This window comes from Schistocerca cancellata, chromosome 6 (assembly GCF_023864275.1).
Source record: "Schistocerca cancellata isolate TAMUIC-IGC-003103 chromosome 6, iqSchCanc2.1, whole genome shotgun sequence".
Lineage (NCBI taxonomy): Eukaryota > Metazoa > Arthropoda > Insecta > Orthoptera > Acrididae > Schistocerca > Schistocerca cancellata.
In genome coordinates this window covers 28,043,960-28,188,138 of record NC_064631.1, presented here as the reverse complement: position 1 = coordinate 28,188,138, position 144,179 = coordinate 28,043,960, and positions in this window count along the sequence as shown.

Sequence of the window (144,179 nt, the reverse complement as noted above, 5' to 3'; positions counted from 1 at the left end):
ACAATGAGTATCTTTATGATCCTAGCGAACATGCCACCAATGTCTCACCAATGTGTTATAGCTATGAAATCATCTTTGAATAAATGGGAAATGTTTATAACTTGTTATCAAGGTATATATGAAAATCATTGTTGCACGGCTAAATTTTGATGGTCAATTGAGACATTTGCCAACTACTAATTTATCCAAGTGTCTGCTTTTCTCGTTGCCTGCATTTGAATATTTTTTCACCATGAATTTTATGAAATTGTGTGTGTACTTTCTGAGGAACAAAACTTTCAATGTGCCATAACTTTATTGTGCAGTAACTGTAATTATCCCTTTAAAGGAATATTAGTAGCAGTGTCATCATCAGAGCTGGAATGTATTCAATGATCGGTTGCCTCAAGGTACTGTTTTTGCCCAAGTGTCACTGAAGCTCCACGCAGCAGACCTGCCGAAACTGACCTGCCGGAAATTCCAATACGCAGATAGCCTTGCAACTCCACGTCAGGGGAAGACCTTTCTGAATGCGAAGTATACCTAACAAATAGCATTGCTCAGCACTGAATATTTTCAGCCATGGCGACTTATCCTTCTGTTCTAGAATCATCAAGTCTGCTGATGCTAGACGATTAGAGAGATGGAAAAGGCAAGGATCAGCTTCTGGTTTGGTTCTTTTAGGATGTCAGATTCAACTGGAAAAGTGAGCATGTCATATTGATATTTGTAAGTTACTGATGTGCATGTCAGAGAGAACAAGTTATGTTACTGTTAAACTTTGGCCTTATCTTAGCACACTTTTTGCCTCTGTGCAGTGTGATACATTCTCAATTAAAGTGTGCTAAGTGATGGAAGTATTCAGCAGTGCTGTGTTGACTTGTCAGTGCATCTGGTAGATGATGAAAAGCTTGTTGTAAAGGGCAGCAGGAATTGGCTCCGAGCACTATGGGACTTAACTTCTGAGGTCATAAGTCCCCTAGAACTTAGAACTACTTAAACCTAAGGACATCACACACATCCATGCACGAGGCAGGATTCGAACCTGCGACCGTAGCGGTCGCGCGGATCCAGACTGTAGCGCCTAGAGCCGCTCGGCTACCCCGGCCGGCAGCAAGAATTAATATGATGTGTATATTGGAAGACGAGAAGAATATAAATTTTGAACAATATTTCGGAAGGGGAATTTGAAGCGAGACTGCAACACTGTGCAGCTAGTTTGTCGGAATGATTGTCAGCTAGTTAACTTGCTCAGAGCTGAAAAAAAAAAAAAAAACTACACCACCACGCATTATAATATCAACTGATCAATATCTTTGGTTTTTATAGAAATTCTGTGTTAATGTTATACCTTTTTTAAATCAATGTTCATTTTGGTAAGCACAATATTGATCAGGCCAAGGTTATGTGTGAAGATCACAAAGTTTTACTCTGTGTTTTTGAACACACACTTTATTCTAAAATCATTGTCTTGGAATGTCATTTCGTAGGAATAGTTGCTACTCCTAATCCCACTGTTTGAAGGAGGGGTATCATTGCCACATGTCACCATATGGTATGCAGCAGTTTGCATATTGTTTGGAAATTTTATTTAAAAATAGAAATCTGGCTTAGCCGCTGCCTGCTTGCTGTCGTGTTTTCGAGGAAACTGCAACAACGCTGTCAAGACGCGAGGTAAATGAAAATTTTGATTAGAGCCAGATAATTGTTTTACTATACTTCAGTGCCGCATTTAATATAGAGACAAATTGTTTTCGGACCAGTTACAGTTCAAATTAGGTTCTGTGTAGTAAAGGTAACATACGAGTTTAAGTTGGATGACAGTTTGTGTGTACGTAGATTTGGCAATGTGTAGACTTTTTATAGATTGGGAATTAAATTTGGGATGAATTTCGTACAGAAACACGTCTATGCAACCATAAGCCCTTTGCGTCACATTAGACAGAACGCTGACATATCAAACAGCTCAGCCTGAGGTGGCACATGGGTAGCAGTTCTCTGTGAAGTTCTCTGTGAAGTTCTACTAGCACAGGTATATTTCCTAGCAGAATACTGCGAGCCAATTTCGACTCGGCAGCGCTCACGCGAAGAAAGTTGAAGTTAATTTCAGCGGACCTACGAGAACCGTTAGTGGCACAGTCTGCTCTACACCTACTTGCTGGCTGCCAGTATTACCGAAAATCTATCCGGCTGATATTCGTCGAACGGCGACACACTACAACCTCTGCCAACAGATTTCTATGAGAGTTGATTTCTATGAGAGTTAATTCCTCCCGCTACCTAGTAAACGGTTCACACCCAGAACACCAGCATCTGAAGAAGTCTAAATGCTGTCGACTGGGTTCAAAAGCGACGCAGAATGGAAACTTGACTGACAAGCCACGAAAACCCGGAACCACGAATTTATTGACTACCCGACTGCTGAATTTCCGGTCTTTCATTAGTCGAGGGAGGTGTGGATGAAACTTTACAAGTACCGTACTGTAGAAAATATGCGCAAGTACAACATGCGTAAGGGTGGTTTTGCATTGACACTATGACGACATTCAGGCACATTGCTGTTAGGGTCCTAACAGACGTTTTCCTGCTGGCAGTAAGAGGCGCTGCACTGGACCTAGTTTTTCGACGTTCGTTTCTAGTCTGAGCTGTTTGACATTTATATAGTGTAAATCAGTGGTCGTTAACCTGCAAGCGGACAGAATCAGGTATTCGTACGGCTCGCTGTTTTCAAATGTATTTTACAGTAGTATGGATCTAGCAACTACCAGCCGAGCCCCAAAACGTCGGCCAATGGTAAGGTCTTTCTGGAGTGTAGTTTTCCTGCTCAGCAACAAAAATACTCTTACAGAAAATAATTTTAAAATCTGATAAATTCGTCTATAAGTTAAGTAAAGCTGGCCACTGAACTCACGGGCGGAGGTTTAAGTAGCGCGGCCCCTACAAGGTTACAGAATGTGTGACGAGGAATCTCGTATTGTTTCTCTTCCTGCAACGACAATTCACTGGCAGGTGGCACTAGTACCGACCAGCCGCTACCTTTTCTGCCTGGTGCCGTCCTTTGCAACCCCAGAATCTCTCATGCCCATCTATGTCCATTCATTTTATAAATTAATTTATTTGGTTGGTTGGTCCGGAAAAAAATTGACAGTTACCTGCAATCCAGACTTGAGTAAGAAAGGGTTATCAAATGTAGATTAATACAAAGCTGAAGTGTCTCGAAGGACTTACTAGAATGTTTCTGCTTTATTCCGAATTGTCTTCGCGCCCCCTAGTTTGCAAACCACTTGTGCAAATTTTGACCGAAATTAACGTAGATTTCTGAATACGCATTATGGAGACGGTCATCTTCAAATGCGGTCCTTGTTTGTAGCAAGGAACACTGAATAAAGCCTGTTATAACACAACGAAGTGAGTAGAAGGAAAATGACATTCAAAACATTTGGTAAACACTTGTGATAGTGTCAGTGTATAATGCATTTAAATGTAAGTACAATTAAGGGCATTAATCAATCATCTGCTAACACAGACAACACATCAGCACTTCATCATCAGGCAACTATAGTGCGACAACTTTGGGATCGCTGAGGGCGGCAGCATCGTGGAACAGGGACCAGTCGACACGAAGCGTTCCGAGTGGTGCCGACTTTTAACGACCAGTGCCTGAGCGGCGGGACAAATTTATTGCGCACTCAATGTAACTCGTCTATCGGGGCTCACAACGTACTTACCTATGTTGTTGTTGTTGTTGTGGCCTTTAGTCCTGAGACTGGTTTGATGCAGCTCTCCATGCTACTCTATCCTGTGCAAGCTTCTTCATCTCCCAGTACCTACTGCAACCTACATCCTTCTGAATCTGCTTAGTGTATTCATCTCTTGGTCTCCCCCTACGATTTTTACCCTCCACGCTGCCCTCCAATACTAAATTTGTGATCCCTTGATGCCTCAGAACATGTCCTACCAACCGATCCCTTCTTCTGGTCAAGTTGTGTCACAAACTTCTCTTCTCCCCAATCCTATTCAATACTTCCTCATTAGTTACGTGATCTATCCATCTATTCTTCAGCATTCTTCTGTAGCACCACATTTCGAAAGCTTCTATTCTCTTCTTGTCCAAACTATTTACCGTCCATGTTTCACTTCCATACATGGCTACACTCCATACAAATACTTTCAGAAATGACTTCCTGACACTTGAATCTATACTCCATGTTAACAAATTTCTCTTCTGCAGATACGCTTACGTTGCCATTGCCAGTCTACGTTTAATATCCTCTCTACTTCGACCATCATCAGTTATTTTGCTCCCCAAATAGCAAAACTCCTTTACTACTTTAAGTGTCTCATTTCCTAATCTAATACCCTCAACATCACCCGACTTAATTCGACTACATTCCATTATCCTCGTTTTGCTTTTGTTGATGTTCATCTTATATCCTTTCAAGACACTGTCCATTCCGTTCAACTGCTCTTCCAAGTCCTTTGCTGTCTCTGGCAGAATTACAATGTCATCGGCGAACCTCAAAGTTTTTATTTCTTCTCCATGGATTTTAATACCTACTCCGAATTTTTCTTTTGTTTGCTTTACTGCTTGCTCAATATACAGATTCAATAACATCGGGGAGAGGCTACAGCCCTGTCTTACTCCCTTCCCAACCACTGCTTCCCTTTCATGTCAGTCAACTCTTATAACTGCCATCTGGTTTCTGTACAAATTGTAAATAGCCTTTCGCTCCCTGTATTTTACCCCTGCCACCTTTAGATTTGAAATAGGGTATTCCAGTCAACATTGTCAAAAGCTTTCTCTAAGTCTACAAATGCTAGAAACGTAGGTTTGCCTTTCCTTAATCTTTCTTCTAAGATAAGTCGTAGGGTCAGTATTGCCTCACGTGTTCCAGTATTTCTACGGAATCCAAACTGATCTTCCCCGAGGTCGGCTTCTACTAGTTTTTCCATTCGTCTGTAAAGAACTGGTGTTAGTACTTTGCAGCTGTGGCTTATTAAGCTGATTGTTCGGGAATTTTCACATCTGTCAACACCTGCTTTCTTCTTACCAATGTAGGTTACCAATTAGTAATTGGACTGGTGCCCGAGGTGCTAACCTACAATTTCACTACCGACTCCTTAACAAAAAGAATTTACGACCACTAGCGTAAATAGTTGCGTTCGCGGTGTGTGTGTGTGTGTGTGTGTGTGTGTGTGTGTGTGTGTGTGTGTGTGTGTGTGTGTAATTTATATTGGACTTGTTTTAATTGATAAATACGTCGTCGCCGCCGCCAAGCCTGGCACCTGTGGCGGCTGCTCGGCGCTTCCGCCGCCGCGGCGATACGCAGGTAGTTGGGATTCCGGATGCGAGCGGGCGAGGCGCCCAGCAGTGCCACAAGGACGTGCAGGCAGGACCAGCAGACGCACCAGACCCATTCCCATTCCTATGCGGCCCACGGGGCCGGCGATGGGTTCCTCCCACACTAGACTCTGCGGCACGGCCGCCGCATCCCCAAGTTACCGGCCGGTGGCGCATCCACATTCGCAGTATGTAGAGAAACCTGTCTCCAGCTTGTGGGAACATGACGAAAATTAAACTCCACTGACGAAAATTAAACTCCACTGACGAAAATTAAACTCCACTGATACACGTGCTGCGAGACATGACAGTTGAAAAGTAATGACGTGAGCACGGAGTATCTGCATCTAAGGTGGTTATCTCCAATCACTTTTTAGGTTTGAGAACAACAACATTAACTTGTTCCACGGGAGTAACAGTACGCAGTCAACACAGGAAAAAGAACCGTTCGGTTTTAAGTGAGGACACTAGTAAATATTATTCAAAAAGTGTGTCATACTTCCCAACATACGACCTGTGAGTAGTTCCCTTCGGCAGCTATACAGTGGCTGAATCGTCGTTCCCAGTCTTGGTAGCAGCCCTGGAAAGGCTGCAACTGGTAGGGCCTTTAGCATGTCTGTCACATTACCTTTAATGTTCTCTGAAGTCCTAAAGTAAAATCCCTTTAAGGCCTTTTTCACTTTCGGGAGAAGAAAAAGGTCAAGGACTCAGATCAGGGATAAGTAGCGCGGCCATTGCGAGGTTACAGAATGTGACAGCGGGAATGTCTCATTGTTTGTCTTCCTGCAACGACAATTCACTGGCATGTGGCAATAATGCCGATCAGCCGCTACCTTTGCTACCTGGTGCCGTCCTTTGCAACCCCAGAATCTCTCATGCCTGTGGAACAACATGAATGCCTACTAAGGTCAAAAATTTCGAGATGGAAGCGGCCGTGTGGTACGGGACATTCTCATGATGCAGCATCCACCTGTCTGCAGTGTACAGTCTCATCCGATACATCCTTTTCATGAGCCTTTCAGAAACATATTCGTGAAACACTTGGTTGACGGTTTTCCCTGGAGGAACAAATTCCTTATGCACTACATCCCTAATGTCAAAGAAGCAAATTAGAATTTTTTTGTCTTTAATTTGCTCAGTCGAGATGTTTTCGATCGAGATGTCATCTCAGTGTCTCTCACCTCACTTTGTCACTTTGTCTCAGGATCGTACTCAAAAATCCGTGTTGGTTGCCTGTGACCACACGACTGAGTGGTCATTGGCAGTCCCCTCAAGAAGATAAACTCTCAGGTTTTTCGGCACTATCTTGGCACAAACCTTTCGCACGTGCATAAATTCAGTCGAAATTTGATGTGCGGTGAAACTTAAACAGGTTACCCATACACCTTATTGTTAAACGTCTGTCTGATCTCACAACGGCACGCACACGATTTCGTCTGCTTTTTAAGCTGAAGATCTCCCTGAGCAAACTGCATCTTCAACTTGTTAGTGGCCTTCCAAAAATGATTTGTGCCAGCCATAAACTTGTGCTCTTGATAAGAAATGATCCCGCTCAGACCTATTACAACTTTCCGAAGGTCACACTGATAGATTTCCAAAGTTTAATACAAAACTTGTCGGCATTACTTTGCCCTAAATTCCGCCGATCCATTTTTCGTAACACACAACAAAAGCAGAACTTCACTGATGGCGCCTTCAAAATCACGTGATGGTTCCATGCAGCTGAAACGCCGAGCATCTGGAAGGGATGAACAGCCCGGTCTACAAAACTAGAACAACACATCGTTGCTAGATGGGTCGCAGTGTTCTCATCTCACCACCTCACACTCTTCGTATAGCTCCAGCATGCCTCCACACCATTTTAGATTTTTTGCGTAACAACCTCTGCCTCTGCACAATAATATATGACACTCGCGTATTTGTGTTACATTAATCTTAACCCGCTAAAGGATTCTGAAAAATTACAAAAAGAGAGAACTGTGTGAAGAAGATTCTGGTTTGTTAACTTCATTCAATCATCTTAAGTCTTCTCATATAACTTCATTTCGGGAGAATGTTGCGCTGGTTCATACTGGCAGGCCAACATCTACATCTCACATTTTACTTGTATGCCAGAACAACGTCGGATATGGAGATGTATATCTTGACCTTAAAGTAGAAATATATCTGGAGTGAGCACTGCGTTCTGCGCATGTTAAAAATAATCTGGAATTGTCACATGATTTCGGGACGACTTTCTCTGCTTAGGGCAAATTTACATGGCCGTCAACGGACCATCACGTCACACCGCGGCACATCTCATCTCAGTACATCGAGGTTTCTCGGGAAGAAAATTTTGATGGTTTCGTCGTCTGCGAACAACTTAAGTTAAGTAATTGTCGCCGCGCTGACGCATTTTTTTTTTTTTTTTTGTGGTTTTAGGGCGCACAACTTCAATGGTCATTAGCGCCCTGGCGCTGACGCATGTTACAGTAGTGTATCGTGCTTTTATCTCTTCTCAATATTGATACTTTTTTATTGTGGCACATTACAAATGTTCGATGACGACTTTGATACTTTTGCCATTCGGTGTTCTTACAGAAGCGGGGTCAGATATTTGAAAGCGAAAAATTATTTTGGTTTTACAACAGAACAGAGCTGTGACACGGTTAGCTTTAATGAAGCAGAAAAAAACATTTTTTACCGTGTTAGTTACGTAAGACTAAAACAATGGATACGGTGAGCAGGCGCAATTTATTCCTTTATAGCTTTTGTTTGATGTATTTGTATTATATAGTTTCCCTAGAAAATGAAGTTTTGCGATGTTGTTTCGCTTCTCAGCATTTGAACAAACAAACTGATCAACAACAAACGTTATGAGTTTGCTTAGGTCATTAATAAACGTTGTTAGTTCCTCGGTTCAGAGTCTGTACAACGATTTTTTATCACTAGCGCACTGACGTAAAGTGACGGACAATGTAAATGCACGCTGACGTGACGGTTCCGTTACACGACGCCATTTTGCTCTTCATAGCTAAGAGCCCACTTTATTCCTGGTACCAAGTAAAGACTGTTATGGTGTCTACAAAAAGCCTATGCCAAATCAATAGCACCTACGATGCGGCTCTGTATTAGCGATATAAGGACATTCAATATTTACAGGACACATTACGGACAAACCAAAGCCGTTCCGAGATAATATGACCACGGTGGCAATGAATTATGACAGCAAAAAATCAATTCTACCAATATGAATGTTCATTGTATGATCCTCAACTAACTTTTGTTTACCAAGGAACTTATGTAAACTCTCTGCCTTAAAGTCTTTGGCGAAAACTTACTTCCTTGCTGCACAACCGTAACAATCGTACGGCTCTTTTACAGTGAGAAGCATACGCGATCTTTTCCTTCAGAATTCAGCTCACGGTGGAGTTCTTGCACTGTAAGTACTACCTTTTATATATTTGAACAGGTGGAACTTACGGACACGCTCGAAATAGATTAGAAGGCATGTATTGACAGACATACTGAAACGAAGAATGTCTGCTACTACAGATTGTAAAAGATGCCGTATTTGTAAACTGAAATAACATTTCCCGAAGAATATGCGGAATGCGGAATACGGAGTAGTAGTTGGCAATGACAGATTGACTGATAGCCTAACAAGGCGGAATCAGTAACAGATTTACGTTCGGCAAACGTCTGGACGTTACTTGCAGGAAGATACATAGCGATGCAATGAAATGAAATTTAAACATTTAAAGATATAATATATGGTGTAATGTTCAAATAAATAAAAATGCTGCGATGTAGTCCCAATCAAGCCACTATCTTGTAATCGCTAGATGTTCCGAAAACGATCTTATTCCATACACCACGTAATAACTCTCACTGCAGATCAAAGTTATTTAATGTTGTTATACACATCTCATTCGGTTCATATGTTTTCCGAGACAGACGCTACATCTGCGACAGTTCGGTGTAAGTTCTAAATAATACGTAGGAAGCTTATGTTTATTGTTTGTCACGTTTACTTCCGCCCGGACAAATATTGAAGTTTGACCTTTATGCTATTGCTAAGTTGCGTCTATAGCTGCAGTTGCTAATTCAATTAATTAGTAACAATCAGTGGCGGATTAAGACTTTTGTGATGTGTTGGGGAGTTGCCTGGAAGGGAAAAGAAATTTAGGTGTCCTTCCCTTGAAATTTAATGGCACAACCTTCAAAAACTGTATCAAAGTGCTAACGTGTGCTTTAGTTAAAGTTTAGAATTTCTTCAAATGTGTAGTATATACAGCTTTTTCAGAGTAGCTTCATTTATACAATAATTAACATTAACGCCATAAGCCATCATGCCTTCCGTGAAGACAATTGCTTAGCAAAATGAAAGCTAATAAAATTAGAATGTAAATACTCGTAATTTTTTAATGCACTGAGTGGTATAGTAGACTTTTTTTATAAAAAGACTATCGTTTTTATTCTTTACGTATTAGTTACCTAAACATACAGCTTATGTTTGTCATGTTTCATGCCTATTACCAGCTGATTTGCACATTTTTTCAGTTTCTATATGACGTTGTAAAAATTAAACTAAGGGTGAGCAAATTACTCGATGCTTTTACATCACAGAAGAGCAACTGGCTTTGTATTATAGACACTTAAGGAAACTTATCTTTTCTATTATATTCCCCTTCTCTATATATCTATAATTTTTTCTTTGTTGCATGACGATAGACATAATTATCAACGAAGTCCAGTTTCTAAGTTTTATCACAACGGTCTCTCAACCAAGTTAAATGAGTTTCAGTCGAGAAGAATCTTTCTGCTGTTGTACTTTATATTGGAAGAGAAAAAAGGTTCAGCATTAAATATCAAATTGAAGCTAAAGTTTCTGCAGTGCAAAGCTTCAAACGCTTTATTGTATAGCCTGGTAGAAGTGTTTTGTTTACATCTTCCATTTCCAATTTTGCCATCAAACAGGTTGATTTCTCACTTACAGCCTCCTCAATTACTTTGTGGCCAGGGTTTGTGCGTGCCTGCTCGAGTTCATGGACCTTGCAGTTGAGCTGACTTTTGGTAGACGTGTGTTGATATGGTAGAGGCTGCGAATGTCTTAATATTTCTGGGTCAGTTGCTTTACTTATTAGGCTCACAGTATTTTGATGGCCACCTATCATCTACAGGCGGAATCTGTTTTCTAGATTAGTGTTTACTGTGTCAGGAATATGGGTAAGTATGTTCACCCTAACACAACTTTCCGTCGTTGACGGAGTAGCATTCGGACTGTAACTTGTCGAGATGTCATTTTTGGTGTTTGAATGGTGCTTCCTGCAATATCTGCCAACTTTTAGGATGATCGTACAGCTGCCTGAATTCCGCAAACACATTTTGTCGTCGTCAGCACTAGATCCTCTTAGAGGACGTTCTGCTTCTTGAAAAATGGTTCAAATGGGCTCCGAGCACTATGGGACTTAACATCTCAGGTCATCAGTCCCCTAGAACTTAGAACTACTTAAACCTAACTAACCTAAGGACATCACACACATCCATGCCCGAGGCAGGATTCGGGCCTGCGACCGTAGCGGTCGAGCGGTTCCAGACTGAAGCGCCTAGAACCGCTAGGCCACCAGCGACTGGCTCTTGAAAAATATTATGTTTTACAAAGAAAATGTTTTTGCTATTTTAATTTTGTGTGGGTCCACTTTCAATGTTTTTCTTGTTAAGAAAACCGGAAGATCATTAACACACTGTAAACCTTCGTGATGATACAGCGTTTTACCGCGGCATTCCCAAGACACCATGTTTTCCTAGCAACTTAGAGGATGATGTTGAAGGTTCGATTACTAACGTTCTTTCTACCATGTAACAATCCTAAGAGCAGGTGCGAAAAAGTGCTCTTTTTCAAAAACCTATTACAAATTTTTCTCCCTTTCTGTGATCAAAATGTGGAAATGTGTGTTCAGCAGGAGGTCCATAGTGACTTTGAAGTAACGTGGGAAGTAAAGTGTCTGAAGGCTTGGTCCCAATATGTACACCAATGTAATTTTCATAATTAATGCTTGAAGCTGAAAGCTAACGAAGCTGAAAGCTAACGAAGCTGAAAGCTAACGAAGCTGAAAGCTAACGAAGCTGAAAGCTAACGAAGCTGAAAGCTAACGAAGCTGAAAGCTAACGAAGCTGAAAGCTAACGAAGCTGAAAGCTAACGAAGCTGAAAGCTAACGAAGCTGAAAGCTAACGAAGCTGAAAGCTAACGAAGCTGAAAGCTAACGAAGCTGAAAGCTAACGAAGCTGAAAGCTAACGAAGCTGAAGAGCAACTCTTCTGATCATGTTGCACCTGCGATGTGTCGCTCATTGCAGGCTATGAACTCAACATTTTCGTCTGGCCTGTGACCTGAATGCATACGTAACGCTAAAATCAAACGCTACGTGTTGAAAACACTGATCATACAGACATACGGGCTATCTACAAATCGCGATGAGCACGCCCAAGCACCTACTGGCATAAATTAACGCTTATATAGGCCACCTTGCGCCTTTTGTGATTAATGTGTTTCCTGCTAAAAAGTAAGTAACTGCTTAAGCTTTTTTTCAGGGTGAAAAGTGCGGCAGGGTTGAAGTTTATTTTGAATTTTGAATTCTAATTAATGTTGTGGCTAATCTGGTTACTCAAAGCCAGCTGTAGTAATGTTAGTTATGTATATGCAATGAAACAACAAAATCGATCAAAGATATAATAGTAATTTGAATGTGAAGAAGGGGACTTTTTCTGTTATGCAATGAGACTGGAGGTAACACGTCAGATGTAAATATACCGATAACCATACCCAAGTGTGTCAGAAAATTTCCACACAAATATGGAAGAAAATGGTAAACCTTTCAAGGAAGGTACCTTAGTTTTACATAATTAGTCCAGCTGTATTTATGACGGTTAAGCAAACAAGATTACATACACACGTCACACTAGACGACGCACGGCCATACAAGTGTTCGAAAAAAAATGCAGTTAAAGCTGCATTAATTGGCTGAAGACGACTCTTAGCATCCGCCTGTAGATGATAGGTGGCCATCAAAATACTGCGAGCCTAATAAGTAAAGCAACTGACCCGGAAATATTTTCGACTTCAAGTTTTCAGCCGCAGCGTCAAGAAGAGTATTTAATGCAGGAGCAAAAAACGCTGGCAAACATAATAGGTAAGGAACAATAGTCTTACGCAGTAATAAACTTACATGTCTTCTGTTTCTCATAGAAGATCGTAATTTTGTAAACTCGTTCCATGAGGCACGAAACTGAGAAACTCGACAGAAGACCAACTGTTGAGATACGTTACTGAATTCTAGGCGAACTGTGTAACAATAGTAGCCATGACAACAATGGAGGGAAACCAGTGTCGGACGGAAGACGCGAAGCGCGCCCTGGTATCTAAGATCGGCAAACCCTGCTGGTATTTAGCGTGCACGGTCTGCCTGGGAGACTGTGCTATCCATGTTGGGCTCTCAGAGTAGGTATGGTGGCTTGAAGAATACGGAAGTAAATGACAATCTACTGACTGAGTTTACGTGCTTAACCATTTCATTTTAATTTAGTCCGCCTCTCGGGGGAGGGGGAGGAGGAGGAGGAGGAGGAGGAGGAGGAGGAGGAAGAGATGAGAGGAAGGGGGGGGGGGGCGCAGCGATCGCCACTTCCCCTCCTCTGCCCTTCCGCCCTTTGTTCCTACCTTGCTAACAGTGCTAGTCGCTATGCACCCTTTCGGCCACTTTACATTCCATTACAAGAAATCTCTGATGCTTGTCATTAAAAACAGCTATATAAAACAAGCCGACGGTATGAAGATATCCGTCACGATTGTGTAACTATCTGACCTTTTAGTGGTTGAAATAAAAACTGAGTCTTCGTATTTCAACACTGTGGTTAAGTATGATCTTTTTCGTTGCTATGGCGTGCCATTACGATGTGGGATGCATCATGTTGAAAGACGTGACACGATCATGCGAAATGCATTGCGCACCTACTGCGAAGGCTGAGAGGGGAGCGAGCAGCAAGTGAAACGACGTAAACTAATGTGTGATTTCGCATGTTGTAGACTGACACCGAATCTGGATGGTTTTTGTCGTTACTGTGTTGTCAGCTGTGTGCCGTTTGCGTATGGTGCTCCGATGTTAGCACCTGCGATGTTCATGCCATTTATTTAAACAGTACTTTGTGACTTCGCGCAGACAGCAAACGATGAGATTTGTTTTGCAAACGCTGTAGTCGAAATGCAGTTGCAAATCGTTAAGAATACCAACGGACATTTTCCGAAGTGCTGTGTACCTCATTCAGGAGTACGCTAATGTTGTCGGCTGTCTTTGTGAATCGCTTACTGCACCCAGTGTGAACATTTATTCAACACAAAACCCAAGATTATGTGGACTGAATTTCGGCGAACAGCACGTCAATGTCATTTGCATCCTTCTCATCAGAGGCGTGTTAAATCCCTGAACTCTAGCAATACCAAAGCAATTTCCAAAACGTATACTATCGGTGCGGCGGATACTTTATGTCCGGCACAAACAATTTTAAAAAATCGGTAACTTTTAGTAACATAATTTTTACACTGGTACTGATGTGTGTGGTCCAGAGCCTGACTACTGAAAGATATACAGAGGGTCCTGAACCTGAAAATATAAATATGAGATTTGTTGTAGGAAGTCACTTTCACTACGAAGACGAACTTTTGGGTTACGTTGTATTGAAAAATTTGAAACAATTACGGAATCTAGCATAAGATATTAGAAACAAATACTTTTTTTAATTTTAAAACAAAGCACTCTAATATTTTAGAATGTTTTCAGCAAGTGGGCTTGAAGTACCTCTCCTTCGCCTCCAGCCATGGTGTTGCTAGGGTATAAGCAAGCGATATATCTCGATCGCTATAGTCTTATTGTTGGATAATTGCTAACGATCGCTTAATTCCCTTGCTACTGATTGCTAAAGAAGCTGCGCTCCGAAGTGGCCACGTCAACATAATCCGTAAATCGCCTCGGTGGTACGACGAGAAAGTATGTTGAAAATATCCAGTTTTTGCGACTACTGAAAACGAGTCGTCATTTTAGCACACCGCGAGCAAAGACGGATGTCAAGTAACTTCAATAGCTGTAAAGCAACTACGGACACTGGTCACGCAGTAAAGTATATAAATATCAATGTAGACAGTAAGGCACTTTCAACTCAGTGCGCCAACGATTGGTTGCCTGAAATGAAAAATTAAACTAAATCCATCCATTATTGAGCTGACAGTGCTAGCTTGTACTTCTGAGAGATTTTCCAGGTGGAGAATTGGGCCTGTTTTATACAGTAGTCTTTGGCGTCGTGCCTGGGGACGTAAGTTGATAGTGGTACACGAAGAACCCTCCGCCACGCACCATAAGATGGCTTGCGTAGTGTAGGTGTAAAAGAGGGAAACTATTGGTGGCAGGATTGATTTCACGGTACGAACACTACGACAATGATAACTGGAATCCTTTGCGTCTAATTACGGCTTTTCTTTATTCTAATCGTTATTTCCTAAATGGTCATTGCTTTGCTCGATCTGGACACGCTCTCCTGTAATGTTAGTAAGCTACGCAGATGTCTAACCGTTCCACTGGGATTACTGGAGCTTAGCGGCGCTTGCAACAAGACGAGACGTTCTGATACTACGTGTGCTATGCATCACCTGACTCTGGCCTCTGGAAAAAAAATTTATCAACGGTTTACTGCTTAGACTTTTGTGCAAGTGAATGAAGTTTTCCTGAACGAAATGGCCCTGTTCTAACTTTGCGGTACCGCCCGAGGAAAAGCAGGCATAGAAGAAAGTTTCGAGTGGAGAATGAAAAAGTGGTTTGAAAGAAGGGGGAGGAAAGTCCCGAATAATGAGTTAACACTATTAGTTACGCTAATTTCTGAGAAACCTTATTTCCGCCCAATAAACGACGTACAAAGGTATCATATTTCTTCAGTGGAGAAGCAGCCGGAATACAAGCTTCAGGTCTACCATGCTTCCAGGAACTGCCGAGAACAAATCACTGCAGCCGGTTTCTCTTGTCAGTGTCGGGTAAGCTACGTCTCCTGAAAAAAACGTGAACTATCACATCTGAAAATTATACAGAGGTCTTCAAGCGATGAGCGAGAAAGTAAAAGAATGCGGAACGTTCGTTTTCAAGGGTACTATGCCAGTTATGTATGGCTTCCACGTGTACAGCCCGCTAGACACGTCAGCCGTAATGAGGTTAATAAAAATACGTAATGCAAAATAATTTATGTTAAAAGTATTAAAGGTGGATCGAACGTGGCCAGTGGATGCTTTAATAGACCTCCTGCCTCACGGGCAGTAGTGAAGGAACATTGAGGGGGGAACTGAGAATATTACGCGTTAATTTCAAAAAATGGCTCTGAGCACTATGGGACTTAACATCTATGGTCATCAGTCCCCTAGAACTTAGAACAAGTTAAACCTAACTAACCTAAGGACAGCACACAACACCCAGCCATCTCGAGGCAGAGAAAATCCCTGACCCCGCCGGGAATCGAACCCGGGAACCCGGGCGTGGGAAGCGAGAACGCTACCGCACGACCACGGGATGCGGGCCGCGTTAATTTCCTGATCAGGTTGTTGTACCGGGGATTTCAAATTGCCAGCTGTAGACCATGTGACAAACGATTAAGCCACGTAGTAGGGACAGGAAATCTGAATTTTTTTTTTTTTTAAATGCCTTGTCTGAAAGTTACCGTGATCAGCGCTCGGGGACCACAGCACAGCTACGACACGTGACGATGGGCTTGTAACAGTCCGAAAGCGGTCGTGCGAAAATAAAGTAATTTACAAGTGAAGCGGTATATTTCAACCTCCGGATTAATGAGAAACCTTTCTTGGTAGGCGTGTGCTATTGTGCCATGTGGTTTACCACGGGCCCACAGGTGAGGATTTGCATTTTCAACATACCCGACCGTGTAAAGGTAGCCTCATCGGTAAATAAAAGATTTGCAAGGTAGGTTTCATTGGCTGCAGTCTACTGTAGGTACCAACGAACATAGTTGACACGTGGAAGATAATCGTGAGGTGTCATTGCCTACACTGTCTGTAAGTGATATGGATCCATTCCGTCTTCATGTAAAGTCCTCAAAAAAACTTCGATGGTTCACACCCAACCACGTCCTATAGCTCTCGAGCTTATCGAAGGATTAGCCTCTACTCTGTTTTGTGTTCTTTCTTCCACTGCAGGAGTTCTGAGATATCTCCTAGAGCCAGTTCCACGCTCAGAAGCCTAAAACGATCCGTACGTGCGTAATTCCCGATAAAGACGCTCGAACGTTCGGAGATCCGTCTGATTCCTATCCGGGGATCTCTCCCTGTACATCGTTTGAGCAGCTAATCCATTTCCTTGTGCAGCCCCGTACATGAAATGTACGTCGGCCAGCTCCGCATTGAACGATGTATGCTGCTCGAGAACCATGCGGGAAAAGATGAATCCACCTAGTGAAGAGCTTTCATACGCCGCGGTCATCAACGCTCTCTACCGGCTCAAAGCAACACGCACACATTCCTATGCATCTGCTTATTTCGGTTCCCCTCTACCTGCCGTTACATTTTTGACGTATAGTTAGGACCATTTTTTGTACATCTCGTTTAGCCAAGAGAAGCAACTCTTTATTTACATTCATTATAGAATAAAACAGTCTCCAACTTGTTTTTACGCCCATCTACAAGAGTCCTGTGGTGCAGGGAAATTAGCAGCATCAGACTTTCGTTTTTCTTGAACACACAACGTATAACTGTCAAATTCAAACCAAATATGATAATCTAACTTCTATGAACTCTGAAGGCATCATTTCTACTGGAATTTCCTTTTCGTTTTGTTACGCTGCTTCTTAATGGAGCAGGAGCAATTTTCATCGTACTGTGTACCGGTGTTCTGCTCATTGGTGGGAGCGAGTTATTCTAATGAGTTTTATCATGACAGGTAAGGAAATCACCAGCTACGAGTATGCCGCTTCTATGATCTAATTCTTCACTGCTTACTACACTTGTGACGCTAGACGACGCTATCTTCCTGATCAAAGAGTTTCGTCTTCAAGCTATCCAGTAGCAATTGATTAAAGTTTTCGATCATTTGTGCTGACTTCAGATGATGATCATTTGTGTCTTACAAGTATCTATCTGTCTTACAAGTATCTATCCCTGTTCCATGTAAAGAATGACAATTTGTTACGTAATTATTCTGTTTATGAAACTAAACTTATAATCATCTGAAAGTATTTTGGCAATGAGCAACGGACTTAACTTGAAATAACTATTGAGTTGCAACTTTAAAGTACTTCTGAACTTTCAAGAGAGTGTATAACTGTGCAGAACTGATAACGTACAGGTTAACTTGCTACTTGAACACGCCACTCAAATCAGTGACGAACTATTAGAAAGATGACTTGTTTGTGAAGGGGTCTGAACGACCTCTGTCATGCATTGCACGTGTAGAAATACAAAATTCGTAAAATAAAATGAGGAATGTCTTATGCTGCAGGGTCACATGTTGTACATCGATAGGTTAAGTATCTGGGAGTGTTCGTATAGTGCTATTTAAAGTGGAACCACCACATAAAACGAATCACAGGAAATGCAGATGGCAGACATTCATTGGAAACAGCCTCAGAAGTGTAGAAGCAGAACTGTAGTTCACCCATTAAAGGCGTAGCTTACAAAACCCTCGTTCGTCCAAAAATTTTGTTATTTCTCATCAGTTCGTGATCCGCACCAAAGAGAACTGATGGAGAAAATAGAGAAAGTCCAAAGAAAAGCAGCACGTTTGTTTGCAGGTTCATTTAATAAGCATGAAATCGTCACCAAGATGATCAGCCGAAACCTATAAAAATCGAAATGTTGTATTCGGGTTACTCTGTTCCACCACACCGAAAGTAATTACTATTCCAGTCAGCCCATATTTTAGATGGTTACGACCTAGTAGGTTTCTTGATGTTTGTACACGACACTTCGCAGCTTGTTATTTCTTATTGGTTTCTCAGTTCTCCCTCGGCGTTTCACTTAACGGCGTAAGTTATCAGAAAAGGGAACATACGCGTTCCTAGTACAACTGGGTTGTTATATATTACGAGATGCAGCAGCTGAAGTATGGTGACGCGCCTTTCATCGCAAGGCTAGCGGCCCTACGTTGGGAACGCTGATGTCATAGCGGTGACGTCACTATGTCCGCTTGACCGCCTATCTTCTTCTGGGACTGCCTCACCCGCCAAGTGTCGGCAGCCCGTCACATTCGGGCGACACTGCATTCCACTGAGATCAGGTTTTTCTAAATTGCCGAAGAATTCTGGCATAGTGTGGGACTTCGGTTTCGCAAACTGTCTCAGTCCTTGCAGCTATGTTTCAAAACCCGAGGACCATTTGGAAAGTAACGTTAAGCCCTTGTCAAGAACAAGTAAAATTTCAGCTGGATAAGAGAATCGACCTTCTTGAAGGAATTATCTAGGTATTTAGCAGCAACGAAGTTGGGGGAAAGTTGATTCGATGGGCACCATACCTGAAAGTCGCGAACCTTTAGTGATGCCTGGTTTAGGTATCTGAATTGTCACAAGAAAACCATTCGGTTTCTTCCTAATGCTCTAACCCTACTGGTCAGCATTTTCGGAACTTATTTTCTGTCTTTAGTAACTTGAACTGTCGGACGCTTAAAGGTAAGAAGAAAATTGAACTTAATGTGGCATATGGAGAGATACTTCTGCCACCTACGTATCGCTCACGTAGGTACCGTGAAGACCAAATTAGGCGTATTCCAGAACGTACGGAGGCATTCAAGCAATAGAATGCCAGGTAAGCGACAAGGTGTCTCTAGGCAACGGTTAGGCCGTTAAGTCTCGTTTCATTCTGATGCCATCTTCGAGTGGGCCAATTTATCTGCTGTTTCTGTAAATAAATTTCTCGCGGTAGCAGCGACTCTTATGTCTGTGCGCGCCTGCCAGTAAATTTTACTGTGGGATCGACATTTATCTGGGACGAGCTCGACCACGTCCAACGCTCCCTCCCCCGACCAGTAAGAAAAACCTTGAAGACGGAACAGTATCCGTTACAGTGACAGGGACGCACATTTTCTGGTCACATGTGTATACAATTGTCTAATGGACAAATTCTGAGAGAGGGAATAATAAAACTTTTCAAGTCAAACGTGAGAAGTTAAAATGGTGTTTTCGGATTTGAACTGCTACCCGAGTCTTTAACCCATCGCAACGTGTCCGCCTTTAACTGTGCTATCCGTGCACACCCCGTTTGGGTTTCTCTCCACACCTATCTAATCTCAGATACGATGGCGGCAACGTATGACATGTTGAAACTACGTAGGTCCGTGAACCAAACAGGGTAGCGTAATTGGCTGCAGGCTTCCTGCGCAAACCATGGGACCCCTATTTCAGTCTCGGTTCGGTGCACAGTTGTAAACTTCCACAATTGGTTTATACCATCCTCTTCTTGCCAACAGCAGGAGGTCCCGTAACAGCTATGAAAATTTTACTAAAAAAAAAAAGCGATCTAAGTTCATTACACTTTGAACGGTCGGCAAATCGCGTTGACGCAGTAAAAAGAAATATCTTACGAAAGTAACAAGTGGATTTATTTCTTCTCATACAGGCCTGTCAAAGCGTTAGGGTCAAATTTGTATGGATTTCGGAGGACACCGAGTTTATTCCTTTGAGATAAACTAACCGTCAGCAATAAATATTTAGTTCTTTTTTGTTGGCGAACGACTTACACCTTACTACAACAACGTATGTTCACTGTATTTGTGCAAAGCGATGACCGACGTTCTCAATAAATGCATTGTAAAAGCTCATAAAATTTTGACACGCTCAATTTACACTATTGCCCGTGGCACAATGAGAAGCAATTAGGGCACTACCAACGAGTGTGTCTTCAGTTCTGCAAGTCACCTATTGCGAACATTCTCTGTGCATTAGTTCAGATTTCCAGGGCACTACATTCTAACCACCCAACTTTAAATGGATGCCTGTCATTGTAACGGGTACTGTTCCGTCTTCGACAAGCAGTCGTGCACTGTAAACAGTGACAAAACTCCACCACCAACACGTCACAGACAAGCGAGTTTTTTCAATGTAGTGGCACGAACATCTATGAGGAAGGCAGTTGTTTGTTAAGAAACACAAAGAACTTGGAAACACGTGCCTCAGACGCATCGTCCATTACACACAACCTAAAATAATTTCCACTCACTGGTTCATTCCATCAAAATAGTTTGTAATCACTTATCGCGTATATATCACTATACTGCACGGTGTCGCCATTTGGCAATAAACCGTAGATTGACGTATGTAAAACTATGGTTAATGATAGCACTGATTTGGCGTGTCTGTAAGTGAGCGATTACCTATTGATATTTTCCGTTTGTTGGAGTATGGCAACCCTACCCTCGTATTTTCTCACTTAAACTGGTTTCCTTAAAAAGTCATGGAGTGGAGCAATCAATAACTTGGGTCCTACAGATTTGGAACACATTGTTAAAAAGGATGGATATACCAAATGTCGTGCATACTGCTTTAACTTTTACTGTAAGTAACATACCTCAAGCACAGGTACGTACGGGTTCGATTCATTAACAGGATGCTGAATGTTAGCGTTTCGAATCGTTCAGTCACCTTGATTTACGTTCCCAATGTGATCTACACATAAATGATGCCACAGCTGTTACCTCAGTAAATATTAATCAGTTGAAATAAATACTATGTAATAGAGTAACACCAAGTCTGTATCAGCCTCTCCTTTTCTAAACTCGTAATTACTTGTCAACGTGTAACATGCTGAGACACGCAGGATTGCGGATGAACGCAGAGCTCTTCGTTCCATTTGTAATATATGAGAGTAAAGAAAAAGGAGTTTAGGACAGATACTGTGTATCGAGACGAAAAACTTGTCTAGTGCATGTTTGGTTCCCCATATGGTATCTGTTCTGTTGTCTGAGGCGTTGTCACAAAGACATTGAGTCAGGCCGTCGGGGGAGGGGAGGGGAGGTCGGTTGCGTTACTGTTTACAATAAAATGACCCGCGTGCGCCAGAAAGGCCCGGAATGACCAGTGCTCGCTGTAAACAGACCAGAGTTATTTCGGGGCCGACTTCGGCGTCGCTCTCACGTCGCCTCCTGACAACGGAAATAACACGGGCCACGTTTACCGCGAGTTCCGAACTGGAATACGCTTCCAGTCTGAAAGTAGCTTCTGTGCCGAGTGTTCCGTGCTGCCGAAAGGCTTGTGTAGGAGAAATCATGGGTCCCGTTATCCTACTTCACGCGGACTTTTTTAGGATTTGCTACTTTTTACTGAACGGTACTGTCTTCTCCTGCGCCTTGCTGCTTGCCACAACTTTCTGCTCTACTATTTAAAGTTGAACGCTAGACCACCCCATGCTTCCCTGTTGAAACATACAACCAGTGCCTCATGTCATTGAATGAGCTTCGCAGGGGATGCTTCTCTTTGGTATTCTCTTCGAGTGCCCGTTGTACTGCTAAGTATTAACAAATGAAAATCGCATATATTCAACTTGGTTAAAACATGTTTCCTCCAGTCAACGCGACAATTTTGCAGCGTGTTTTGCCACCACCTCTTGTAAACAAAGAGTTTTCCTTAAGCTTGCTTTGGGAGTGGTGGTTTGTTGTAACATTCACTTTTGGGACGGGTTTTCATCGAACCCTCCACGATAGCCTCACCTGTACAAGCCTCTTCATCTTTGCGTAACTATTGGAAACTTCATCCGTTTGAACCTGTTTACTCTTTAACGTAAGCCCTGGTCTTTGTGTACAGTTTTGAGCCCCTTCACCACACTTGCCTGACGATTCGTTGATGCCTTCGTTTACTCAAGTTATGCTCGAAATTTATTTTATCGTGAAGCTTCAGTATCTCTTCATCAGTTACTCTTTTTACCTTTCTAATTAACAACATTCTTCGGTAGCAGCACACTACAAAAGCCCTAACGGTCTAACCTTTTCTTCTCAAATACTTTGAGTGCATGCTTCGCTTCCGTACAATGCGACAATCCATACAACCCGATGTGTAGTAGATGTTGACATATTCCTCTTTTCCAAACATGCTTACTTGATTTTGTATTTTATACCCTCTACGTCGACCATCTTCACTTATTTTGCACTCCAAATTGCAAAACTTAATATTTTAATAACTCATTTCCTAATATAATTCCCGCAGCTCCGTCTGATATAGACATTCCATTCCGTCGTTTTGTTGACGGTAATATTCTAACCTCTACTTAATACGTGTATTCCAATCAATTACTCTTGGAAGTCCTTTGCCGTCGGACAAATGCAATGCCATCGGAAAATTTCGAAAACCTCATTTACTTCTCCTGAATTTTAATTCCGTTACCCAATTGGTTTCTCTTACTGCTTACTCAGAGCACGAATTGCAAAATATTCGGGATATGCTACAAATCTCTGCACACCATTCTCAACCGCTGCTTCCCTTTCGTGTCATGAATCACACAATAACTGTAGTCTGGTTCGTGAATAAGTTGTAAATACCATTCACCGGAATTTTAAATAGGGCGAGACATCTTTGTAATTATAAACATATATTTTATTACGTTTCTGGGATACTGTCCGATTACAAAGCGTGTTTAACCGAGTCACCGCTTGCTAATTCCGATGAGTGTTCGCTTTTAGACGAATTAACTTAATCTAACTGCTCTGCATAGGTCAGTTTTATGACGAAACCAACCCCTATGAACATGCAAAGTAGTATTTATTTCTGTCTACAAGCAACTCGCCTAGTTGAAGTCCGTAAGTGGAAACTTCGGTGCACAGAGCAAAGAGAAATTCCTCTTAACAATTTCAGTATCAACACATCCAATTGTAGAATTAAACTCACCATAAAGTTCTCACATCCGGCAAAAGAAACCCGCATACGGGCCAAATTACTCCACAGTGTGTGTTGACTCAAAATTTCAGTTCGTTTCATAGAGTCGCATGGAGAAAAACTTCACGAAATGTTTACAGAGTTACTAAAGACACAGTTAATGCAAATTTTTCGTTCTCTAGGTAAAATGGTGGTTTCACAATCAGCCCATTTTTTTCTCTGTCACGACCTTCAGAATGATCGTTGCAAGCGACAATAAAAGAAAAATATAAATTCAAACTGTAAGAAAGGTGTCACATAATGAGATTTTCACTCTGCAGCAGAGTGTGCGCCGATATGAAACTTCCTGGCGGATTAAAACTGTGTGCCGGACCGACATTCGAACTCGGGACCTTGGCCTTTCGCAGGGAAGTGCTCTACCGCCTGAGATACTCAAGCACGACTCACAACGCCACCTCACAGCTTCAGTTCTGCCTGTACCTCTTCTCCTACCTTCCAAACCTCACAGAACCTCTCATTCTGGAAACATACCCCAGGCTGTGGCTAAGCCGTGTCTCAGCAATATCCTTCCTTTCAGGAGTGCTAGTTCTGCAAGGTTCGCAGGAGAGCTTCTGTAAAGTTGTCTGTGTTGGTTGTGACTTCAACCGTTTCACTACCACTGTAAGTAAATGGCCACTTTAACTACCAGCCTCAATTTCCGAATTACAATAACAGTATCGAAGCCTTTCCAGTAAGTAAGGCCAAGAGTTTAATCTTCTGTCAGCAGGGATTACAGCGAAACTGGATGTTAATGTGTCAAATGGAGGATTTTGAACGAGCTCGTAACGAACGCATATAATAATTCACAATCGGAAAGAAGTGAGCAAGCATTGGTGAAGTAGCAAATTGAAGAAATTGCAGAGGTGTAAAGATGGAAGAGACGATCAAAAAATTCCCGTTTGGGCGGTGCTTCAACGTAGCGGGACTCCGATGGGGTGTATGAGCTCCGACATGTAGTCAATCGATTAGTGGGGCAGTCTTGTCTGCCCTATGTGCGTGCGATGTATGTGGAAATAAACTGTGGCGACGTTATTACCAAATGCGTTCGTACAGGACCAACGTGGTGTTATTCTTTTCTTGGCTACCGAAGGACAAGTACCGGCAGACATGCACTGGATAATGAAGAATGTGTACGAGGCAGCAGGTCTATCGAAATATCTAAATCCAACTACGGCCAGGTGTGCTGCTGTGTCGTGGTTACTCGCGTCCCCATATCGCAACGCCGAAGGCCCGCCAACTCAAGTGGGAGAGACGCTAGCATTCACCCTGCAGCCCTGGTCTCTCCCCACGCGGTCACCATGACTCTTGTCCCTTAAAAAATATCTTGAATGGTCGACGAGTCTTGTCGGACGAGGATGTGCAGCAGGCGGTTACGGGCTAGTTCATGCAGCACGACACGGTGTTCCCCAAGCAGCTGTTTTCAACCTGGTGAGTCGGCAGTGTGATCGCCTCTCAGTGCTCAGGGCGATTTTGCCTGATCAGCATACCGATTCTGGACTTACGGCCCTTGAACGGAAAAACTTTGATCGCCCCTAATGGATAAGTTACACGACCTACACTTCGATAAGTAATTGGGAAAGTGGAAGAAGCCTTTCATGTGGCACATCGGATGGCCGAAGACTGATACCAAAGATACCGACGCTCTACAGTTACGTATGGGCCTGAGCCATTACCAGCAAGCTGTAAGTTACTGTTTGGAATTGCGTTCAACCATCTGTGTGTGTGTTGCCAATGGGATCATTCCGCAAATGAGGCCTCAGCTAATTCCTCTACGTATATTAATCCATTGGAACAAGTTCTCTACAAAGCAGTAACACCACGTGCATATCGAACGGTTGAAGAAGATAGTAAAGGATACAACTTCCAGTGGATGACACAGTGATTGTACACGGCACGAAGTCGATTTCAGAAAATCACAAGGAAAGGTTTAATCTGGATAGTGAGACCTGCGCTCCAACAACTGAACATCGTCGCTCGTTTTTATCTAAGCTACTGCATTGGAATGGAGGGAGGAATTTGCCATGTAGTTTTGGAGGAACCAAATTGGAATTTATGTAGGAACTGATTTTGGGGAAGGAATAAAAAAAAAAAAAAAAGAAAGCTGTACCGGGTCAAGCTTTGCTATGTGACAGTCTGCTTAAATGGAAAAGTAAGGAACTACACTTTCTAATATGTGTGGGAATTGGACATGCGTCCTCTAATCTCCTGCACTCCCGTATGTCTGTCCATTCCCCCCCCCCCCCCCCCCTCTCTCTCTCTCTCTCTCTCTCTCTCTCTCTCTCTCTCTCTCTCTCTCTCTCTCTCTCCCTCCCGCCGTCGTCGATCTCCTTCCCCCGTTTTCTGTGTCCATTTCCATTTGCGATGTATATAAAACTGTTCAAAGATGTCGCTAAACCCGCCCAAAGATGTAAACAACCATGCATGAGCAGCGCCTATTACACGGAGGTGGTCCGACAGCCGATCAGTTCCAGTCACTCCTCCGGGAAGGAGGTACACGGGATAGTTCAGCCACGCCTAGACGGTCAATACCGCGGTTCGATCGCGTCCGCATTGTTACTTTGTGCCAGGAAGGGCTCTCAACAAGGGAAGTGTCCAGGCGTCTCTGAGTGAGCCAAAGCGGTGTTGTTCGGACATGGAGGAGATACAGACAGACAGACAGGAAATGTCTACGACATGCCTCCCTTAGGCTACTTCTGCAGTGGATGACCGCTTCCTACGGATTATGGCTAGGAGAAACCCTGACAGCAAAGCTACCATGTTGAATAATGCTTTTCGTGCAGCCACAGGCCGACGTGTTACGACTCAAACTGTGTGCAATAGGCTGCGCATGATGCGCAACTTCAATCCCAGGTCCATTTTTGCAACCACGACACCATGCAGCGCGGTACAGATGGTCCCAATAAAATGCCGAATGGACCGCTCAGGATTGGCATCACGTTCTCTTCATCAATAAGTGTCGTATATGCGTTCAACCAGACAACCGTCGGAGACGTGTTTGGAGGCAACCCGGTCAGGCTGAACGCCTTAGGCACAATGTCCACGTAGTGCAGTAAGGAGGAAGTTCCCTGCTGTTTTGGGGTGCCATTATGTGGGGCCGACTTACGGCGCTGCTGGTGGTCATAGAAGGTTCCATAACGGCTGTACGATACGTGAATGCCATCCTGCGATCGCTAGTGCAACCATATCGGCAGCACATTGGCGAGGCATTCCTCTTCATGTACGACAGTTCGCGCCCCATCGTGCACATCTTGTGAATGACTTCGTTCAGGATAAGAACATCGCTCGAGTAGAGTGTCCAGCGTGTTCTGCAGACATGCACTCTGTGGAACATGCCTGGGCTAGATTGAAAAGTGCTGTTTATGGACGACGCGACCTATCAACCACTCTGAGGGATCTACGCCGAATCGCCGTTGAGGAGCCGGACAATCTGCACCAACAGTGCCTTGCTGAACTTGCGCACAGTATGCCACGATGAATACAGGCATACATCGATGCACGAGGACATGCTACTGGGTATTAAAGGTGCCGGTGTGTACAGCAATCCGGACCACCACCTCTCAAGGTCTCACTGCATGGTGGTACAACATGCAATGTGTGGTTTTCATGGTCAATAAAAAGGGCGGAAATGATTATGTTGATGCCTATTCCAGTTATCTCTACAGCTTCCGGGGCTGTCGTAACCGAGGTGATGCAAAACTTGTTGTGTGTATATATGATAGATTTTTTAAAGAATTGGGTACCTAAAAACACGCCCGTATTAGAATTCAACGTTGTGTCACAATTTTCAAAGTAGTCATTTAGGAACTTCCTGAGATACACGATTTTGTACAAACGAACTTTTTATTTATTTAGATGAAATTTGAGCCTTTAGAGTAGCATAGTTGGGCTTACAAGAGTTGCGCTTCGTTTGAGGGAAATGAACAGAGATATGGCTGGCCGCTGATTAAGCGGACGGGGCGGAAAAACCGACGTCGCAGGACGCGACGCTATTCGAGACGTCACAGCTGTAAACGTCCGGCCTGTTCGCGCCTCGTAGCACACGGACCACGTGCCGGTCTCATTTCTACCGAGGCACCTGACCACGCTTTGCCGTACCTGACGCCGTGTAAATGCTTCATTACGTCCAGCTGCTCCTTTTCTTACTTACAACCGCAGTACTGAAGCAAGTTGTGATTGCCTTTTATGACATATCGATTAAATTCTTTATGTTACAGGATGTAATAGAAATACGTTTATAAATTTCACAGGTTAATTTCACACCTAAAAAAACGAGAAAGTGCTTGTAAATATGTGATCGAGATGTCATTTTTTCAGATATTAATGTAACGTGTTTGAAGCTATCAAGCTCATTCAAATTCTTTAACAGCAATTCTCTAAAATTACCAAAAATTCACTTGCTTCTGTATACGGGTGCACTCGTGACATCAGCATCTGTCGTACGCTTTCCTATACCACCAGACAAATGCCGAGTAGGTTTCGCAGGCTGCCATGAGGTTTTGATGTATTAATGCCGCTTTAGGAGTTTGTGCTGCGTATCCCAGTTGTTTTATGTAACCCCGCAGCCCACAGAAGTATTACAAGTCGGGGGAACGTGCTAAACAGTCATCTTTTTAGACGACACCTGACTCTGCGCACAGTATCATGATGTAAGTATAGTACCCGCGAGGAAACTACCAGGAAAACTAACCTTGACAGATTGCATTCGATACTGTCATACAGGGCTGGTCAAAAACGTGGAAACACTACAAACAACACATTACTATGCGTAATACGGTTCAGGAAACCCGCTGGCATTCTAGGCAACTGCCAGCCGTCTCTGAATGGATAAATACAGATCCTGTATGCTTTTCAATGTAACCTTATACCATTCTTCCTGCAAAACAGTGGCAACTTCAGATAATTATGATGGAGGTGAATAATGATCACACACCATTCTCTCCAAAGTAGACCACAAAGGTTCAGTAATAGTGACAGCTGAAGACTGTGGTATCCAAGGGAGATGCGAAAACTACTCCCCATGCTCGCAAAAAACCTTCCTTGACGGTGCGAGCTGTGTGAAAAGGGACCCCTGTCGTATTGGAGTACTGCGCGCCATTTAGGAACAAACAGCGAGCCACGGGATGGACCTGATCGGCCAAAATTATCACATTATCTTGGCAGTAGTGCCACCGTGAAGAGTAACCGTAGAGCCCGGGGAATACCACGATACGGTTGTTCCAACCATCACCTAAAGCCGCCATGTTTCTCTCTTGAACGCGAACTCTGGCAGAAGTTTGGAACAGCGTGAAACAAGACTCATACGGCCACACGACAGCCTTCCATTGTTCCACAGTCAGGTTTTATGGCTTCGGCACCACTGTTTCCTGTTACGGGCATTCCCACGGCTGGTGAGTGGTTTTGGAATTACAGCTTACTTGCCGTGCGATTCATTGCTTGTGGAGTTCCTCTCGCGATGTTATCGTGCTGACAAACTTCGCGGCTGCCATATTCAGTTCTGCAGTAACTTTTGCAGCTGTCGTTATTTTCGTCATAATCGTCATTAATGACCGTCCTTCACGATCGGTCAACAAAGTTTCGTCCCCGTTGTGACTTACCGGACGATGTTTTTCCGCTTTTCCTGTATGCTGTGTAGATTATCGGTAACAGCCTCTTTAAACACCAGGCGCTTCTACCTTGGTTACGAAATCTTACAGCGTACGAGCGCCAACAGTTTACCCCGTTCAAATGAACTCAAGCTCAGACATAATGCACAACTACACCGAATGCTTTTCTAACCATGATTGATGCTTGCAACTTATTGACGACATTGCGCTTGTACCGTTTGTGGTCAAATACAACAACGCAACCTGCAAGCTTTACTACCTGCGTTTATGTTCAAAAATTCATTTCTCTCGTTTCTATATTGTTTCCAACCGCTGCACCTTGATACAACGGGTATTCGGCTCTCGTCCTAGTCAGCACGTTCTCCAGAGCTCACAGTAACTGCAAACATCTGGTCATGCATTGCGCAGAGATTTGTTTGTCGCAACTCGCCAGTCAGTAAACTGATTAAGTCTGGAAGACAGTTGTAGCAGCAGAGGAACGACCTACCAATGTCTATCAACCAATATCAGTTCGAACTCTACGCCTATCGGTGTACTAAATTCCTTACCCTGTACACCTCATACTAAACTGTATACTCACAGTAAACGAGGTTTCATTACTTGCCATCCACTTTAATGCGACACCCTTGTAGCATACACTCGTTCCAACGAGGGACAGTTAACTACCATGCTCAGAAGCTATATATCGTAAACCGTGAACACTTTGACCGATTTTCAGTTTCAAAAGTGATGATAACTTTGACTTCTGTGATATTTGTGGTAGTGAACACAGGTACTTGTATGAAAGGATTATATACCAATTAGTATATAAATCTTGTAATACTTAATGGAAAAAAAATTGTAGATGGTCAAAGTTATGATGGACTTAGGGATACACACATACCTACACTTCCACCACAGCTCTCAATCACCATTCCATTTGTGATCATCATCCCAAAACCACAATGAAATCTTGACCATCCAGGAATAAATACGGTGATCTAAAGTTCTCGTAAATGCTTCATTAAGCCTCATAAAAGAAAAAAAACTCAGTACGGTTCATTAGTTACAGTGTGATCCATCATCAAAATTATAAGTAAAATGACAGATACAAGGATGGATTGCCACACGTGTCCGTATTTGAGCATAGTATCCTTAATTTCAAGCCAAATGATTGTTTCACTACATCCAGTGCTGTTAGAACTAAGGCCACCTGTTCTTTATCGAGTCAATAACTGCTATGTATGGCCAGACAACCTTCACTCCTTCTTTCCAGATGTATTTGACATTGTGTGTCATACAAAAATAATTAGCTCGTAGTTTGAGCAATATGTGATTGGCATTGGTTTTTTATAGTTTTAAGAACATTGACTATTGCACATAAACGTTTGTCTGTATAGCGAAGGTTAATGTTTGTATTCTTTAGTCCCACGCTGTCATTGGCGTCAAAACTATTTAATAAAATGTGGTTCTGTGAAAGTTGAGCTGACACTGACCCGTGGCCAAAGTAACCCCGAAACAGAGGAATCAAGCGCATGCTCTTAGAAATCGTAATACAGTGGCACATTTCATAGATGTGAACAAAAATTTATTAGTAATCTGTTTTGAGAATTAATCGAGCAACGTACATGATATACTCGAAAACACCGAGGGCTTTCCGGGTAAATGATACGGGTGGATTTTGCACATCAATTTAACAACTTCTTCGTATACAATTAAGCCTTAACAGATTCGCCAACTGTATACGGCACCATCTAGCGTACACTGCTCGAACTTTGCCACCAAACAGTATATACTAAACATCCAGCAGAGAGCTATGAAACTTTTGGGGTAAGAGTGGTCAAAGTAACCACGACTGTCAAAGTATACCCGGGTTACGGTACAATCAAGAATGCCAATAAGGTAACTCAGTGACTTAATAGCCGACTATAATTTCGTAACAGATTAAATAAAAATACGTGTAACAACGTCGTACAAGATACCGCTGTTATGAACCACATTTATTTTGCTACTAATCGACACGGATTGTACTGCTTTACCTCATGACCTGTGATCCGTCACTGCCACATGGATGTGACATAATAGCTTACAGTTTTTTTATTGTTATAGTTTCGATGCAAATGATCGGAAATCAGGGCGCATTTCGATGTCGAGACAAAGAAGCATTTGATAGGCAAAGTGCGTCATTCTGTTCGTGCAGAAGGAGATCAGTCACGTTTTAGTGCAACCCCAACACTTTGAGTACACAAAAAGTGTGCCGCCACCACGTGCTCAACATGAGACTACTGTAGACTGTCTCAAAACATATTTCCCCCATTGAGATATCATCATCTAGAGAAGTCACTGAACTGGAACATTAGGAAAGGCATTTGGCAGGCATCTTTCTTCTGAACGGAAATAGACAACCTGCGATCGAATACCATTAGCTCTTTCCACCTCCTGCTACGGGGAATGTGGCTAACCACACTCGGAATGAGGTGTGCGTGTAAGATATTGTACAGCGAGCGACCTCATGGCGTTAAATAGAAGTGCTTGCGATGGTTGTGCTTTTATCGTTACATTGGTACAAAAAGGATCGTTTATGTAGCAGGGCTAAATTGTTAGTCACAGGGATGCTATTCACCAGTGTTCTTGCATCCCAATAAGGCAGGTATGAACGAAATAGAAAGATTAGAAACGCTTTCGTAGGAAATGACAATGTAAAATGCAGATATGCACGAACGAAACACATATGGCATTATTGCAAAATAATCGTCGAACTATATGTTTGTATGTAGGTAGGTAGGAATATTACAGCTATATAACACCGTTTACAACTTGAGAACACTATTTCCATCACGTTGCGTCACGTATTTGGTACGAAGTGAACCATTCATATTACTGTTGAGTACAATGAAACATGTTAAAACTTTTGTATTAAAGCTGTATCAGACAGCTTACACCTACTTTGATTGTAGTAGTAGACCATATGATGAACAATTGTTCCTTATTCGACAGCAGACTGAGGAAGACTGACTGAAGTTGCTGAAAGTGGCTACTGCTCATATTATTAACTAGCTTGACCGGATCTTGCAACACTATCTAGTATTTCTACTGTACGAACAAACTATGATACGCGTAGCTTCCGCGTATGAAAGTTACGTGAAGTTTCGATGATTCTCAACAAAATTTGGCATCTTCCTGATCCAGGTTCATTTCCACCTCCTGATTACTCTTGTCTTGAGAGACTGCGGAGTAAAGTTTAAATAGTCGAAGGCCACATATAGCCTTACGTACAGTCAGAACCATATGCTGCGAAGGACTAATATAAATACACGATGGAGCGTTTCTGAAGCGAACTGTAAGAACTACTGGGCAAAAAGTATGTGTGTTAATGTTTTGGTACTCTGATATTCCCGATTTGCTAGCAACTGCTTCGTGACGTTTCGTTAGATGGTGACTGGTATGTCTATGTAAGTTACACTAAGGAGATTCCTCACATGATACTGAAATGAATGGAGTTGAAAGTAGTGGTACAACATATTGAACACTTTGTAACTTCCTAATTACTGCCCAGTTCATGATATGCGGCATAGTCGACATCAAGTAAGAAAACCTAGGACTGACGATTAAGTATAATACATTTAAAGAAGTGGAACTATGGTGTGCACAAGAGCAAAGGAGACACACACTTTCGAGCAGAACCGTCACCCGAGAGCTAACTTTGTAACGATCCGTTACCTCGTCGCCTCTCTCCAGTAACGGAACCAGCGAAAATGTTCCCGAGGCTTGGCAGCTCCCCGCGCTGGAAATACCCACCCTTTTGTGCTGGGCTGCTTTTGTGAAATGGCAGCTTGCCGGAGAACACGGCGAGACTTAAGTGCCCACACACGGCTCACCGGCAGAAGGGGAACAAAAGATGAAAATTTGCACCCTTTTATCCGTTTCTGTCGATGTGTGTTATTTCATGGTTTTACTCAATCGTTTCCTGAAAGATTGTAACTATGATTAATAGCAAGCATCAGCTTACTGTTGATACATAGCCTCTCCAGGAATGAACTAGCGTTGGTTTTATATCGGAATAAAGTGAAGCTGATGAGGTTCGAGAGCAATTTTTATTATTTCGGGACCAGGTGGGATAAAACCGACGATGAAGCCCCAGATGAGAAACAAGTTCGCGCAGAGCAATGTCGTGATTCATTTGTTACTAGCTTTTACTTACCGGTACTTCTTTGTTGATAAGAAAATTTCCTTCTTACTGATTTCTCTTGGCCTCCTTTTATGTCAGTGGCTGTATATCTAGGGCCGGTAATTTCCTTCTTTCGTTACTCTGTATGTTCGATAATATCCGCGGCTCTCGACATATATTTTATAAGGACAAAGTGACGTAGTTACAAAACCTTTCGTCGTGTGAGAAAGCATTGCTCTTTTTCAATTGGTATAGGTATCTGTAAGGAGAAGCACTTCCACTTTTTATTAGGTCGAGGTTTATTATTCCAGACGCTCTGATCCTTTCATTTTCTTTTTGACGAAGTGCTAATGTAAATTACACAGTTGGAAGTACTGGAACCACACCCAAGTTGTTCTTAGAAACAATTTTATTGCAGCATTACTAGTTTCTGTCCTGAGCCTATCGTCGGACTGTAGAGTTGGCTTCTTGGCAAGTTTTATACTTGTGTCTTCATGAGAAACTCTCCTTTACATATGAGAGAGAGGTTTGATTTTCTTTTCCGATCCCTACTGAGTCTTGAGCTAAAGTAAGTACTGAGAAGTGTAAAATTTGCCAAGAAATCGACGCTGCCGCCTGACGATGGGCTCGCGCCTGAAACTAGCAACCGTACAATAAAACAGATTGTGGCTGGTTGCACTATTTCGTACAGTGTAATTCACGAAAACTGCGATTTTCTCAAACCAAATTGAATAAAATAAAGTGCTAATGCCTTGGAGCGTCATCTGTCAGATCGAAGTTCCATAGCGCACCAGAAAATTTCATATCAGTCCTGAGAATAAAATACTCTCGCGATCTGAATGACAGGCACACAGCAGGTCTAAGTGTTGTAAGGGTTCGAGGCCTCAATTAGTGGGAGCAGCAGCGTGCTTGCGGACCCCGCTGCAGCGCACCTTTTGAACAGCGCCGCCGTGCTCTGAAGTGTCGCGGCTGCGACACGGAGAACAATTACCAGTTCCTCTGCATTTCCCCAGGAGTGCTGGAGCTCTTTGTTGCGATATATTAGGGCCGTGCCGCTGGGCGCGCACCTGCTGCACCCTGCCGCCGAAGCACCACTTAGCGGGGTTTCCCGGAGGCAACGAAATGGGGTAGGGGGGGGGGGGGGGAAGAAGAGGGCGCCGTGAGGCTCTGGGGACATCGCCGGAGCTGTGTGTGTCGTCTGAACAGAGAAAGCCAGTGACAGCTCAACGTGAGGGTATTCGCGTCACATACTCAGGCTAATTGTGCTGCAATGCACATTAATGAGAAACCGCTGGACTCTTGCGAAACTTTCGCACTTTTACAGTTTTATATAATGGCAGCATGTAAGTGTGGTCATCGAGGTAAGGATAGTTGGGGGAATGAAGAGAAAACATCTTTAAAAATGAACCGAATGGCGTGAGATGATAATCATGAATTTATGAGGCGTCCTTGTATTTGTATTTCTATGCGTTACTGCTTGAAATTTTAACTTTCGACCCTAGCTGTTACTGAAGAGAAGTGTAATGGCAAATACGAATATAAAATACAAGTAAGTAAATAAATGCGAAACGTTAAGAACATACTGGTATATTACTAAGACCACTGTAACCTTTAAGTGTATATTGAAATTTTAATTGCACTTACTCCTTTATCTAAGAACGTTAGGCCGTACTAGCAACAAGTATATAACAATTTAAGGCGACAATGACAAATATATTTGGCGTTTCGGAAAGCACATTCGTTAACAAAAGTCAACTTTTCCGGTGTGCAGAGAGATCCGAGTACTGTATTGATCGCCGATCTCTATGATATTGCTGTATACAAGCTATCCAGTTAATAAACACTTCTAAACAAAATTATATGAAAAATGAATCTTATTCACAGACAAATTAGCTTCGCAAAACAGGTGTGAAGCTGAGCATCCATGATGCCTTTTTGGCCATGATAGTTAACAGTATTACGTTACAATTTTCCAAAAATATTAAGTTTTTTCGCAAAATCTGTATGCAGTATCAGAAGCCGGTTTAAAAAGCTTTCTAATGATACCTTATTTATCCCTGTACAGCTAGCATGTACTTCAGAAAAAGGTCTGTTGACTTGGGAAATAATATCTATGATTGAAACAGAAGCTACTGCTGCGTTGAATTGGGGGCGTCACTATCACTTCCAGTAGTCACGTGATGCATGTTACTGAAAGTCTTAATTTTGATTAAATCTTTGCGCTAGACACTCACCCCCCACCCACGCGCCACCTTGGTCCGAGTGAGACTGGTTTATAGTGGAGCTCTGGGTCTAGGTTACGCCAGAAGGTGGCAATTTGGTCGGCGACTTATCTTGTTAAGGGAGCCCCAGCATCCTGTAATGCAGTAAATATTCTTTTCGTCGTCGTCCACCTTCATTTTGACGATCGGTTGTCTGTAGCTATCCACGACTGCTTATCCTTTGCAAACCTCATGACTACTGAAACCTATCTCCATTTGAAACCGAGTGATGTATTCATTCCTGTCACTCTCTTCCTCCTCCTCTCTCCCCCCCCCCCACCTTAAAGCCTAAATATTGTCGATTCCTTGATGCCTCAGATTGTGTCCTATCAACCGACACCTTTTACTCAATTTGTACCATAGACTTGAGACACTGGAAACCATAAGCGCCCAAATAACAGAAACAAAGATTTGAAGAGAATACGTGTTCATGAAAGTCCGGTTTTATAGATAAATTACAGCTCTCATAGTTCGGAATTGCTTTTCAATCGAATCAGCATCCTACACTTCCTATAAAAAAAGTAATTTACGTACTATGTTATAAAATATTGATATGTTTATATTCATTTTTAATGTTAATACACAAAATTCTCATTCACCGTGGGTTGGTTAAAATTGTTTCTAGAAATATATGGAACACTACACAACTCGCATGAAAAAATGTTGCAATGAACTTGTTCGTCTCGAAGCCAATAACACGAAACTTCATCCCGCTGCTCCATTCCCAGGAGGTGGTAGAGGTGTCAACTTTCAGATCTTCAGTAGGAACCACAGATTTTTATTGCGGATTCAGAATCTCCGGAAAAATACGTAATTTTTGTATGGAACAATTTTATCGTTGCGTGATGGATGCCCGAGGGCGTATGTATCGCGAACGACGGACAAGGAAACGGCGGTGCGAAGCGCTCGCGTTTCACTTCAGTGCGAACGATCGAACCCGAAACCTCTCTTCCTACGCATGCAACGATGTTGAAGATTGCAGAGATGGTTGGTATGGTTTCGTACTTTGTGTGAAATAAGCATGTAGGATAAGCTCGTCGACGATATGCTCACCTGTTCCCTGAGAGGAATGTTCCTTCAGCAATGGCATTTCGCAGTACTACCCAACTACGTACTGCAACTAGAAGTGTTCAACCCACACGAAGAATCCGATCGCGGCCTGCGACGAACGAAAATGCCTCATTGTACGTTTTAGCTGTAACTGGTGCATATCCTCACATTTGTTTCCGGGAAACTGCAAAACATGCAGGAATTTCGCGACGAAATGTTCGAAGCATACTGTACGAACACACATACCACCCATATCATGTCTTTGCTTCAAGCCGTACATGGAGGCAACTTTCAAAGCCGCTTGAACTTTTACAATTGGATGCATCGAGGTCTAGCCAAGGAAGCTTTTCATTCACAGGTACTTTTCTCTGATTAAGCAATGTTTACGAATCGTGGCCAAGTGAATCGGCATAATAAGCGTTACTGGGCAGTGGACAATCCCCGCTGCTTAAGGTTCCCCCGGAGTGTCTATGTTTGGCGCGGTGTTTCAGGCAACCGGATAATTGGCCCATACTTCATAAACGGTGTAATGGATTGTAAATGGTGAAAACTTTAATCAGGTGCGGCGTATTATCTATGCCGAGAGTAGTATAAACTGCCTGCTAGATTTGGACGTTCCGTGCTACGAACGCATCTCTCTGGATTAAGTAACCAAAGAAGTATATTTGAGGACTACGTGAAGTGATTGCAAAGATAGAACGTGTTTTATGTTGGAGAGATTTTGCTATTATTGTGCGACGCTACCAAGCTCCATTGTGAATGTGTAGGTAGTCGATGGCACAAACAAATTCAAGAAAATAATGCGCAATCGTGGTATGTATTTAGCAATTTATAAAAGATCTGACAAACATTCTTCAGATACCACGTGACGTAGATCGATCGGAGGTGCAGTGTGGAATGATAGTGCGAGCATGCATCTCTTCATGGTCAGTATTCTTCGAGAGAAACTCTCAGAAGCAATAAACTTTTCGTTGATAAAGTTAGACCCATCAATCCATACGCATCATACAACATAGCACCTACTTGTGCCGAACGATCTTCGTAGCGAAATATACATTTTAGAGATTTCAAACATCTGCTGGAACGTACGATGTTTATGCAGGATGCGCTCCACCCCATATTGCTAGACGCGTGAAAGATTTCTTGCGCGCGTCGTTTGGTGGTGATCGTGTGCTCAGCCACCACTTTCGTCATGCTTGGCCTCCCAGGTCCCCAGACCTCAGTCCGTGTGATTATTGGCTTTGGGGTTACCTAAAGTCGCATGTGTATCGTGATCGACCGACATCTCCAGGGATGCTGAAAGACAACATCCGACGCCAATGCCTCACCATAACTCCGGACATGCTTTACAGTGCTGTTCACAACATTATTCCTCGACTACAGCTATTGTTGACTAATGATGGTGGACATATTGAGCATTTCCTGTAAAGAAAATCATCTTTGCCTTTGTCATCGATATGCTAATTATTGCTATTCTGATCAGATGAAGCGCTATCTGCCGGACATTTTTTGAACTTTTGTATTTTGTTGGTTCTAATGAACTCCCATGTCATTCCAAGCATGTGTGTCAATTTGTACCTCTATCTACATTATTCCGTGATTTGTTTTCAAATTTATACTGACTTTTTGATCACCCGGTATATCTAGCTCTCCTGTGGTATTTAAAACCAAAGACTTATATTCTTTAGTTTTTAAAAGACTGAAGCTAAAACCTAAATAAAACCACTGGAAATCTTAATTAAAAATACCAAAAATAGCTAAGAAGCAGAGAGTTTTCTTAAACTAAATTTCTTAAATAAATTAATAATACATAATTAAACGGTAATGTGAACGATCGACTATTTGCGACTTTATATATGATAAATTGCCAGTACTACTGGAAGATGTCCCACGTCAAAGAATGGGTACATGGTTTCAACACAATGGCTGTACAGCGCATTATCCATGGGTATCTCGTGAAGTTCTTAATTGACACTACCCTGGTCGGTGGAATGGACGAGAAGGTCATCAGGAGCGGGCCGCGCATTCGGCCGATTTGACGCCACCCAATTTTTTCTGTGGCGAACGCAAAAGAGAAATACTCTTACATGGAGGTAGAAACAACCCGTGCAAATGTGTGACAGCGAATTATTACTGAATGTGGAAACATAAGCGAAGTGAGACGTAGGACTGTCTTTCAGAAACAGGGTTGCAGCGTGTACGGCAGCAAACAGGCACATTTCAAACATTTACTTCAGTGAAACTTGGAGATTTGTGAGAAGCAATGGGATTCACGTAAAACAAACACCCTGACACCACGATATGTTAGGAGAATCACGTTGGTTTGCTATAAAATACCGGCGTCGCATTGCAGAATGTACTCTTAATAATACCGCCCTTATACCTGCTGACATCCTAATCTGATTTATAGTTTCCCGAGATAGTATCATGCTTCATCGGACTGTAACCCATTTTGATTTGTATTTATGACAGCGCCATTTCTCACGCAACGATAAAATTGTTCCATAAGCTGCGTATTTTTTCCCCAGAGAATCCGAATCAGCAATGAAAATAGGGGTTCCTATTGAGGATTTCAAATTTGACCCCCTCCCACCCCCTGTGGGTGAGACAGCGGTCAGGTGTAGTGTCCTACGGTTTCCCTTTCGAGACGGTCAAGCGTTATTACAACCCTTTTGAAATCCTGTGTGTAGTTTCGCATGTATTTCCCACAAAAGTTTTAACCGCCCCACTCTGTAGAGACTTGTAACAATTGTCTTGACCGTTGTTACGTTCGTAATTAATTAGGAACGAGAATCAGAATATAAGGAATACTAAATTTACCACATACAAATTAATGACGTATTTTAACACCTCATGGTCCTCATTATATTCGTTAAGTACATTCTGAGGTTTGAGGTTCGGATTAAACTGCAGATACGCTTCCGATTGTGAAGTATTTCTACCATCTACAAGATGTATGCACTAAACTATGTTGCGAACCCTAGATAAGTTCGACACCGCAGAGCCATAAAATTATGTTTTTTGTTGGTTTAGACCATTTGGAAATGAGTATCGATCGGTGGGACACCTCTTCGTGGATGTTCATATGTTTAGTGTGGGGTCACAGACAGAGATAAGGCTGTTTCACCATGAGATCGGCAGATGTGAAGAGTACACATACATGCTGCATGCAGTCTCTTGCCTTAGGCCCTTATTGTCCTCAGCACCTCATTTCTTGCTGCTTAATTCAGTTACCTATCATTGCACTGAATATTCGATCTCTGCATCTAAGCTTCGCAGTATTCTTCTGAAGTACTACATTTCAAAAGCTTCTAGTCTTGTCTGAATTGACTAACACTTAAGTTTCACTACCGTATAAAAATCTCCAGAATACATTTTCTAACAGTTAAATTTATATTAGATGTTATTGAACTACTATTCTTCAGAAATACTTCCTTGCTATTGTCAGTATGGACTATATATCTCCTGTGTTTCTGCCGTAATGAGTTCTTTTCAGTCTCAACAACAAAGCTCATCTATTTTTAGTGTGATTTTCTAATCTAAGTCCCTTGGCTTTGTTCGAGCCCCTTGACGTTTGATGTAACTACTCGTACAATGTTGTCAATAGACCTCTAAGTTTATGTTTCTTCTTAGTTTTCTTTACTGGTAGATGTTCGGACAAATTACCATTTGCGATAGGCTGTAACCCTCGCCGACTCTTCTCCACCACTGCCACCTGTTCGGTCGGCGTTTATTAGTTTCCTTATTATTCTATACGTAATTCAATGTCAGTGTTTTGCAACCATGACATTAAACTGATAGTTCGGCTCTATTCTCAGCTATCAGCGCCTGATTTCTTTGGAACAAACTGTTGCTTTCTTTTCTAAGCCTTGCGGTATTTCCCCCCTCTTACATATTTCACGTCAGGTGCACTAGTTTTGTCATGGCTGGCCCTCTTGAGGATGTCTGTACTTCTGCGTGAATGTCGTGTATTCCAAGGGCTCTCTTTCGACTTATGGCATTTCTGTGCTCCGTCAAACTCTTCGCGTAATATCGTATCTCCCACGTCAAGTTGTTTTACTCCGTGTTCTCTCTCTATACCACTGACTTAAGTTCATTTCCATGTAGAACCATATATTCCTTCCACCTTCTAGCTTTCCTTTCTTTGTTTGCTGCTGCTGCTATTCATACACCTGTTCAACTAACTTGCGGGAATGAAATCGAGTGTCGTCGACAACGGCCGACATTTCGACGGAGGCGTCCCAGTCATTTTCAAGGCGAAACTGCAGCAGGAAAGCGCTGTGCAAGGAAATCTAAAAAATTGCGTTTCCAGAGAAATTCCGGAAAGATGTGTCTTATTTATCCACACACGCGAAGTAAACACTAGTTCCAGGACACCAACCATATGACCCGACGCCTTATGTAAGCGATAGTGAAAATTCCTAAACAACGGGGGAGGTAGCGTTACCTCTATCACACTGTTTTTTTTTAATATTTTGAACAAGAAAGAGTAGAATTCCACACAGAATTTAAGCAAAAACCTATTTACAAGGATACTTGCTAATTTAAGGGGAGTTACAGCGGAACTGGCAGCTCCACACTACTCCGCACCAGGTTGAGGAAGTTGAAACAAAGTTTGAGAGAAACTTTCTGATGGTAAAACCATAAGAGGCAGGCTCACAGACAAAGTGATTGATGAACTACAGCAGTATCATGGAATGGGCATTAGAAATAATACGGAGGATTTGTTGAAAATGAAGCAGGCAGTATGGGCCACCTTCTTCCACAGACACTCAACTGATGAAAAACCGGTACACCACCTTTGCCCTCCTGGACCTGATTCATTGTGCAATTACCGCACTGCCCAGTACTTTAACAGTTCATACAGCCATGAACATTCATCGTAGCAGCAGCCATGAATATCATAAAACCTGTTTACAGGGACCTGGCAAATCCTGAATTACTGAAGAAGTTTCTGCATGGCAGACTCAAAATTCCAATGAGTCGTTCAGTAATTATCAGGACTCACGAAAAAACGTTTTTGTTGGAACCAAGACACTGAAGTGGTGGTGATGGGGGAGAGGGGTCCGTGATGCTGTAATTGCCTTTACTGATGGCAACACTGGTAGAGTGAAAGTGCTACCGCATATGGGAATTAATCCTGGAACAAACTCCATCAGAGAACTTTAACAGATGAACAAGGGTCGCATTGATAAAGCAGAATATGCGGCACAGTTGGCTACTAAGAAGTCCAGAAAGAAGAAAAGAAAAAAAAGTTGGAAAAAGATGAAGAGGAGATATAAAGTATGGTGCGCGGTGCTTCTGAGTGATTAAAAATAAAAATGAAGCATATATTAAGTGAATTACAATCTTTTGAAACTTTAGAAGCCATTCCTGAAAATTTAAATTATTTGCTGCATTTTTCCCTAAATCTCAGAAACCACTTCGAATACAGTATTCAAATTTTCAGAGAGTAATAACGTACATATCCTGAGTCTACTGAACTAAAAGAAGAACAATGTTATGTATAATTATTTAGGATTACGTACAAAAGTACGCAAAATTTAAGTTTTATTTCCGAAAGCAATAGCTGAAATGCAATTATTGTAGTTCAGTGTACTCAGAACTTTAATGTCCTGTAAAAGTTTCATGTCAATGGCTACAGTGGTTCCTGAAACACAGGGAAGCCAAGTCACTAAATTTAACATTGAGGGATAGGACGTTCCAGCTCCCGTTAATTTCAACTCCCTTCTCAACAACCAACACTATCCCAATTGCTGTTAGCACGAGGGTAATCCGAAAAGTAAGGTTATAAGAATTTTCTGACGTACAAAAAATGAATTTTAATAAAATTTACACGCAATGTAGCATAGATCTATTTTCCACATAATCACCATTTACCTCAATACATCGTGTCATCCATGGGATGAGATTTTTGATTCGTGTGTCAGACTTCTCCCGCTGCTTGTTCAGCCAATTGTTCACTTCGATTTTCAACTCGCCACCGTCGGAAGAGTGTTTTCCATGAAGGTGTCCTTCAATTTAGTGAACAGATGATAGTAACTAGGTGCGATATCGGGACTGTGAGAGGGGTGGCTTAAAACATCCCATCCAAACGAAAACAACTCTTGTGTTGCATGAGCAATGTGCGAAAACGCTCTTTCATGAAGGGGAGAGACCCGTTGTCTGCATCCCGCGACGTTTGTTTTGTATGGCTCTGCGAAGTTTCTTCACCGTCTGAATGTCTTGCAGCATTTACGGTTTCACTTCTTAAAAAAAACGCCAGAACCCTTTTCTGCCCCGTAACTCTGACACTATGATTTTCCTCGCTGTTTGCTGCAATTTGAATTTTTTGGCTGAAGGAGTATGGCGCTACTCCATTGATTGTCTTTTGCTCTCTGGCGTAAGGTGATAAGCCCAAGTTTCATTTCCTGTCACTATAGAGTCGAGGAAAACCTCACCTTCAGTCTCAAAATTGCCAAAAATTCGCGAGCGGCACTTACCGTTGATTTTGTTTGCTTCGGTAAGCATCTTTGGCACCCATCGCGCGCACAGCTGGCGGTAATTTAGTCGATCAGTTACGATTTCATTAACAGTAGTTCATGAAATGCTTGGACAAACTGCACACAGGTCGTCAATTGTGGAAGAGCGATCAGAGACGATATTTTCGCCAATTTTCTGCACCACATCGTCAGTCAGAACACACGGGCTTCCGCTTCTGTCTTCATCGTGAATTTCCGTCCTTCCAGAATTGAAATTCCGTACCCATTTCGTCCCATGCTGCCTTGACATTACATTCTCTCCATAAACAATTTCACGAAAAATCGCGGCGGCGCTAGCATTTAGGTATCTAATTACAGCGCGCACTTCGCACTTGGCGGGAGCCGGAATGAGGAAGCTCATTTCTAACAGCCACCACAGCACTAATCGACGAACTACTGATTGTTGGGATGCTCGTTCTTTCCGCTGGTTTTCCCGCTACACGGCACTGGTACCAACTTCTCCCACGGACATGCTAAAGCTACATGCCTTGTAACCTTAGTTTCCGGATAATCCTTGTCCATCGCACAATTTGTTACATTCCATTGTGTGAAAGGTGCCGAGACGAAGTTCTGCAACAGCCGATTTGCTCGGCTGTTGTAGGCGTGTGTGACGCTTACGCCATGTACACCCGTCCTCCACAGTGCTGATAGTCTGACCAATGCATGACATGCCACAACTGCAAGGAATACGAAAGACACCCGCCTTAGGCAAAGCAAGACTATTCTTAACGGAACCTGAAGGATACTAATGTTAGATGGAGGTCTGAAAACACATGCCACAACATTTCCGCAAAATATGACCGATCTTACTAGAAATGATCTCTGGGCAAGGCAGAAAGGCGGTAGAAATCACTCTGCTGTATTCCCGTAAGTTATCTGAACATTCCATACGCCGGGAGAAAGCCAAGCAGCTGCTTCTCTTTTCTAAAGGCCTCTTTCTTGAAGGCGGTATCCACGTTTCCCCTAATAAAATTTGCTTCTAAGTCCTTACATTTGTCCTCTAGCCATTCCTGCTTAGCCATTTTGTATATGCTCTCAATTTCGTTATTACGGAGTCTGTATTCCGTTTCCTCTGTCTTTTAAGACTTCCATACTTACTGCATTATAGGATGCTGCACTTCTTCACAAAGATATACTTGCCTGTATATGTCATTTCGATAACAGCTGCTAAGTGCTTCAAGACGAAACCATAAAAGCTTCGACGTCTACCGCAAGTAAATACAAAATGCAGCTGAGTGAAAAATTAGTATAAAAATAACCAATGTATTCCGAAACAAAATAATATCACGGAGTTCTGACTATTCGTGGGCATGGAGCTTTCTCACGTACTCGCTGCATTGTAGAAGCAAGCTTGCTGGCGCAGTGGCTTAGACAGTGAGTCGTATTCGATAGGGAAGTGGTTCAGATACATGTCCAATCAAACGGATTTATATATTCCGTTATGATCCTAAATCGAGCAAGGTGGATTGCCGCGGTTAGTATCTCGAACGGTCGTCTAACAGGCGTTCAAAACGAAAGGCTGATGTCTGACATCAGTCTGTTGAATTCTGTAGCAAGTGCTATGCTTGCGTATTATGACACTTCTCCAGACTGAAAATCATCTCTGTGGGAACCAACGTGAATTCCGCAAACAACGATCATGTGAAACTCACCTCGGTGTGTTAGTCTACTAGACAGCAGTAGATACAGGCGCCCAGGCAGATACCGTGTTTCTAGACTCCGGAAAAAGCATTCGATGCAGTTCCTCCTGACCGCCTAACGAATACACTAAGAGCGTATGGAATACGAGATTAACTGTGTGACTGAAGTTTCTAGCATGTAGAACGCAGAATGTCGTCCAGGACGGAGAGAGGTCTTCAGGTGTGGAAGTAACTTCCGGAGGGCCCCAGGGGAGTGTTTTAGGACCATTACTTTTCACAACGTATGAAAGTGGCGTAGTAGATAACGTCATAAGTTCCACGAAGCTTTTTTCGGATGATTACGTATACAGAAAAGTCGCAACACAAGAAAATTGCCGCTAAATTCAGGAAAATCTGCAGCGGATAGGCGCTTGGTGCAGGGAGTGGCAATTTACCATCAACAAAAACAAATGTAATATATTGCGTATACATAGACAGTAAGACCACCAATGTACGATTAGATCATTAGAAGCAGTTACTTTCATAAAATATCTGGAAGTATACATACGGAGCGGTTTAAAGTGGAACGATCATATAAAACTAATCGCAGGAAAGTTATTTCAGAAAGATTCAAAGAATTCTCAGGAAGTGTAGTCCACCAACAAAGAAAGTAACTTACAAAAAACTCTTTCGACCAATACTTTGGTATTGTTCATCTGTGTGGGATCCGTGCCAGATAGGATTGGTGAGAAAACACACAAACCTAGGAAGAGCAGCACGTTTCGTTACAGGTCCATTAAGTAAGTGTGAAAGCATCACGGAGATTATCAGGCAACTCCGACCCACATATCGCTTCCCCCTCCATGTATCTCGCGAAGATACCATGAAGATGAGAGCGATTCGAGCCTACACGGAGGCTTCCCAGTAATGGTTCTCCACGCGAACGATACACGACTGGAACAGGAAAATGGGGGAAGTGACAATGGTAGAAAGAAGTACCCTTTGCCGTTCACCGTAAGGTGGCTTACGGAGATGTAGCTGTAGGAGGAGTGTGGCCGATTACACTCCCAGGCAGAGCCTACGCTCTATTTTTAATTAAATCGTCGCTGACGGGTAATTAAATCCTAGCTTGCCTGCCTTTTGTTTTGTAGGGACATTCACAGTTACAGATGCGGACAGATATGAACGTTATGTTATGCACTTGTGCACTCCAGAAAACTTAAAATGTAGTTGCCTTGGCTGCACGACTAGTGATTCGCTGCTGAAAGCGGTCGTGTTACACTATGAAATAATGTGATAACATAAAACATTTAACTATCATACATGCAGTTTTTCACATATGTACTGTCCAAATAAATGGGATCCCTATCGTGATTAACCTTTACATTTTCGAGTTTAGAGCAGCACGAATGGCCGAATTACCAGTTCTAACGAAAATGTAAAAACTTTGGACTGCCGGGCACTCAAGGCGTACTTGGCGAAAACTTGCTATGGAAATTCCGAGAACTGGTTTTCAGTGCAGAGTCGGCGGATATTTTTCAACGCTCTACTCATTTTTAAGTACGGAAGTGCGGTAGGCGACGGGAGTAACTAGTCGCATAGTTTATCCAACTTAGCGATCCTTCATATGCTCGGCCCGTGGATGAAACGGAAAGGATTCCAAATAAGACGCCCGATATCGAAGAAGATGAATGGTGAAACAAACACTTGTCTTGATCGCCAAAATAAAATTCTCGCCTCATGATGCGTTTCGGAACACAAAATGAATATATAGTATCTTGTCGCTTCCTACTCCATTCCGTAACAACATCTCGAATGCATTTGCAAGCGTCGAGATGGTTCGTATTTATTTTAGTACATCCGATGGGATTTTCCCGAAACGCTTCATGAGATGATAAAAATTATTTTGGCTATCGAGACAAGCATGGCACCGTTTAGTGCCAAAATGGTCATAGATTTCCTTAGAGTCTTTTTGTCTAAAGCGGTAAAGGTAAGAAGCGGGACTGCTGTCATTACGAAAGAACTGTTTGTGATGCCGTTTTCGTGCGTGTCTTGTCATTCAATTTCTGTGTCCTTAAGGCTTACTCTCACGGGACGTGAAAACGTTCGTGGACGAGGAGCAGGTGACGTCACAGCGTGAAATTACACATTTGAGTATAGTAACAAAGCATGAAAGGAAAAACCTACGTCATATTTTTGTTTCGTGGAGAGGAACGTGACAGGTTTCAAGTCAGAAGTGGAACTTAGGAGATGCCACATTGTATGGAGTTAAACCACGCATTTGGTGGTTTTTCTTTAATCATACAGTACGTCGTATCAACCAAGCTTTTTCGAAGCATCAGCACTCTGCGGATCAGTGGAAAACGTGTCGTTTTAGGTGCGTTCTGTTACAAAATGACAGGAAACTACCTACCGGTAGTTAAAGGCTCTCCATTTTGATGCTTATTGTATTATATAACTTGCATGCTATGAATTACCATGGGATAGCACGATGAGGATCACAAACTTTTGATACAATTTGTTGTAATTAGTCACAGCCTTTAGACATTGCATACCAGATATCTGAGGCGCTGCTGTCACGTTACAGTCATAGCGTCGTGTTTGGAGTCTAACTACAATGTGAAATGTACAACAGCTTTGCGTATAGCTGTTTCCAAATTTTCTTCAGCTTTTGCTTTCTCAAAGATTCTGGGACTCAATTTGATGTCTTGTCTACAGTAGTTGGCGTTATTTATAATAATGTATCTGCTGCAATCCTTATCGCGTAGGCCAATGTCTGGACTGTTTCTCTAGTGGTCTGCCGGTTTATGTCACAACGAAAACAAATTACACCCTAAGCTCTTGCTATTATAAAACTGCGTGTAGAATATGGAAACCTGTCTCATTTTTATGAACTGCCTCATGTTCGTATCTTGCTGGTTAATATCTTTTTCCATGATCAACAGCTTCGGAAAAAAAGAGATGTGGTCTCCACCTGAATGAAATTACGAAATGAATATCCATGTTGAAACCCATATCTTTAAGCACACTGCTTCAGACTGATGGTACTCAATGTAACATCGAGAATATGTATATTATGCATGAGAAAACTGACGTCAGGCACTATATGTTCGGTTTAAAACCGAAAGTGTGAGAAGATTCAGTTGAGTTAGGGAATAAGTTTTACTGGTATCTATCGGAGGTCGTGCATCATACGTATTGTTCCTCTACCGCCACTTCGCTGTGTTCGCTATGTTCTCCACTCTTCTTCGACTGTCACTAACAGAGATGATGTAGCTGTTTTACCAGCGTCCATTTTCGTAAACGGACTGTGCGACTAGCGCGCCAGATGCAGCCAGGAACTGCCGCTGGAGAACGCTGTGGTCCCAAACCACGATGAGGAGAACGTCGTTTCATTTCACGTGAGACGTGGCGCATCGTTTGAGAGCGTGCAGCAACCACGACGGATGCCATGCCTCTCACCGCGAAGCACGCTGAACACGTCCCGTGTGAGGGTGGCTTTATGCTGTCGCGGTTTTCAGTCTCGTCCTACAACACAGTGGTAGCACGCTGCTATCTCACGGTATATGAAACGCAATGCCTTCAGTTTAAAACTGAAGAACTGCACGGGACTCCTACCAGATCGGACTAACCGGAGACATGGAGCGTGTGCAGAGAAAGCTGCTGAGAGCTGTCAGAGCATTTTTTGATTGGCAAAAGATTATAACGAATGAAAAATCTCTATGAAAAGACCCACTAAGATATTTTTCGTAGGCGTTGTAGCAGCTATTGTCGGCGACGCTGGGCCGGTGAGTACTGCATCTATTTTAGAGGGAACCCTAATAACAATCCCTCGACTATTTGTACATTTTTACGTTGCCAAAGTTGGGTCTGGTGCGTGGCTGGAAATCTAAACGTTGTGGGATCGAATCACGGCCCGACTACGGATGTTTTCAGTCTGCCTTTAACGAAGTTTCCACCTCTCGATAATGTGAAGATTCTTCATAAAAGACGTTTGGGTCTGATTCCACGTTTACCTGTAGTCAAGGAGGATTACTGGCAGAAGTTAAGGACATCCAAGTCGTCCAAGTGGCTACCAGTCCGTTGAGCCACACAACGAAGTTCCCTACTCGTGTATCAGCAAACGCAGTTTTTAAAGACTACATTACTTTTAACGTTTTAATTCTACAACAGCGTAATTCCGTTAGGTTTTATTGAAAGAAATAATAGAACAACAACTACCACCACTTAATTGGGGAGGGGGGTGTAGGCTCTTGGTAATTTGAGAATAGGTTTGGGTATGTGCAAGGCACGGCGCCGTCCTTCTATCACCTCACACCAAAGTTTATTATGCCTTTGTCTGATGCTTTTCACTGACTAAACAAACCCGAGCAGAAACGCATAGAACTTTTTAGAATCTTCACCTCTTCCACTTAGGTGGAATGCTCAAAATATAAAAAAAGTTTTTTGCCTAAAATATCTGAGGGGTCTGCTTTACTGTAAGGTCCTCCCCAAGTTCGACACAAACTCCGTGATCGACTTACGAAGCGAGTTGCGCAAGGGTATCAAAAAGTCACAGCAGGGAAAAAAAAGTAGTCTACACGTAATTTCAACGACTAACAGGCATTATGGAAATTATGAACGTGTTCGAATTCGAGACGGGACCAACCTGCTACAACTTCTGCACAAAAGCGAAGGAGAAACTGATCGAGCCAGTAGAGGAGTGGATAACAGAAGCTGCCGAAGAGGCCCGCAGGTCCACCATGGCCACGAAGAAGACAGCAGACCTTTCGGATAGGGAAGGATGGCTGTACAGTACTGGAATTGCAGACGAACTGCAAAGCATATAACCCAAAACTTTAAAGGCGTTTTTCTCGGAAACCAATTCTTTCAGATTTGCGGGAAACGTGGCTAGATAACGGCACATTCGATTTTAATTCTCCCCCCCCCCCCATGAACCATGGACCTTGTCGTTGGCGGGGAGGCTTGCGTGCCTCAGCGATACAGATAGCCGTACCGTAGGTACAACCACAACGGAGGGGTATCTGTTGAGGGGGCAGACAAACGCGTGGTTCCTGAAGAGGGGCAGCAGCCTTTTCAGTAGTTGATTGACCGATGTGGCCTTGCAACATGAACCAAAACGGCCTTGCTGTGCTGGTACTGCGAACGGTTGAAAGCAAGGGGAAACTACAGCCGTAATTTTTTCCAAGGGCATGCAGCTTTACTGTATGGTTAATGATGGCGTCCTCTTGGGTAAAATATTCCGTAGGTAAAATAGTCGCCCATTCGGATCTCCGGGCGGGGACTACTCAAGAGGACGTCGTTATAAGGAGAAAGACAAGTGGCGTTCTACGGATCGGAGCGTGGAATGTCAGATCCCTTAATCGGGCAGGCAGGTTAGAAAATTTAAAAAGGGAAATGGATAGGTTAAAGTTAGATATAGTGGGAATTAGTGAAGTTCGGTGGCAGGAGGAACAAGATTTCTGGTCAGGTGAATACAGCGTTATAAATACAATACCAAATAGGGGTAATGCAGGAGTAGGTTTAATAATGAATAAAAAAATAGGAATGCAGGTAAGCTACTACAAACAGCATAGTGAACGCATTATTGTGGTCAAGATAGACACGAAGCCCACGCCTACCACAGTAGTACAAGTTTATATGCCAACTAGCTCTGCAGATGAAGAAATTGAAGAAATGTATGATGAGATAAAAGAAATTAATCAGGTAGTGAAGGGAGATGAAAATTTAATAGTCATGGGTGACTGGAATTCGGTAGTAGGAAAAGGGAGAGAAGGAACCGTAGTAGGTGAATATGGATTGGGGCTAAGAAATGAAAGAGGAAGCCGTCTGATAGAATTTTGCACAGAACACAACTTAATCATAGCTAACACTTGGTTCAAGAATCATAAAAGAAGGTTGTATACATGGAAAAATCCTGGAGATACTAAAAGGTAGCAGATAGATTATGTAACGGTAAGACAGAGATTTAGGAACCAGGTTTTAAATTGTAGGACATTTCCAGGGGCAGACGTGGACTCTGACCACAATCTATTGGTTATGAACTGTAGATTAGAACTGAAGAAACTGCAAAAAGGTGGGAATTTAAGGAGATGGGACCTGGATAAACTGAAAGAACCAGAGGTTGTACAGAGTTTCAGGGAGAGCGTAAGGGAACAAATGGCAGGAATGGGGGAAAGAAATACGGTAGAAGAAGAATGGGTAGCTTTGAGGGATGAAGTAGTGAAGGCAGCAGAGGATCAAGTTGGTAAAGAGACGAGGGCTAGTAGAAATCCTTGGGTAACAGAAGACATATTGAATTTAATTGATGAAAGGAGAAAATATAAAAATGCAGTACATTAAGCAGGCAAAAAGGAATACAAACGTCTCAAAAATGAGGTCGACAGGCAGTGGAAAATGGCTAAGCAGGGATGGCTAGAGGATAAATGTAAGAATGTAGAGGCATATATCACTAAGGGGTAAGATAGATACTGCCCACAGGAAAATTAAAGAGACCTTTGGAAAAGAGAGAACCACTTGTATGAATATCAAGAGCTCAGATGGAAACCCAGTTCTAAGCAAAGAAGGGAAAGCAGAAAGGTGGAAGGAGTATATAGAGGGTCTATACAAGGGCGATGTACTTGAGGACAATATTATGTTAATGGAAGGGGATGTAGATGAAGATGAAATGGGAGATATGATACTGCGTGAAGAATTTGATAGAGCACTGAAAGACCTGAGGTGAAACAAGGCCCCGGGAGTAAACAACATTCCATTAGAACTACTGACGGCCTTGGGAGAGCCAGTCCTGACAAAACTCTACCATCTGGTGAGCAAAATGTATGAGACAGGCGAAATACCCTCAGACTTCAAGAAAAATATAATAATCCCAATCCCGAAGAAAGCAGGTGTTGATAGACGCAAAAATTACTGAACTACCACTTTAATAAGTCACGGCTGCAAAATACTAACGCGAATTCTTTACAGACGAATGGAAAAATTAGTAGAAGCCGACCTTGGGGAAGATCTGTTTGGATTCCGTAGAAATATTGGAACACGTGAGGGAATAATGACCCTACGGCTGATCTTAGAAGCTAGATTAAGGAAAGACAAACCTACGTTTCTAGCATTTGTAGACTTAGAGAAAGCTTTTGACAATGTTGACTGGAATACTCTCTTTGAAAGTCTGAAGGTGGCAGGTGTCAAATACAGGGAGCGAAAGGATATTAACAATTTGTATAGAAGCCAGATGACAGTTATTAAGAGTCGAGGGGCATGAAAGGGAAGCAGTAGTTGGGAAGGGAGTGAGACAGGGTTGTAGCCTGTCCCCGATGTTATTCAATCTGTATATTGTGCAAGCAGTAAAGAAACGAAAGAAAAATTCGGAGTAGTTATTAAAATCCATGGAGAAGAAATAGAAACTTTGAGGTTCGTCGATGACATTGTAATTCTGTCAGAGACAGCAAAGGACTTGGAAGAGCAGTTGAACGGAGTGGATGGTGTCTTGAAGGGAGGATACAAGATGATTAACAACAAAAGCAAAACGAGGATAATGGAATGTAGTCGAATTAAGTCGGGTGATGCTGAGGGAATTAGATTAGGAAATGAGACACTTAAAGTAGTAAAGGAGTTTTGCTATTTGGGGAGCAAAATAACTGATGATGGTCGAAGTAGAGAGGATATAAAATGTAGACTGGCAATGGGAAGGAAAGCGTTTCTGAAAAACAGAGATTTGTTAACCTGGAGTATTGATTTAAGTGTTAGGAAGTCGTTTCTGAAAGTATTTGTATGGAGTGTAGCCATGTATGGACGTGAAACATGGACGATAAACAGTTTAGACAAGAAGAGAATAGAGCTTTCGAAGTGTGGTGCTACAGAAGAATGCTGAAGATTAGATGGGTAAATCACGTAACTAATGAGGAGGTGTTCAATAGGATTTGGGAGAAGAGAATTTTGTGGCACAACTTGACCAGAAGAAGGGATCGGTTGGTAGGAGATGTTCTGAGGCATCAAGGGATCACCAATTTAGTATTGGAGGGCAGCGTGGAGGGTAAAAATCGTGGAGGGAGACCAAGAGATGAATACACCAAGCAGATTCAGAAGGATGTAGGCTGCAGTAGGTACTGGGAGATGAAGTTTGCACAGGATAGTGTAGCATGGAGAGCTGCATAAAACCAGTCTCAGGACTGAAGACAACAACAACAACAACAACAATTTTAATCGCAATTTGATGCTGGCGTTCGAAACTGAATTCTCTATCAGTGTAACAGCCGCTTTGCGATATCTTCAGGAGTATTTTCGGTGTGTGTCGATTTTGTAGATGAAGACGATCATGTTTGTTTCAACACATTTTGTTCGAACATAACATTTCTCAATTATCCTGTTCATGCCGATAGGAAATATATTGAAAATTACGCATACAAAATTGTTTTGTCACAAGTCCAACTGGTGGTTTTCGGGAACACCCGTCGATGGTCAATGTTCCTGCTGCGAGAGTTGTTATTCCACGTTACCTGAAGCGTCCGATGTGGGCACAAAAATTATTTCTGCAAGACAGAAGTGCATGGAATAAAATTCTATCATATTTAGCATAAGTTTTTATTATACTTAAAAAAACTTCACTAAAATCGGTTGTGGTCCATGCGTTCAAATAGGGTTAGCCTTAGGGCACGACACAGGTCATCGTAAGAGGTGGCTTTCAGACCTCCGTCTAGGCATTCAAATTTAGATTTTTCCATGCTTTCTGTAAATCGATCAAGGCCAGAAATTGGAATTGTTTTGAAAGAGGGCGTAAGCTTGTTTCCGTAGCCTTGTCCAACCCGAGATTGCTCTGTTATAACCTCCTCGTCGACGGTATGTTAAAACTTTGACTTCTTTTTCATCATTGGAGTCCTAACATTGTTTGAACAAAAGATATCTCTGTACTTTTGATGCTATTTATTGAAACTGTTCAGGAGCAATTATTTCAACAAAATTTTGTTTCGGCATTTAGAGGGTTTTTGATGTTAATACCGTCACATACCGATTGTTGACGTTTTCGGTTCTACGTGTACATCAGTACTTCGCAAGCCACGCGACGGCGTGTTGCTGAGGGCACTTCTGGTAACAGTAGCTGATCCCCTCTGCTGTGGCATTCGCAAATTGGGAAGGGAAGAACGATTGTTCGTAATCCTCTTTACTAGTTGTAATTTCTTGAATTTTCTTGTTTCTGTTTCGCGAGACGTGTGTGGTATGAAGTAATATGCTACGAGATTCTTCCCGGAAAGTGCTCTCGAAAGTTTGGTGGTAAACTTCATGACGGACCACACCTCTCTTGTAGCGTCTGCCAGTGGAGTTTGTTGAGCATATCGCTAACGCTATCGTGCCGACTAAACGATCGCATGACTGTTCGTTGGATCTTGTCTCTCATCTATGATTGAGCCCCGTGGTCTCAGGCGTCTTGTCACGATTCGTTGTCTGGACAATCTCTTTTCGATTAATAACATCGGCTACCAACAGAAATATTGTAGGATCCATATACACAAATTCGCAGTTAGTCCAGGTGGACGGGGAACATAGTAGAAGCAGAACATCTCTCATCTCACTGTGCACCTATGCGGAACAGATAGAAAATCAACTGTTCTGGCAATAAAATTCCAGCACGCGTCTGAGAAGACTGGGGAAAAGTGTAGCGGTGGGCTTCCGGCTGAAGTAACAATTTAGGGTATCTCTGAACACAAATAGTCAACCGATTTGCTGTCAACCGAACTTGTTCACGTGCAGTCTTGTTCTTTAATAATATCTAATCAAAACATCGATAAAAATAATAAAACTTAACTGCCCACCTGGTGCCCAGGGACTCGACAGCAACGGGACGCCTTCGATGTACTCTAACGAGCTACTAATGTTTTGGAACGTCATTCATTCTAAACTTAATTTTTTTCGAAATGGCAGCTCTGTTGGTGAAACAATGGGACGACGATGCCGTGGTTAATAGCAAATTGTTTTGTAGTCTATATGCACGGTCTATTTGGAGCCATATACGAGGCGATCATCAGGACCCGGAAAAGCGATTATTCAAAGTAGTGGCATCCCTGAGCTGATTGAACGACTCTCATGAATATGGAATGCGAGGAGGTGAACTATTCCCCGTGGCTCATCTTCGAAATCTGCCGAGAGCCAAGACCAACTACGCTTCACGTGCCTCTGCATTTCATTTCAGACACTGCACCACTTTTCAGTGAGTAACTGCAGTGCACGTGACGTATCGGTCATAGCTTGTGTTACAGCAGAAGTGGAGAGGATTAATTTCAGTACATTTCTTTTCGCACGTTCAGAACTGTACATTAAGTTCGATAAATCAAGCCCAACATTAGTTGCAGTGTTATGAGGGAGACGGATGATCGCTTTGGACAGGGCGCTGCAATCTTGAGATGCCTACACGCGCATTTTGCATTCCATCAAGTGGTCAGGGGGTACATTCTATTTGTAATCGCGATGTTTCCTACTAGGTCATGACGATTGTATGGTGATATAGTATCATCTCTGGATGAAAGAAAAAACCGTATGTGCATATCCAAAACCGATTCTTATTTTGATAATTTATCAAAAAACAGCGTTTACTTATTTCGTACGTAACACTCCCTCCACAGGGCCTGGTAGGCATACAGCTTCACCCCGACCGCCGTGCCTTACCCTGGCAATGGCGCCATTGGTTGCAGTAAGGAGAGGCTTAACAAGTTGTGTGACATGAGCCAGCATTACTTGATCAAGTAGCTCCTCGCCTGGCTTCACGAGCCTGCGGGTACCCTGTTTCCAGTCCTCCCACCAAGGAAGAAAATACCTGGCAGTACCGAGGATAGAACCCAGCTCCTCTGCATGGCAGTCAGCTCCACTGACCACTGGGGTACAGACGCTGTTACTTCATCCTGGTTGGACAGTTCTGTAGAAATTTGTTTATGGTGCAAATGACCCTTGAAAACAATAATCAGTGTCAGTTATTTTCTTGTACGACACTTTTCAAGACATTTTAGCGCCATCTTTAACTGGTTCAATGGCTTACATCAGCGTTTCTCAACCTTTCAGTAGTCGCGACCCAAGTTTCAGTCATAATATTCATCGTTCCCCTCCCCCTTTCCTCCTACGATAACTATAACGTATTTTGAGCATTTTGACGCAAAATGCTACAAAGTCACAAATGACCAAAAACAAGTAAATTTATTGCTGTTTCGCAACACTGATCCGCTATATAGGCAAAACCAAAATCGATGGTGCTTTATTGCTCTTTTTGTCTCAAAGATAGCGCGAGAAAATACTCCTGAAGGTCTCTTAACTGCCGAAGTAGTAATTAGACTTCATGCCAAAATGAAATCAAAAGATAATTTAGTAATAAATCGCTCAATGAATTTTGGGCACGGTGAATTGAGTTTTCTGCATTGGAAATAAGGAAATTTCGCATACTGTTGCTGTTTTGAATACCCTACCGCTGGAAAAGTGGTTGTTCTGCGCTGGATCGAGTGTGTGTTTCTAATATTAAAGACTCCTTCAAAAACCTTTGCTCTGCTCACCAGCATTAAGGGAGTCGTTAATAACTATAAAACTTGCTTTTAATTTGATAATCACTAAAGGCATTTTGCAGTACTGTTTCAGTGGAAGGGGTGGAGCACCTGCTCAATCTGGGTAGGCTTTTTATTTTCTGAATTCTCAATCATTTCTAGAAACGATTGGCTCTGCTTCTACCAGACAACGAATTTAGTAACCGGTATGCAGTTGGAAACACTGTGCCTTTAGTAAACACTACATTGTTCGCTATTTGGTAGTTAACGGGAAATTATACCCTTTTCGTGTCGTTGCGGCGGTTTCAACGTTTTTTTGCAGCCTCGAGGAACGTGAATTATACAGAACATTTCCGAAATAGAATACCCGATCATTGCACTATCGCTTCCTTGTTGAGCCATTAGGCCTAGAACCACCAGGCGCCGGCAAAAATTGCCTGTACGTTTTTCTTTTCTTAAAAAATCATATCTAATGTTTATGGGCATTTTTCTATATGTCTTTCGTATTATAAATTACTGTACTGCTGATCTATATGGTTAAAATCATAAAAACTGGAAATTAAAACAGTAACTTTTATGCTTAAGTGCATAATTCGCCGTGTGTTGGTACTACTGTTACGGCATTCAAACTGTCGAAATTTCATATGGCAATCCTGCATGCAGTAACTGAAGTAATTCGTTCAGAAAACTCACGTTTCTTGGAGTAGATTTATGACTACTTTGTAGCCTTCATATACTATGTTTCTATTTACATACGTAACCACTGCCACTGCACCTGATAGCTGGCATGGGAGTCACGAGAATGTACGGCCACGTGGCACTACCGACAGGGAAGACCACCTCTTTCGATGTGTGTTTCTGGCGCGGGGTGCTGCGTGTACAGGCGCAACTTTAACAGCAGTTGGCACCGCAATGACACACACAACTGGTGTAAACCAGTTACTTCAAGGACAGGGGCGAGCCAGACGTGTATTGCGCGTTCCTCTGAACCCAGCCACCCCCACTTGCGGCGCCAGTTGTGTCAAGTTAGAGCTCGTTGGAGGGCAGTGTGGAGGTCTTTTCTGATGAAAGCTGATATCAGTTACGGTCGTGTGTCGATAAAGAGGGGGCCAGTTTACGGTCTGTAACCAACGTGTCTGCCTATTCAGCACATCGGATCTACACATGGGGTTATGGGTAGGCGTGCGATTTCGTACGACAGCAGGAGCACCCCCGTCGTTGTCCCACGAACCCTGACTGCAAATTTGCACGTCAAACCGGTGATTCGACCTGCTGAGCTGCCGTCTATGAATAGCACTCTAGGGGGTATCTTCCAACAGGCTGACACTCACCCACACGCTGCTGTTGTAGCCCAACATGCTCTACGGAGTGTCGACAGGTTGACTTGGCCTGCTCAGTCACCAGGTCTGTTTCCAGTCGACCACATGTGGGACATCATCGGACAACTTGAGCCTCATCCACAAACAGCATTGACACTCCTATTGTCCGACCACATGCAAGAGGCATCCGGCACTTTCACAACACAAAGCATGCGCGTTTGGATGCTTGCACTGAACGTTCTGGTGGTTACGTCGTTTATTAATCTACCAGCATTTCACATTTGCAATGGCGTATCTCGAGCTGCCATTAACCTGTTATCTTGCATTGTTAATCACATCTATTTTTCCTATAGCGATTGTAATGGAATGTGAATAACAATGTCATGATATAGCCCTGCTATAGATGTTACCCCCTATAGTTCTCTTGTGGAGGGAAATGCAGAACAAAAAGCAGGAAGGGAGGATAAAATTGTGGAATTCGAAGGCCGACAACTTGTCTGGGCCTTCTGAAACTATATAGTTCTAAAACATAGTGCAACATCCAGCGATAGCCTTAGAACTTCTGTACTCTAGTTAACATGGAAACACAGTAAACTGCCAGAGGATACGAAGCGCATTTGGTATTATCCTATGCTTGTCTGAGTTGGTTGTACCTACGAATTTGATGGTTGTTTTCGAAGGTTTTCTACATTCAAATTCTTATTAGTAATATAAAATCACTTACTTTGCCTGTAGTAATGTTTTATTTATGATATAGCAGTATCTACCTTCCGAAAATATTCACTGGATAAAAATCTTACGTTTGAAATTTGGTAAGTCTTGTATTCTTCGTGAGAGATTTATTTCTTTTGGGACAACACGTTCTCGAACTCTATTATTCACTTTTATAAAAAATGGCACTTTTGGAACCTTGCCCCGCTTCAATAAATTTCTGCGGCCTCTCATGGACGTCAGCAGTGCTGCAGTCGTCGCAGCAGTTGCACGTAACATGAATCTAGTAAAACTAAACTTCAGCATTCACTTCTATGACGTCAGATGGGTATTTTTAATACAGAGGACAGTATGCTTCGCGAGGATTCGAAACTGGAGTGACAGCCGGGAATAGCGGAAATTTTTTTTTTACAGAAGAAGCGAAGTTTCTAGAACACCAGAAAAAAGGACAAGAACAGGCGAAATTCTGATCATCCATGGTATCAGCTAGCGTTGTAGTGAGCTGAAAACAGCAGAGTGCAAATGTTACTTTTATCTGTAACGAACTGCCTGAAAAAAGCTGCATAAATATTAGTTCTTGAGAAGTTATCGAAGTGGAGCAAAGACTGTCGATTTTCTTCAAATGTACAGAAATGTCGATTGATCACTACAGAAATCGATACAATGAGTGAGTCACAACTAAAATTACTGAACTGATACACATCCTGTCTAGTTTTCGGAATATGAAATGGAGCGATCGCGCGGACTACATGGTGGGCAAAAAGCAAGTGATCGTCTCATTACTGCGGCACTGGGACACAGCAGTCACTTTACGAAGGAGGATGTTTGCGAAACACCTGTACGTCACATGCAAGACTATTGCTAAAATGTATGGAACCCATAGCGGATAGAATGAAGAGGCGATACTGAACGTGTACCCATAAGGGCATCAGAAATGGCCACATGAGCAGTAAGACAAAACGACGCACCAGTAAGGAATTATCCGAATGGAACGGAAATCTGGATGTGCACGTACAGACAAATGGTTACTATTTCAGAAAAAAATTGGACGGTTCATTCAAGGGAAAGCTTCACAAATTGGGCAGGTCAGTTACGTATTGGTCCGCTTCTGCCCTTATGCAAGCAATTATTCGACTCGGCATTGGTCGAGTTGTTGTACAGAACTTGGCAGGATACCCATCAGGATGACATCCAACTGGCGCCTTAGGTCGTCAAAATCTAGAAATGGTTATAGATGTCTGACCATAATGGACCAAACGTCCTCTGTTGGGGAGAGATCCGGCGGCCTTACTGGCCAAGGTAGCACGTGGCAAGCACGGCTGCAAGCAGCAGAAACTCTCGCCTCGTGCGGGCGGGGGGTGTGGGGGCTAGGCGGTTATCTTGCTGAAATGTAAGCCCAGGATGCCTTGCCGTGAAGGACAACAAAAGGGGGGCGAACTACCGCTGTACTGTAAGGGTGCCGTGGATGACAACCGAATAGGTCCTGCTATGAAATGGAATGGCAGCTCAGACCATTACTCTTTGGTTGTCGGCCACTACGACGGGCGACAGTCATGTTGGTATCTCAACGCTGACATTTCCGCCCTGGAATCTTATTGAGTGGAGTAGAGTTATCTCCAGTGGTGAGCGGCGCTTCCAACTGAACCCCGACGACCAGCGACGACGTCTTTGGAGCGGCGGGCTACCCACCTGATTGTCCCGCGGCACAAGGCCAAACAGGAGGAGATGGCATTTTTCATAGCAGGACCCCTTTGGTTATCGTCCACGGCACTGTTACAGTACAGCGGTTCGTCGTCGATATTCTAAGTCTCGTTCTGTTGACATCATTGAAAGCCATCATGTGCTCATATTTCCACAAAATAATGTCCGCCCGCACACTGCGAGAGTGCCTACTGCCTTTTCTAGTGTTTACTTCCTCGCCGCGCACTGTCGCGCATCTTTTCGCTGATGGTAACGTTTTGAGCATTATGAGCAGGGCTCCCCCAATCGACTTGGGATTTTAACGGTCTAAAGCGCTAGTTGGACAGAATGTGTGACGATATCCCTCAGTAGGACGTCCAACAATTATCAACCAATGCTAAGCCTAATAACTGCTTGTTTAAGAGCCTGAGGTGGTACAACGTTTAACTGACTTGCTCGGCTTGTGAAGCTCTCTTGAATGAATCAGTTTTTCTCAAATTGTAATCAAATGGTTCAAATGGCTCTGAGCACTATGGGACTTAACATCTGTGGTCATCAGTCCCCTAGAACTTAGAACTACTTAAACCTAAATAACCTAAGGACATCACACACATCCATGCCCGAGGCAGGATTGGAACCTGCGACCGGAGCGGTCTCGCGGTTCCAGACTGAAGCGCCTAGACCGCACGGCCACACCGGCCGGCAAATTGTAATCATTTGTTTGTATATGTACATCGCATCTACCAATTTCGGTCCCATTCGGATAATACCTTAGTGGTAACGGCGGACTACGGAAATGCTGAAGCATCTCAAGTGCCGGACGCTTGAAGCGAGATGTTAGTTATGCAGTGAATTCTTACTTAAAAATCGACCAAGTACTAACCGAGTAAAATTAAAATGTCGTGATCGTTTCTAGAAATCTATTAGAGCCTGGCACGTGTCGCCCCCTCCCACAAAGACCGCAAAGAAAAGTTTTGCTAATTACAGCGCACACAGACCCCTTAGTCATTCTTGCCGCTCTCCACTTTGCTGCAGTGGGAAGCAACGTGTGCTAAGCACTACGCAGTGGCCTCCACAATACGAATGTTGTTAATATCCGGAGAAGCTGTTGCCAACATTTCCCCTTTTGACCATTACAGAAGCAAAGCACAAGTAACTTCACAGTCGAATGCTGATATCTGTCGAGTTTGCCAGAACACTAATCCCGTAAGTCCTGAGAAATGCTGGTCAAAGAAACGAAAAGCTGGGCTCTGTGGCGAAGCAGAAAAAATGGGACTCGTAAAAAAAGCGCTGCTGTGAAGGAGGCAAGCAGGCACGGCCCAGCCAGCCGGGGTATTTCACACAAGCCCCTCCCTCCCTGTTTTGCTGGTCGGGCCGCCCCGGGCGACACACAAAAACAGGTTCCGAGGGCGGCCGCGACCTTGGCGGGCCAGCGCCGCCACCCCGCTGCCGCTGCGCGAAATGTCGCAGGCCGGGAGCGCGAGGGGCCTACTGCATGCAGACTACCCCCGACGACGTACGGCAACAGCCGACGAAAGCGATCGATGCACCTCACCAACTCTGAAGCGGGTATGACAACTTAGGTGAAAAAAAGGAACTAAAGGCTGCAGCAAAAATGACTGTTTGGCGGTTTTTATGTACAAGACCATTTTAATACTTTCGTCGATCAGTACTGGGGTTCCTATGCCGTTTAATCTCCCCGGGCAGGCTGCTTTCTGCATCGAGGAGCTGCCACTGTTACCTGCCGTTGGTGTGCCGCTACCTCGGGTATTTTCGCGCTTCTTCGTCTGTTATCAACTGTGTAACTTTCAGCGCCTCGGGACACTTGCAACGTGGCATAATCTGACACGTTTCGGAATGTGTTTCTCAAATGAAGCGCTTTTTGCGACGACGTTGCCAGCAACTGGACACTTTTCCCAGCAGCTATGTTTATTACGAAAATAAAATTATTTTTGTATTTTGATAGCCTTATGAAACATTTAATGGCGGTACTAACGCATACGTATTGATGTTGGGAAAAACAGTTTCAAGAATTTTTTTTTGCATTATGCATTTCATTTCAAAGATTTGTGACCTCTGCCCAGAAGGCACAACACTGCGAACGAGGAACACAGTTCTAAATTGTTCGTTGGTTCGCGCTTGTGCTGAAACGACCGTTGTATCACCAAATCCACCGTGTGAACTCGCAAACTGTTCACCATATTCGTTCAAATGGTTCAAATGGCTCAAATGGCTCAAATGGCTCTGAGCACTATGGGACTTCACCGTCTGAGGTCACCAGTCCCTTAGGAACTTATAACTACTTAAACCTAACTAACCTAAGGACATCACACACATCCATGCTCGAGGCAGGATCTGAACCTGCGACCGTTGCCGTCGCGCGGTTCCAGACTGAAGCGCCTAGAACCGCTCGGTCACCCCGGCCGGCTCACCAAATTCGCCTCATCGTGTACCACCCTATGTGTGAATGTGAAAGGATGAAGTGCAACATTTGTGGTAAGATCCTATGGGATCTAAATGCTGGGATCGTCGGTCCCTCACACACACACACACAAACACACACACACACACACACACACACGCACACGCACACGCACACGCAAGCGCTCGCGCGCGCGCCCCCAAGGGAGGACTCAAGCCTCTGACGGAAGCAGCCGCGCGACCCGTGACTAGGAGCCCCACACCGCTCGGCGGATTCTGGGGATCTGCAAAACTAATTCTTAATCCTGGTGTTGCTGCGCATGCTAATTCAGTCCTGTCTGAACTACAATTAACAGACAAAGTTCTTGTAGAACGGCAGTCGGCACTGCTTCGGCGTGACTTTCGCTCCTTGGCGTTTCTGTACTAAACTTATCGCTGTCTTCTACGCACAGCACCAACACCAGCGATGTCTGTTCCATTCTGCGTAAACTAGGTAGTGCGAACCTTGCAGCTGATACACAACCCTCAACACATCCTGTAGAGGCCGCGGGTCCGGGCGCCGTTCGTACCGCAGGTAGCGCAGCGGCGGAAGGCAGCGGGCCAGCCCGACTTCAGCCCGGAGAGCGCGCGCGTCGAGGCAGTGGGCCGGCCCGAGCACTCAGTCCGGTGAAGCTGGCGCCCGACTTTCAAGGAACATCATTTTCACATTTCTTCATAGGTATGCCATAGTTCTAACGTACTATGTACAAAATTTAAACAGCGCTGCAGAATTTCGCGAATAAAACCATAGTGATCGGGAAAACTTTGAAGCTAAAAAAAAAATATTGCCAGTGTGCGAAAATAAAATTGTTATGACAATTATGAATGCCTCCTCAAGAGTTCTGTAGAAAACTTTCGTGGCATTTTTGTGCAGGAAGTAGTTTATGAGATAACTGCAACAATGATGAACCCATTTTCGCTACAGAAAGTGTACGAAATCGCACTGGAGTTCTGATGACAGTTCCATCATAGTTCTGGTTAACACCCCAAGAGTTTTATCGTAAAACGAAATATAATTTCTTGTGAAGGTAATCGTTTACAGTTGCAATAATGCGGAACCCACTTGACTAACACACAGATTTTCGATCTGAAGCTGAGCTTCACTGCCCTAGTTGTGATCGGTTGATGTAGGTATTAGTCCATACACATGGTGTAGATTGTCGCTATGCATCAGACTGCTGACAACCCCAGCAATCTAACTGTAGTTGCCATTTTTTCGTCTACTTATGTTCTATTACAAGAACTATAATTTGATATTCTTCGCTACAATTAAGTACTGGCATTGAAAATAGCTCTGTCTGTAACGTGCATTCACGAACTCCTGATACTTTCAGCGTTCGACACATACTGGGGATTTCCCAACGTTTAGCGACACATACGCCTTTTTTTTGTCATAGGAACAGGAGTTCAGGTGTGTGTGTGTGTGTGTGTGTGTGTGTGTGTGTGTGTGTGTGTGTGTGTGAGAGAGAGAGAGAGAGAGAGAGAGAGAGAGAGAGAGAGAGATGACTAACATTTTTAAAGGACTTTATGCATTTGAACAACGTGTCACAGATCAGGAATGTTGCATACCATTAATTTGATTTTTTATCTTTACGTTGTTTTGTCTTCAATAAATGTCATGGGTTGGAAGTCCTATTTCTTCTGAATGTCCTCTCACAGAGAGATGCCTATGGAACTGTGTACAAAAGTTCGTAGGTTTAGGAAATGTTCACTGCCTAATCAATGCCAGAAATTAATTATGGGAAAATTTTTCGTGGAATTCATAGTTTGGAGTTCATTATTTCTGTTTATAGCACATCCATCAATAACAGATTTTTGCATTGTCTCTAAGTATTCTCTCATAGAACAGACTACATGATCTTGACTAGCGCTACAAAACAAAGACTAACTAAGAAGAAATTGAGTTTGTGCTTGAGTCCCACCTGTGGAAAGAATTTGTGACTTAGGAAAAGGAAGAAGGCATGAAAAATGTTATATATGCTAAAGTAAATTACGGAGAGTTGGCGATGGTAACATAAGCGTCATATGGACTATTAGTACCGAGCGGGGAGCGCACTGGACTTTCATTCAGGAGGACGACGGCTCAAACCCACGTCCAGCCGTCCTGATGTAGGTTTTCCGTGGTTTCCCTAAATCATTTGATGCAAATGCCGGGCTGGCTCCTCCGAAAGGGCACGGCCGCTTTCCTTCTCCATCCTTCCTTAATTCGAAGTTTTGCTCCATCTCTACAGATCTCGTTGACCATGGAACGTTAAGCACTAATATCCTCTCCTCCTTTAGCGTTAATCAAAATAAACTTTTTTCTGATGGGAAAGATAAACCTGGTCTCCATATATTTGCAAGCCATTTTGGTAATAATGGTACTGAAATGAAATCTAAGAAACTGCTATATCAAGGCAACCAATAGCGAGACGAAACGAAGAACTGTCAGGTAGTGTCAAAGCAACTGGAAGACACTGTCAACTACTGTACGTTCTGTTCTCTAGTTTCGGATCTATCAACGGACGTACGCGATGTTGCCCAGTTTACCATTTTTGTAACTGGAACTGATAATTTTCATCTCTTCGAAGAACGTTCCAGTCTGGAGATATTCCATGTTAAAGCAAGAGGATCAGAAATACCTGAAAATTAAAACTGTGCTTCCAAAAAGTTAAAAGCAGTTTACAGTAAACTCATCAATGTGTGTACTGACAGAGCCGTCCATGATATATAGAATCAATGGCACTACGACTTTGCTCGGAAACTTTTTAAATCATCTTGTACTAAAATATTACTCTATTATACACCAAGAGTTAGTGTGTAGGAAAAACCTTAAAAATGCAGAATGTTATGCCATCTGTTCTGAAATGTCTGAATAAACCTTCGAGCTACGGCATTAATTACACGAGAATTCTGAGGGTACCCTGAATTGTTGATTCTGGAGTTTGGTGTACGTGTACTAGATAGTGAGACGCATTATTGCTATTGGAACACGTCTAAGCAAATTCGAAGAAATGAACCCTGCGACATGACAACAAACAATTGTATTTGGCATTTTTGGTTGAAGTTAGGTGCCATCTCAGAGCCGAATTTAAAACTGCACGGCAGGAGCATCAGTTCATTTGAAACTATATTAAAACTCATCATCTCTCAATTATAAAATGATTTCCATACCTGAAAGAATATAGTGAATGTACTGCGGATAACAGCAATTTGGCCAAATATACTGAAAATGTTGATATTGCAAGGGTAATTTGGAAGTCTTTTTCATAAGTTGAAAACCCACTTTTATTTAGTGAACAAAATACACGGCATATTACTAATGACGCAGAAATAGATCTCAGTTTAAAAATTTATTTGTTAAAAATGAAATCTAACAAGCATTTTACATATCGAAATGATTTTGCCAAACTTTCAGGCATTCATTGTGCAGTGAACATTTCCTAGAGGTAAACAACTATTATAGTAGTTATATATTGGTCTATATCTATCTGAGACGACATAACAGATGACGACCGTGAATTTTTCCAGTGGCTCCTACCAGTAACAAGAGCACAAGGATGAATCGTACGTAGGAGAGTGCTGGCTCACATCCTGAAAATGGAGTACTGCAAGAAGGAAAGGAGGATATCTTTACGAAAGAGTAGGAACAAGCCCTGTTGTCCTCAGAAGATCCGGAGGACGACAACTACGAAGACGACGACGACGACCAAAGGACTTTCAAACATCGTCTACGTAGCTTCAGCTAGTTGCTATGGACTCCTCCAATCTACTGCCGAACCTGTCAAAAACAGGTCCCCAAAACCTTGTTGGTTACGACAGATTTCCCTGCGAATGGTCCCGTTTACGTTCGTCCAGTGTAAATGGTATGTTTACGTACACACTCGTCTACACAAAGGGTGCCCTTCAAAAATATTGTGGGAGTAGTTGTTCCGCCTTTCTGTTAGCGCAACCAGTTGCGATTGAGAGCTCGGGTACCGTGAAATTTTCAAGCATTGGTAAATGACACACTGCAGTCACTGAGTACCATTTCCCTACAAACAACACGCCTCCTAACTCCGCATTAGCAGTTAGTCATCGTGAAATGGGGCGTTCATTCATGTCTACGGTTTCTACCTGATCAAGAGCGGAAATTTTAATCGTTAATTTAAGTACATACCTGAAAATGAGAACCAAGTCTTCAATCACCATTTATTCGGATAGTGTGAATTGTTTTTCGTAATCTTGAACCTTTAGTTTCTGAACCAGACATTCTGTAAGAATTATCGAAATTAACGCAGAGTTGTGACGCAAGGACCACCGCTCTTAACAAATGTTTCCAAGATGCAAGCACGATGCTTAGACAATTACAGCCTTTGGTTACTGAAACGGCATCACACAGGGAACAATGCGCCGCTATTTAACAGAAAATACGCAGGTTTTAACTAAAAACCTTCAGTTCTTTTGTAGCCCTCCGGACAAATATCCCTGCTGAAGAAGAATACCAACATCTGTAACAAAAACAACAGGTGTCAGTGTGTACATCGTGAATACCTCTGACCTCTGACACAGTATTGCACATAACGAAAATTAGATTAGTTTCTAAGTTTTTTAAGAAAAAACCAGTAACTCTTTTGTTAAGTGCAGAATATGTCTTAACAACCTCCAGTGGGTTCAGCGCATTTTTGCGTTGCCTAATACCAGCGTTTTCTGTACCGCGACAAAGAAATTTTCTTCCAGTTGTGTACAACACACATTCACAGCACAGACAACCTAAGCCAAACCACGTACTGGGGTTCGTAAACAGATCCAGCGGTACATTAGGTGGGTTGGGAACTATTTAGAAGTCAGGTCGTGCATTTTTCGTATCAAACTTGCCAACTTTCACGCAGACGCATTGTCTTAGTGCATCACGCCTCTGCAAGCCAGTCTTCGGTTTCAAGCCCCCACGAAAATGGGACAATAACTTTGTTTAATAAGAGACCAGCCACTGGTTCACCCTTTCCAAAACAGTCTTACCTTGGCGAAACCTTATTAGTGTCAAACTTTTGCTACTGACAAAGGGAATTTTGATTTTTCAGCATAGCTACACCTCAGAAATACATCGTTTTATTTTTGACTGAGATAGGTCATGGTAAATTCATGATTATTCTGAAACCACAAAGTGATTGAAGAAATCTTTCGTAGATTTGAACTGACCTTCGGAAATTACTAATCGTCGTCCTTTCTTCATGAAGTTTGTGTTCTTTAGTTTCCGTGGCCGACCTGTCTTCTTCCTTTCGGGTTTTAGTTTAAGATTTTCTTGGATACCGTTCATCTTTCATTTATTTATTTCCAGCTTTCTTGCTATTCAGTTATTTCCTCATTAACAGCATGTACATTAAACTTTCCGCACATCTTCATTCTTTTCTTATTAAATCTCTTCTTTAGTCTCCTCGGGAACCTCATCTCTGCTAGTTTTTTTTTGCTGTCATGTTTTAGATATCCTACGGTCGCTTCCATATAACAGTAATGGTATGTCACTAGTTTTATGACATACCATCCGCTCACCAACTACCCCCACCACCCCCACCCATGTAGGAGACCAAATATTCAGGATGCGACCCTTGTTCAGTTGATTTGTTGTTAGTTACAATTTTCGACCTAATTAGGTATTTATGAACTTTTTAAATGGTATTCTATAAATAAATGGTTTAGTCGGTGTGTCGCTATGTGCACTTCGTCTTCATTTTCTTTTATCATTACTTTATCATCTGCCATAATTAAACCATGAAGATTAGTATGTTTAATTCATGGACAATTGTGTGATTTCGAATTTTTAAAGATATTGTCGATATAAATGTGTGTTTGGAAGGGAACATCGCTGTCTCACTCCATGACATTTTCTCTTTTATCATTTTCTTTCCTGTTTTTTTTGCTTTACATATTTGTGTTTAAGACAGTGGTTCAATGCCATAAGCATACACACTACATTTGTCACCTCTAAACATACAAGTTATACTTTATTTTTCAAAAGTTTTAAACAGAAACTGAGAAAATCTGAGCTTTTCACATTGAAATTATCTATAAACTACATTTGATGCAGATTCTTATGTCTTTTATCAACATCACCGTAACGCAAGCGTTCCATTGGCATTAGTGCAACGGAAGTTGTTTGCGTTCCAAATAAACCATTACTTGTCTAGCTTCGTCTCGTAGCTCCTGCACGTGTCTTTTCTACACTGAGCGGTTACTTTGTCAGCTCACACCACATCTTTATTTTCTGTGTACGAATAAACGCAGAAAATTTCTCCATCCAAAAACTTAGTAGCCAGCGTCGTCGTCATTTCTCAGCCAGTCATGTAACGTCATAAACGCGTTTCCATATCCACCGCGTGAGTTGACTCAAATAAGCAGCCATTCATTGTTGTTCTAACCTGCCACCGTCGAAATCCCAAAACCAATTTAATCAGCAGTGTTTTCAACAATTATTAATTATTCTTGAAGAATCCTACGTAGTTCATCTTCTTACTCATTGGCACCACCTCCTAAATTCTCTCAAACTTCCTGACTGACTTCGTGGCAGTATCAATGTGCAGGTTGAATTTTAATTTAACAGTTCTCGATTGTTGCCGTTATTGTTTCTGCAGTATCGAATACTGTACCGTAAAAGAACGGTCAACGGTCTGGATAAGCCAGAGATATGACGACCGGGAAAACTAAGTTACACCGGGATTGTCAAGTGCTACCGTATCTTGAGTACACATATTCACGGAGAACTGTCGCCACGGCGGTGGAATATAACGCCTAGATGAAAATGTCCAAGTTGACCATCTGACAGCGGACACAAGGTGGCAAATGACTCGCTATGTATTTGCTGAACTAAACATCTTCGCGCATAGAAGCCTGCCACTTCCGCCTGCTTGTTGGTATCACCTAACATTACCACTGGAAACACCTCCCAAACCACAACACTGAATAACCAATTCCACAGACCGATAGTGAGGAGAGGGGCTGGTGGAATTGATTAATACAAACCACTGAGTGAGAAATGCACGGGACAAATACTTAATGCCGTTTGTTACATTCTAAAATGTTAAGTACATCCGGAGTAATTTGAAACGTGAAGTTGACGCTTGAAACCTCAGACGTTCAGTCGCTTGTTTTAACAAACAAGATCTGTAGGCGTATGTTTACAGAGACTACGATGTTTACGAGTTTGGCTGTCTCAGTGTCTGCATGTAGCGCTTGCTGAATTAGTCTTTAGAATAACTGTAGTACGCTGTGTTACCCGACGTCTTTGATAGTGTACTGTTCACAAGTAAGAACAGAAGTAGACAATAGGAACGTGAGGAGGTCGCAAGTTCAAATGGTTCAAATGGCTCTGAGCACTATGGGACTTAACATCTACGGTCATCAGTCCCCTAGAACTTAGAACTACTTAAACCTAACTAACCTAAGGACATCACACACATCCATGCCCGAGGCAGGATTCGAACCTGCGACCGTAGCGGTCGCGCGGTTCCAGACTGTAGCGCCTAAAACAGCTCGGCCATCCCGGCCGGCAGCCCTAATTAATTCGGTTCTCTCCGGTACAGACATATGAACTGCTGAGGAGTTACTCAAGCGTCAACTTTACATTACAAATTACTCAGGATGTAATTAACATTTTACAGTGTAATAAACGGCATTGATTAAGTTTTTTCTGTTTTCAGTTGTGCTAAAAATAACACTTTTCCATTTTAAAAACTTAAGTAGGTGTTTAAAATCTTACTACCGTGCACTTCTCAGTGGTTTATACTAACTAATTACGCCAGCCCCTCTCCTCACTTTCGGTCTGCGGAATTGGTTATTCAGTGTTTATTGCGGTTTGAAAGGTGTTTCCAGTGGTAATGTTAGGTGACGCTCCCCCCCCTCCCCCCCCTCCCACACACACACACACACACACACACACACACACACACACACACACACACACACACACACACACACCCCTCAGGTTGACAATGTTGGTTTTTTGGGGGGGGGGGGAGGGAGGGTAGAGAAGGGGACTGGACAGCGAGGTCATCGGATTAGGGAAAATGGGAAGGAAGTCGGCCGTGCCCTTTTCAAAAGAACCATCCCGGCATTTGCCTGAAGCGATTTTGGGAAACCACGGAAAAACCGGAATCAGGATGGCCAGACGCGAGTTGGAATCGTCGTTCTTCCGAAAGCGAGTTCATTGTGCTAACCACTGCGCCACCTCGCTCGGTTTCACTTTGTTAATCGAAGGTCATTGCTATTGGCAGAGGTATGGGATCACAGCCATTAGATGCTTCAATCGTGGCAAAGCCACCTAGCGCCGATGATAATAGCAATTTCTGGGAATGAGTTATTCAGAATCCATGAAGTGATAGATGCTATTTCCTCTCAGAGCACTGCTCAGACACTGCAGATATTACTGTGTGGAGGACTTTTTGTCTGTGTCTGTATCGGGGTTTTCTACCAACGTTCGTTTGACTGTTTCTCAGGTTTTGACAGCACGAGTGGCTGGCATGCTGAATGGTTTCTCTCCACAGCTAACGGCGGACTGGAGTCGAGATCGCAGCTGGAGGTTTATGCAGATGTACCTCGTAATGAGTGCTCTGTCAGTGACAGGATCACTGAACACAAAGGGTACCGGAAGTTGGGACAGGTCTGGAAATTGTCAGTCGTGGAGCATGCGCTGAAAGAGAGAGGCCACACAAAATCCATTGTGGAATGAAATTTTCACTCTGCAGCGGAGTGTGCGCTAATATGAAACTTCCTGGCCGATTAAAACTGTGTGCCGGACCGAGACTCGAACTCGGGACCGTTGCCTTTCGCGGGGAAGTGCTCTACCAACTGAGCTATCAAAGCACGACTCACGCCCCGTCCTCACAGCTTTAATTCCGCCAGTACCTCGTCTCCTACCCTCCAAACTTCACAGAAGCTCTCCTGGAAGTTTTCAATCAAATCCATTGTTTCTTGCTGTGGAGGAGAGCTACTGCGCCGTCTTGTTGAGGTAAGTCATAGAATTTCTTGATCATGGTAACAGCTTCAACTAGAAAGACGAAAGCCTCGAGGTAATCGGATCCTGGATTCTCGCGCTGCAGCAAAGAACTGTTTCAGGTAGCGAGGGGAGAACCATGAGCACAATGATCAGGTGAAAGCATTCAGACGCGAGCGCGCCATGTCGCGAGATCCACTAGTTTGCCACTAGCAGCGGAAGCGAAACTTTGATAATGCCAGCCAGTCGTGCTGGCGAAACGCCTGGGAAACGGTTATACATGAGACGCAGAACCCGAGACAGATGCCTACAGCTTCAACATGTTTGTATGCGAGGGAAGTTCACGTAGCATGAAGTGGGGCCCCTAACACGTATCTGCAAACGATGCATAAACCTACTGTCCTAACGTGAGGATTAATTCGTTCAGCTTCAGTAACCCAAAGGCTAGCGTACTCTCAGCAAGACAATGCATGACCTGTCAGCTCCTGTGGTTTGGCGGATACTTCATGTACATTTTGCTGCGTCACGTTGTCCTCGGGTAAACTGCATCTAGGACCGTCATCGAGAGTCATCTATATATACATACAACCCAAGCCACCGTACGGTGCATGGCGGTGGGTATGTTGTACCACTACCAGTCCGTTCCCTTGTTCCATTTGCAAATAGAGCGAGGGGAAAGGCTATCTACGCCTCCGTACGAGCTCTAAATTCTATGTTCGTGGTCCTTACCAGAAATGTATGCTGGCGGCAGCAGACTCGCTCTGCAGTAGATTTCAGATGCCAGTTTTATGAATTTTATCAATAGCATTCCTCGAAAAGACTGTCGCCTTCCCACCAGACATTCTCTTCGATTTCCCGAACCATCTCCGTAATGCTTGTGTGTTCATCGAACGTACCGGTGACATACCTATTAGCCTGCCGCTGAACTGCTTCGATGTCTTCCTTTAACCTGACCTCGCGTTGATCCCCAGCATTCGCAGTATGCGAGGACGGGTCGTACTGGTTTTTTACAATGAACCGAAGTCCGTGCGTTCATTGGGAGAATTTTGGGGAAGTGTGGCTCATCTATAAAGGAGACCGCATATAGGACGCGACCTATTCTCCAGTACTGCTCGAGTGTTTGGAATCCGTTCCAGGTCGGATGAAAGAAGACATCGAAACACACGTGTCGTTGGTTGCTAGGTTTGTTACCGGTAGGTTCAAACAGCACGCGAATGTTACGGAGGTGGTTCGGTATTTCAAATGGGAATCCCTGGACACAAGGCGCAATTCTTTTCGAGGAAAATTACTGAGAAAATTTAGAGAACCGGCATTTGAAGGTGACTGCAGAAATATTGTGTTTCAAACAATAGACATTTCGCGTAAGCACCATGACTATGAGGTACGAGAAATCAGGGGTCACAGGGAGGCATATAAATAGTCGCTTTCCCCTCACTCTGTTAGAGTGGAAGAGAGAAAGGAAATGACATAGCGTCACAGGGTATCCTCCGTCCCGCCACGCACAGTACGGTGGGGGTAGGGATTATGTATTCAGATCAGTTCGACCACTCACCTTCCCTATTACAATCCTTGCATGCTCTATCCATCTTGATATTTAATCGACGTGACTGTCAGGCAGGACACTACTAATGCTGTATTCTAACATTCAAATGGCTCTAAGCACTATGGTACGTAACATCTGAAGTCATCAGTCCCCTAGTCTTAGAACTACTTAAACCTAACTAACGTAAAGACATCACAGAGATCCATGCCCGAGGCAGGATTCGAACCTGCGACCATAGCAGCAGCTAGATTCCGGACTGAAGCGCCTAGAACCGCTCGACCACAGCGGCCAGCTGTTCTAACATTACAGGATTTGTTTTTTCCCAATTATCTGCATTAGATTACGTTTTTCTACATTCAGAGCTAAACCTATAAACCTATAAATTTTGTTTAGGGCGTATGCTATCCCATTCTCACTTAACGGCGGCACCCCGTAGACTGCCGGAGCCGCAGACTGACGCTACGCAGCCCGCCGGAATATTTGTGTACATAAAAAGTAACAGCGGTCCTACCACGCTTCCCTGGAGCGCTGCTGACAATTTCCTTTTACCTGCTGAACACATACCGTCTCTAATGACCTCGGTGTCGGCGGGACAAACTCTAATCTTCTTTCTCTTCTTTTCTTCCAGTCGAAATGTTCAGAAATTGGTAAGTAGGATTATGCAGCCGGTAGTGGGAAGAGCACGTGTGAGAAATGTGTAAAAAAACCAAGTTTTTTTGTTTGAACAATGGTGGATAGACTTTCACGATGGGTGCCTTTTCTTCTACCTCTACGGGATGATTTAGAATTCCGAGGCTACCTGCTGCCAAGGGAAAATAATGCACAAAATTTGTTGAGCTTCTTCGAAACAGAGAAGGCAATCTTTGCTCTTAATAGCTGTGTAGATGCTTACGATAGATCTATACTTCTAGGCTACCGATAGAATCTCAGTGTTACGTGTAGGAAAAAAATTTGTAGCTATTACGCAAATTGTTTGATTACTAAACTTGTTCCGGCGTAACCACAAGCGCTGGCACGAATATGAACACAAGAGCAGACAAGGCTGTGGGACATCGACAGCCAATAGCCCTCTGACAAGGACCGCTCCACGACAGGAGCGGAGAGAACAGAAGCGCCGCTCCCGCCAGACTCGACCGGACAGTATTGGCACCACAGTACTAGGAGAGCACTACGACAGCAGTGGTGTGTGACCCATATCAATTGCTTGCATGGACCTTGTGTACCGTAAAGGACTGATTGCATGTCGCCCATCGCTTGCGACACCGTTGTAAATTCAAAGTTGAGTATTGTCAATCTTCTTATTTGTAATAAGCACTATTGATGTGATTTGCTTGAATAATTCTATAGCATTCCGAGAACGCAGCATCCTTTTTCCACCCTGTAGGAGACGAGTGGGCAAGACCCCACAAAAATTCATCCCTTATTCTCTTCATTTCTATGAAAATAGCATTGCGATATTGGCCGAACTTTTCACTCAGCAAGATATAAAACTTTCAGCCAGAATTTTTTTGTTACTTATTGAATGACGTCTAAAAGGGGTTCACACCCGTTTGTTACATGTGAGGTCGATTTACAGAAAGGGTGCAATCTGGGTAACAAAAACGTCGTCTTGTGCCACTCGTTTTCACAAGCATACTTGTTACTGAAACGAGCCACCTGATGAAGACAAGCAATATTGGAAAATGCTACTCAGTTCTGCAAGACAAATTGTAATTCAGAACTTTTCTCAAATCATGTAAATTATATAGCAGCACTACCGTGTCCAGAATAATTTACGGCGTTGTGAAGGATTTATTTCGAACAAAGACCCAAATATAGAACTGCCTAGTCCGCTGGTCTCAACAAATGCCAGTCACACTGTTGTTCCACGTTATCTTCGCTGGCACAGAACTGTGTTCTAAAGATAACAGAACAACACAATCCTCCGCTGCTACAAGCCTACGCGGCCCAAATGTAGTTATAACACTACCTCTCAGGCGACAGAAATATATGGAACTAGTCGAATTAGAACTCAGCACACAAATAGAGCAGCTCATATCCGACACCTACACAGATGAGCCAAAACTGTAGTGACAACCAGTTGCGTGCTGCTCCGCTTTTGGAACCCAACACTGCAGCGATACTGCATGCCACAGATTCGACAAATCCTTTCCGTAGGTATGTGCCATCAGATGCCTAAGCACGTATTACGCAATTTCCAGAGATTACGAGATGGTGGTTTGTGGGTACGATAGCGTCGCACATACCAGGCGAATTTGGTGGACAAAAGTTATCCCTAGTTCACTATCATGCTCCACAACCCACTGATGATGATGATTGGTTTGTGGTGCGCTCAACTGCGTGGTTATCAGCGCCCGTACAATTACCCAATCTTTGCTCAGTCCAATTTCACCACTTTCCTGGATCATGAAGACAACACGAACACCCAGTCATCCCGAGGCAGGTGAAAATCCCTGACCCCACCGGTAATCGAACCCGGGACCCCGTGCTCGGGAAGCGAGAACGCTACCGCGAGACCACGAGCGGCGGACACCCCCCCCCCCCTCCACAATCCACTGTAGCACCGTTCTGGCCTTGTTACGCGGACGCTTTGCCTGTGTGGAGACGCCATTGACGCCGGGGAAGGCATCAAACATGAAGGGATGCACTCGGTACGTAATAATGTTCACGTTGTCCGCAGCTCTGATGGTAACTGACTACTATCATAGGTCCCAAGCAAGCCCTAGTCAATGTCCCCCTGGCATAACACTGTCCCTGACAACCTGCGTCAGTGCAGCGGTGCATGTTTCGAGCAGCCGTTCCCGTGTATGACGCCGTATTCGGACGCGACCATTTACTTGGTGTAACAAGAAACTTTCTGCCCGACCCGTCGAAACATTTACATTGATCCTCGGTCGGTCTCTAGGACCCCATGCCCACTGCAATCGTAGCAGATTTTGAGTCAACATAGGAACGAACACGTAGGGGGTCTACCTCCCTCAGAGCTCTACGTTAAAGAATGTGCGTTTAACGACATGCTTCAAAACACACTTGCTTGCACCTGGCATTGTACTTCACCGCAAATCGCCGTCTGTTCTGCTTTACACAGCGGGCGACACTAACTTCCACGTCCTGTGATGAGACGTGAATGTCCAACGCTTTGTCCACTACTCGTCGCGAGTTCAACGTTCTTCCGTCACTCTCCGAAGGTGACGACGACAGTAGCACGTGAACAGCCGACCACCTTAGACGTTTCCGACATACTCGTTCCCAGACATAATCTGCCCTTTGTCAAAGTCACTTATGCCAGTGAATACTCTTATTTCCGGCTATAAAAATGGTTCAAATGGCTCTGAGCACTATGGGACATCTGAGGTCATCAGTCCTCTAAAACTTAGAACTACTTAAACCTAACTAATCTAAGGACATCACACACATCCATGACCGAGGCAGGATTCGAACCTGCGACCGTAGCGGTCGCGCGGTTCCGGACTTCTACCGCAGCCAGCTTTCCGGCTAGAAAGATACCCCATTTACCTCTGTTCCCCTTATACAGAAACGACTTTAAAACTTTTGAATGATGTAGAAATTTGAGATCTTGCAAAATCGGTATATCGATAGTAGGCAATGAAAACCTCTTAACTCCATTTCGTTAGATTTTTCAAGTGAAGCAACATCGGTTTGTTAAAAAATAAAATGATGCAGAAAGTTGCTGCGTGTATGACCGTATGGTAGAAGTCTAGTTATTCAGAGATTACGAGAAACAACGCACTTTCAAATCTCTCTGGTTATGGAGTTAATGGTTACTGGAATTACGAGCTTTTCACAGACGTAGTCACGAGGTTTTCGTTGCCTACTATCGTTGTGTGTCATTTTGTAGCAAACAACCCGAAGTTTGATTCACGTAGTGCATCAGTAACCCATTCTGCCACTAGTGAAGTGCAAAATTAACATAACTGTCACCAGTGCGGAGCGTGCTCGCTCTGTGTTTTGGTTTCACGGGACGAACTCTGCAGCAAGTATTCGGCCTAGATTTCGCGCCGAACACACTAAAGAACCTCCACAAACGGGCCTACAATTTACTCTTGGCACAAGAACTTTGCTGAGACAGGTTGTTCACTGCGAAATCATAAATCACTAGGTTGTCCGTGGGTTGCTGATTATGTTGAACGTGTTAGGGAGAGCTTTGCCCGCAGTCCACAAACATCATGCGACGTGCGTCACGCGGGACTGGCATTCCACAAAAACCTTTTGGCGATTACTGCGCAGGCGCTTACACTTTAAACAATACAAATCCACAACGGCACAGCACATTGGTGATGCAGATAGTGTTGCTCGTGGGGAATTCTGTGCAGAAACATTGCATTGCATTGCATTGAGGACGACGAACATTCCTGAACACCATCTTCAGTGATGATTTAACATTTAAAATCAGTGGTAGGGTGAACACCCGCAAACTGAGAATATGGGGCCGCGAAAATCCACCATGCAACCCTGGAACACTGACAGCCCCGAAGTTAGTGTGTTTTGTGCCCGTAGTAAAAAGGAAGTGTACGACTCTTTCTTCCTCACGGAGAAAAATGTCACTGCTTTGCGTATATGAATATGCTTGGAAAAACATTTTTGTCCCACAGATCGATGAAGATGACCGAGGTGGGATGGTTTACTACCGGCAAAGACGGTGCACCACTTACTTCCTGACAAGTTTCAGTTTTCTTCTACGGTTTGTTACGAGGCGTGTGACGAGGGCCTCCCGTAGGGTAGACCGCTCGCCTGGTGCAAGTCTTTCGATTTGACGCCACTTCGGCGACTTGCGCGTTGATGAAATAATGATGATTAGGACAACACAACAACCAGTCCCTGAGCGGAGAAAATCTACGACCCAGCAGGGAATCGAACCCGGGCCCTTAAGATTGACAGTCCGTCGCGCTGACCACTCAGCTACCGGGGGGCGGACTCTTCTATGGTACCTTCCTATTTCGGTGGGTTGGCTGTCTTCGAGCCAATCGCATGGCCACCTCGTCGCTTCTCACCACTGGATTTCTTTCTCTGGGTTGTCATTAAAGACTGTATATTCCTCCACTACCAAACAATTTGATCGACCTGAAAAAGTGAATCTACGGTGACATTGCAAAAGTCCGATTTGCTGCAGTGAGTGTGGGGAGTAATTGATTGCCGGTGGGATGTTTGACGCATGACAAATAGTAGTCGCATCGAACCAAAATGACACTTGTGTGAAACTTGGGGTTGTTTGCTACAACGCCGATCCTGTAAGTGATTTCAAATTTCTGCACCATTCAAAAGTTGTAAAGCCTTTTTGCCTCGCCCTGTATACCATCTCAACGTCGTCATGTGCCCGCAGAGCGACCATCGAGGTCGTAACTGTGACACCGACTGACTGTCATCATAGTGAGAGAAATGCTGCTCAATGGAAGATTCGTCGTGAAACTTCAAGGATAAACGAGCTGACGGATGAATCAGAGAAAATGGTCTGCCTCGGCTTGCTTCGCTGCCGTATAATGTTGACACTAATGACCAATCAGACATTCAAAAAAGGTATTTTAGGTGTTTGCATAAAGTTGGTATTAATGCACGTGATGATTCGAAACCTTAGAACCAAAATTGGCGGTCGCTATGTACAGGGCTATTACAAATGATTGAAGCGATTTCATAAATTCACTGTAGCTCCATTCATTGACATATGGTCACGACACACTACAGATACGTAGAAAAACTCAAAGTTTTGTTTGGCTGAAGCCGCACTTCAGGTTTCTGCCGCCAGAGCGCTCGAGAGCGCAGTGAGACAAAATGGCGACAGGAGCCGAGAAAGCGTATGTCGTGCTTGAAATGCACTCACATCAGTCAGTCATAACAGTGCAACGACACTTCAGGACGAAGTTCAACAAAGATCCACCAACTGCTAACTCCATTCGGCGATGGTATGCGCAGTTTACAGCTTCTGGATGCCTCTGTAATGGGAAATCAACGGGTCGGCCTGCAGTGAACGAGGAAACAGTTGAACACGTGTATCTGGACATGCTGGAAAATTGGCTCATGCCACAACTGCAGATCGACAGCGCCGACTTCATCTTTCAACAGGATGGTGCTCCACCTCACTTCCATCATGGTGTTCGGCATTTCTTAAACAGGAGATTGGAAAACCGATGGATCGGTCGTGGTGGAGATCATGATCAGCAATTCATGTCATGGCCTCCACGCTCTCCCGACTTAACCCCATGCGATTTCTTTCTGTGGGGTTATGTGAAAGATTCAGTGTTTAAACCTCCTCTATCAAGAAACATGCCAGAACTGCGAGCTCGCATCAATGATGCTTTCGAACTCATTGATGGGGACATGCTGTGCCGAGTGTGGGAGGAACTTTATTATCGGCTTGATGTCTGCCGAATCACTAAAGGGGCACATATCGAACATTTGTGAATGCCTTAAAAAACTGAGTTTTTGTATGTGTGTGCAAAGCATTGTGAAAATATCTCAAATAATAAAGTTATTGTAGAGCTGTGAAATCGCTTCAATCATTTGTAATAACCCTGTACATGAGCAACCACCATTCCTGGTCCAGTAACGAATGTTGCACAGAATGATTGGTTGATAAGCCTTCGTGTGCGTATGACGTATACGTAGCTCAGAACAATAAACACGTTGACTCTCCGAGGAACCTACTGTCTCGAGAAACTGATAAAACTGCTTCGTGGTGCACAACGCCTCTTGCACCATCTGCCAGCCGGCCAGGGTGGCCGAGCGGTTCTAGACGGTACAGTCTGGAACCGCGCGACAGCTACGGTCGCAAGTTCGAATCCCGCCTCGGGCATGGATGTTTGTGATGTCCTTAGGTTAGGTTTAAGTTGTTCTAAGTCTAGGGGACTGATGACCTCGGATGTTAAGTCCCATAGTGCTCAGAGCTATTTGAACCATCTGCCACTGGAACTGGGCGAACATTTCCGTTAGGCCTCGGCGCTTACTGATAGTACCAGTGACTAAATTCGTTGGCTGCCTTTCGATGCTCTGTTTCCTGCTTCACTCGTACCCTTCAAGGGCCGCAGAGTCAGAAGCACCACTGAAGTGACCGCCGGACGGAGGTTTTGTACGCTACTTTCTCCTTGGCTGATTTGCCCTTTTTGAAGATTTTTCTCATGACTAGCTGGTATCTGCCTTTGGCTGTCTTTAAACCATCCGTACGCATACTCTTAGGCATTTCATGGCCGTAACTGCATCCATAAATTCCTCGACAACAGTGTAACTAAACAACAGCGCGTTCTTCCGTTTATTTATGCGCAGTACGTTGTATTTGTTTATATTGAGGGTGAACTCAATTCCTGCACGAAAGGTCTATGTTCTTTAAGTATTAGTGCAATTCGCTACGTTTCAAACTTCCACGTATGACAGCGCAATCCGTTAACAGTCTCAGACGTACCTTCCTGGGTCATTTGTATGTACTATGGAAAGTAACGATCCTTCAACACTGCCTAGAGTAACAACATACTACAGCCGTAACCACCTGAAACCCAGTCCAGGGACGAACAAACATTCATGTTTCACTTTTGTAACTATTACTGGTAGATACAAATATCCAGAGAAACAGAATCTTACTACATCTAAATGACAGTACAAGGTACCTAAACATTAGAGGTGATCGGAGAACTGATGAGAGAGATTGTAAAATCTGTTCGAAAATACTCTCGCCCAAGGTGACAGGAACCATTTACACGCGTTGCACTTGACTCCCTGAGCTCCGTTTTGCAGTGGTATAGAGTACGTAGTATCTATCTGGGGAGTATCAAAATGGATCTGGCGCCGAGGGAATCAATCTAACTAGCTGCCTGAGAGACAACAGCGCAGAAAATATTTCTTTTACTAGGCGTCGCACAACCAATTTGGGAACTTCATTCATGGTGCAGTCATGGGCTCGTCCTAACACGATAGTTCCTTTCCGTCATTCCGTTACGTGACCATCTTACAGCTCCGATTCCAAAAAATCGACTGGCACATGCGCCCTAGTTCACTGTCACTTGCTGGAGGTCACATGATGGCTTGTGCCAGTTCTACGGCGCTAAAAAAGACCAGTGTGCTTTTAAGATTTGCTTGGTGAGCTTGTGTACTGTTTACCACAATGATACTGATTTATTTCTGACCAAATTGCTCGAGGCTGCCCTCCACATGGATAAACAGTTGTAGCGAGTACCCCGGAGAAATTAGAAAAAAATGATTCAAATGGCTGAGCACTATGGGACTCAACTTCTGAGGTTATTAGTCCCCTAGAACTTAGAACTAGTTAAACCTAACTAACATAAGGACATCACAAACATCCATGCCCGAGGCAGGATTCAAACCTGCGACCGTAGCGGTCTTGCGGTTCCAGACTGCAGCGCCTTTAACCGCACGGCCACTTCGGCCGGCGGAGAAATTCTGCTCATTATAACGCTGTATCTCCATGTTCTTACAGCAAATGTTGCTGAGTGTTCTCCGTTACTTCTCGCATGAAATGATACCATTCACTCGTCTTAAGTCGCGGAAAATGCGACACGGACGCTACGTTTAACAGCTGACAGTTTCCAGACCTGCTGCCCGCCGCGGAATGGAGGATAACCATCTGGTGCATGTTTGTGTTGATGTTTTGCTTCGTGGCGAGTCTGCACAAGTGGGCGCCGTGGACCGCCGCTGGCTTCGTTCCTGCGTCCAACAGCGCCGTTGCAGGGGGTCAGGAGAAGGGAGTGGAGGGGAGGGGATGCGTGGGGTGGGGTATTGATTCAACCCCCGGTGGCTCCCGCGTCCCGACCCACCGTACGGCGCCGCCACCCCCCGTTGCCAAGCGCGAGGCTACAGCCGAGGGTGTTTTACGGCGCCCCGAGCAGGTAAATTCTTTGGAGCCTCCGCGACTCTTAACACGACGTACTGCGAGTTGGCGATGTTTCGGCAAGGTCGCAGGGCTCTGAGCGTGTTGGTATCAGAAACTGCTAATGGAGAGCAGGCATCGTTTTGCACAGATCTTTGTTCCTTGTCTCGGCTGTATTTTTGAATACTGCAAAACAAATCTTTATGCTGGACGGTGAATATTCAGTGGAACACGCAACGAGATCCAGTAACTCGTTATTGCTCTGTCAGTTTCGATTTACAGGACGATCATGAGGCCACAAAGCATCACGTCAGTGTGCAAATTAGCCATCAAGCTGAAGGTTTCGTTTCACACTGCAGTGTCGTAATAGGCGTAATCCCATTGGTGATGGTATGCCGTTGCCTTCCACCGATCTGTGAACTGACTGACCCAGGCAGTTTCAGTGGAACGTGCAGTTTAACACTGACTACGAACCACGGTGCAACTCTGCACTTTTCACATCGACAAACATCGCCAGATCTGAAAGTTGTGGAGAGCAAATGATTAAGATCATAGCATTGTCTGGGAATGGAATACACGACTTTTGGACTTTAATCTGGCAAGTTATCGGTGATCTACCAAGACTATAGCCTAGCATAACTCGTATTAAAAATCCATCATTATTTCCACAGCGACCATTCTGTCTACAGCTTAAAACATTTTTCAAATCTGCTTCTAAATTTCTATCTTTAGAATGTAAAATGTACAAAATACAAGCTGAACGTATGCGATGGTTGTCACTAAATACTTTCCTCAAGTTTCTCTATAGAAGTTCAAATCTGCCGTTGTCATAATGCTCACCATCACGTGCTCTCTATCCAGTTGCTGAGAGAAAATTCAACGATGGAGCAACGCTATGGGAATGGTAATTAAATTTGGGAGTAAGACACAGCAAATAAAACACGTGTGACACTATCATCTTGCTCTTCGACAGTTCTGGCATTCGCAGACAGTGGAAATAGGTTTCAGTAGATGGTTTATCAAAATTTAATTGCTCAATGACATCCACCATGTATCTTTTAACCTGTGGCTTTGTTGACATTGCCACGAACTGTGTTGCATGCAGTGTGACGAAACCAGTGGCGTCGGTGGCGGACATGCTGCGGGTAGCCACTTCAAACCCGACCACCAGCACTTATGTCATTTCTAGAAGGTTTCTGGAATCTTGTTTGAAATGTTTGCATATTCTGGAATGTTCGACGTTTGTATAAATAGCAGCACTCTCTATACAGGAGTTCTGTTTTGGCTGTGCGTTGGTGTTCGTGATGAACGTACTTTCAGTGCTAAGTATTGTATTTCGTTGACGACCGTGCTTTCAAATTCTCACTTTAGAGTGGTTACCATATGAGAAAATTTAACAGTTCAAAGTAAGAGTTAGAACCAGATTCGATCTTACATGTTTCAAACTGGTGACGGGATAGTTACTATCGAAATGCGGTACGCTAAATTGCCGTTTTGTCGCATAATGCAAATGCAAAATACGGGGTGAAACAAATAGGTGTGGCTAAACATTCAGGAAACATTCCTCTCACTTAGAGGAAGGCAGTATGCTGCATGAACATGAATTCGGAAATGCTTTATTTCTACTCTTGATAAACACAATCATCGGAAACACACGAGAGCGGAAGATACGTGCATTACATAAGTTTACTTACATGAAATGTTCAAAATACCCTCTTGGTTACAGTGTTCAACGTTTCTAAATCAAATGTTCATGTCGTCTTCGGTGTGATACATGTATCAACCTATCGTCGTACTGGATCCCTGATGCGCTGTCGTATCGCTGGAGGATGGCGTCATCAACAGATTTTCCGCCAACGTTTGGGCCTGCGTTGTTGGTGACCGTTAGGGCCTCATGTTGTTCTACGACGGAGAACCTTACCATGCTTTCTTACATAATACTTTACCTGTACTGCTACAACATGTGCCTTTATAAGTGTGACAAAACAAACTTACGCACGATGGAGCTGTACCTCATTTCAATGTTAAATTTGTTAAATTTACGTTCAGTGTCAAATGCCAGAGACTACACCAACCATTAATCCTCTGCGGGTCATCCTGCAAATCGACAGTCTTCTGGCGTTGCTACTTTCTTATAGATAACCGCATCGTCTGCGAACGATCTTTAGAGAGCTTCGGGCGCTTTCTACCAGATCCTTTACATATATTGTGAACAATACGGTTCCCTCACACTTACTTGGGGCATTGCGGAAGTTACCTGTACATCTGTAGATCTGTAGATTTTGTTCCGTTGAGAGCTACGTGTTGAGTTCCGTCTGTAATGACGCCGTTAATTCAGTCGTTGCTCTGTGAGCTCGTATTCTTTTTCCACTAAATGGCAGTCCAGAACGCTGTCAAATGCCTTCCCGAAGTCAAGAAACATGATCGTTGTTGGTGAAAGAGGAGTAAAATGGAGAACGGAAGCCTGATATTTTTACGGAAATTTTTTGAGTGTGTCTTCGAAACTGAGGATGAGCGAGTGAAATTTTCGAATTGTACTAGATCTTGCGCATCACAGTTGAACAAAGAAACTCGAGAAAAATCAGTTTTTTGCGAGAATTTATCACTTCCTTAAATTTCATGTTGCTAGTGAATTGAAATCTGTCAAGAAACTAATTACGGTATTTACACGTCCTCATTGCCAACACTACATGTTGAAGTCCTTATAACATGTGTCTGCAGCACTGTGAATGCAGATTTTTATTCTCTTTTTACTTTCGTTTTTCTTACAACATATGTAATTTAATGCTGTATTAGATTTGTTTGCCGCGCGGAATCAGCCGAGCGGTCTAAATTTTGTTTAGATTTGTTTCTTTTTCCGGTAATGTTTACATCGGATAGCAAAAATAAACGGCTTCAGTTCATATTAGCAATTGAAACACCTGTTCTTTGAACCAAGTTCCCACCTCCTTTCTTCTCGAAATCGCTTTCAACCCGCTGCGGGAGGTGCGAGGTGCACACCTGCAGATGCCTTCGTATGAAAGCACGCCTGTGAGAACGCTTTGGCTTGCGTCGGCAGCATCCGTGTAACATCGTATGCGCTTTCACGCACGGATATAGACTTTCCTTCAGTTTCGTGCAACAAGCAGCAGTAGATGGGTCGCTAGGCAATCTGCTGAACTCTTCAAACTAGTTGTGCGCGAAAAGGAACATGTAAATATGCACTTGGATGTAAGAAGATACTCAGGGCCCTAATTTGTCAGGTTAAATAAATGAATAAATGCATAAATGGATAAACGAGTGAAATCTCTTGTTTGTGTCCGTCCTAAGGTATTAGTTTAACCCTACGTTGGGTACTACAGGGAACCACGTTGACAGGCGGTACGCCTGCCGTAGTGGCGTTCCTTCCGCGTGGCGTCAGCCCGCCCGACCCCGGCGCCCAGTCATTAGTCAGCGAGTGTCTGCTGGGGATGAAAGCCGCGTCGCTACCCCTTGGCAGCGCAGCCTCCGCTGAGGCGGCGGCCCCAGAGGAAAAGTACCGGCCGCCGATGCGCGCGTCGCCTCCTGCTGCTGCTAACGTAAGGCGACCTCTCTGCTTGGCGGGCTGCGGACCTCGCAGGCGCCACGGCTCCGCTGAGTGCAGCGGAACGTTCGTGTCAGTGTATGGGGGGCAACCTGCATCATTGCGAAACTTGAGCGTTTGCCGACGCATCCAGTTTTCAAGTAACTTACGAGAATGCAATTGGGCTGATGTGCTGGTAAGGGGGAAAGACGATGGTACTTTCGATAGACTCCTTGATTATACTCTCCCAGGTTATGTCGATTAGAAAGAATGCTTAGAGTGGCTGATGTGGTAGTGAGTTTTGATGTCTCTTCCCCCTCGCATTCCTCTGTCTGATTTGTTACGGTTGATGGAGGTCAAGTTTCGTGTTGAATTAACGAAACTACTTCGACATGTGTTTACTTCGACTTACTGTTTATTCAGTAACCAGTACTATGAGCGTAAAGGAGTTGCGATGAAAAGCCAGTTGCCTCCTGTTATTGCCAATTAGTTTATTGAAGACTTAGAGAGTGGTTCATGGTGTGGGTTCCTGTAGTCATGTCCTAGTTCATGAACCACGGACAACGTATGAGTGGCCAAGTAAGTGGTTGGTTGGTTTGGGGGATGAAAGGGACCAGACTGCTACGGTCATCGGTCCCTTTTTCCAAAGACAAAGAGCACACACAGAGAATAAAAAAGGAACAGAATAGATCACAGACGATACAGAACAGAAGAAACGGAGCCAGGGACAAGACAAAACGAACTAAAACCACACAGTGTGTGACAGTGGTTGGCCGACCATAGAAATAAAAAAGGAAAAGCCAACCACTTAGAAACACCTTAAAAGATCAGTTTAAAATCATAGGCCAAAGGCCAGAATCAGCACAAAAAATAAAATAAAACAAACACTCAGATGAAAGAATAAAAACTCCCTGCCCTAATAAAACGTAAAACTAAGGCAGCCATAACAGGGTCATCAGATAAAACGGCAGGGAGCGTATCAGGCAGCGCAAATGTCTGCCTGACCACAGCTAAAAGGGGGCAGGCCAACAGAATGTGGGCCACTGTCAAAGCCGCCCCGCAGCGACATACAGGAGGGTCCTCCCGGCGCAGTAAATAACTGTGTGTTAGCCGGGAGTGGCCAATGCGGAGCCGACAAAGGACGACTGAGTCCCTGCGGTTGGCTCGCATGGAGGACCGCCACACAGTCGTCGTCTCCTTAATGGCACGGAGTTTATTGGGTGTAATCCGATCGCGCCATTCAGCGTCCCAAAACGCAAAAACTTTTCGGCGGAGGACTGCCTGCAAATCAGCCTCTGGGAGGTTAACATCCAGAGATAGTTTACTCGTGGCCTCTTTCGCCAGGCGGTCAACATGTTCATTGCCTGGGATACCGACATGACCGGGGGTCCACACAAAGACCACAGAGCGGCCGCAACGCGCCAGAGTATGCAGGGACTCATGGATAGCCATCACCAGACGAGAACGAGGAAAACACTGGTCGAGAGCTCGTAAACCGCTCAGGGAATCGCTACAGATAACGAAGGACTCACCTGAGCAGGAGCGGATATACTCTAGGGCTCGAAAGATGGCGACGAGCTCAGCAGTGTAAACGCTGCAGCCAGCCGCCAAGGACCGTTGTTCGGAATGGTCCCCTAGAGTTAGCGCATACCCGACACGACCAGCAACCATCGAACCGTCGGTGTAAACAATTCCAGAGCCCTGATACGTGGCCAGGATGGAATAAAAGCGGCGGCGGAAGGCCTCTGGAGGGACCGAGTCCTTCGAGCCCTGTGCCAAGTCGAGCCGAAGGCAAGGGCGAGGAACACACCACGGGGGTGTACGCAGAGGCGCCCGGAAAGGAGGTGGAACAGGGAAAAACCCAAGCCCGCAGAGAAGCTCCTTGACGCGTACGGCGATCGGACAACCCGACCGGGGCCGACGGTCTGGCAGATGGACGACTGACTGCGGGAACAGGACACGATAATTTGGATGCCCGGGCAGACTTAGAACATGGGCAGCATAAGCGGCCAGCAAACGTTGGCGCCGGAACCGCAGTGGAGGTACACCTGCCTCCACTAGTACGCTGTCCACAGGGCTGGTGCGGAAAGCACCAGTGGCAAGGCGTATCCCGCTGTGGAGAATTGGGTCCAGCACCCGTAACGCAGATGGGGATGCTGAGCCATAAGCCAGGCTCCCATAATCCAGACGGGACTGGATTAACGCCCGGTAGAGCCGCAACAGGGTAGAGCGGTCGGCGCCCCAGCGGGTGTGGCTCAAGCATCTCAGAGCGTTTAGATGCCGCCAACATGTCTGTTTAAGCTGCCGGATATGAGGCAGCCAAGTCAACCGGGCATCGAAAACCACCCCCAAAAACCTGTGGGTCTCCACCACAGCAAGGAGTTCGTCGCCAAGATAAAGCCGCGGCTCAGGATGGACTGTTCGGCGCCGGCAGAAATGCATAACGCGGGTCTTGGCTGCCGAAAACTGAAACCCATGCGCTACAGCCCAAGACTGCGCCTTATGGATAGCTCCCTGTAGCTGACGTTCAACAGCTGCAATGCCAGTAGAGCTGTAATAAAGGCAGAAGTCGTCAGCATACAGGGAAGCAGAGACAGAAGTTCCCACGGCCGCAGCGAGCCCGTTAATGGCTATTAAAAACAGGCAGACACTTAAAACAGAACCCTGTGGCACACCGTTCTCCTGGACGTGGGTGGAACTATAGGAGGCTGCGACTTGCACGCGGAAGGTACGATACGACAGGAAATTGCGGATAAAGATCGGCAGAGGGCCCCGAAGACCCCATCCATGAAGCGTAGAAAGGATGTGATGACGCCATGTCGTATCGTACGCCTTCCGCATGTCGAAAAAGACAGCGACCAGGTGCTGACGGCGGGCAAAGGCAGTACGGATGGCCGACTCCAGGCTCACCAGATTGTCGGCGGCGGAGCGGCCTTTCCGGAACCCACCCTGAGACGGAGCCAGAAGGCCCCGAGACTCCAGTACCCAATTTAAGCGCCGGCTCACCATCCGTTCGAGAAGCTTACAAAGAACGTTGGTGAGGCTAATGGGGCGGTAGCTGTCCACCTCCAAAGGGGTCTTTCCAGGTTTCAAAACGGGGATGACAACGCCTTCCCGCCATTGCGACGGAAACTCCCCCTCGACCCAAAGACGGTTGTAAAGATCGAGAAGGCGCCGCTGGCAGTCCACTGAAAGGTGTTTCAGCATCTGACAGTGGATGCCATCTGGCCCAGGAGCGGTATCAGGGCAAGCAGCTAGGGCACTGCGAAATTCCCACTCACTGAATGGAGCATTGTAAGATTCTGGGTGGTTGGTGCGAAACGAAAGGCTCCGACGTTCCATCCGCTCTTTAACGGAGCGGAAGGCCTGGGGGTAATTCGCAGAAGCGGAACTCATAGCAAAATGCTCTGCTAAGCGATTGGCAATGACGTCGGAGTCAGTACAAATTGCTCCATTCAGTGAGAGCGCAGGGACGCTGGCAGGGGTCCGATAGCCATAGACGCGTCGAATCTTGGCCCAGACCTGCGAAGGAGTGACATGGAGGCCAATGGTGGACACATACCGCTCCCAGCACTCCTTCTTACCTTGGCGGATAAGGAGGCGGGCCCGCGCACGCAGCCGTTTGAAGGCGATAAGGTGGTCTAAGGAGGGATGTCGCTTGTGACGCTGGAGCGCCCGCCGGCGATCTTTAATCGCTTCAGCGATCTCAGGCGACCACCAAGGGACAGCCTTCCGCCGAGGGGACCCAGAAGAACGGGGAATGGCAGATTCGGCGGCAGTAACGATGCCGGTGGTGACCGATTGAACCACCGCATCAATGTCGGCATTAGAGAGAGAGACAAGAGCGGCAGTGGAGGAGAACAAGTCCCAGTCAGCCTTATTCATAGCCCATCTGCTAGGGCGCCCAGAAGAGTGACACTGTGGTAGTGACAGAAAGATCGGAAAGTGGTCACTACCACACAGGTCGTCATGCACACTCCATTGGACAGACGGTAAGAGGCTAGGGCTACATATTGAAAGGTCAATGGCGGAGTATGTGCCATGCGCCACACTGAAGTGTGTGAAGGCACCATCATTTAAAATCGAGATATCGAGCTGCGACAATAAATGCTCAACGATGGCGCCTCGACCTGTTGCCACTGACCCACCCCACAGAGGGTTATGGGCGTTGAAGTCGCCCAATAGCAAGAAAGGTGGCGGCAATTGGGCTATCAGCGCAGCCAGGACATGCTGCGAGACATCACCATCCGGTGGAAGGTAAAGACTGCAGACGGTAACAGCCTGTGGCGTCCACACCCGAACAGCGACAGCCTCTAAAGGTGTGTGGAGAGGGACAGATTCGCTGTGCAGAGTGTGAAGGACATAGAGGCAGACGCCACCCGACACCCTTTCATATGCAGCCCGGTTCTTATAATAACCCCGATAGCCACGGAGGGCGGGGGTACGCATTGCTGGAAACCAAGTTTCCTGAAGAGCAATGCAGAAGAAAGGGTGAAGGCTGATAAGTTGTTGGAGCTCAGCTAGATGGTGGAAAAAACCGCCGCAGTTCCACTGGAGGATGATATTGTCCATGGCTGAGAAAGGCGTGAAAGGACTGGGAAGGCAATTTACGCCGCTTGTTCACTCACTGCCACCGATTCAGTACCCGTACGAGAGGCATCCATGGCGTCTGAGGGACCAGCGAGATCAAGGTCCTCAGCGGACGCTAGAATCTCGACTGCATCCTCAGACGCAGAGCGCGAAAGGTGCGGTGGGGTTGGCGCCACCGCAAGTTCTTTGGCCTTAGAGGTCTTTCTCTTGGACTTCTCTCGCTGAACCTTGGGTTGCACTGGCTGGGAAGGCTTCACCGATTCAGTCTCTGGGACAGAGGAGGATCGCGAAGCCCTACGCCCGGCCGCTGGTGAGGACTTATGCCACTGGCGGCCGCCATCCTTCCCGCTGGTGGAACCCTGGGAAGGGAGGGTCCCAAGGGAACACTTACGGGCGAGAGTAGCCGAAGAAGTTAGACGCTTCTCCGGCTGAGAAGCGGGGACGGACGTCCCCGACGGGTGGGAGGAGGTTGCTCCTGAGGTAGGTGGTGCAGGAGCAACCGGTTGGGTAGAGCCCCCCACAGGCAAGGGGGCAGGAGGAGTCTTACTGCTTATCGAGCTGGCTGGAAGTCTCGGAACTAATGGAGGGAGCACAGTTGTCGTAGCAGCTGCATAAGAATATGTCATTCTCACAGGATGGAGTCTGTCATATTTCCTTTTGGCCTCAGTATAGGTCAGCCGGTCCAGGGTCTTATATTCCATAATTTTGCGCTCTTTCTGAAAGACTTGGCAGTCAGGCGAGCAAGGTGAATGGTGCTCCCCGCAGTTGACACAGATGGGAGGCGGGGCACATGGAGTATCGGGATGAGACGGGCGTCCGCAATCTCGACATGTGAGGCTGGAAGTGCAGCGGGAAGACATATGGCCGAACTTCCAGCACTTGAAGCACCGCATCGGGGGAGGAATATAGGGCCTGACGTCACATCGGTAGACCATCACCTTGACCTTTTCCGGTAACGTATCACCCTCTAAGGCCAAGATGAAGGCACCGGTAGCTATCTGATTTTCCTTCGGACCCCGATGAACGCGCCGGACGAAATGTACACCCCTGCGCTCTAAGTTGGCGCGCAGCTCGTCATCAGACTGCAAAAGAAGGTCCTTATGGTAAATAACTCCCTGAACCATATTTAAACTCTTATGCGGCGTGATCGTAACAGCAACATCCCCCAGCTTGTCACAAGCAAGCAACCGTCGTGACTGGGCAGAGGATGCCGTTTGGATCAGGACCGATCCAGAGCGCATTTTTGACAAGCCCTCCACCTCCCCAAACTTGTCCTCTAAATGCTCGACGAAGAACTGAGGCTTTGTGGAGAGGAAAGACTCCCCATCGGCTCTCGTACAAACTAAAAATCGGGGCGAATAACTATTACCTCCATCCTGAGATTTACGCTCCTCCCACGGCGTGGCCAGAGAGGGGAACGTTTTCGGATTGTACTTTTCAGCATTAAAGTGAGCCCGAGAACGCTTAGAGACTGCTGGCGGCTGGCCGCCAGCGAGAGATGATGTACCACGCTTCATTGCGGGTCATCCGCCCTGATGCCACCTACTCCGACCAAGGGCCCTCCCCACGGGCGCCACCCAGCCGCAGCAATAGCCACCTGGCAGGATGGCCATTGCCGGGAGTCCTGATGCCCCAGGGAGACGGGCATCTACTCCTTGGCATACGTGGGGAGTTAACGGCGCAGGCATCAGTAGAGCGATCCCTGTGTTGTCAGGGGGCTACAACCAAGAGGGTACATGGCGGCCCCACCACAACGGACTGGCTACCGTGCTGGATCTTAGGTGCAAAACTGTTCAAGGTCGTCGTCGCAGTTAAAAGAAACACTGCAGAGTGCAGCGTGGGAATCGCACACAGGGACGGATCCTCGCCCAAGAGATGGAAAACGAGCGGGACACCATTGCAACGACGAAAAAGCCGGCTAAAGGTCTCAATGCACGACGGATACAGTGCACCACGTAAGGCGCCCTTCCCCAATTGGCTCGCTCTTCGGAATAATTTAGAAAGATGGAGGTCAAACCCGAAAGGGGACCATCACATAAGGCCGAAACATGTGAGACTCCTTTTAGTCGCCTCTTACGACAGGCAGGAATACCGCGGGCCTATTCTAACCCCCGAACCCGCAGGGGGCCAAGTAAGTGGTCCCGACAGTCGGGATACCAGTTACTTTGGAATAAGGCTGGGCATCTCTGACATATTCTGAGTCGTGGTCACCTTTGTACTCATACGGCAAAGACTACCAAATCCACCGGTTAGTCCCTCAGCCGTTAGGGGTAAAACCCAATGGGACTCGGGGCAAGTAAGGCTAGCAACCTGCTTCCCTGGTACTTTAAATATGATGCTGGCAACAATCAGAGCAAAATGCCTCGGACCTTTGGAGGTGACGGAGTCCCACCTGTAACTGACAAACCAGGGACTCCTAAGATACGACTTGGCAAACAAATGGTAATGAGATGGGGAGCTATTAATATCAATGGGGGCTACTCTGGGAAGAAGGTAGAGCTGGCAGAGGCTGCAAGTAAGATGGGGCTGGACGTTTTAGCTCTTAGTGACATTCGGGTCAGGGGTGAGAAGAAGAGGAAGTGGGCGAATACAAGGTCTACCTGTCAGGAGTCAAAGCAGGAATAGCGCAATGGGGTGTAGGGCTTTACATCAGGAAAGAAATGGAACCCAGCGTAGTTGCAATAAGGTATGTAAACGAACGACTGATGTGGATAGATTTGACAGTGTCTAGCAAGAAAATTAGGATTGTGTCAGTATATTCGCATTGTGAAGTGACAGATCAAGATAAGATGGATAGTTTTTATGAGGCACTCAGTGATGTAGTTGTTAGAGTAAAGGACAAGGACAGTGTTCTGCTCATGGGTGATTTTAACGCCAGGATTGGAAATCGAACAGAAGGGTATGGAAAGGTTATGGGTAAATTTGGAGAGGATATGGAGGCCAACAGGAACGGGAGACAACTCTTGGATTTCTGTGCCAGTATGGGCTTAGTAATCACAAACTCCTTATTTAAACATAAGAACATTCACCGGTATACTTGGGAAGGCAGGGGAACCAGATCTGTCATTGACTATATAATAACAGATCAGGAATTCAGGAAGGCTGTGAGGGACACACGTGTATTCAGGGGATTCTTTGATGACACTGATCATTATTTAATCTGCAGTGAAATTGGGATTGTGAAGCCGAAAGTGCAGGTCAGGTTCATATGTAGGAGGATAAGAGTGGAGAAACTTCAGGATAAGGAAATCAGGCACAAGTACATAACAGCGATCTCAGAAAGGTACCAGTTAGTTGAATGTAGTCAATTACAGTCATTGGAAAAGGAATGGACAAGGTACAGGGACACAGTACTAGAAGTGGCTAAAGAATGTCTTGGGACAGTAGTGTGTAAAAGTAGGATGAAGCAAACAGCTTGGTGGAATGATACAGTCAAGGCAGCCTGTAAAAGGAAAAAGAAGGCGTATCAAAAACGGCTACATACCAGAACCCAGGTAGACAGAGAAAGTTATGTTGAAGAAAGAAACAAAGCCAAACAGATAATTGCAGCATCCAAGAAGAAATCTTGAGAAGACTTTGGAAACAGGTTGGAGACTATGGGTCAAGCTGCTGGAAAACCATTCTGGAGTGTAATTAGCGGTCTTCGAAAGGGAGTTAAGAAGGAAATGACAAGTATTTTGGACAGGTCAGGAAAACTGCTGGTGAATCCTGTGGATGCCTTGGGCAGATGGAGGGAATATTTTGAAGAGTTGCTCAATGTAGGTGAAAATGCGATCAGTAATGTTTCAGATTTCGAGGTAGAATGGGATAGGAATTATGATGGAAATAGGATCACATTTGAGGAAGTGGAAAAAATGGTCAATAGATTGCAGTGCAATAAAGCGACTGGGGTGGATGAAATTAAGTCGGAACTCATCAAATACAGTGGAATGTCATGTCTTAAATGGCTACACAGGATAATTGAAAAGGTCTGGGAGTTTGGACAGGTTCCATCAGACTGGACAAAAGCAGTAATCTCACCAATATTTAAACATGGAAACAGAAAAGATTGTAACAACTACAGAGGTATCTCTAATCAGCGTTGTGGGTAAAATCTTCTCAGGTATTGTTGAAAGGAAAGTGCGAATATTAGTTGAGGACCAATTGGATGAAAATCAGTGTGGGTTTAGGCCTCTTAGAGGTTGTCAGGACCAGATCTTTAGGTTACGGCAAATAATGGAGAAGTGTTATGAGTGGAACAGGGAATTGTATCTATGCTTTATAGATCTAGAAAAGGCATATGACCGGGTTCCTAGGATGAAGTTATTGTCTGTTCTACAAGATTATGGAATAGGAGGCAAACTTTTGCAAGCAATTAAAGGTCTTTACATGGATAGTCAGGCAGCAGTTAGAGTTGACGGTAAATTGAGTTCATGGTTCAGAGTAGTTTCAGGGGTGAGACCTGTCTCCACTGTTGTTCAAATTATTTATGGATCATATGTTGAAAACAATAGACTGCTTATTTTGTGTTCACATATCTTAATCTCACCCAGCCAGTCTTGCATATGCGGATGACTTAGTTGTGATGGCAGATTCGATTGAAAGTTTACAAAGTAATATTTCAGAGCTAGATAAGAAATGTAAGGACTATGGTATGAAGATTAGCATCTCCAAAACGAAAGTAATGTCAGTGGGAAAGAAATATAAACGGATTGAGTGCCAAATAGGAGGAACAAAGTTAGAACAAGTGGACGGTTTCAAGTACTTAGGATGCATATTCTCACAGGATGGCAATATAGTGAAAGAACTGGAAGCGAGGTGTAGCGAAGCTAATGCAGTGAGCGCTCAGTTACGATCTACTCTCTTCTGCAAGAAGGAAGTCAGTACCTAGACTAAGTTATCTGTGCACCTTTCAATCTTTCGAGCAACTTTGTTGTATGGGAGCGAAAGCTGGGTGGATTCAGGTTACCTTATCAACAAGGTTGAGGTTACGGATGTGAAAGTAGCTAGGATGATTGCAGGTACTAGTAGATGGGAACAATGGCAGGAGGGTGTCCACAATGAGGAAATCAAAGAAAAACTGGTAATGAACTCTATAGATGTAGCAGTCAGGGCGAACAGGCTTAGATGGTGGGGTCATGTCACACGCATGGGAGAATCAAGGTTACCCAAGAGACTCATGGATTCAGCAGTAGAGGGTAGGAGGAGTCGGGGCAGACCGAGGAGAAGGTACCTGAATTCGGTTAAGAATGATTTTGAAGTAATAGGTTTAACATCAGAAGAGGCACCAATGTTAGCACTGAATAGGGGATCATGGAGGAACTGTATAAGGGGGGCTATGCTCCAGACTGAACGCTGAAAGGCATAATCAGTCTTAAATGATGATGATGAAGACTTAGAGAGGACCATGCCTTGGAGTAGGAGGCTTTGATTCCTAGGTGGTTTTTCAGATGTGTTGGATCTCATGGTACTGAGAAATTTAGCGACTTCTTAGAAAAATGGAATTCACCCCAATATTAGATTCACGGTGGAGGTGGGGAAGAATGGATTGCTTCCCTTCGCCGATGTGTTCGTCAGTAGAAAGGTTGACTGTACATGTGGACATACCATTTTTGGGAAGCCAGCTGTCACTGATTTTTATCTTCAGGCTGACAGTTGTCACCAACTGGATGCGTACGAAGCTCTTTTGTTTGCAGATGCTGTTCGTCCATGTAGCTCATGTTACAGGCCATAATCTGTTATAGCATCCCCTCCGCAGTGCGTATTTTTCTGGGAAAAATAAGTTTCAACAGCTTTGAATTCGAAGTAACACTTCAGGAATTTGTGCGTAAGACTGCCCGATTTTTAAAGCACTAGAAATAGATCACTGACAAAATTCTGTATTTTTGAACGTATGACATACACTCAGCGTAAATATATTTCATTAAGCCACGTTTTACGTAGAACAAATAAGCATTAGAGTTTTGTTCACATGTTCTGTTCCACGACAGCAAGCTATAAATTATTACGAACTTGCGGCAGAATACGTATTGACAACGGAGGTTAATTTACTGACCTGTTAATAATGCTCGCCTAGTAATCTTTTAGTGGTAGAGCTTCCAATCAAACGACGTAGGCCGAACCACGTGGAAATCCAGGACACTCCAAGTCTGGCAGCTATTCCTTTGAATTAGGAACAGTGACACTCGATACTGTACGCCAGTGTTCCCACTCCCTCACGTCAAGTATTGCCGTGTTAGGCTTCCTGATTCAACCGCTACGGATATCAGATATCGGGAAACCTATTCTGTTAGTCGCTTTGTCGCAATGTTTTACTCTGTGGCATGGAGCCATACACTTTTCGTCTAGAAATACTTTTCTGGCCTTAGATCAAAACTATTTAAGTTTATAATACGACGCATTAATGGGAGCTGCAATAAATTATAATCAATGTCAAGCCAGTCTGCAGTAGAGTGCTTGCTACAGCAGGCATCTGTCACTTCTGCTTGGTGGTACTTCGAGCTATGATAAATATTTACGTGTCACTTTAGTTACTTTGCTGTTCCCACACAGTGAAAACAGGAGTAACAACACCGAGATCACTTTGCCAGTTTCAGTATAAGCATGGCCTACGTAGTTAGAGGTCCCTAGAATTTCCCTATGATGTAAACTGAAGTAACTGTGACAGGCAGTTTTAGCGTCCTTGAGTAATGCATCTTGGAATAATCTGAACAACAAAATTCACGTGTACAGCATCAGTTACTAATGAAAAAATTATGAAAGGCGACTTTATGTTACATGGAAGTGAAATAATAATGTTTGGTTTGTGGGGCGCTCAACTGCATGGTCATCAGCGCCCGTACAAAGTGCCAGTTTTTACTCAGACCGATTTTTTCACAATCCAATCTAGCCACTGTGACGAATGATGATGAGGATGAAATGATGAGGATAACACAAATGCCCAGTCCCCGGGCGGAGAAAATCCCAACCCGGTCGGGAATCGAACCCGGGACCCCGGGACCCAGAGAGAGAGAGAGCAACGCTAGACACTAGACCACGAGCTGCTTACAGGAAGTGAAATAATACGTTTAAACGTATGATTGTATGTCGACAGTAATCCTGAAGTTCACCAGTGCTATGGGACGTCCGTATCTTCTTGGTAACTTGGTTCGTAAGGAGCACGTAATTTCAGTAGCGTTATGTTTGTTAGCGGATTTAACTCAGTTTTTGCCAGAATGAGTACTGTGCCAGGTCGCACAGGTGTCGCACTACCGACCAACCGTAAATAGGATGACGGATGGGAGTAACGATGCGGCGCCTAGGTTTACAGCTTTGTTGCCTTACAAAGGTATTTCGAAAAGGGTGGCTCGTATTCTGAGGGAGCTCCTTTAGCGCCGTTTTAGAGTCTTTAAGGGGCCATATTGATTAGCAAATGGTGGGTAACCACCGTATCTCAATTAGTATATAGAACACGAACATCACACAAACCACAGTCGAGCAAACCGGAACTTCCTATTAGTTATGATACCAGTGGTCTGGTATTTCTTATGACAGTGCCTCATTATTGATTACGTTGAATCGACACAGATACCACAAGTGTTGAAACAGAACTATCGACTCTGGTATGAGTAACGTCCCTCGTTCGGTTTCCGCGACGCGCATAAGGAGCCTGCAGTACGGCCCCTCGGAGCTGACAGCTTTCTAAAGGCTTTTTGGTCGTAATCTAATACTCTCCAAGCTCATACATATGAAACAGCATCCAAATATCCCTAGTGGGTCAGCAGCATGAGTGACGAATTAATTGTGCTGGGTGTAGTGTCCTAAAAGGTTGAATATGCTGAAGACTGCGCATGTACAGAAACATGAGAATGGTCTCCTCATGTGTTGACATCGAAGTTAAGCCGGTCTCGTCGCAGTAGTGGATTTTGTTGCACGGGTTACTTCATTTCCTCGTACTGCTGATCTCCCATAAGAGAAACCATATACCTCAAAGTTAAGAGAGGTGTTTAGGTTTTGCAATACTTAACAGAGAGAAACTCTGCAGCAAGTATAAATGAAAACGTAAATATGTGAAATTAATGAAAATGGTTTGAACCGTGAAAAATTCAGATCTATTCAACGAGAAAAGTAACTTTCTAGAACGTAGATTTGGCGTTTTAAGTTTTATGTGAAAATCATTCACAGACTGGTCAGCATATTTTCCAGCGAACAACTGTTCTGAAACGTTTGGGCGAGAATTGTCCTACTCTTTCAGTTCTCAGACGTGTGGGGAATTTCGTTCAAGACCTTTGTCAGGAACCTTCAGTATGAAATTTATTCAGTTTATTAATCATTTCTGGCATTGCGAGTTCCTTAATTCTGTTACTGTATTTAGACTTTTCTCGGGAATACGGTCTCTCAAGACCTCAGAGTTTAGGTGCCCGACTGCGCAGCAAGTTTTGTGCTAACAAGTAAATGGAAACTGCCAGTCGATGAAAAGTGAGACAAAACGCAGGTACGACGGGCTGGGCGCGCAGCAGTCGACTCACGTGCCACGAGTGGCCGAGTGAGGAGAAAAGGTCATCCTTGGTAGGCTGGTACCGCCAGATGAGCCGTCGCTGCCGCTACGTTGTCCATTGCACGGTTATCAAGCTGTAGACTATCAACCGAAATCCAGGAACAATTTCGTTGCTAGTACTCAACAACTGCAGGTAATATTAGAGTTTATCCGTAGCACCATACGGAAGAATAACTGGCGCCGGATGTCCCTGCAAAGGAAGAGCTAGCCCCAGAAAATGATCTGTACAGACATCATTCGATCGTCTCAGGGTGAGTGATCCCCGTTGCAAGACCGGTGTGCACGTTACCTCTGGCCTGCAGGAGACAAGTCCTGCGTCTATGGATAAGGGATGGAGTTGTCACTTAACCTGTTCTCTGTTATATCGATTTTTTCCATACTGAGTGTTAAAACCACTCAAAAGAAGCTGTTTCTGAGAAAAGATTTGAGGTTTTTTATTCCTATTATTCCCTGCAATAAAGGCACAGATCTAAGAAAGATTGAGAAATTTTGACTCAGTTTCGAGATACATAGACTCAACATATTTGATTGGCAAATTGAAGAAAATTTAGTTCGTCTAACGTCCGCTGCTTTTCTCGCGAAGTTACAAGTGGTTGAATACTACAAATAACCAGCATTACAAACCTCTTGACTAATTTTTTGAAACACTACTTAAAAGTTATGTTGTAATCTGGAACCATAGCACTGTTTAAGTATTACAAACAGTCAGTTATATAAAGTGTGAAAACTAAGATTGAAGAATTCTGTTTTTCGTGCTAATCTATCCGTTTTCAAGGACTACAAGCAGATAAAAGCATTATGTATACAAATGCAGCTACCATCTACTTTCTATTTTTAATGTATACTGTGAATGAATTGTTAAGTTTTTAATTTATTATTGTTACCGTAATTTCTTTCCCCTACATTCTTTCATAGAAACGGCGAACAAATCATTAATATTTTAAGGAAATGAAGCATTTACTTAATTGCTACATCACTTCGTAAAAACATTTCCAGACTAGGGTTGGTGCCATTCTGCAGTACAACGGATGTCCGGCGACAACAGCGACGAAGTACCATACAGACCAGGTGGGGCCACGTCTGGTACGCAGCACTCTCTTATCTTAACCTACGACACACGACAGCAGGGACATTGCTGTCTCAACAATGCTGTCCCAATTCGCATGGCATGTGTGTGGTGCTCGTGTCTGTCGGCGTTTTTAAAGTGGTACTAATCGCTTTTTCTATTTCCTATAATACGTTATTTAAAACGGGTCCAATTTTTTCTAATAAAAGTAATTCCTTGTTTTATTTAACAAGGAAAAATTTTAGTACTGCTGCTATGATTGATGTTTCGGTTTTTACACCACTGGCCATTAAAATTGCTACACCAAGAAGAAATGCAGATGATAAACGGGTATTCATTCGACAAATATATTATACTAGAACTGACATGTAATTACATTTTCACGCAGTTTGGGTGCATAGATCCTGAGAAATCATTAACCAGAACAACCACCTCTGGCCGTAATAACGGCCTTGACACGCTTGGGCATTGAGTCAAACGGAGCTTGGATGGCGTGTACAGGTGCAGCTGCCCATGCAGCTTCAACACGATACCACACAGTACATCAAGAGTAGTGACTGGCGTATTGTGACGACCCAGTTACTCTGTCACCATTGACCAGATGTTTTCAGTTGGTGAGAGATCTGGAGAATGTGCTGGCCAGGGCAGCAGTCGAACATTTTCTGTATCCAGAAAGACCCGTACAGGACCTGCAACGTGCGGTCGTGCATTATCCTGCTGAAATGTAGGGTTTCGCAGGGATCGAATGAAGAGTCGAGCTACCGGTCGTAACACATCTGAAATGTAACGTCCACTGTTCAAGGTGCCGTCAATGTGAACAAGAGGTGACCGAGACGTGTAACCAGTGGCACCCCATACCACCATGCCGGGTGATACGCCAGTATGGCGATGACGAATACACGCTTCCACTGTGCGGTCACCGCGATGTCGCCAAACACGGATGCGACCATCATGATGCTGTAAACAGATCCTGGATTCGTCCGAAAAAATGACGTTTTGTCATTCGTGCACCCAGCTTCGTCGTTGAACACATAATCGCAGGCGCTCCTGTCTGTGATGCAGCGTCAAGGGTAACCGCAGCCGTTGTCTCCGAGCTGATAGTCCATGCTGCTGCAAACGTCGTGTAACTGTTCGTGCAGATGGTGGTTGTCTTCCAAACGTCATCTGTTGACTCAGGGATCGAGACGTGGCTGCACGATCCGTTACAACCATGCGGATAAGATGCCTTTCATCTCGACTCCTAGTGATACGAGGCCGTTGGGACCCAGCACGGCGTTCCGTATTACCCTCCTGAACCTAGCGAGTCCATATTCTGCCAACAGTCATTGGATCTCGACCAACGCGAGTAGCAATGTCGTGATACGATAAACCGCAATCGCGATAGGCTACAATCCGACCTTTATCAAAGTTGGAAACTTGATGGTACGCATTTATCCTCTTTACACGAGGCATCGCAACAACGTTTCACCAGGCAACGCTGGTCAACTTCTGTTTATGAGAAATTTGTTGGAAACTTTCCTAATGTCAGCACGTTGTAGGTGTCGCCACCGGCGGCAACCTTGTGTGAATGCTCTGAAAAGCTAATCATTTGCATATCACAGCAGCTTCTTCCTGTCAAATTTCGCGTCTGTAGCACGTCATTTCCGTGGTGTAGCAATTTTGATGGCCAGTAGTGTACTCTTATTAGTAAAAAAGAACACTTGTTATAACGGAGATCAAATACCGAAAAAACACCAGTTATTCAGAAGTAAAATACCGGTATTGGTTTAACCTCTGTTTTTCCCATACCTTGTATGTATCCGGGTCAATAGCTCACACTACTACTCCTGGAACAACGTTGCACGACATAGGACTTTATGAAGGCAAAGAACAAGGTCATAGGAGTGCTTACGTTCTGCAAATGCTGGTCGGACACAGAAGTGAAATGAATGAACGAACGAGCTCTTCAGCAAGCTAAGGTCTTCACAAGCCGTAGGCGCTATTTCCCTTAGGGCAAGTACACTTCATCGCAGATTGTTTCAGTGGAGGTGTTGCCAGTATGGCCGGCGTGAGGAGTTTTCTGCGAGGGCGAACGCTAGGAGGGAGGAGAGGAATGCGAGGCCTAGCAGAAGGCAGCAGGCACCTGCTGGCAGCGACTCGCCGGCCCTCATCTGCATCACAAGGGCGGACACCCCGGCACGGCCGGACGGACGGAGCCTTTCACTACAGTGCGCGCCGCCCCGGCCTCCTATCGATCAGGTGGCGGCAAAAAAAAACTCACGTCTCGCAAAGCGGACGACAAATTTGCCAGCGGCAGAGAAACTGCACTCAGTGGTACCAGTATGACTGCCCACAAGATCTACTGATGTTCAAATCCGCCTTGAGTAACAGGAAACTATGTTACTTTACAACTAACCCCTTGAGTGCGAGGTTGCAAAAGGTATATGATGTGCTCCACATATTGTCTACGACGCAATCACAATATTAAACCCGTCTCACACGTAGCAAAATTCGCTGTAAGTTTCCTTGCTGGCTCGCGCGACGGCTACCTTGCGGGCTCCGTCGTCTGCTAGCGGGTTACCTTGCTGGGAACCTTTTAAGATTTCCAGGATAGGTCCGATGCTTTTTTTCTTGTAAGGTTCCCTGCGTGATACCTGTGTTGGCCAATCATGAGACGTTTCGTTTGTGACGTCAGATGCGGAAAGCTTGGGCGGGAAGCCTTTGTTGATAGTCGCTTTTCTGCTGTTGTGAGGTGCGGCAGGACGTTCTTATAATTATTAAATAATGGCACCGCAGTGGTCCGAGGAAGCGATTTAAGGATTGATATCTACTTATACGGAAGAACAGTGTCTTTACGTCGTGAAAAGCGCAAACTGTTATAATAAACACTTGCGTGCAGAAGCACTCTAAAGAGTTGCAAGTGCCGTGTGTCTTGTTCGACCATATACGACGAGCAAGGAGTGCTATAACAAAATGCACAATTTACGTACTGAATTTAAAGTGGAGTACGCCAAAGTAAAATCATCGAAAAGCAGTAGCGCTGGGATGAATTGCCTGACGCATCACCGTGTCTTTCTTCTGAATCAGAGGCGAAACCATACAAAGCCGTTCTTCAAATACCAATACATCCATTCGTATAAAATTTGCAAAGGATGTACGATCTTCTATCCTATAAAATTAAGTCATATATAACAGTTATTATTGGTATATTTATGAAGCCAAACAGTAATGAAATGGTGATAACTGTTCAAACAAAAGTAGGTGTTATGTGAACTAACCTCAACCCTTAATGAAGCATGGAGAGCACACCTTTTCCAGCGTTTCTCCTCTTAATCCAGTTTTTCGTCCATTCTTTCTTCCTTCTCTCATTAGCATGCATTTCTGCATCGTTTAGCACCAAAACAGCTATTAGCGCCAGTTTGCTCTGAGCATCTGTACCTGAAGCAGCCGTCTTCTTTCGATACAACATACAGCCGGTCACAGCACAACTAGCTGCCGATCTTGCACCGTGGGAGAGCTTCGGCGTGGAAGATAGCCGGCTCCTTTCCGTGCAAGCCGGCAGGCATGCACGCCATCTCGCAAACTTGCGGCGAATCTTGCTCTGTGTGAGACGGGCTTTATCTGCTAACGACGGAACGGGGGCTGGACTGGAGGTATCCGATGATAAGCACAACATGAGGATACGGAGCGAAGTTTAACTGCTTAGTCAACGAGTAACTCCCAGCACTGCTACGGTGCTAATTTTCGTGATACGAAGCAGAGCAATGGCAACGATAAAGCAAACATTGCATTATATCCACGACAACAGTTGCCCAAGTCAGGGAGGACCAAGGGAATTTTGCAGGGTGAGAAAGAAACTGATAAAATATTAGCGTTTCTGCAAGATGAGTCAGTGGAATGTATGGTGGTATATAGGCTCGACTGTGCGGACTATGTACATAAGCAGTACAGTAATAACGATACGTGGTTAACAAGTGAAAGTGGTATTTAAACCTGTGTCGAGTCATGAAGCTTAGCATCCTTGTCGGGCATAAAGCCACAAATCCCGTCACCGTAGTAAAGGTGAATCTTTGTCCAAGGAGCGGGAACTACATGTAATTACGTACATGGAATGTCATCCGCAGTATATTAAAAACAATTTCAAATAGATTTCGAATAATTCCGCGGCAATATATGATTACAGTGGATAAGAAAAACAACGCATTTTCAAGAGAGGACAAGGCCCACTGGTGTTTTTGCGAGTCAAGCACGCTCGATAATATTTGGAGGATACATAATATAGTGACCTAGTATGGCAATGGCATCAAACTGCGTGAGACGGATTACTGTGATTTCAAGCGAAGCAGTGGATTATTGGACAACTTCAAATAGTGCAACAGAATTGGAAGACTTAAGATAACGAAATTTCAATCGGAGAACTGCGTAATCTTGTACAATTTTTTGTAGACGAGGTAAACTTATCCCATCGTTCAGAAAGAATTTTTTTTCAATCCGACCAATCGAGATTTGCGAAAATGAATATGTAAGGAACTCTTGAAATTAGAGGTACCAAGAAAGTTTTGTCAAGAGCAACTAACATCAATGCCTTAGCCCATCCTTATACAATTACGCTGACTGTAAATCTGGACGGTAAATTAGCAGGTAAGTTAGTTATTGTACTGCGAGAAGTTGGACGTGTTCTGCCCCTGCGATTGTTTCTCGTGTGTGTAATCTTGTAAAGGCAGTAGGGAATATTTACGTCACAAGAACCAAGAGTGGGGAAAATGGGCATGGCAGAATTACAACTATGATACGAACACTGCTTTTGGCCAGTAGCTGATCAAAATAACGTTCTTGATTCCTGGTCTATATACGAGGGCAGTTCAATAAGTAATGCAACACATTTTTTTTCTGAAACAGGGGTTGTTTTATTCAGCATTGAAATACACCAGGTTATTCCCCAATCTTTTAGCTACACAACACTATTTTTCAACGTAATCTCCATTCAATGCTACGGCCTTACGCCACCTTGAAATGAGGGCCTGTATGCCTGCACGGTACCATTCCACTGGTCGATGTCGGAGCCAACGTCGTACTGCACCAATAACTTCATCATCCGCGTAGTGCCTCCCACGGATTGCGTCCTTCATTGGGCCAAACATGTTTCATCGCCTGTAACAATCTTTGACAAGAAATTGTCACCCTCAGCCACATGACGAGCAAGCAATTCCGCACAGATGGTTCTCCTTTGCTCTTTATGGTGTTCGGTTGGACAACGAGGGACCCAGCGGGAACGAACCTTTGAATATCCCAACTGGTGAACAATTGTGACAGCACTACCAACAGAGATGTCAAGTTGAGCACTGAGTTGTTTGATGGTGATCCGTCGATCATCTCGAACGAGTGTGTTCGCACGCTCCGCCATTGCAGGAGTCACAGCTGTGCACGGCCGGCCTGCACGCGGGAGATCAGACAGTCTTGCTTGACCTTGCGGCGATGACACAGGCTTTGCCCAACGACTCACCGTGCTTTTGTCCACTGCCAGATCACCGTAGACATTCTGCAAGCGCCTATGAATATCTGAGATGCCCTGGTTTTCCGCCAAAAGAAACTCGATCACTGCCCGTTGTTTGCAACGCACATCCGTTACAGACGCCATTTTAACAGCTCCGTACAGCGCTGCCACCTGTCTGAAGTCAATGAAACTATACGAGACGAAGCGGGAATGTTTGAAAATATTCCACAAGAAATTTCCGGTTTTTTCAACCAAAATTGGCCGAGAAAAAAATGTATTGCATTACTTATTGAACTGCCCTCGTATAAGTAACACGCTCCTTTAGAGCAAACTATCCCTCCAGAAAAAGAGGGTCATCACATTGCATTTCATACCACCAGTAAATACTGGGCAAACTAATCCTCTGGACGCTTGTTTTCCCTTGCCTATAAAACACATTACAGCACTATCTGCAGTCTGATGAAGAGGGGTGCCATGATGTTTACAACCAGGAGACCTAACAACCGTCAAATCTTTATCGATGGACGGGATCTCCTCTGTTGTGACACTGTCAAATTTGTGTCTAAAATTTGATTAACTTTTGTAGAAACCACACACATCCGATGCCTGTAATCTGGGTCGGATAGGTTGTAGCAGTTATACCCACTCCTCAAAGACAATGTGCTGACCGCCCAAGTCAACTTACGCACGTGGAAGGCGGTGGTCCTTCCAACTTTATGGCAGTAATAGGTGGTGCATGGCCGCATACACGCAACAAAAGTGCAGAAAATACAAAATAAGGCTCTCAGAACTAACTGATGCTCCTAACCACAGAGACAAACATGCCTTCGATCTCACAATCATTTAACAAATAACCAAATTATACTATACAAATTCAAAAACCTCATGTCACCAACTAATTTCATCTTTGGGCACTGGCTCATTCCTGGTCAAACACAAACATCCACAAACAACTGCCACCCATCACTTAAGGGTTTAAATGACCCTTCGCACACACGTATACTCACGCACACTAAAAACAGACATGTAATCAACAACTCCCCCCCCCCCCCCCCCACACGTTTCAAAACCGAAACTCTGAAGGCATTAAGGAAAAGACCACAGGTCGTTCGAAACTACGTGGACGAAAGTCCAGACATGATACGATGTACAGTGCGGTACCAGCCCTGTTGCCTTTTTTGCTGGGGATGGCGGCAGTCTAGTAAGGCAGAGAGAGTAGGTAATACGAAGGTACACCGGTAAGTTTGAAAAAACAAAATATCATTTTGGGAAAACAAAATATCTTTCTTACCATTGTGCTGAATGTGTCCGGTTTATAGCGCGAAACATTAATGGCTGTCCTCCAAAATTATTTACCTGAGGCTTCGAGCTACCATTCCTTCTTGCAATTGTCGCACTAACACTGAAAGTGACATCGGTATAGAAAATAAGTAAAATTGTTGAGCAGTGTAGAGGCTACAGAACCTGATGGGCGCCTATAAGATTCTGCATGTTGTTGTGGTCTTCGGTCCTGAGACTGGTTTGATGCAGCTCTCCATGCTACTCTATCCTGTGCAAGCTGCTTCATCTCTCACTACCTACTGCAGCCTACATCCTTCTGAATCTGCTTAATGTATTCATCTCTTGGCCTCTACGATTTTTACCCTCCACGCTACCCTCCAGCACTAAATTTGTGATCCCTCGATGTCTCAGAACATGTCCTACCAACCAATCCCTTCTTCTAGTCAAGTTGTCCCACAAGCTCGTCTTCTCCCCAATCCTATTCAATACTTCCTCATTAGTTATGTGATCTACCCATCTAATCTTCAGCATTCTTCTGTAGCACCACATTTCGAAAGCTTCTATTCTCTTCCTGTCTAAACTATTTATCGTCCACGTTTCACTTCCATACATGGCTACGCTCCATACAAATACTTTCAGAAACGACTTACTGACCTCTAACATTTTATTTTTAATTTTTAGTAAAAAAACTTGGGATCCAACACTAATTATTTCAAATTATCAGTACGTGCAGCAACAGTAACTTTAATCTACTTTATCAGGTTATAAGATGAACATCAACAAAAGCAAAACGAGGATAATAGAATGTAGTCGAATTAAGTCGGGTGATGCTGAGGGAATTAGATTAGGAAATGAGACACAAAGCAGTAGAAGAGTTGCTATTTGGGGAGCAAAATAACTGATGATGGTCGAAGTAGAGAGGATATAAAATGTAGACTGGCAATGGCAAGGAAAGCGTTTCTGAAGAAGAGAAATTTGTTGACAGCGAGTATAGATTTAAGTGTCAGGAAGTCATTTCTGAAAGTATTTGTATGGAGCGTAGCCATGTATGGAAGTGAAACGTGGACGATAAATAGTTTAGACAGGAAGAGAATAGAAGCTTTCGAAATGTGGTGCTACAGAAGAATGCTGAAGATTAGATGGGTAGATCACATAACGGATGACGAGGTATTGAATGGGATTGGCGAGAAGAGAAGTTTGTGGCACAATTTCACTAGAAGAGGGGATTGGTTGGCAGGACATGATCTGAGGCATCAAGGGATCACCAGTTTAGTATTGGAGGGCAGCGTGGAGGGTAAAAATCGTAGAGGGAGACCAAGAGATGAATATACTAAGCAGATTCAAAAGGCTGTAGGTTGCAGTAGGTACCGGGAGATGAAACTTGCACAGGATAGATTAGCATGGAGAGCTGCATCAAACCAGTCTCAGGACTGAAGACAACAACATCAGGTTGTCGTTAGTTCCGAGCGGCCACGTTCATAGTCATGTGAGGTTCGTCCTCGTTTATACATACGCCACACTGATCACAAATGTAGCGTCAGTGCGTTCTTCTCCCCCGTTTAATTTATGCAGTTTCAGGGCAGACGCAGGCGCAAACGCAGTTAAAACATAATCTGTAATTTGCCAAATATAGTGTTCAAACTGTGGAACTGTACCGACACCGGCCGGCAGGGTTCCGAGCAAAGAGCGGGGAGGGCGCGTCGTGTGAGCTGTGCTGGGACGAACACTTGACAGCGCAGCGCGTCCACGGCAAATATCGCTTATCGGCCGCACTGGCAGCCTGGCTGGAAGCGGTGTAGCCTCTTCCTGTGATAAGGCGGCACGTCCGCGCAGGCCGCGCGTCCGCGAACCAGCTGACTGCGTGACGCGTCACGCCGAAAACTGGCGCGCTGAGCGCTCCTCCGTAGACTCTAAAGCCGTCGGCACACGGACCGTGCTGTCGAACGTTAACGTTGAGCGTGCCAAGTTCAACGTGCTGCTGAACGCTCAGGAGCGATGCGACTTGTGCATACGGTACGTGGGCCCCAACGTGGTATACGCGATCGCAACGCACTCCAGCGGCAGTTGAGGGATGTTTCTAGTTCGTAAGCCACACTGTTTACTCAACGGGCGCGCGTAAAATTCCCACGTTAGCTCTATTAAAACGCACATTTCCTTCATCTTCCACGAAAAGGAAAGTGCCGTGTCCAATCAATAAGGACACAGGCTTATAAAAGTTCCATTACAAACAGTGCGGTACAAATTTGAAATACTTCTCCACATAATATAAACATTATTTCATCATTCCCACATTTTAGTAAAACCCCAGGGTCAGTCTTACTTGATCACTGTTCTTACCCAGTAGCATAATCTTTGCAACATTTGAATTACGAAGCGTAAAAGGAACAAAATATCTTCATACAAGTAGCGCAAGCTGTCCTGTAGATTAAGCCAATCGGACAAAGTCACCCCTCAAAAAAAGGTGAACTTATATTTACATAACATCAAATATTACAGTATATACTTATATTAAACTAATAATAAAGTATCAGAACCTAATAAAAATGCGAATGTTTGGAAAAAAATTTGGAAGTGTTATGACGCGAACACCGCCCCATCAAAATCTCTTTAAAGGACAGAGACGCTACTCACTTCGCTAAATCAGCAATTCCCTTCAGTGAATCATATTACCCATTGGTAAAAGCGTTAATCGCAGGTTATTATATTATTAATTGAAATTTAATTATAACAAATTGTATCAAGAACAATGCATTTTGGGTGGATCTTCAGTGTGTCGCTGCCTTCAAATAGCCTACTCTCATAATACGCAAGTTACAATAATTCTTTGGCTTCGAATATGATGTTTCTCATTAATTTATTGGATCGAATCACACAACTAACAACGGGTTTTCCAGTGATTCTCAATTCGCTGGTGGTCAGAAACGGCATATATACATATAGACTTGAAATGAATGTCAATATGGCGCATGTGTACTGAAGGGAGACGGCGTGCTTGTGACGTAGGTGGCGTTGTGCCATCTCATTGGTCAACGCTCAGACGCACGCTCCGAATATCTGACATGCCAGATATTGGTACCGCCGAACGTGCTATTCCACGCTATGACATCAGAAACTCGGCACGCTCAACGCTCAACGTTCGGATGCACGGTCCGTGTGCCGACGGCTTAAAGCTGCAGGTGACCAGTTAGGGGCGCGACTGCTGTCTGACGCTGAGCTGTGAAGTTACACTCCTGGAAATTGAAATAAGAACACCGTGAATTCATTGTCCCAGGAAGGGGAAACTTTATTGACACATTCCTGGGGTCAGATACATCACATGATCACACTGACAGAACCACAGGCACATAGACACAGGCAACAGAGCATGCACAATGTCGCCACTAGTACAGTGTATATCCACCTTTCGCAGCAATGCAGGCTGCTATTCTCCCATGGAGACGATCGTAGAGATGCTGGATGTAGTCCTGTGGAACGGCTTGCCATGCCATTTCCACCTGGCGCCTCAGTTGGACCAGCGTTCGTGCTGGACGTGCAGACCGCGTGAGACGACGCTTCATCCAGTCCCAAACATGCTCAATGGGGGACAGATCCGGAGATCTTGCTGGCCAGGGTAGTTGACTTACACCTTCTAGAGCACGTTGGGTGGCACGGGATACATGCGGACGTGCATTGTCCTGTTGGAACAGCAAGTTCCCTTGCCGGTCTAGGAATGGTAGAACGATGGGTTCGATGACGGTTTGGATGTACCGTGCACTATTCAGTGTCCCCTCGACGATCACTAGTGGTGTACGGCCAGTGTAGGAGATCGCTCCCCACACCATGATGCCGGGTGTTGGCCCTGTGGGCCTCGGTCGTATGCAGTCCTGATTGTGGCGCTCACCTGCACGGCGCCAAACACGCATACGACCATCATTGGCACCAAGGCAGAAGCGACTCTCATCGCTGAAGACGACACGTCTCCATTCGTCCCTCCATTCACGCCTGTCGCGACACCACTGGAGGCGGGCTGCACGATGTTGGGGCGTGAGCGGAAGATGGCCTAACGGTGTGCGGGACCGTAGCCCAGCTTCGTGGAGACGGTTGCGAATTGTCCTCGCCGATACCCCAGGAGCAACAGTGTCCCTAATTTGCTGGGAAGTGGCGGTGCGGTCCCCTACGGCACTGCGTAGGATCCTACGGTCTTGGCGTGCATCCGTGCGTCGCTGCGGTCCGGTCCCAGGTCGACGGGCACGTGCACCTTCCGCCGACTACTGGCGACAACATCGATGTACTGTGGAGACCTCACGCCCCACGTGTTGAGCAATTCGGCGGTACGTCCACCCGGCCTCCCGCATGCCCACTATACGCCCTCGCTCAAAGTCCGTCAACTGCACATACGGTTCACGTCTACGCTGTCGCGGCATGCTACCAGTGTTAAAGACTGCGATGGAGCTCCGTATGCCACGGCAAACTGGCTGACACTGACGGCGGCGGTGCACAAATGCTGCGCAGCTAGCGCCATTCGACGGCCAACACCGCGGTTCCTGGTGTGTCCGCTGTGCCGTGCGTGTGATCATTGCTTGTACAGCCCTCTCGCAGTGTCCGGAGCAAGTATGGTGGGTCTGACACACCGGTGTCAATGTGTTCTTTTTTCCATTTCCAGGAGTGTATTTGAACTATCAGTAAGGCGAAGGACGAAAGGAACAGATTCCATATCAGACGCTGAGTAAAACAGTTGCGTTGATGACCTTACACTCTTCGGACGAGCGTGAATTGGAAACGCCTATTAAGTTGGTGCGTTTGTGGCAACAGTAAGAAATCGACTGTCTAAAGCAGTGGTGGTCAGACTACGGCCCGAATCAAGTATGTGTGGCCCTCGGTTCTCACTCGTATTTTATTACTAGCTGCCAAACTTGGCATTGTCAGCTATTCAGTTCGCCAGTTTTCTATTGGAAATGAAAAATAAAGACTGTGTTTGTAGCGTGCGCAGCTGCTTCGCGTGTCTATAAAGCGATGTGTCTATGGCAACACATCCTGACAGCTCTATAGACACCTATGTTTATGCCTGAAGTCGTTTGCGCTTGGCAGCTGAAAAATATCAAACGTGCTAAGTGTCAGGGATTTGCTGAAGTTGACTCGACAGTAGGTGTTTAGTAACTAAGGACAAATTTATTAGAACTGAATGCATGATGCATTTCTTCACGCATCTCATTGTTTATGACGTCATATCTCCTGATCAGTTTGTCATACAATTATATAATATGGATACTGTCTGCAAAATGTGTTGTGGATAGAGTTAGTAACAAACAAGTAATAAATTTGAGTCATGCGCAATGTGACAGTTCTTCACACATCTCTGTGCGTGACATACCTCGTGACCTACGATAGGTGATTCTTAGCACCAGAGAGGCTTTTGCTGTTAGTAACAGCTGTGAGGACCAAGTCTGGTTGAAATCGGTGGAGTGGTTTAGGAGACATGGAATGCACACGAGCACACATTTTTATACTAGGTTTAGGCGTGGCCTAGCGACTAACAGCCGAATCCAAGAACGTCATGTATCGTGAAGAGCTTAACAACGTAGTCTCCCTATTTAGTAAGAAAGAAAAATACTTTAGAGGCAATAATATTTTAAGACGTGCTTAATTCTAACTGATGGTGAATTCGGCCGTGAGGTAAGTAATGTTGGCCGGCTTACCTCAGGGGCAGAGGGGGGGGGGGAGAGAGAGAGAGAGAGAGAGAGAGAGAGAGAGAGAGAGAGAGAGAGAGAGAGAGAGAGAGAGAGAGAGAGAGAGAGGGGGGGGGGGGGGGGGGGGGAATGTAGCGCGGCCACGGCGTGGTTCGAGAGTGTGTGGCGAGGAATGGTTTATTCTTTGTCTACCAGTACTGACGACTCATGGGCGTGCGTGACACGTACTTCATAGCTGCTACGGTATAAATTTTGAATGGAAGTAACGGATTGGTGAATGCAAATTACAGGGACTGCCACCTTCAAATGCGTTACTTATTTTTATGAGGAAATATTTAATGGAGACTGTAGTAATGCAACGCAGTGAGTGGAAGTAAACGTTTGTGATCGTGCCTCACAATGCATAATGCATTTAAACGTAAGTTCAAATGGTTCAGATGGCTCTGAGCACTATGGGACTTGACTTCGGAGGTCATCAGTCCCCCCGAACTTAGAACTACTTAAACCCAACTAACGTAAGGACATAACACACAGCCATGCCCGAGGCAGGATTCGAACCTGCGACGGTAGCAGTCGCGCGGTTCCAGACTGTAGCGCCTAGAACCGCTCGGCCACCCCGGCCGTCTTAAAGTAATTACAATTACTGTTATTAATTAATTATCCGCTCATACAGACAACACAACACTTCGTCCGGCAATAACGAAGTCAGAACTTTGGAATCGATGAGGGTAGCAGCCATCTGGGACGAAACAGTCAACACGAAGTGATTCGAATTGAGTCGACATGACGATTGTCTATTGGGGGCTCATAACATACTAATTTACGTAGGTCAGCAATTGATCATACGATCGGCACCTATACCAGTAGAGGTGCTGCCCCAACTCCAATATTGGCTCTTGAGCAAAAATGTTTGACGACCATTGATCTAGACCTGTTCCTTATACATTATCAATGGTCCAAGCGACAGATGGTAAATGATATAATCGTCTAAATTTATCCATTTCGTAGCTGCAGTGGGCTGGGTGCGGCAGCTTCGTGCGCCTGCCTCGGCCAATAGTGTAAAGCGATTCTCTAGACGTCTCTATGGCAACGACTCATTGTCACAGCTTTATAGAAGGCTATTGTTTGTGCCTGCATCCTTTTGCACTTCACAGTTGAAAGATGGCAACAGAACTGCGTGCTGTAAGTGATCCTCTTACGCCATCTCGACTACAGCTTAAGCGTGGGTGGGACGCATGAACGACTGTTGAAACGCCTCTAAACAGGTCAGGCTTTTCCAAGTTACTGACGTGACCATTACCTGAAATACTTGTGCTAAGAATGGAAATGTTTATTAGCGAAATGCAAATTATGCTCTAGGAATTCTGAAAGCGACCATGTCGGTGAGACACTGCATTTACTCGTAATCACTCTCTATGGATTTCAATGGGCGATTTCCAGGCATTCATTCACCCGCTTACTACTGAAGCCGATATACAGGGACAAAAATATAGAAACAACGAGAGAAGTGCATGCTTGAACACAAACTCAGATGCTGGCCTAGCCTGCAGGTTGCACGGTTGTATTTGACCATAAACGGCACAAGTGCAGCATCCTTAATGCGTTGCAGTGTCAGCTGTGGTGAGAACAGTTTCGATGTACTTGTGTTGGAGCTAAGCCAACTGTAACATGGGAAAATTGATGCTGCTCATATGGTGCTTCCGTAACCAAGGTAGCCGAAGTGTTTAACGTTTCGAGAGGCACCATGTTGAAAATTCATACCGCATACAAGGAAAATGGGAAAACATATCCATTAAGTCACAATGTAGACGAAAGCGTACACGTGCGTTTCTCGAGTGACCCTTACAGACAATCATTGAAGACTGACGAAACAAATGTTAATGTTCTGATTTCTTAATTGGAAACTGTAGGACCACATGCCGTTTATTGGAAGTTGCTTACTAGAATAAACATTATTCATCCCAATTTCCTGGTGTTGCCTACATCAGTTTCAGACGTTAGAATAAATCCCTGTTACTAATTATTCATTTATCCTGATAAATGACTATTTTATTAATTGTCAATTGTAGTTAGTGCATACACTGATTCTGCAGGATCACAGCTATAGTTTAATACAGGTTATTTGCAGCGAGTTAATTGCTAGGCATGAAAGAAAACGTGTACGGCTCAACCATTCGACTTCATGGAGTCCTTTTTTATCCCTGCTTCTGCTCAGGAACACGTGTAAGCAGCTGCAGCTTGATGAAATTTGAACTGGTGTTTTTCCTCCACGTGGCACAGCATCCAAAATTTTGGACAGGCGTATGTAATCTGTAGTAACACGGATGAGGGAACATAGAAGACGCTAGGACGCTAACCGAGATTAACTTCTACTCTCGTTCGCAAAAAAATTAGCTCCCACACCTATAGTGGACGCGTCGCATTGTTCCGCCATAGAACACTGAAATGATCGAAGGTCATTTGTTGATTATGTGGTTTCATCCGACGGGAGGGATGCCGAAGCGCGGTTAGCAACTCTTAATGAAACCACAAGAAGGTGTAGTCGCTGCATGCCACACTTCCCTTTTAAGGCCTTCTTTCCCTTCTCACAACCCTTCCTTGCACTCTCCAAATGTGCTTTCGTATTCGAGTTTCAATGTTTTAGTTAAATTTAAACGTAAATCTCACGTTCGACGAAGGGTGTTTCATAACCTTCTCAATTTTACAGCAATAAAGAAGGAAATCAAGAAATATATGTTATGTAACGAAATTGTAAAAGTGTAACGAAATTGTAAAAGTGTAACGAAATTGTAAAAGTGTAACGAAATTGTAAAAGTGTAACGAAATTGTAAAAGTGTAACGAAATTGTAAAAGTGTAACGAAATTGTAAAAGTGTAACGAAATTGTAAAAGTGTAACGAAATTGTAAAAGTGTAACGAAATTGTAAAAGTGTAACGAAATTGTAAAAGTGTAACGAAATTGTAAAAGTGTAACGAAATTGTAAAAGTGTAACGAAATTGTAAAAGTGTAACGAAATTGTAAAAGTGTAACGAAATTGTAAAAGTGTAACGAAATTGTAAAAGTGTAACGAAATTGTAAAAGTGTAACGAAATTGTAAAAGTGTAACGAAATTGTAAAAGTGTAACGAAATTGTAAAAGTGTAACGAAATTGTAAAAGTGTAACGAAATTGTAAAAGTGTAACGAAATTGTAAAAGTGTAACGAAATTGTAAAAGTGTAACGAAATTGTAAAAATGTAATGAAATTGTAAGTGCTCCTCAGAGACCATGTGCCTACATGAGAGCTTTTTTGAGAGCTGAAATCATCTTGATGTGTAGCAAAACAGTATTTCTTGAATGAGATATTCACTCTGCAGCGGAGTGTGCGCCGATATGAAACTTCCTGGCAGATTGAAACTATCTGCCTGACCGAGACTCGAACTCAGGACCGAGTTCCAGTCTCGGTCCAGCACACAGCTTTAATCTGCCAGGCAGTTTCAGAGTATTTCTCCATGACATTTGTGAACTAATATCTTGACGTACTGTCCTTAAAGCAAAATAACAGAACGAAGGACAAACAACAGAAGATTTCCATCATAGGAGTTTAAAAGCCTGGGTCGTTACTTGGTTGTAAGCCAGGAAACTAAAATATTGTCCGGCGCTATACAAAAATAATCGTTATCTAAGCACTTCGTCGAAAACCTTTTCCTGTGGATAACTAAATAATCGTCTTCTAAATCTAAAGCTTCTGACGGAAATATGGAATGCAGAGTTCTCGCCGACACATTAAGTAAATGTTCACGTCCAATGGTTGAATCATACTTGGAAATTAAATGTACCTTAAATAAGGGATGTAGACGTTTCTTCCAGTTCTTCTACAGGTCCGGTCTTAGTGTCATTAGGAGACCAGCTGCCTATTCCCAGTACACAAAGAGACATGTACTGGGATGTGCACCACACCAAACAAGGCCAGAACACTTCAGCCCAAGTTGTCTAAATCTGTTTTTCTATTTAATATTCTAATAAAGTGTCATAACGAAAAAACCTCAGCACATGGGGCATAGAAAAGTAAATAAGGACTTCGAACAGCACAGTAGATCACGAAATCGCATTAAATGAAGATGACGTTTGGTTCGTGGGGGCGCTCAACTGTGCGGGCATCAACGTCCGTACGACAAAGTTCCAATTTTCACACAGTCCAATCCTGCCACTGTCACGGATGACACAAACACCGAGTTCCTATGCTGAGAAAATCCCCAATCCGGCCGGGAATCGAACCCGGGACCCCGTGATCCAGAGGCAGCAACGCCACCCAGTGGACCACGAGCAACTGACATTAAAAGAAGAGAAAAGAGAACACGCAAGAACAATTAGAATAAATTATCGTCCAGTATCACCACATGCTTTTTGGAATGGTATTTTCAGGAAATTTGTAAATGTTTCGCTGTATTTCTTCCGTGCTTGTTCCTTACCATGTTCGTTCCACAAATATTCCAAAAAATCTAATTTATCAGACATTTCTACGCGCGAATTGTGTGTCCCATAATACACATCTTATTTTTCTTCGTTTTGTGGTAGAGGTTCCAATGTGTTAAGATGGCGCCTGAACTGCTGATGTGGTTCATGGCAATTTTGTTTCTAAATTTCAGCATGTGTCTATGTCCCAGGTGATACGATATTTACGACACACAAAGCGATGTTTGTGTCCTCTTCGACGAGCGTATCGCAACCACATGATCGGAGTAGGTGAATCGAGTAGAGTTTAGGGGACGGACGAAGGAGGCTTCTCCAGGCCACTGCAACGGCTCGTCCACTTACGGCTGCGTGGAGGAAACCTCCGTCCAATTTGCAGCCAACGATCAAGACGACAGTATCATCTTAAATATGGCACCAGTTTATTAGATGTATCAGGCAGACGCATTTGAAGTAAAAACAGCAGTCCGACAGGGAGATATATCACCAACACCGTTCAATTTGGCCCTCAACACCCTGAGGACAGTAACATGTGGAAGTGCAGGAGTCAATATAGGAAAATAAGATAATGACCTGGCTTTTGCTGACAGGAAAGAACATGGAAGACCATGAGAAAATAGGGACGGTGCTAATGGAAGAAGGTCTAAGGTAAATTAAAGTGAAACAAAGTTCATGGTAGTAGGAAGAAGAGCTCGTTTAGGACCAAATCATCTAAGAACTGGAAATGTAACAATACAGAAGACAGACACTTTCAAGTACCTCGCTATCAACATCAACGAACAAAACCTTCTAGAACAAGAGATAGTAAGAATTCAAGATGGGGGAAGATGTCTAGGGGCTAAGGACAACATCGTAAGATCCGAAGGCAAAGATAATATATCAGACCATTATCAAGCCAATAGTGTGCTGTGCAAGTGAGACGTGGACCCTGACAAAGAAAACAGAAAAAACTCATCGCTTTTGAAAATAAAGTACTGAGAAAAATGTATGGACCAGTGAAAGGAAATGAACATTGGAGAATCAGGAAGAACAGGTAGCTCAGACAATTATGCACACTGCCTGATGTGGTAGCGAGTGTGAAAAAAGATGGTAAGGACAGGAGGAGGAGAGGGGAGGGGAGGGGAGGACGCAGTAATAAAGCTGTAGCGGATGGAGATGCGTAAGGAAAGAGACCACTGCGGGAGATGAAGATGACAAAGTGTGGGAGGCTTGACTGATTGAGGCCAAGGTGTTGGTGTTGGCAGAAGAGCCTACACCGTGTTACTAGAGGAGGCCGAAATGCACGCGTTTTAGCTCACGCAGGCTGGCGTGAGGAGGCAAGGACTATACTGACGTGAGGACTGGAACATGACAAGGAATTAGAATTCAGAAAGCGGACATAATTAGTTTGATACTTAACTTTAATCCATTAATGATGAACGTCGCTCTTGACGGTACATGATTCACAATATTATCTGTTCAGATTATAGTAACTGAATATAGCGCCTTGCTAGGTCGTAGCAAGTGACGTAGCTGAAGGCTATGCTAAACTGTCGTCTCTGCAAATGAGAGCGTATGTAGACAGTGAACCATCGCTAGCAAAGTCGGCTGTACAACTGGTGCGAGTGCTAGGGAGTCTCTGGACTTGACCTGCCGTGTGGCGGCGCTCGGTCTGCAATTCACTGACAGTGGCGACACGCGGGTCCGACGTATACTAACGGGCCGCGGCCGATTTAAAGGCTACCACCTAGCAAGTGTGGTGTCTGGCGGTGACACCACACAAGGACCGGCTGCGGGTTCTGTGGTCAGTGTAAGTAAGTATTAGGCAGAACGTAATGTGAGCATCGTCAGTTATTCTTCAAGTGAAAAGTTTTGTAAATTTGTATCTAGTGATAATTTTATATTCAAAGACAGTTGTAAATACTCTAAACATTTCTGTGGAAATGGATCGCGCGAAGTAAATCTTCGTACCTGTATTGTATAAATGGACTAATATTTTACATGTTATAGTTGTGCTCAATATCTTCCCAAAGCAAACCAAAGAACCTACCGTTGTACCGACGTGTACTTTCGTACGACGCTATTGGTCAAATGCCATTCACAACAACTACAACAACTACAGCAGCAGCAACGAAAGTATGAAATGAACTATTATTACTAACGGCGCCGCGTGGCAAAAAACAAATAGCTGGGTTAGACTACTGATGTTCTGTGTTTGGATTGGAGGAGGTTCAGAGCATCTTATTTGCCACTTTCGTTTGCATCTAAACACTGCCGAGTGACTATTTCTTGCTCTTGGAGGAACAACAAAAGATTGAGCGCGGCGCCGTGTAATTTAGACGTTTAGGCCGTCTTATAGGTTGCTTATTAGGGAGAAACGGTGCCGCCCGGAGGCGAGCAAAGGGCTGGCGCGGCGGCGGCAGCTGCGGGGAGCGAGCGAGCGCTCCCACTAATTAGCTATTTACTTAGGCCCCGGGGGCACGCAGGTAGCCACACCCACACAGGCCCATACGGCACCGCGGGGGAGGCGGCTGGCGTGTTACGTGACAGCAATCCACGCTCTGCTAGAGGCACAGGGCGTCGACCGGGTAGTGGTGAACTAGGGTTGAGGTAACGTGCAACCCGATCCCTATTCCTAAAAGAATCGAACGTGTATGTATTAGAGATGGGTAGTTCGCGAACGAACGGGTGCAAAGGAACGGTTCACCAAGATGAACCAAAGGACCGAGGAACGAATCCCAAGGAACGATTGGTTCATAGTTCACTTCGGTCGCGGCGGTCACTTCGGCAGTTCTCGCTCCAGCCTCGGTCGCGTGCTCGTCTCAGTCTCGGTCTCCCCCCGCCGCACTCTTCGTTCTTCGCACGACCACCTGTCTCGGTTCCACTTCCGACTGCTCCTAGTTAGTTCAGTATCCAGTTGCTCGTGTCCTTCACTGCGCTCGCCTATTTTACATGTGTTCCAAACTGTTCTTGCACTTGGTTCTGGCTATTCAGCGACCACGACCGGTGATCAAAAAGTATTTTATAGTTACGTGAATTACAGAAAAATTACGTTGTATGTAATAGGTACGCCTTTACAGGTGACAAAATGGCATATCAGCTCACTTCGTTATATCGATGAACAGCAGAACACATACTTATAACGAGGCAAGTTTTTTTGCTATTCATATACTTTTTGGTTTCATCGACTTGATTTAGCAGCTAACTTTCAATAACTTAATTTTTAGTATAACAAAATTCATATAAAACTATTTTCGTGTATCTTTCATATACAAAACATATTTAGGTAGGCTCTAATTATTTTTAAGTTTGGTTGTTTCCAATTTGCATTACCTTCTAGTTTGGATTCTTTGGAAAAAAAAAGTGGGTTGTGGGTCATTTTGGCTCAGTAGGAAAAGCGGTACCTTTCCATTTGAAAAGAGATTCCCATAAAATCATATTTACTTTTTATCTCAAAAACATTTGTTCAGAAGTAGCTTTCAAACCAAAAACTTTATTACTTCGAACTTACTTATTATTATTCTTTCTTTCTTTTTCTCAGACGTTATGTCTGGCCAAAAATGGAAAGTGACGCGGACCTTGATCAAGCGTGACTTCCTTTTAACTGTACGGTATATGTTACATTGCATTTAGGAACTTTCGGGTAATTGAACAAGTGTCAATAATTACAGATTTCTGTAGTTGTATATACAAGTTTGCATGTAGCTGTATTGCGTTGATGTACTGGTGGATATTGTGTGGTATGACTCCTGTAGTTGATAGTATAATTGGTATAATGTCAACTTTATCCTGATGCCACATGTCCTTGACTTCCTCAGCCAGTTGGATGTATTTTCAATTTTTTCTCCTGTTTTCTTCTGTTTATTTGTTGTATTGGGTATAGATATTTCGATTAGTTGTGTTAATTTCTTCATTTTATTGGTGAGTATGATGTCAGGTTTGTTATGTGGTGTTGTTTTATCTGTTATAATCGTTCTGTTCCAGTATAATTTGTATTCATCATTCTCCAGTACATTTTGTGGTGCATACTTGTATGTGGGAACGTGTTGTTTGTTGTAAGGCAAGCTGTTGATGTATTATTTTTGCTACATTGTCATGTCTTCTGGGGTATTATGTATTTGCTAGTATTGTACATCCACTTGGGATGTGATCTACTGTTTCTATTTGTTGTTTGCAAAGTCTGCATTTATCTGTTGTGGTATTGGGATCTTTAATAATATGCTTGCTGTAATATCTGGTGTTTATTGTTTGATCCTGTATTGCAATCATGAATCCTTCCGTCTCACTGTACATATTGCCTTTTCTTAGCCATGTGTTGGATGCGTCTTGATCGATGTGTGGCTGTGTTAGGTGATACGGGTGCTTGCCATGTAGTATTTTCTTTTTCCAATTTACTCTCTTCGTATCTGTTGATGTTATGTGATCTAAAGGGTTGTAGAAGTGGTTATGTAATTGCAGTGGTGTAGCCGATGTATTTATATGAGTGATTGCTTTGTGAATTTTGCTAGTTTCTGCTCGTTCTAGAAAGAATTTTCTTAAATTGTCTACCTGTCCATAATGTAGGTTTTTTATGTCAATCAATCCCCTTCCTCCTTCCTTTCTGCATAATGTGAATCTTTCTGTTGCTGAATGTATGTGATGTATTCTATATTTGTGGCATTGTGATCGTGTAAGTGTATTGAGTGCTTCTAGGTCTGTGTTACTCCATTTCACTACTCCAAATGATTAGGTCAATATTGGTATAGCATAAGTATTTATAGCTTTTGTCTTGTTTCTTGCTGTCAATTCTGTTTTCAGTATTTCTATTAGTCTTTGTCTATATTTTTCTTTTAGTTCTTTAATATTTGTATTATCTATTCCTATTTTTTGTCTGTATCCTAGATATTTATAGGCATCTGTTTTTTCCATCGCTTCTATGGAGTCACTCTGGTTATTCAATATGTAATCTTGTTTAGTGTGTTTTCCCTTGACTACGCTATTTTTCTTACATTTGTCTGTTCCAAAAGCCATATTTATATCATTGCTGAATACTTCTGTTATCTTTAGTAATTGGTTGAGTTGTTGATTGGTTGCTGCCAGTAGTTTTACATCATCTATGTATAGCAAATGTGTGATTTTGTGTGGGTACGTTCCAGTAATATTATATCCGTAATTTGTATTATTTAGCATGTTGGATAGTGGGTTCAGAGCAAGACAGAACCAGAAAGGACTTTATGTGTCTCCTTGGCATATTCCACGCTTAATCTGTATTGGTTGTGATGTGATATTATTAGAGTTAGTTTGGATATTAAGTGTGGTTTTCCCGTTTTTCATAACTATGTTTAGGAACTGTATCAATTTAGGATCTAGTTTGTATATTTCCAATGTCTGTAGTAACCATGAGTGGGGTACACTATCAAAAGCTTTTTGGTAATCAATGTATGCATAGTGTAGTGACCTTTGTTTAGTTTTAGCTTGATATGTCACCTCTGTATCTATTATCAGTTGCTCTTTACATCCTCGTGCTCCTTTGCAGCAGCCTTTTTGTTCTTCATTTATGATTTCGTTCTGTGTTCTATGTGTCAATTTCTGTGTAATGACTGAAGTTAATATTTTGTAGATTGTTGGTAGGCATGTTATGGGGCGATATTTAGCTGGGTTTACTGTGTCTGCTTGATCTTTAGGTTTCACATAGGTTATTCAATGTGTAAGTGTATGAGGGAATGTGTATGGGTCTGCAATGTAACTTAAATAATTTAGTTAGATGTGAATGAGTTGAGGTGAACTACTTTAGCCAGAAATTGGCTATTTTATCATTTCCAGGGGCTTTCCAATTGTGCATAGAATTAATTGCTCGGGTGACTTCATGTTGCAAAATTATCACTTCAGGCATTTGTGGTATCATCTTGTATGAGTCTGTTTCTGCTTGTATCCACCGTGCATGCCTGTTATGTTGTACCGGGTTTGACCATATGTTGCTCCAGAAGTGTTCCATGTCTGTTATGTTTGGTGGATTGTCTATTTTAATGTGTGTGTTATCTATTGTTTGGTAAAATTCTTTTGGTTTGTGTTGAATGTTTGGTTTTGTTTCCTTCTATTTTCACTTTTTTTGTATCTTCTAAGTCGTTTGGCCAATGCTTGTAATTTCTGCTTCTTTTCATCTAATTGCTCTACTGCTTCTTGTGAGATTTTACCTAACCTTTTTCGTTTTTTGTCTGATATTTCATTTCTTATAAATTGTGTTAGCTGTCCGATGTCTTTTCTCAGTTTTTCTATTCTGATCTGTAGCCTGTGTTGCCATGATGGTTTTGTGGGTTTCTTCTGTGTGTTGGTTTGTTCTGATCTCTGCCTAGTGTGTATATTTAGTGTAGTGAGTGCTCCTATATAAACCAGTAGTTGTAACTCTTCCATAGTTGTTTTTTTCATTTATTTTGTTGTGTATGATTGTGTTGATAGTTTTTATTGTTGTTTCGACTTGTGGGTTATTTGGCGGTCTATGCAAGAATGGTCTAATGTCTGTATTTGTGTCTTTGTATTCTATATATGTCAGCTGAAATTTCTCTTCTATATCTAACACGTGTGTCTCTTCGTGTTCTATTTGTGCTTGTTCTGGTGGCTGTCATAAGATTTCGTTTTCCTCTGATTGTTTAATTGATGCGTGTTGGTCATTGTTTGTTTGCTCTGGGATGTTTGAGTCCATTACCGTATTTTCTTCTTCTTCTGATTGCACATTATTTTGTTCTAGGATTTGTTGTACTACTTGTTTGATGTTTTCTAATTCTGACTGGGGTATCCTGTTATTTCTGATTATTACACGGATCTGATCAGCTAGTCGTCGTTCTGTTAAAAATTTTAATTCTGGGTATCTGGTAATAAATGTTGTGTATACTTGTGATCTGTATCCAGTTGTGTTGGTTCCTAGGTTTGTTGCTTGGTAATAACAGAACATGAGGTGTCGATTAACTTCATCTGACCATCTCATCCCCTGTCTTTTCTTTCCTTCTAGGGTGGTTGCAGAAAGCATATCCTGCGAAACATCTCTACTTGGATTTAAATCATTTTCCAGTTGGCTAGCAGTGTCGTTACCATTGTGGGCGTGCATAGGGTTCAAGCGTCGTCCCCGACCATGACGGCGCTTGTCAGAGGCTTCTTTAGTTCTGTCCTGAACCAAGTAATCACACTAAAAGGGGGGTTAGCCCTATTAGTGGTTTGTTCTTTTCGTCGCCTTTTACGACTGGCAGAACATACCGGAGGCCTATTCTTTTCCCGGGCCCCCACGGGGATTATTATTATTATTATTATTATTATTATTATTATTATTATTATTATTATTATTATTATTATTATACAAATTTGGCCGTTAAAGACCGTGAAAACAGTTATTTCTTGCGCTTCTGGGAAGTCTTTCTCTCAGTCCACACTTCTTTCATTCTTGCGCTGAAGGCGGCTTTTCTCTCTTCAGACCGTTTAGTTCCACAAGTCTTCTTAATTTTCACACCGAAACCCGTGAATGAATTCAGTTTTTTTCTAAAAAGGTTTCTGTTAAATATTGTTTCCTGATCTATGTCCATTTCTTTTAGATGTCTTTCTGTGTTGATAAACCATAAATTTTTATTTTTTAGATTTGCGATGTACGAAAATATTTGTTTTGTAAGCCTATTCGGGTTCATCCTCATGATGTGAGCATAAAAGGAGCATCTTTTTCTAATTTCGTCTGTAATTTTGCTGCACTTCGTATACACTTTGTTGCTTTTTAGTCTGTATACAGGCTTGCCTTGATCATCTTATTTTCCTGTGTCCAAAAATTGTCCTCACAATTCTTCTTTCACGATTTTCTATCTGTTCTGCGTATGTAAAATTTGCCAGTGTTTCTGATGCATATAGTATCTGCGGTCTAATGACAGTCTGGTAGTGTGAGTTTAATGTTTTTGGATATACATTTTTTTGAATACATTTGTCTGCAGTAGTGAGTTGCTGTCTAGTTTTTGTATTCTAGCCCTGCAGGCTGGATGACCTTTTGCCACAGGCTGAATTAGTTCACCAAGATATTTAAAATGTTTAGATACCTGTATTTTCCCGTATTTCGTAGTTATTTTCTTTGGTGGATTTTTGATATTTGTAATGATTTCTGTCTTTTCAAATGAAATTAGCAAGCCTGCTTTTTCAGCAGTTTCTTTAAGTAATTCTATTTGTTTTGTTGTGTCTTTTTGTGTATAAGCTAAACAGGCGAGATCGTCAGCAAAGGCAAAACAGTTGGTTTCAATGGCTTTGTAGCACTTCCCTCCAATTTGGACTTTCTCAACTCCATGTTTTTGCGTGAGTTTTCTCCATTCTGCTATGACTTTATCCAGAACACAGTTGAAGAGTACCGGGGACAGCGCATCTCCTTGTCTGACGCCGGTTTTGACCTCGAAATGCCGTGAAATTTCTCCTTGGAATTTTACTTTTGATGTTGTATTTGTTAATGTTTCTTTGATTATGGTGATTGTTGTTTCATCTATTCCATATTCTCGAAGTGTTTTGATGAGTGTGTCCCTATCGATTGAGTCATAAGCTTTTTTGAAATCAATGAATGTTATGAAATATTTCTTGCTCCTTGTAGATAAATAGTTCATTGTTGTTTTGAGGTTAAAAATTTGTTCGGCGCAGGATCTTCCTGGTCTGAAGCCAGCTTGATATTCTCCAAGTTTTCCGTCTATAATTAGTGATACACGATTGAGCAGGGCTTTTGATAGAATTTTGTATGGGACTGGGAGAAGCGACATTCCACGATCGTTGTTAACATCCCTTTTGTCACCTTTTTTAAACAAAGGGTGAACTAGGGCAGTTTTCCAGTGACATGGGATTTTCTTGGTTTCCCATACTTGTTCAAGTTCTTTGTGTAGTGCTTCTACTGATGTTTCTCCCCCAAGCTTGAGCATTTCTGCTGTAATTGTGTCTTCTCCACATGCTTTCCTGTTTGAGATTTTTGATTATGTTTGTGATTTCCTCTCGTGTCGGAGGTGTTGAGTGTGTTGGTAATGTTTCTGGTTGCGTAAAACAGAGTCTGGATGGGTGTTTGGCAGTTTATTAGTGTCTCAAAATATTCAGCCAGGATTTCACAGTTTTCTGTATTGTTGGTGGCGAGAGTCTTATTTCTCATAAGGTTTAGGCAAGGGGACTTATTATTATTATTATTATTATTATTATTATTATTATTATTATTATTATTATTATTAGTATTATTAATATTAATATTATTATTATTATTATTGACTTTTTTTCTCAGACTTAAGTCTGGTTAAAAATGGAACGTGACGCGGACCTCGGTCAAGCGTGACTTCCTTGTAACTGTATGGTATATGTTATATTGCATTTAGGAACTTTCGGGTAATTGGACATGTATCAATAATTACAGATTTTTGTAGTTGTATATATATGTTTGGGTGTAGCTGTATTGCCTTGATGTACTGGTGAATATTGTGAGGTATGACTCCTGTAGTTGATAGTATAATTGGGATAATGTCGACTTTATCCTGATGCCACATGTCCTTGACTTCCTCAGCCAGTTGGATGTATTTTTCAATTTTTTCTCCTGTTTTCTTCTGTATATTTGTTGTGTTGGGTATGGATATTTCAATTAGTTGTGTTAATTTCTTCTTTTTATTGGTGAGTATGATGTCAGGTTTGTTATGTGGTGTTGTTTTATCTGTTATAATCGTTCTGTTCCAGTATAATTTGTATTCATCATTCTCCAGTACATTTTGTGCTGCATACTTGTATGTGGGAACGTGTTGTTTTATTAGTTTATGTTTTATGGCAAGTTGTTGATGTATTATTTTTGCTACATTGTCATGTCTTCTGGGGTATTCTGTATTTGCTAGTATTGTACATCCGCTTGTGATGTGATCTACTGTTTCTATTTGTTGTTTGCAAAGTCTGCATTTATCTGTTGTGGTATTGGGATCTTTAATAATATGCTTGCTGTAATATCTGGTGTTTATTGTTTGATCCTGTATTGCGATCATGAATCCTTCCGTCTCACTGTATATATTGCCTTTTCTTAGCCATGTGTTGGATGCGTCTTGATCGATGTGTGGCTGTGTTAGATGATACGGGTGCTTGCCATGTAGTGTTTTCTTTTTCCAATTTACTCTCTTCGTATCTGTTGATGTTATGTGATCTAAAGGGTTGTAGAAGTGGTTATGAAATTGCAATGGTGTAGCTGATGTATTTATATGAGTGGTTGCTTTGTGTATTTTGCTAGTTTCTGCTCGTTCTAGAAAGAATTTTCTTAAATTGTCTACCTGTCCATAATGTAGGTTTTTTATATCTATAAATCCCCTTCCACCTTCCTTTCTGCTTAATGTGAATCTTTCTGTTGCTGAATGTATGTGATGTATTCTATATTTGTGGCATTGTGATCGTGTAAATGTATTGAGTGCTTCTAGGTCTGTGTCACTCCATTTCACTACTCCAAATGAGTAGGTCAATACTGGTATAGCATAAGTATTTATAGCTTTTGTCTTGTTTCTTGCTGTCAATTCTGTTTTCAGTATTTTTGTTAGTCTTTGTCTATATTATTATTATTATTATTATTATTATTATTATTATTATTATTATTATTATTATTATTATTATTATTATTATTGCCGCATTAACGTTAATAATGTAACATAAAAACCTAATTTTTACTAAGCGTGTGACGCAATTATGAGAAAACCAGATTTTATTTTATGTTTCCATAAAGTCTCTACTTCGCCTACGAACTCAGAGACAACGTGAAATATATATAGGGTGTAAACGATTGTTTACAATGTAGCATAGCTACGTAGTGGAAGTCCAAACGAAGAATTTTATACAAGACACTTGTGGTCTAAGTTGGGAAACAGCCACCAACAGGTTTACAAGACTACATGAGCTATAGCCCATGCTCCTCGCGTGAGATTTTTATGTTCTCTTCTCCAGTTCTCTACATATCGTCGATTGTTTCGCAATTATTGTTTGCATTAGCTTGTTATTTCTTCACTGCCTGATTATTACATGTTTGTTTGTTGTATCTGCTCGTAACGGACAACACATCGCCTGAAATTGGTGAGCAGTCTGTACTCGGGGCCGGTTTTCCGTGCGCCACCCTATATTATTTGCTTGCAATCAGCCACACGAGGCTACGGTTGGCTAGACGACAGGTTCTGCAGAATCACAAAAGTTACTTCTAAAAGTGTGTAAGAATTCTGTAATGAATAATACTCGGGGGGGGGGGGGGGGGGGGAGAGAAGTGCCCCTCTTGCTGCTCTCCATCCTTCAGTCACCTACACTACTAGTTTTCAGATTTTCATAAGAACCATATACCAAGCACAAATGAACGGTGAACGAGTAAAAATGAACGGTTCCCAAAAAAAAACCATCAGCAGTGAACTAGTTCCCAAGGATGAACGAGTTTGCCCATCTCTAGTATGTATACCGTCCAATCACATTAACGTGACCACTGCCTATGTTCGACGTCAATGTGCGGTAACTCACAGACGGCACGTGGCAGCACTAGCAGTGGAGGGCATATAAACCGTCTCGAGGGGGGGGGGTGCGAAAAAAGTGCAATTGTTGTAATGCGGAAAGGGGGCGATGTATCTGACGTCCGCAAGGGCGTAGTCATTGATTTTGGGCCCAAGGGTGGAAGCATTTCCGAAATGGGTAAGTGTGTAAATTGTTCTCGTCCCGCCATGGTTGAGGTGTACGGTGTATGGCAAAATGGAGCTATCCGGAACGGGCGCCGACGCGATACAGATAGCAGGGGCTAACGACAGCTGCGGAGGCGTGCGGAGAACCACGGGGCTACTGTCGGTGTGTCTCCGACGAACGTTGCTGCGTTTGGGCTTCTGCACGAGAAGCCTGGTTGATGCTCTCATGAAGTTCGTTTGAGCAATTGCCAGAGAGCGCCCAGAAAAGAGGCCGTAATGCGCGTGCGCAGCTGCGATGACGTAGGCAGCCTGTGCTTGCTGTTTGTGCTCATACATTTCTGTTTGGAATTTCGTTCGTGATGGGGCATCACGTGGCCATCTGCAGCCTTGCGGTATGTTTTGAGAGGACAGAGGCGTACCTGGAGCAACTGTATCATCATATCCCAATCAGAGAAGGAATGCAAATAAGAAAGCAGTTTTTGGCATAATATTCATTTCAAACCTAGACTCTACAGCTCAAACTACCCTAATATTTTGCTATTTGGTGATTTTATAAATAGCTTTTTTTTTAAGTCGTACTCTGCAATATTATTGTGTAGCATTTCTGGTCAGGTTTAGATACACACAGCGCAGCAAAAAGCTAGTAAGAAGGAATACCAGTTTCCTGCAAAAAAAAAAAATAGTTTTCCTTGTGTAGCTTACACCAGAATAAAGGACAGTAAATTATTACATGACTATTTCGAAATGTGTAAAAAAATTAACAAGGTTGTCTGTGGGACAAAGGAACTGTACAACTTACATTTTACTGTAGTAATACAAAGCCATGTGGAGAGGTAAAATGATAAAAGGTATGCTGCCAGTCTACAATTTACCACAGTATGAGATTCCATAAATGTAAGATGTAAACAACGCAAATTAAGAAATACAGTCAAGCCTGGAGGAAGTACTTGACAAGTGTCCTGTGATCGAAAGAGAGATTTCATGGAAGGCAGATGTGTGAAATTCTCCTAAAGCTTCAGTATATTTGAAACAAAATATTTAATTCAAAACTACCGACCAAATTTACCTGCTTAATCAGCTGCAGCTGAATGCTTACGCATGTTAGAACGTAAATAGGATGGAAAGATCTTAGTGTCGAAGGGAATAGGACAACAGACTACGCCAGGAGAATCGGACTTTCGTAAACCATACTAAAATGCTAAATTCGGCTTTAAGTGCACATTTGAATGTCCATATTGACACTGAAGTATCTGATATTCAGGTTTTCCATGTGATTTTCGGGAATCCAATTTTCCTGGAGTACCAGTACTGTATTATCTCAGGTTTTCTTGTTTATTATGGTGTAATGCCATTCGTGGCACAAAATGAAAACGCGCACTTTAAATTGAACGAAGTTGAAACTAGCCAACAATGTGGAGTGAAACTCTTCGTTTGAAATGAACTGACTGCCTCGGCGGAAAATATTAATAGACGCAAAATTATCAAGCAAATTGACAATAATGACTTCATTAAGCTGATTAACGGTTGATTCCTAGTAACAATATAAAAACAGAAAAACTAATTTATGTTAGTCTTCCATGATTATGGTAATGTATATCAATTATATATATTAATTCAATTGATGGCTCGCGGTCACTGAAATCTGTTTCGTTTTCATTTAACGTGGGAGCTGTAAACGAAGAGAGAACGGGAATATCACAGAACACACGGGTCAAGAGCAGAACGCAGCGCTCCACTCTGAAGTCAAAGCTGAACTTCTCCCCAGATGTTGCCTGCTTTTTAAGCAATTAAACAATAAAGGGGTCACTTCTTTATGGCGGTTGGGAAACACTTTCGCCGATGCACTTCATCACAGCTTCTTATTCTTTATGAAATTTTACTTCCTTTCTTGATGTTTCTGCTTTTGAGACCACTGAATACCACCCTCGTAATTCATTACAAAATCAGACAATCGTCACTTCCTGAAGAGTAGACTGAAATAATCCAACAAGTACAACGAAGGCGACAATGAACATTGGGGTCGCATTGTCGCCTGTTTTAAAAAAATATCCCTTGTTAAATAAAGGCTGTTTGTGTAGGACCATCACATTTCTGAACTGCAGTAGCTCAGGCCAAGGGTCGCTTCTGCCATAACAGATTAGAAAAACAACTTTAGTCTCGGGCAGGACCACGAGACTGCGAGGAAATCGCGAAAACAAAATGAACTGACTAGGGTTTTTTTAATGAATTTTTCAGTTTCAGCATAGCTTTTTTAGACAACCTACATACATATTTAGGTCGGGAAGTCTCAGCGTACAAAAAGTCGAGAACGAAAGTTCCGTAATTTTCTGTTTCCGCGTCTCCTTAAATCTGTTATCTAGGCGCTACTGAATGCTCTAGTGGTGAGGTGCACTGCTCGTTCTGAAAATCTCCTGTGCCGCCTGCAGTACGCGGCTTGTAATTAACGTCCGGCTAGTGACGTCACACGGAGTGAGGTGGAGTACTGACCCACACAGGCAGCCCGGCGGCTGGAGAGTTGCGACGGTCACGTGACGTCACGTCGCCACGTTCTGTTGTGCGCTCGCCGGCTCGGGTGATCCCGTTTTTACGCGGCTCGCCCATAAACTCTCCCTCCTTCCCTCTTCCCATCCCGGCCCATCCCTGGCCCAGCCGTCGCGTCCCGCCCACCCTTCCAGAAGGCTCCCCAATAAATGCGTGGGCGCATGCGCATGGCACAGCTCAGCGAGCGGCATCGCGGCCGATTGCAGTGCGTCCGCAGCGCAGAGCTGTGCCTACGTCATTACCCCAGGCCACATCTCGCCTGTCCGCCCGAGACGAACCATCTCTTTCTAGAAGCTCCCGTGCCATCACGGCCATGGCCTATGCATTCTTTCAGCGATGCGCGACGTGCGCGAAGCAAATTACGTGAAGCGTTGCTCCGAATTAGGGGTGCGAAAAACCGACCGGTTTAAACAGATACCAGCATACGAGGTGTGGCTAGAAGAAAAAAAAAAAAAAACCGGACTAGTACTGGTGAAACAATAAAACGAATGCAATAAGGCTGAAAGTCGCGTGGCCTGTCACGTGACTCGCTCCGCCTACTGCTCGAGTTTCATCTGCCTCCTGCACTCAGTCTGCCCGTGGCGTCTGTTTTAAGTAGTTGACGTCTTGTCTGTGCGTCGGAAAATGTTGAGTGTACAGAAAGAACAGCGTGTTAACACCATATTTTGTTTCAAACTAGGAAAATCTGCAAGTGAAACGTTTGTAATGTTACAACAAGTGTACGGCGATGAGATGATGTTTGGCTTGTGGGGCGCCCAACGGCGTGGTTATCAGCGCCCGTACAATTATCCAATCTTTGCTCAGTCCAATTTCGCCACTTTCCTGGATGATGATGAAATGATGAGGACAACACAAACACCCAGTCACCTCGAGGCAGGTGAAAATCCCTGACCCCGCCGGGAATCGAACCCGGGACCCCATGCTCGGGAAGCGAGAACGCTACCGCAAGACCACGAGCGGCGGACATTGTGTACGGCGATGATTGTTTATTGCGAACACAAGTGTGAGTGGTTTAAACGATTTAAAGATGGCCGCGAAGACACCAGTGATGACACTCGCACTGGCAGACCATTGTCAGCAAAAACTGATGCAAACATTGAAAAAATCGCTAAACTTGTTCGACAAGATCGCCGTTTAACAATCAGAGCAGAGCAGCGATCTTGTCGAACAAGTTTAGCGATTTTTTCAATGTTTGCATCAGTTTTTGCTGACAATGGTCTGCCAGTGCGAGTGTCATCACTGGTGTCTTCGCGGCCATCTTTAAATCGTTTAAACCACTCAAACACTTGTGTTCGCGATAAACAATCATCGCCGTACACTTGTTGTAACATTACAAACGTTTCACTTGCAGATTTTCCTAGTTTGAAACAAAATATGATGTTAACACGCTGTTCTTTCTGTACACTCAACATTTTCCGACGCACAGACAAAACGTCAACTACTTAAAACAGACGCCACGGGCAGACTGAGTGCAGGAGGCAGATGAAACTCGAGCAGTAGGCGGAGCGAGAGTCACTTGACAGGCCACGCGACTTTCAGCCTTATTGCATTCGTTTTATTGTTTCACCAGTACTAGTCCGGTTTTTTTCTAGCCACACCTCGTATTAGGTCCGAATAACATGTATTTTTCGATATTTATTTGATCGCAATTTTAACAGGTGTTTCTTATTTTAAACTAGTAACCAGGTAAAAATACCGAAATATCATTTAACCACAACATCAGTGCTATCATTTTTGGTTTTTAAATAAATCTTTTTTTAAACGACTAATTTTTATTCATAAAATTTCCATTGCTTTGAAATATTTCATTATTATAGAAAACGGGAAAATGGTCAGTGGTATTTCAACAACAAAGCCTACAGAAACGATTAACAAACACACAGCACAATAATTGGTACGCCATTGGTGAAACAATAGTGTAGCCTACCTGTTACGGTGTGGCGTGGCTTATCGGATGGTACTTGCGTACACGCAGTGTGGGAGACTTTTCTCCACTCATGCCTATACGGTAGTTTCTCGAAGCAGTCGTCGAGCGGCAGTTGCATTATAGAATGACTTCATCCCTGGTTTGCCAGTATTTTACGAAGTGCGGTATCAGTCAAGCACAACGCCCCATTTGCTTTGAAAGATTAACGACGGGAGGGGCTACAACGAACTTGCGATGTCATTTAATGAGAAAACAATTCGTTCATAGTTGACAATGAAAATAGAAAGTAGCTGACCCGTTGCCTGTATCTATATCACGTGCATTTATCTGCTTGTAGCTTTTGAAAACGGACAAATTATCATGAAAAATAGTTCCATCTCCGTTTTCGCCTTTTGGCGCTGACCTTTCGTAATCCCCTAATAGTTGAATGATCCTCGAGTTTATTAAGACTTTGGAGAACTGTTTAAAAAACAATTGAATAGAATGATTTTTTTTGTAGAAGTCTACCACTTACCAATTTTCGAGAAAAGCAGCGAACAGTGGACGGAATTTTCCCATTTCATTCAATATTTTGATTCTATGTATCTTGAAACTTAGGAAGTCAAAACTTTTCAGTCTGTTAGATTTCTAAGTGTATTCTAGAAAATACTAGGAGTAAAAACAAAAATTCCGTTATTTCAGAAACTGGTTATTGGAGCGATTTTGACACAGGTTAATCTGTCTTTGAAATAAAGAGAAACAACATAACCTAAAACCGACTGTTTCAGCGATAACCGCCATCCGTCCTCGGAATAAGAGATTTGATAAAGTAACGGGAATTTTATTTTCGAAAGCTTCACAAATGCTATTTTCAATTTTTTTACTCTTGTTGGTACACATGTTCCTTATGTATTTATGCATTTTCTACTGTTCCGAATGTCTTGTTTAGTGTTGGCAGTCGGAAAGGTTACACGTGTTTTCGAGTTCTCGTCGAATTTTTCTGTTTCAAAAAAGGTGGTTCAAAGAATTTGAATTACATTTTCCTTGAAAAATGAAGTACCGCACCGAATTCAACATGTTGACTGAACCTTTTGGGGAACGTACCATGTTTAAGACAAGACCTGACGAGTGGTATAAACGTTTCATGGAGGACTGAGAAGACGCTGAAGACAACCGCCCTGCTCACCCTAGCACATTACTGGCGACAGTGCGAAAGAATTAAAGGAACTGTTCTGGAAAATTGCCGAATCACCATCAGAGATGTCGCTGATGTGCCATATCCTTTGGCTCATGCCAAGCAATTTTATCGGAAGATTTGGGCATGAAACTTTCAGGAGCTAAACTTTTTTCGAAACTGTTGAATTTCGAACAAAAACGAAGTGGCTTAGACATCACTCAGGAACTGCTGAGTGAAATCGACTCTCACAGGTGATGAAACACGGGCATAGGAGTGTGACGTCGAAACAAAGGCCCAATCGTCCTAATGGAAACTGCGTGTAGAATCAACAACAAAAATATTCGACAAGTTCGATCACGTGGGTTCTGCTCACTTTTTTCTTCGATTACAATGGGATAGTGCATCATGTCTCATCCTTATGGCAGTACGGTCACTAAAGGATATTACCAGGAAGCCACGCGCCGTTTGCGTTAAGAAATCCGAAGAAAACGACCAGAACTGTGGCAAAACCACTCGTTGCATCACGAAAATGCTCCCGCTCACACCTCTATGCCTGTTCGTGTTTCTTTTTTAAAAAAGAATGTTAGCTCAGTCACCGTACTCGTCGGACATGGTCAGTGCGACCTCTTTCTATTCCCGAGGCTGATGGTAACTATGACAGGACTTAGTTTTTCTACCATTGGTGAGATAAAAACAGAATCGATGAAGATACACACCATAACAAAAGGTGGGTTCCAGAAGTGCTTCCAAGACTGGATAAAGCTCTTTTACAAGTGTATTATATCTTGGGTGCGGGAGGAAGGGAGGGATTACTTTTTTTCATCACGCCTCATACTGAATAGGAACCGGTTATTTAACCCAAGAACACAGTTTTCTTCACACCTACTCTGCTAGCGACACGTAATCCCAAACATATTCCAAATTTCTAGATTTCTTCAACGCTTTTGACACCGTTCCTCACAAGCAGCTTCTGATTAAATTGCGTGTCTACGTAGTATCGTCACAGAAATCACGAGTCCTGTTAGATTGCAGTTTCTAGTAACTGACGGAAACTCAGAATAAACCAGAAGTGACATCTGCCGTCCCGCAAGAAAGTGTCAGACTTTCTGCTGTTCCTAATCTATCTCGTTGCGGTGACATTACTTAACGAAATTTCCATTACCAACTTTTTACTCCGAATGCGAAAATATTTTGTTGACGCTCACCTACATAAGAAAGGGCCATCATAAGAGAAATCGGATCTTGAACGAAAAAATTTTAAGTGTTTACTTCTACCAAGTGTTATTCCACAGCGGAGTGATAGGGCAATAGTCTATGTGGTTCAATGAAGTCTTTGCCAAACACGAAAGTACTCGCGGACATGTACTCTGTTCGAAAAGTCTAAATAAGTGTCGCCCACCTTTTTAGTATTTAAAAAGCCTTGAGTCTGTCTAACCATATTCTACGTGCTCGGGTTGCTTAACACGGATCGCGCTAGTTTGTGAGGAAGGGAAAGTACTGCTTCACTGCCATGTTAATCTACTCTGTTTTCATGACATTGAAAATATTTAAGTAGTTAATGCAAGTTTTCTCTAAAGAGACTTTGTATCTGAAAGGCGTATAGGTTTTTTGTAAGGGGGGGCACTCAAAAAGAAACTACTCTGCGGCATAGTTACAGAAACCAGTACCTGTGTTAGAAGTATTGACCCTGGCTGTTGAGACACTTGTCCCACTGTGACAAGGTAGTGAATGGCTCTCATAAAATTCCCGAGACTGCCATGTTAAGCAGTTCCACACGAACAGCTGGACGTCGTCGTCCGAGATGAATTGTTTGCCCTCTCGGAGCCTTTTTAAGGATACCAAAAATGGCGCAATCACAGGGAGAGATGTTCGGACTGTGTGGCCTCCCACTTCAATTTCTGGAAGAGTGCCGCGACTGTGTTTGCCGTATGAGGCTTAGCACTGTCGTGGAGCAGAATGACACCACGAGTGAGTGCCTGGTCGTTTTGATTTGATGTCTTGGCGAAGGGTGGTCAAGGTCTGCGAGTAACGCAGGGCATTGACTATTGTCCCGTGCTACATGAAGTGAATCAGATGGGGGCCATCTTGGTCAAAGAAGAACATCAGCATAATCTTTCCTGCACTTGTGTGGATGTCTTTGCTTTTTTTGGTGGTGGTGACCCTGGATGCTTCCACTGGAGACATTGTCGTTCTGATTCTGGTTCGAAGTGATGACACCACCCTCATACCAGGAACGCATTCCATTCCCGAGCATAGCGCTGCAGATGAGCAAGACAGTGGGCCATGCGGCATGCTTCCTGGTGTGGTTGAAGACAGGGGGAGGGGGGGCACCCATTGGGCATACACTTTGCACATGTGCAGTCGTTCCTTCATGGTGGTGTGAACACACCCGACGATCAATCCGACCACATCGGCTATGGCTTTCACTGTCACTCGGCGGTCCTGGGTAATGAGTGTATCCACCAGCTGGACGACGTCATCGGTAATGCAGTGTGGTGCTCCAGACCGTACATCGTTGGCTCACGACACCCGTCCTTCCCTGAAGCGCTTGTGCCAAGCCTTGACCCTTGCAAGGCACTTGCAGTGTTCGCCGCACACTTGTGACATTCGTCGATGAATGTCCATTCCTCCTCCTCCTCCCCCCCCCCCCCCTTCGCTGTCAGAAAACGACCACCACCGCTTTAATCTTTGTTTGACGCCTCCATGTCACTATTTGCAATGCGACTGGCAGCGTTGGGCGATTGATGCACGCTGCTGCTGCTAGCTCTGTATAGTCACGTGACGTGCACACGTGCCCTCTAGCGGCGAACTGTGAACTTCCACACTCTGATGGGAACCACTCCTCGTTACACGTGCCACGACAGTACCCTCCTGTCACCAGTTCGCGCATTCCAGACGCCAGCTCGTTTCTTTTTGAACGCCCCTTACACAACACCTGGACAAAGAGAGATTTCACACTGTACAGAAACAAGAACGTAAATATACTGACGAAAACAATCGCAACACCAAGACACAGCTGTGTGATCTAAACAAAAGCTGGCGTGTTTCTGCATCTGGAAAATTATGTCTATTTAAATTTCATACTAGTGAGTGACGTTGGAGGATGGAGATGAGGTTTGCTATAAATACATAGTCGTGAGCATTGGTTACCTTTGAGATTTAACTGTGAGTAGTTGATGTAAGTAGGCTGTTTAGGTTTTAATGTTGGTAACGCCACGTAGCGTTCTGTATGAAAATCACTGACTGCGCTGTGTGCAGTCTGTGGCTGGTTGCCATTTTTGAAATATTCTGTATTGTAGTGTTGGTCAGTTGGGTGTGAACAGCGCGTAGCGTTGCGCAGTTGGAGCTGAGCCGCCAGCGGTGGTGGATGTGGGGAGAGAGATGGCAGAATTTTGAGAGCGGACGATCTGGACGTGTGTCCATCAGAAAGAGTAAATTTGTAAGACTGGATGTAATGAACTAATATATTCATATGACTTTGGAACATTAAGATGCAGTAAATAATTTTATGATCTACTTCCAAAAAAACGAGGGAGAAGAAAAAGACATTTCCCTTCACAGGAATTGCATACATAATTTTTGTCAATGACTGGATAACTTGTTTCGTAGAGTAAGTCAAGGTGATGCATCACTCTAGTGTTAAGATGTGACAGTTATTAGACATTTCCTATCTTTACTGTAATATTTTTTCTGCTTGAACTTTGTCATGTTTAGATATAAGTTATAGCATTTGCTGCTGCTGTTTGCCATACATAGTGCTACTGAATTTCATTTTGTATCACTCTGTTAAGCCAGTTCTACTACTGATTTATGTTTTTTGTTGCTCCACATTGGCTCGTATTAGTTGTAATGTTGCATGTGGTATGCTAATTTAGATACACTGCTGCTTGCTTTGGCAATTTGCATTTTTTGTCATTGCTGTTTGTGTTAAATTGTCTTGTGCTGCTGCATTGCCTTGTCCCTTAGTGTATATATGAGCTCAGTAGATTTAAGTTAACTTAAGAGGGGGTAGACTATATAAGAAACTAACTATGAAGAATAGGGAAAGAATGCATTGAGAAGTTATATGAAAACGATTTAGGCAAAAATGAGTATTGTACATTGAGAAATATTTATTTTCAAAGAGGCTATGAACAAAACAGTGGGGTTTGGGGACAACAGGGTCAGATAGGATTTTTTTTTTGCAGGAGCAAGTGTTGAAATGAAAGGAAACATCTATGGAATGAAGTTTTGGGCTGGACTGCAGTACCAAATGTTACACTGAAAACAACCCCTGTCATTTTCTTTTGTGTTATTCCGCTATGTGTTTGTGTACCCTTGTGTATTTGTGTTTTTCCTGTGTGTGTTTATCTGATAAGAGTTATGTTTTGGAATTTTTCTAATACTATGTTATTTACTTTATAAAGATGTTTAGACATAATTAATTCTGTTCTGTTCCAATGCTCATGTGTGAAATTAATGTTTTTAAAACTATTCTCACTATTTTATGTATTTACTTATGTCATAATTCCTGTAACACTGGTGTATGTGTTTATTTCTATTCTTTTGTAAAACCCGTATTACTACAAATGTTATCTGTATTGTTATATTCTTTAATGATGTATTTTGTACCTTTGTTGTTGTATTCTTATGTTGTAAATTTATAATTGTATAGACACCAGTTCTTCAAATTAAGTTACATTTCACTTGACACGTTTCTGTTGGTCATAGTATATGCACAATAGATAAGTTGGGACTGTTAGTGTTTGCACGTGTGTTGATAATTCAGCAAGGGACAGGTTAACAGCATTGCTGGTTCTAAGGACATACCGAACAGTTTGTGAGTGCACAAGTGGTGGTTTATGGACTTGCTATATTGTCTGCAAGACTCTCTAATGGTGACTGTGCACCCACATAGTCGCAACAGATGGCTGCTGGGCATCTCTACAAGGACTACAGCGGGTCTGCACCTTTGATGGCCCACCAATACCATTATACAATAATGGACAATACTACTACTTCAAAACTGCATAGAAATCCACTACTATGTGCATTTTCTTTTACTGCCCAGACTGAGAAAAATACTGCAATTTTACTGTGATGAACGATCAGGACTGTATGGATTGTGAGGAAATCTTTGCTTTTGACCAACATTACATCAATAAGTAACTCCGCCATAGCCGGTCCCAAGCCCAGTTGAAAAATGAGGAGGGGGAGGAGTAACACCTCACCTCATAAAAAAACCTTCGTTTATCTAGCCCGGGTGATAGTACCTCGTCAGGGCCTCTTGCCACGGACACGGTGAAGACCTCAACGGCAGTGAAGGCGGAGATGAAGATCATCGGTACGGCGGAATTGGCGGAAGAGGCAACCTTGCTCCAAGGTTATTTGGACAAAGGGCACGACGGTTCCGCAGGTTAGTGGCGGTAACCCTACAGCGTCTGTTCCACATGTTAGTGGCGGCTGATCTAGAAAACTCAGAAGTGGAACTCTGAGCTTAACCAGACAAATCTCAATTTCAGTCACAAGCCCAGTCAAATTAAATCAACATGGATACAGCACCTTCAAAGACAAATTACCCCAGTGGGTAAATCCCACGGTTGAAAAACCGCAAGTGGTCTATTCGGATTCTGGGGAGACCACAGAAGTGTGCATGGAGGTAAATCGGAGTACCTCAAAACCCCGTAATAACAAAATCAAACCAAAATCTAGAATTTGGCTAATTACATTTAATGTAAATTCTCTTAAAAATGGGAAAACTAAAAAACATCCTGGACAAATCCAGAGAACGTAAAATCAAAATTATTGCATTTCAGGAATCACGATACACAGATGAAAATCTGTTTTGATTGGGAAGGATACAGGATATACAAAGGAAAACCTGGAAAACGAGCCATGGCAAATTGTCCACAATTTGGAACTGGATTTATAGTAGATACATCAATACTTTATTCAGTCGCAACTTTCAAATCTTACTCGGGTCGGCTCTCCACGATGACAATAAAATCAGCTAATAACACCCTAATCAACGGACATGCACCAACTAATATCACTAACAAAAACAAAATAGAAGTAGAAGAATTCTGAAACCAATTAGATAATATTCTCCAAAAAATCCCAAATAACCATGTCAAAATCCTTATGGGCGATTTCAATGCACAAATCGGTAAAGAAAAGATATTGGGTAGGTAAATGGTCAGGGCATACACAGACCAACCGGAATGGCATGCGACTCATTGAAATCTGCAAAAACCATGACCTATTTTTCAAATCAACATTTTTCAAGAAAAGAGCCTCGAAAACGAAAACTTGGATCTCACCTAATCCATTACTAGGTGAATATCAGTTGGATCATGTAATGATCTCGCGCGTAAATACAGTAGAAATCATGAAACTAAGTCCTTAATGGACTAGATATAGATTCCGACCATTACCCAACAAAATTCTCCCTAGATGTCATTCCAGAAAAAAGAAAATTCGCTAAGAAATCTCCACACCGTAAATATGATGTACAAAAGATAAATGGCAATGAACAATTTACAAAAGAAACGCAAAATTTAAAACCAAAAAATTGGCAACAACTGCAGCTGAAACTGTAGCACCGCAAACAAGAACACGTAAACACCCATGGTGGACAGATGAGTGTGACCAACTGATAAATCTCAGACAACAGGTGTGGCAAAATTGGTTGTGCAACAAAAATCAAAAGACCCTCGAAGTTCTCAAAGATACCAGGAAGACAGTCATAAAAGCAATACGAACAGTCCGTAAACAACACGAAGACAAAAAATTGCAAGACATAGAAAATGATTTCAAGAAAAACAATTCCCGAAATTTCTACAGAGTATTCAGACAAAAATTAAAGTACTCTCCTCCATCACTCCAGTTCAAAAATGACCATGGGGAAATTGCTCATACCAACACCGAAAACTGTGAAATTCTTGCAAAATACTTTTCTAAATTACTGAATTGTGAAAAGCCTGCAGAAAAATTTGAGTTCCATCGTACACAACGAAACCCAGACTCAAAGCCACCAAGTTTACAAGAGATTAAAGAGATAATTCAGTCACTCAAAAATAACAAACCATCAGGAGAAGACCAAATCATCGCAGAACTATGGAAAAATGCGGGAGAAAATCTTATTGCAAAACTCAAAGAAATTATACATGAAATCTGGAAAACTGAAAAAATCCCCACAGATTGGAAGACTGCAATCATACATCCTCTGTACAAAAAAGGAAGTAAAACAGACCCCAACAACTATCGTGGAATCTCTCTATTATCAGTAACATACAAAATTCTGTCTAAAGCCCTACTAAACCGCGCAGAACCTCAGCTGGATTCAAAACTAGGCGAATACCAAGGTGGGTTCAGAAAAGGTCGATCTTGCGTAGAACAAATCCTTAACTTGAAAAACTCAATGAAATATTTACATAGTACTTCAAACAAAAGTTATGTCATCACGTTTGTCGACTTCAAAAAAGCATATGACAGTATAGACCGAGAATCCCTTTTTGAAGTATTAGCAGAATTTGGACTAGATCAAAAGACAACAAACATCATAAAAGAAACTCACTGAGACCAAATCCAAAGTAAAATTTATGGGAGAATTGAGCACAGAAGTTGAAATAGATACAGGAGTACGACAAGGGGATGTACTGTCCCCAGTGCTCTTCAATTGTGCTCTTGAAAAAGTTGTTAGAGAATGGAAAAAAGCAGGTGCACCAGCACACAGACTGGGACCAAGACATAAGGGCATAGAATTACACTGTTTAGCATTTGCTGATGACATGGCACTGATCGCACAGGACATTACCGATGCACAGGAACAGCTAGAATTATTACAAGAACAGGCAGCTAAAATAAGATTACAAATTTTATTTGAAAAAACAAAATTTATGACTGACGTCAAAGATGCACCTTCTGATCTCAAAATTGGTAGTAACTACATCTCTCGAGTAAAAGAATTTAAATATTTAGGTGAATGGATTGCAGAAAATTGTAATGAAAAGAAATCTGTCAGATCAAGAGTCCAGAAAATGGAGACGGCGTTTCAGTTAACAAAAGACATTTACAACAAAAAGAGTCTCTCGTGGAACTGCAAAATACGAGACTACATAACAGTAATTAAACACGAAGCTCTACGCATCTGAGACACTAAACCTTCAACACAGAACACTAAAAGAGGAATTAGAAGTGAAAGAACGTAAGATAATGAGGAAAATCCTAGGACCAAGAACTAAAGATGGGGTACATTATCCAAAACCCAATGCAGAAATATATAAAAATATCTCCAAAATAACAGACACAATGCGCATGAGAAGAATCCAATTCATGGGGCACTTAGAAAGAATGGACTCAAATAGATTAACGCACAAAATCCATACATTTTTAAAGAACAAAACTACAAGACCGAACTGGTACAAACAGACGGAAAAAGACCTGAGAGAATTAGGGTCTCCAAATCTACATGATAGAAATGAAATCAGAAAAATCACAAACACTCGGGATTTTGAGGAAGAAGAGAGAAAAACTAACCGACATACATGGTCTACGCAACGGAAGCTAGCCCATTCGTTGTTTATGAAGGAATACTGGGCGAAAAGGAAGGCCAACAAATGTTGATTACGCATGGTCCTAAGTGATCCATCCGCGAAGAAGATATCAATAAGTGTGTGCATTTGATTTCTTTGTTATTGTAATTATGAAAAATTTTCAAATCTGTATTGGCCACTGCCCAAAACAATTTGTACAGTTTTTTGTGGGGAGCATGGGGCTATGTAAATAGGCTGTTTAGGTTTTTATGTCGGTAACGCCACGTAACTCTCTGTATGAAAAATCACTGACTGTGCTGTGTGCAGTCTGTGGCTGGTTGGCATTGTTGAAATATTCTGTATTGTAGTGCTGGTCAGTTGGATGTGTACAGTGCGTAGCGTTGCGCAGTTGGAGGTGAGCCGCCAGCAGTGGTGGATGTGGGGGGAGAGATGGCATAATTTTGAGAGCGGACGATCTGGACGTGTGTCCATCACAAAGAATAAATTTGTGATACTGGGTATCATGAACTGATGTATTCATTACAACGACTTTTGAATATTATTAAAGTAAATACATTGTTCTCTATCAAAATCTTTCATTTGCTAACTATGGCTATCAGTAGTTAGTGCCTTTAGCAATTTAAATCTTATTTAGCTGGCAGTATTGGCGCTCGCTGTATTGCAGTAGTTCGAGTAACGAAGATTTTCGTGAGGTAAGTGATTCATGAAAGGTATAGGTTATTGTTAGTCAGGGCCATTCTTTTGTAGAAATTATTTAAAGTCAGATTGCGTTGCGCTAAAGTATTGTGTGTCAGCTTACTGTTGATCAGAATAAGTAAAGAGAGAGATGTCTAAGTACGTTCAGTTCTGCTCAGCTGTTTGAAAATCAAATAACTTAAGAAGATTATCAGCACAGTAATTCATTAATTTTTCTAAGGCGACGTTTCAATGTTAGTAAAGACACGCGTCTAAGACACCATTGACACATCATCCAGTTTGAATGAAATCGTCTAATAGGGCTATGAGAAGCTCGATGTTCATTCTGTGATACTGCAGAAACACTTGGCAGTAACATAGCCACTGTACGTGATTGATGGCAGCGGTGATCACGATAATGTATGGATGCAGGAAGACTAGGCTCTGGTTGGCTATGTGGCACTACTGAAAGACAATATCACTGTACTACAACTGCAGTAGCCATTTGAGCAGCAGTTGTCACCAAAGTGAACAGTTGCAAATTCGTTACTTTTAGGACAGCTCCGAGCCATGAATGTATTCCTCTGACCCCAACCAAACCACAGCCATTTGCAACTTCAGTGGTGTCAAGTGAGAGCTCATTGGAGGGCAGGGTGGGGGTATGTTTTGTTTCCTGATGAAAGCTACTCTCGCTCTGTGCCAGTGATAATATGTTTTTTACCAGGAGGCCAGTTGAGGGCCTGAAACCAATATTTCTGCAGGCTAAACACACTGGACATCCACCTGGAGTTATGGTCTGGGACTGTTTCATATGAAAGCAGGCACACTCTGTCTCAAGCACCCTGACTGCTAATTTGTATGCAAGTCTGGTGATTCGACCAATTGTGCGGTTATTCACAAACAGCATTACAGGAGTAATTTTCCAACAGGATAACCGTCGCCCACATAACACTGTTGTAACCCAACATGCTCTATGGAGTGTCACCATGTTGCCTTGGCCTGCACAATCACCTGACATGTCTCCAATCTAGCACATATGCAACACCAAAGCACAAGTCCAGCATCATCCATAAACAGCATTAACCATCCCTGTATTGAACTGCCAAGTACAACAGGTATGGAACTCTATCCCACAAACTGACACTCGGCACTGGTACAACAAAATCATTCTGGCGATGCATCAGCAAACCAATTACAATGGCGGATCTTCCACTTACATTAACCTGTGTAATCTTTCAATGATAACAGTTAAATATGTTACTTCTTGTTGTTTTCAATCCTGAGACTGGTTTGAGGCAGCTCTCCATGCTACTCTATCCTGTGCAAGCTGCTCCATCTCCCAATACATACTGCACTCTACATCCTCCTGAACCTGCTTAGTGTATTCATCTGTCTCCCTCTACAATTTTTACCCTCCACACTGGCCTCCAATACTAAATTGGTGATGCCTGAGAACATGTCCTACCAACCGATCCCTTCTAGTCAAGTTGTGCCACAAACTACTCCTCCCCAATTCTATTCAGTACCTCAGTTATGTGATCTACCCATCAAACCTTCAGCATTCTTATGTAGCACCAAATTTCAAAAGCTTCTATTCTCTTCTTGTCCAAATTATTTATCGTCCATGTTTCACTTCCATACATGGCTACACTCCATACAAATACTTTCAGAAATGACTTCCTGACACTTAAATCTATACTCGCTGTCAACAAATT